Source organism: Blastomyces dermatitidis, assembly GCF_000003525.1.
Source record: "Blastomyces dermatitidis ER-3 genomic scaffold supercont1.1, whole genome shotgun sequence".
Lineage (NCBI taxonomy): Eukaryota > Fungi > Ascomycota > Eurotiomycetes > Onygenales > Ajellomycetaceae > Blastomyces > Blastomyces dermatitidis.
In genome coordinates, this window is record NW_025544774.1 from 7,619,457 (window position 1) to 7,761,886 (window position 142,430).

At 37.9% G+C, this 142,430-nt stretch overlaps 21 protein-coding genes, 1 non-coding gene and 1 pseudogene across 24 annotated transcripts; 9 read left to right on the top strand and 14 right to left on the bottom strand.

The window, feature by feature from the left end:
* Positions 1-43,256: 43,256 nt before the first annotated feature.
* Positions 43,257-44,148, bottom strand: BDCG_01051 (uncharacterized protein; the record flags this gene model as incomplete). The annotated part of the gene is made up of 3 exons (XM_045416559.1): positions 43,257-43,280; positions 43,616-44,010; positions 44,070-44,148. 3 exons carry the CDS (start codon positions 44,146-44,148, stop codon positions 43,257-43,259), a joined length of 498 nt encoding a protein of 165 aa, XP_045272261.1.
* On the top strand, positions 43,369-47,504 carry BDCG_01052. Of its 2 annotated transcripts, XM_045416561.1 has the most exons (2): positions 43,369-44,379; positions 44,517-47,504. In XM_045416561.1, the coding sequence occupies exon 2, from the start codon at positions 44,804-44,806 to the stop codon at positions 46,715-46,717; it is 1,914 nt and encodes a 637-aa protein (XP_045279418.1). In that variant the 5' UTR covers positions 43,369-44,379; positions 44,517-44,803; the 3' UTR covers positions 46,718-47,504. The 2 variants fall into 2 exon arrangements, with proteins under 2 accessions (XP_045279418.1, XP_045279417.1); XM_045416560.1 differs by having other exon boundaries at positions 43,369-47,504.
* BDCG_16267 lies at positions 47,456-47,574 on the bottom strand. The gene has a single exon. It is a non-coding gene; the product is annotated as a tRNA-Met (tRNA).
* Positions 47,575-48,412: 838 nt separating this feature from the next.
* BDCG_01053 (uncharacterized protein) lies at positions 48,413-49,023 on the top strand (the record flags this gene model as incomplete). Its single annotated transcript, XM_045416562.1, has 2 exons — positions 48,413-48,717; positions 48,762-49,023. The coding sequence occupies 2 exons, from the start codon at positions 48,413-48,415 to the stop codon at positions 49,021-49,023; spliced, it is 567 nt and encodes a 188-aa protein (XP_045272262.1).
* Positions 49,024-49,163: 140 nt separating this feature from the next.
* On the top strand, positions 49,164-49,502 carry BDCG_01054 (uncharacterized protein; the record flags this gene model as incomplete). Its single annotated transcript, XM_045416563.1, has 1 exon — positions 49,164-49,502. The coding sequence occupies one exon, from the start codon at positions 49,164-49,166 to the stop codon at positions 49,500-49,502; it is 339 nt and encodes a 112-aa protein (XP_045272263.1).
* Positions 49,503-49,635: 133 nt separating this feature from the next.
* On the bottom strand, positions 49,636-53,859 carry BDCG_01055 (TBC domain-containing protein). Its single transcript, XM_045416564.1, has 2 exons — positions 51,323-53,859; positions 49,636-51,256 (listed from the first exon to the last, which is right to left on the bottom strand). The coding sequence occupies exons 1-2, from the start codon at positions 53,435-53,437 to the stop codon at positions 50,798-50,800; spliced, it is 2,574 nt and encodes an 857-aa protein (XP_045272264.1). The 5' UTR covers positions 53,438-53,859; the 3' UTR covers positions 49,636-50,797.
* A 291-nt stretch (positions 53,860-54,150) lies between these two features.
* On the bottom strand, positions 54,151-56,372 carry BDCG_01056 (conidiophore development protein hymA). The gene is made up of 5 exons (XM_045416565.1): positions 56,010-56,372; positions 55,884-55,944; positions 55,341-55,816; positions 54,997-55,269; positions 54,151-54,884 (listed from the first exon to the last, which is right to left on the bottom strand). The coding sequence occupies exons 1-5, from the start codon at positions 56,115-56,117 to the stop codon at positions 54,615-54,617; spliced, it is 1,188 nt and encodes a 395-aa protein (XP_045272265.1). The 5' UTR covers positions 56,118-56,372; the 3' UTR covers positions 54,151-54,614.
* Positions 56,373-57,550: 1,178 nt separating this feature from the next.
* Positions 57,551-60,227, top strand: BDCG_01057 (protein arginine N-methyltransferase 3). The gene is made up of 5 exons (XM_045416566.1): positions 57,551-58,041; positions 58,187-58,624; positions 58,716-58,832; positions 58,888-59,008; positions 59,076-60,227. The coding sequence occupies exons 1-5, from the start codon at positions 57,798-57,800 to the stop codon at positions 59,830-59,832; spliced, it is 1,677 nt and encodes a 558-aa protein (XP_045272266.1). The 5' UTR covers positions 57,551-57,797; the 3' UTR covers positions 59,833-60,227.
* Positions 58,687-61,362, bottom strand: BDCG_01058 (uncharacterized protein). Its single transcript, XM_045416567.1, has 2 exons — positions 61,274-61,362; positions 58,687-61,193 (listed from the first exon to the last, which is right to left on the bottom strand). Exons 1-2 carry the CDS (start codon positions 61,279-61,281, stop codon positions 60,011-60,013), a joined length of 1,191 nt encoding a protein of 396 aa, XP_045272267.1. The 5' UTR covers positions 61,282-61,362; the 3' UTR covers positions 58,687-60,010.
* A 113-nt stretch (positions 61,363-61,475) lies between these two features.
* Positions 61,476-65,240, top strand: BDCG_01059 (vesicle-fusing ATPase). The gene is made up of 4 exons (XM_045416568.1): positions 61,476-61,964; positions 62,037-62,204; positions 62,298-62,610; positions 62,678-65,240. The coding sequence occupies exons 1-4, from the start codon at positions 61,807-61,809 to the stop codon at positions 64,547-64,549; spliced, it is 2,511 nt and encodes an 836-aa protein (XP_045272268.1). The 5' UTR covers positions 61,476-61,806; the 3' UTR covers positions 64,550-65,240.
* Positions 65,241-65,649: 409 nt separating this feature from the next.
* BDCG_16268 lies at positions 65,650-65,738 on the bottom strand (annotated as a pseudogene). Its single transcript has one exon. The product of its transcript is annotated as a tRNA-OTHER (tRNA).
* Positions 65,739-66,173: 435 nt separating this feature from the next.
* On the top strand, positions 66,174-67,658 carry BDCG_01060 (uncharacterized protein; the record flags this gene model as incomplete). Its single annotated transcript, XM_045416569.1, has 3 exons — positions 66,174-66,289; positions 66,333-66,773; positions 66,826-67,658. The coding sequence occupies 2 exons, from the start codon at positions 66,174-66,176 to the stop codon at positions 66,688-66,690; spliced, it is 474 nt and encodes a 157-aa protein (XP_045272269.1). The 3' UTR covers positions 66,691-66,773; positions 66,826-67,658.
* Positions 67,097-67,894, bottom strand: BDCG_01061 (uncharacterized protein; the record flags this gene model as incomplete). Its single annotated transcript, XM_045416570.1, has 3 exons — positions 67,097-67,327; positions 67,433-67,500; positions 67,831-67,894. 3 exons carry the CDS (start codon positions 67,892-67,894, stop codon positions 67,097-67,099), a joined length of 363 nt encoding a protein of 120 aa, XP_045272270.1.
* Positions 67,895-69,437: 1,543 nt separating this feature from the next.
* Positions 69,438-73,373, bottom strand: BDCG_01062 (uncharacterized protein). Its single transcript, XM_045416571.1, has 3 exons — positions 71,423-73,373; positions 71,144-71,296; positions 69,438-70,899 (listed from the first exon to the last, which is right to left on the bottom strand). The coding sequence occupies exons 1-3, from the start codon at positions 71,707-71,709 to the stop codon at positions 70,815-70,817; spliced, it is 525 nt and encodes a 174-aa protein (XP_045272271.1). The 5' UTR covers positions 71,710-73,373; the 3' UTR covers positions 69,438-70,814.
* Positions 73,374-76,060: 2,687 nt separating this feature from the next.
* BDCG_16269 (uncharacterized protein) lies at positions 76,061-77,275 on the top strand. The gene has a single exon (XM_045425518.1). The coding sequence runs from the start codon at positions 76,355-76,357 to the stop codon at positions 76,712-76,714; it is 360 nt and encodes a 119-aa protein (XP_045279419.1). The 5' UTR covers positions 76,061-76,354; the 3' UTR covers positions 76,715-77,275.
* Positions 77,276-78,182: 907 nt separating this feature from the next.
* On the bottom strand, positions 78,183-84,201 carry BDCG_01064 (sensor histidine kinase/response regulator; the record flags this gene model as incomplete). The annotated part of the gene is made up of 3 exons (XM_045416572.1): positions 78,183-78,491; positions 78,565-78,678; positions 78,754-84,201. 3 exons carry the CDS (start codon positions 84,199-84,201, stop codon positions 78,183-78,185), a joined length of 5,871 nt encoding a protein of 1,956 aa, XP_045272272.1.
* Positions 84,202-84,240: 39 nt separating this feature from the next.
* Positions 84,241-84,621, bottom strand: BDCG_01065 (uncharacterized protein; the record flags this gene model as incomplete). Its single annotated transcript, XM_045416573.1, has 2 exons — positions 84,241-84,272; positions 84,366-84,621. 2 exons carry the CDS (start codon positions 84,619-84,621, stop codon positions 84,241-84,243), a joined length of 288 nt encoding a protein of 95 aa, XP_045272273.1.
* Positions 84,622-85,548: 927 nt separating this feature from the next.
* Positions 85,549-86,845, bottom strand: BDCG_01066 (uncharacterized protein). The gene is made up of 2 exons (XM_045416574.1): positions 86,705-86,845; positions 85,549-86,504 (listed from the first exon to the last, which is right to left on the bottom strand). Exons 1-2 carry the CDS (start codon positions 86,744-86,746, stop codon positions 86,130-86,132), a joined length of 417 nt encoding a protein of 138 aa, XP_045272274.1. The 5' UTR covers positions 86,747-86,845; the 3' UTR covers positions 85,549-86,129.
* A 4,407-nt stretch (positions 86,846-91,252) lies between these two features.
* BDCG_16270 (uncharacterized protein) lies at positions 91,253-92,721 on the bottom strand. The gene is made up of 2 exons (XM_045425519.1): positions 92,452-92,721; positions 91,253-92,375 (listed from the first exon to the last, which is right to left on the bottom strand). Exon 2 carries the CDS (start codon positions 92,010-92,012, stop codon positions 91,698-91,700), a length of 315 nt encoding a protein of 104 aa, XP_045279420.1. The 5' UTR covers positions 92,013-92,375; positions 92,452-92,721; the 3' UTR covers positions 91,253-91,697.
* A 162-nt stretch (positions 92,722-92,883) lies between these two features.
* BDCG_01067 (sensor histidine kinase/response regulator) lies at positions 92,884-102,652 on the top strand. The gene is made up of 5 exons (XM_045416575.1): positions 92,884-96,137; positions 96,233-97,423; positions 97,500-98,362; positions 98,437-98,974; positions 99,044-102,652. The coding sequence occupies exons 1-5, from the start codon at positions 93,184-93,186 to the stop codon at positions 100,701-100,703; spliced, it is 7,206 nt and encodes a 2,401-aa protein (XP_045272275.1). The 5' UTR covers positions 92,884-93,183; the 3' UTR covers positions 100,704-102,652.
* On the bottom strand, positions 101,299-103,366 carry BDCG_01068 (allantoicase). Its single transcript, XM_045416576.1, has one exon. The coding sequence runs from the start codon at positions 102,735-102,737 to the stop codon at positions 101,607-101,609; it is 1,131 nt and encodes a 376-aa protein (XP_045272276.1). The 5' UTR covers positions 102,738-103,366; the 3' UTR covers positions 101,299-101,606.
* A 107-nt stretch (positions 103,367-103,473) lies between these two features.
* BDCG_01069 (cytochrome b561) lies at positions 103,474-105,482 on the top strand. Its single transcript, XM_045416577.1, has 4 exons — positions 103,474-103,975; positions 104,047-104,081; positions 104,164-104,226; positions 104,318-105,482. The coding sequence occupies exons 1-4, from the start codon at positions 103,840-103,842 to the stop codon at positions 104,819-104,821; spliced, it is 738 nt and encodes a 245-aa protein (XP_045272277.1). The 5' UTR covers positions 103,474-103,839; the 3' UTR covers positions 104,822-105,482.
* Positions 105,483-109,906: 4,424 nt separating this feature from the next.
* On the bottom strand, positions 109,907-110,704 carry BDCG_16271 (uncharacterized protein; the record flags this gene model as incomplete). The annotated part of the gene is made up of 2 exons (XM_045425520.1): positions 110,502-110,704; positions 109,907-110,341 (listed from the first exon to the last, which is right to left on the bottom strand). The coding sequence occupies exons 1-2, from the start codon at positions 110,508-110,510 to the stop codon at positions 109,907-109,909; spliced, it is 444 nt and encodes a 147-aa protein (XP_045279421.1). The 5' UTR covers positions 110,511-110,704.
* Positions 110,705-142,430: the final 31,726 nt, after the last annotated feature.

A 142,430-nucleotide genomic window follows, 5' to 3' on the forward strand; every position in this document is an offset into this window, starting at 1 on the left:
GTTTTTATTCATGTAGAATCTTCATGTGTTGACAGATTCATGTCTGCTGATGATAGTGAACTCAATGTTGAATCATTGATTGAGAACCTGGAGGACATGATAATGAAGGAATTGTTCATGTCATGTGTGGCTGGGTCTCCCGTGTCCTCTCTTGCCCTCTCTGTTCCTTCCTCTGCTGCTCCCTCTCAATCTTCTACACCTGTCTCTGTGTCTGGTTCTCCCGCTCCCGCTACCCCTGTTCCCGCGATCCCTGGTTTTGCCGCCTCTGCCTTCATTACCAGCTCTCCCCATTTCAAGAAGATGTTGTATAGGCTTAATGAACCATATCTCTCAGTGTGTATACTCTCACTCTTCTTACTGACTCTCAGAATGATTTATTATATGAAGACTGTGTATGACATAACTATCTAAAGCTCAGTCACAGACACTGATTATTACATTCATTTTAAATATTCATGATAAGACAATTATTCATTTATATCAGAGAATCACTCTTCTTCTCAACAGTGTTAAGATTGTAAGTCTTTTTCTTTTTATCTTTTCAATCTGATACTGATTTTTCTGTTCTTAGAGAAAATTGTTATAAGTTTTACTGTGTATGAAGTCATGATATTCACAGATATTAAGAAGCTTTTTATAACTGTAAAGTTTAATATTACAGAGACATTCACTCTGATGAATTTCTTCAGAATAATAGATTCATATCAGTCTATTCTCTAATGTCTGTTATCTGACTTCATAATGCAGACAAAAGATATCTGTGTTTTCAGAAATAGAAATGTAAATGTCATACTCTTTTACATCTGTGAGTATGAGACTTGTACATCTTATCTGAGATGTTGTCATGAAAATGAGCTGTTCACACACTGTATTCTGCTTTCTACATTTCTCTGTATCTCTCTCTCTCTTTCTGAGAAGCCTTGTATGTGTTGTAATTGTATGTACAATTCTAAGGTCAGCAGGTGTTCATTCAGTAATTGTTATCTCTGTTTTTACAGTTTTGTATACTAATAATAGTTCTTAGTTACTTCAGCATCAGAGATCATTTTAATTGAAGATGACAATGCTACTAAGACTACTCTCTTCTGCTCTCAAGCTTCTTCTGTCACTTATTCTCTCTCTTCTGTGAGAAAGATTATGCACACACTGAGTTATAAGTGTTTAATCTCAGATGACTTCTGTTGTTCATCCGGTTCTGTGCTCTCTTCTTCTTCTGTTTCTTCTGTCTCTGCTTCTTCTGCTCTGACTTCTGATTCTGCAGGTTCTGCACTCTTCTTTCATTTCTCTACATGTACGCGTGCGCATTTCTATATTGATATTTCAGTCAATCTTGCAATAAATGACATTAATGTCATGTGTAGAGTGATAGAGAAATCAGAGACATGCACAGTGTTGTTATGAGAGTGACTTGCAGCTCTTGAATTCCTTGCAGATCTCAAGTTTTGAGATTTCCTTTTTTTTTTTTTTTTGACGTTTTTCAGGTGATGTGGCATTGGAAATAGATTAAATATGTGATGTATGAAAATGAATGAGATGTATATGATAACATTTGTCTTTTACAGCTGACTCTTACAGTTGATGATCAATTCATTATTTCTTTTCTTACACTTTTTCTCTATCTGCTAGTCACTACTCTTACACAATCTCTATATGATACAGTGTTCAGTGACTAGGTTCAGCAGCTTCTAACTTTTTATAATTCTGTCTTATGTATTATACTGTCTCTCTTCACCTGCTCAGATCACTATAGTGAACAGCTTATTAAAACTAATCTTATCTGATCTCTGAGTGTTCTCAGAGATTAAGATGACTTAGTCTCACATATTCACAGATGTTTCAGATAGTTCATTCTCTGTGATCTCTGTAATTGAACTGATGTAAACAGTTGAATTCAACTCTGAATTCCTTTTTCTTTTGTGATCTGATTCATGTGTAAGTCTGCTGCTTTGAGACTGCTCTTTACTGTGTTATACTCACTATCTGCAGTGCATTATTATACAATCAGCTACAGTCTTATCACTTATTGAAGTGTGATATTCACCTGATTTCTTTATTTCTTCTCATTCTTTTCTTATAATTGTGAAAAGATTGAAATAAGTGAGATCATCTGATTTGTAAGTATCTATGATTTCTCTTACTTTGTGAGACTTTTTAATTATAAGCTTCTTCTTTTTCAATACTGATGATAGTGCTGTAGATAATTATAATTCACTCAGATCTTATATCTTTGCTTTCATAAGTCATAAATCATTAATTAAGTTATGTAAGATTCATCTCTCTGATTCTTTCAATGTGTACATTCTCAGAGAATGTGATTTGAGTATTTTATATGACTCAAATCACCTAGATTGAAACTTCTCAGAACTCTCATTGTGTATGAGAACTCATGTTCTCATCTTAAGACTCAATTTCTTAACAAGTGAGTCTTGTATTCTTTTTGATTGAATTGCTCAGTTCAGAAGTAACTCATTAGCTTTTGCATGTATATGACTGATCTCTTTCAATCTTGGTTTCATGTCTGCAACTGTTATGTCTGTGACTGCTGCATCTGTAACTGCTGTTTTCTTTCTCACCTTTTCCGAAGCATTCTCCAGAATGCGCGGATGCAATCCATACAACAGGTAGAATGATGAACACTTGAAGACTGCATACTGCCAAATTCATGTGACTAATAGTGCCTGTCTGAGATATTCATCTCATAGTCTTGTAGGCTTGCTCAGTAGATATTTCATCAGTATGTTACTCAAGATTTCATTCAAGTATTTCATCTTTCTATTTATTCATGAATGATATGATGTTGTTCTACAATGTCTTATCTGTAACTGGCTCATGAAATGCCTCACTACTTCTTTCATGAGATTCACACTGTTATCAGTTAGAATCTTACACAGCATTTCATAGTTGACATAGATCTCATTATGTAGAAACTTCATCATTATCTTCTCTGTTATCTCTGAAACTGCTTTCACAACTGATCAGTCAGTAGTATAATCAATAGCAGTGATTATTCATCAGTTTTCATTTGATATTTACAGTAATATGTCTATAAGATTCATCTCTCATTATTTAAACAGTTGTATCATACACTTCATCTGATGTTATGCTTTCTCATGTTCTAATTCTTTCTTAGATTCTTTCACAACCTGACAATTCAGGCACTTGTGAGTGTACACCTGAATGTTCTCAGTCATGCTTAGCTAGTATACTCTTGATTTGAGTACACTCATAAGTTCAGAGCTTTCTAAGTGACTGAATTCCTTGTGCATATAAGCTATTAAGTCATGTCTAAATGAAGGTTCTAGATAGGGAGCTTCTGTATATTCTAGATCACAGTAAAGCACAACATTGTTTTCATTTCTCAATTTCCTCAGCTTGAAGTTCAGAAGCATCTCTTCTATTACTCTTGTGAGACACTTGTTATTCAACATCTTGTCATTCTTTAAGCAAGAGATTATAACATTCACTTATTCTGATTTCTTGCATCTTCTCAGCACATTTAATGCAAACATTTCTTATATCTGATTCACAGAACTCTCACTCATGAAATTGAGTCTGTAACTGATTACATTCAGCATCACTATGTCTGATTCTTTTCAGTATTTGATATGAAGATTATACACTTGAAACTCTGAGATTCAATGTACTAAGCATTTAAAAGGTTTTATTGTTAATTGTAGATAGATGAGGCTTTCATAATCTGTGATCACTGTTATCATATGTCTGTTGTTGATATATCTATTTCACAATGTCAGTGTGTGCTTGATTACTAGCAATTTCTTTTCATATACTGAGTAATTAAGCTCAGCATCTGATAGTTTTCTATTATTATATATCATCAGATGCAGCTTGCTGTTCTTACTCATCTGTAGAAGAGTGTCTCTGATAGCTCATTCAGATGTGTTCATCTCAATGTAGAAAGGTTTATCATGATCTGATTGAATAAGCACTGAGAATGTTATTATACATTCTCTCAGTGTGAGAAAAGCCTCTTCATACACAGCATTTCAGATAATTGAATAAAACTTCTTCTTTCACAGATTTGCATCTATTTCTCTTAAGAGGTCTGAGAGTGATACAGATATTCATGTGAAATCCTTGATAAATCTGCAGTAGTATGAGATCAACTCAAGAAACTGTTATACATGATGTATATTTCTCAGTCATGATTAATTCACTATAACATTCAATTTCTCTGAGATGAAGTGTATACAGTTATTACTCACTACATATTCTATAAACTTCAACTCTTTCATTTCAAACACATACTTGATTGATTTAGTATAGAGCTTATACTCTGTCAGAGTTGTAATCACTTCATTGAGATGCTTCAGATATTTATTGTATGAGTTTGAAAAGACTAGAATGTTATCAAGATATATAAGATATGAGATTTCATTCTGTTTATAAAGAATTGTATTCATCATCATTTGAAAGATGATGAACACATTTATCAGACTGAATGATATTACCAGGAATTTGAACTTTTCTCATTGTATATTAAATATAGTTTATGAGACTGACAGTTCATCTACACAGATCTGTCAGTATTCTGAGAGAAGATCAATCTTCAATAGATATCAGACATTTCTGACTGTATTCAACTGTTGTTGAATCTGTGACAGTGAATATTCATTCTTGATTATAAGCTTGTTAAGTACTTAATAATCAATACACATTCATCACTCCTCACCTGTCTTTTTCATGAATAGAACTGAAAAGCCCTACACACTTGATGAGAATTGTATGAGATCATGTTCTAGAAGATCTGTGATCTGATACTTCTATTCTTTGAGATGTGTTTGTGACAGAGAGTACACATTCTGATTGACTGGTTTTGCATTTCCCATGTCAATCTCATGTACAAATCCTCATTTTAACAGCAATTCTGATGAAAGATCTATTCAGAAGATCTTTTCATACTTCTTCAGAAGCTTCTTCATACACTTATTCTTCTGTATATCTTTTATCTTGATTTTCTCCACTTCTGAGTTCTGTATGATATACAGAATGCTTTCAGATGAGATCTTGTAAATCATTCTTTTTACTTGTTAATGTGTAAGCAGATTTAACCCTTCTATATCAGAAATGTGAAATGTTCTTCTCATATCAGTTGATAGAATTGTATGAATCATTTTCTTTCTATCAGTCAACTGTATATGACATGTACATCATTGAATCTGCAGATTGAACCTTTGAAACCAATTGAGTCTGAGAATAAGATCATATTTCATGTTCTGCAGCTCTTGTGCTTAAATATAGCAAGATTATTCTCTGAAGTGCAAGGAAACTCTTACTTTTACAGGTGATATCAAATATCAGTTATCAGATAATCTTATATGTTAGAAATTCTTCACTTGATAAACTTCTTTCAATCTTTGAATCATATAATCATTAATATATTGTATAGAAGCTTCTGTGTTCACTAACACTTTTACAGTTATCTCTCAATTCTTATTCAAGTGTCTCTTATACATTAACATTTCAGGTCTCAAGGCATTGAGATGAGTATTCACTTCCTTACTCACACCTCAGTCAGAAGCCTGCTTTCTCTTTGTATTCACAGAATTCAAAGAGTCATCTAACACAGGTATCTCTTTCACTTTGAAGACTTTTCATAGAATATCAGTGAGTGTCTCTGAGCTCACTGATTCTGCTAGTTTTTTAACTTCCTTGCTTCTCTTGACTGTGCATGCTGAGTGTAATCTTTTATATCATGATTTTGATATCTGCAGTTGAAGCAAGCTCAATACTCATGATATCAAGGTTTTCACTCAGAGAATCTCTTTTTCAGAGAATTCAGCACTTTAATGATGACATTCAGATCTAAATTCATCATATCTGAGTGTGTGACTTATGTTATAGAAGTCTGATTATCTGTTCTTCACTGAGACATACTTGATTGCAGTATTTTCTATCACAATTGACTCACTTGTTCCTGTATAATGAGAATATTATATACTTTCTTCACTGTATCTAACTGTGAGGTTAAGCATTTTCATTCTACTCTCAACTCAGATGTAAGATCATGAATGAAGATCTGTAAACAGAAAGAGGTTGAAAGCTCTTCATTCAACACAAGATAGTATAAGCTGAAGTGTGTGAAGTATAATGTAAGATTATTTACTTATCTATACTTAGTGAAGTGTTTATAACACTTATCTCACATATTCACTTTCTCAAAGTTATGCAAGATTCATTTGAAAAACTCATTTCATATTCATGAGAATGAATATTACTTCAGATCTGTGAGATTCATCTTTTCATCAGTCATTTATAATGACTTCACTTTTTTATATAGAAACACAGCAGATCTTAAGACTTGTTAAAATTCTGTTAACTGTCTGTCTGTGAGTTCATATTCAATCTGATAATATGATTGCATCTGACTTAGTCAGCTGATTATAGCATCATTTTTTCAGTTATCATTGAAGCTTGATAACTTCAGCAGATCTTTTAGCTTGATATATCTTATACTCAGATTCTCATTCTGTGCAGTGATCTTCAATGATGTATACACTTCTGAAGAGATTGTGAACAATTATAATAGAATCTTCAGATTCAGTATAGTTATCTATCTATGTAAACATTTAATCTTCTGCTGCAGGCCTAAGATCTGATTTTCTCTATTCTTATTGATAATGATGATTGTGTCAGCAAAGCTCTTTATAGTGAATACTTGATTCACAGTGAATATCAATTGTTATTTAACTTCTATCTCAGTCTGTCACTGTGTATACAAGGCCTTGATCTTGTTTAGAATTCTTGTACATGTACAGAGCTTTGATTTCAGTTCAGCAGTCTCAGTCACTTTTCTTACTGCTTTAAGTAAACTCTCTGAGAGGTTCTATATACCTTTCAGTTCAGGTAGCAGAGAAGGGTGTTGTTTATATTGACTAGAAAAGATATTCATTTCAGTGATTTCTGATTGATTGTATAATGTCTATTATTATATTGCTATATTGTTATATGATTTCTGTTATCATCATACGGCTCCGGTGATGGCCACCCCCTCTTTTATCCTTCTTTTGAGTAGGGAGTGAACTCCTTTGAATCTGGTTCACTGCTTTCATCTCCTTTCTCACATCTCATCCATTCGCGTCTCATACATGGCATGCGCCTGGACATGAAGTTTTCCCTCAACAAGTGAAGCAGTATCAATCAGATGCTCTTCTACTCATCACTCTTCATACACTATCTTTTGAGATGTTTCTAGGACCACACTGGCATAATAACTATAAATCACTTCATAGATGGAATTATCATGCCCTGGAGAAGCCTGCACTCCTCACCAGTTTTTAGACATGCTACTAGATGTGATTCAAAGGTTGCTTAAGCCAGTGTACAATTACAGGCGTACACCGGCTTCTTATATATTGTAATATCATACACTAATTTAATTAGCAGCCACTATGGCCCCTTTACACTCATACGCGTACACTAGTAGTTCGGAAGCGGCCGCGTTATTATCCGATGGTCGTACGTTCTTCCGAACCACAATATTAATGTTTTAAATCATTAAAAATAAACAGAGTTTTCGCGGAGATTGCTGTTCAGATATCTCTACAATTACAGATTGAGAATCTTTTAAAATTATAAAGTATAATGTAAAATCACTCATTTATTTATACATTGTAAAGTATTTATAATACTTAGACTGACTGTGTGACTGTGTCTGAGATTAGAATTAAACTTTATAGTTATTATATTATCTAAAAGCATTACTTCTGATTATAATTTATATTCATTACATTAATCTCAAATCACTTTATTTTAAATATTAAAGATCTCAGATTCATTTTTCAAATAAAAATTTAGTTTAAGATAAAGAATATATTTAAATTCTTAGTTACATTTTCATTCTGATTTTATTATTGAAAATTGTCAGATTCTCTCTCTACGGGCTGATCACTTCTGCATAAGTGAGGTGTTCATCAATTACTTAATGAATACCTATCACATATAAAAGACTGCATAATAGATAGATCTTGAGAATCAATCAACTACTACATTATATTACCTTCATCAGATTATGTCTCTTTTACACATAAGAATTCACTCTAATTTGCTATATTCTTACATCTTATACTTTTAAATTGAAGACTTAATTACAATTCTGAAACACAGTATTAGTGATTCTGCAGTCACTCACTACAAATTAAATTAAAAAGAACTCTGTTGATTTCAAAATCAATTAAGCTACTACAGACTTCTATAACAAGTTTGTAAGCAACCTCTGCATTCTCACATGAATAGAAATGTAGACAGTGAATATACTTCTGTGAGTAGCTTTATTATTGAAAATAATATTATCTTATCTGAATCTGTACTGATCACTAGAAGTAAGAGATATTTAACACAGTTAACATGTATATATAATACCTCTGAATAAGAGCTGCTTAAGCTGTAATTACTATCTCAGACAGCTCAGAAGGTTTGAATTAAAATAACTATAGAATATAACAGTTCAAGAGAGAAAGAAGATCTTCTCTTAACAGAATACTCTACACTCACTCAAGATAGTCTGAACTAAGATAGTTTAAATCAAGATAGTCTCAATCAAGATAGCCTCACTGATAGAATTACTGAAATGATAGTATATCTTACTTAGTTATGAGAGACAGAGTTCTCTGAAGCAGATACAGTGAAAATTACCTGTGAGTAATAACTATAAAAACAGAGAATAAATCTCAATCTTATTACAGTCACGAACTCAGTCACTGAAACAGACAAGTTCTGTGAATTGAAGAATGACTACAGTCATGTTAAAATAAAAATTACTACAAAGCTCTTGAGACTAGACTGACCGTGTGACCATGTCTGAGACCAGGACCAGATTTTTTGATAGTTTCATTACCAATTCAACTGATCTCATTACACAGTTTTAACATTAGATAGTAGTCTCATACTGTCTCAGTAAGACTTACTATCTACTCTTATCATATTTTTCAAATGAAATCATGATTTTCACTTCTCAATTTAAATTATTTTTATTGCTTTAAATGACTTTAAATCTCATTTGAGTGTTATCAAAAAGTGTTACTTTTTAAAAATTAAAAATAGTCTAAAAAAAACCTTAAAATGTCTAAAAATAGTAACTTTATATCAAGAATGAAACTAAATGAGATCAAATAAAATCACTTTCTCATTTTTTTCAAGTCATGATTTCATTTTAAGATCTGATATATAGTCACTTTACATGTTTTTTTGATAGCCAGTCTCAGCGGGATTCATACCAAGAAATGTATGAGATCAGATCAAATGAGATCAAACATGAAATTCATGATCCCGGCGGTCAGTCTACTTGAGACTGAAAGACTATATTGTCTATCATCATGAAATTGAATTAAAAGTGATTTTGATTGACATGTCTCACATTCTTGTCAACAAAGAGCTTTTCTCAGATACTCAGCTTATAAGTGATGATTTAAAAATCTGATGATATAAAGAAAGCTGATTATAAAAGTGTATATAAAACTCAATAAAAACAGAGCTACAGATACTTGTTTAATTAAAACTGAACTAAGTTGATAATTATAGTATTACTAAGATGAGATGCTCAGCTACACTATGATAAGTAGTTGAATTACAATATCAGATGCATTGAACAGATCTTTAATTTAAATTATATAAATAAAGTTATAATAAAAAGAGAATGTCAGTGAAAGAAGCTAAAAAGAAAGCTGAACAGAAAAAGAAAAAGAATAAGAATGCTGAAAATCTCAAGAAATAGCAGTTTATAAATAATCAAAGAGAAAGCACTCTCTATGTTTAATAAGAAGACATGTTTAACCTGAATCTCAAATGTAAATACTGCAGTCACTGAGATCACACTGAGACAGTCTGCTACTATAAAAATTGAAAGACTTAATCACAGAAATGATAAAATATCAACTGTTTCAGTATTGAATACTATGCTGAAAAGAATACAACATTCTTCATCAATGAAAAGAACTTTAACTTTGTATTAACTGTAAAAGCTCTATCTGTCACTATAATCTATAGAGACTCTTTATAATATCTAGACACTGCAGTCTTCTACATCATGTTATGTGACAAGAGTATGTTCAAATACATATATACTCTTATTAATAAGAAAGATCTCAGTTCTGTAGAAGAAATAAATAATAAGTTAATTACTTCTATAAGTATAAAAGAAGCTTGTATTTACATTAGTGAAATAAAACTTAATCTTTTTAATATTTACTACATATCAGAAGCATTCTGCAATCTCCAAAGCTTTACTTAACTTATTAATAAAGAATTTGAATTTAAACTTCTTTATAATAAGAACTGTTAAATAATTGAATTTGAAATAATTAATGAAAATAATCAAAGATTCTGCACAGTGATAATCAATCATTATATCTATCTTATTTATAGTACTTGAGAGGCCGTCTTTGCTGCAGTTGTAAAGACTGTCTCAAATTACATATTTCTCTCTGTAGTATACATAGACTGACCGCCCCGGTGGCCGAATGATTAATGCGGCCACCCGGTAGTGCCTTGGTGTGGGAAACCAAGGCGTGTGAGTTCAAAACCCGCAGGAAATACATTAAATCCAGAACTCAAGTAGACTGGCCGCCGGGACCATGAATTTCACGTTTGGTCCCATTTGGTCTGGTCCCATACATTTCTTGGCGTGAATCCCGCTGGGACTAATCATTAAATAAACATGTAAAGTGACTATATATCAGATCTCAAAATAGAACCATAACTTGAAAAAAATGAGAAAGTGATCTCATTTGGTTTCATTTAGTTTCATTCTTGACATAAAGTTACTATTTTTAGACATTTTAAGGTTTTTTTAGACTATTTTTAATTTTTTAAAAAGTAACACTTTTTGGTAACACTCAAATGAGATTTAAAGCCATTTAAATCAATAAAAATAATTTAAATTGAGAAGTGGAAATCATGATCTTATTTGAAAAATGTGACAAGAGTAGACAGTAAGTCTCACTGAGACAGTATGAGACTACTATCTAATGTTAGAACCGTGTAATGGGATCTGTCGAATTGACAATGAGACTATCAAAAATTCTGGTTCTGGTCCCAGACACGGTCACACAGTCAGTCTAAACTCAAGCACCTCAGATTTCTAATAAATACAGAGGTGTACAAATTGCTTCAATAAATCGCTCTATGTTTCTGGGCTGGGAAGTTATTATCGCATGTATCTAATTGTCACTTCTTTGTATTTTCTATGTTCTTGTTATCTTGATGTGGTCTCAACACCTGTATTTCCTTCTGTATAATCAACACTTAGTCTGTATTTAACATCACACAAGAACTCATCATAAGCTCCGCTTGCATATAAGTATAATAAAAGAATAATAATAATAATAATAATAATATAGACTGACTGTGTGACTGTGTCTGAGATCAGAATCAGAATATTTAATAATTCTATTATTAATTTAACTGATCTCATTACATGATTTTAACATTAGATAGTAGTCTCATACTGTTTCAGTAAGACTTACTGTCTACTCTTATCACATTTTTTAAATGAGATCATGATTTTCACTTATCAATTTAAATTATTTTTATTACTTTAAATGACTTTAAATCTTATTTAAGTGTTATTAAAAAGTGTTTCTTTTTAAAAAATTAAAAATAGTCTAAAGACAACATTAAAATGTCTAAAAATAGTAACTTTATGTCAAGAATGAGACTAAATCAGACTAAATAAAATCACTTTCTTATTTTTTCTAAGTTATAATCTCATTTTAAGATCTGATATATAGTCACTTTGCATGTTTTTTTAATGATTAGTCTCAGTGAGATTCATGTCAAGAAATATATGAGATTATTATTATTATTATTATTCTTCAATTATAGATGTATGCAGTCAGAGACTATGACATCTACCTGAGAACTTTAGTTCTCAGGGTTTTTTCTATGTCTGTAAAGTTAACTATTATACATTCATCAATTTCAGATATGCAAAATCAGAAAATTCCAGCCCAGAATACAAAAACTGTTTACAAATTGCAGTGTTTTAACATCTTTTAATACTTTGAAATCATTTGACAATATCATGACAAAAGAAAAGAGAAAAAGAACACAGTCTCAAAGATAGACATATTAAATAAATAGATAGAAAGAAATTGAAAGAAAAAGATAAAGAAAAAGATAAAGTAAAGAGAGACTATAATAAAATAAATTATTAAAAGAGAGTGTATAGCTGTTTTAACAGACTATATCTGATTAATTTCCTCCTCTTCATATTCAGATAATTCTGAATTTAGTCATTTTCTTGTAGCTGCTTGAGTTTCTGATAGAAAGTCTAGTAAGTATTTAATTCCTGTCTCAGTTGAGAATAAGAATCTCATATTTAATTGATTTAGATCATACTTCTCTTTCAATCTGGCTCTGAGACTATTGTATAATGCACAGTGCATTACAATATACTCAGAATTCTCATTTGTATTGCAGAATGAGCATTCTATTGAGTCAAATCTATCATCAAATCTTTGTATATAAGATTTGAAATAGCCATGTCCTAGTTTCAGCTGTATTATAGATGAGAATATTTTCTTTTTACATTTAATTGAACAAGATTTTCACTTGGGTTTTATTTCAAATCTTGAATAATGTATACTCTTCTTTTGTTTCTGCCAGCTTTCATTTCACTTGTCTAAACAAGATTCTTTTATTTTTCTCTTTATAAAAGACTACGACATAATTTTTTGAATAGATCTGCTTAATTCTGCACTCTTTTTTACAGCTGAATCAGTCAATTCATTGCCATGAATATTCATATAAGCAGAAACTCAGTGTAGATGAATTATCAGCTTTGATGTTCTTCTCTTTTGAATTTTCAAAACAGAGTTTAAGATTAGTTCAAGATTCATTTGATCATTATGAATCTGACTATTTCTAAGTCTTTTTAAAGCAGCTTAACTATCAGAGAATATTCATATCTCTTTCAAATAATTTCCTCTTTTATGAGATTTTATTTCAATGAGTTTGAAAGCTTTCACTATTGCAAATAGTTCAGTATCAAAGACTTCACATTCAGAGCCTAGATTCCAGAAATCTGAGATAAAATTAATATTATCTTCAGTATAAGCAATGCCTGCATCTAATCTATTCAAGTTCTCATTTTTTGAGCCATCTGAATAAATCAGAATAGAGTCTTTTATATTAATTGTAGAAATTCTCTTCAAATGCTGTTCATATTCTTTCTCTTTTAATAGTTCACTTATTTGTAAGTCTATAAGAGATTCAAGCTTTTCTCTTCAGAGAGATAACTTCTCATGATCAACTTTTTCAACATTTAAAGAAGAAAATTAATTTTTAATCAGAGAGCATAGTCTGTACAGTTGAGAAGACATTTTCTTTGAAGAATTATTTTCATTTCAATCAAGAAATCTATTTCAATCCAGTTCATTTCCAGAGTTAATTGATGGAAATGAAGAAGAGACTCTTTCTCTGATTATATAATTTAAGCTCATCTTTACAACTCTCAGAGCATAGTTCATACAGGCCTTTTCAAATTTAATAGCAGAAGAAGGAATTGAAGCTTCAATTTCCATTACTTTAATAGAAGATGATTTGAATGCTCTCAGAATTCTTCTCAAGGCTCTGTTTTACAGACTTTGAAAGAGTTTAGTGAAATTCCCTTGATTATTTCATTAAACTTGAACTTCATAATCAGCTACTGATGTAATACAGGCTATATATAACTGTCTCATAGCCTGGAAGAATAGACCCCTCTCTGTATTTAATAGTCTAATTATGTTGTTCAATAGTCTTTCTGCCTTGACAGTTCTTTGTTGAATGTGATATTTAAAATTCAACTTGGAGTTTAATCATACTTCTAATCATTTGACATTTACACTGAGTTTAATCTCTCTATTTAAAAGAGTTAGAGATAGTTCTTTCTCATTGAATCTAGAAAAGAAATGAATTAACTCAGTTTTATTCATATTAAATTGAATTTGATTAATATCTGCTCTAACAAAGATTTCCTTTGCAGCTTCTTCAATTACTTTCAAATTCTCTTTGATAGTTTTTGAGCTGTAGACTAGATCAATATCATTCACATAACTCAGAGATTGCACTATTCTCATATTTCTATTTTTGAATAGATATGCAGTGTATATTGCAAATAAAATGAGTGAGATTGAAGATCTCTGTGATACTTCTATTTTTATCTCAGTCTTGTCTTGTTTTATTCCATCAAAGAAGAGTTGTATAATTCTTTTAGATATAAAATAGTTAACTCATTTTATTAGAGAAAGTGGCAGTTTTAATATCTTCAATGTCTGAATTAACTTTGACTTTGAAACATGATCAAATGCTTCTTTTATATCAATAAAAACTGCAGTTGAGACCAGACTCTCATGCTTTGCTATTTGAATATTATGAATAACTGAGAGAACAGTGTTAATTGCAGAACACTGTTTTCTATCTCTCATTTATTCACTGAATAAAAGAGAATCATCTATAGAGCTTATAAAAGATAGTCAAGTAGCTATTATCTTTTCTAAAATCTTTTCTAAACAGTTCAATAGTGATATTACTCTATATGACTTAGGAATTGAAGTTTTTCTATTAGGTTTTGCAAGAATCACTTCAGTGACTTCTCTCCAGCATTCAGAATGATATTCATTTTTCAAGAGATTGAAAAAGAGCTCAAAATATTCATTCTTTAAGTAGGAATATGTATTGTGAATAATCAAGTGATTAATTGAATCAGGACCTGCAGCAGTTTTAACAGAACTTAAGAAGATAGCTGACTCTAATTCATCTTGTGTAAGATCAGGCCATTCCCAGTCATTTTCATTAATGTAGTTGAGAAGTGATATATTCTCTTTCTCTGAATCTGAATCTGAATCTGGTGAGTTCTGAAAGAGAATTCTCATGAAAGCTTGACATTTTTTCTCAAAAGAGTTTGCTGTATATGATTCATTCTGAAACTTATATTCTAAGACTGAAAGTTTTGCTACACTTCTTGTTTTAGTATAGTTAAAAGCTTTAAAAACTTTCTTCTCTTGTGCTTCTTTAAGAAATTTATTTCAGCAGTCTGTTTTAGCTCTTTTAATATCTGAAAAATATTCATTTCTGACAGCTTTGAACTCTTCATCAGATATTATATCATTCTTTCAATCTCTTCTAGCAGTAGCTAATTCTTTTCTTTTAGATGAGATATTCTCATTTCATCAAGATTTTGAATACTCAGAAGATTTTCTTTTTGAAATATTATCTCTAACACTTGTTAGAATAATAGATGTAATAAGCTTCACTCTATTCTCAAGTATTTCATTTGAGATATCTTAACCAGAATTTCAATATAGCTCATTCTGTCTTTCAGATTTTAACAGTTTTATACTTTCTTCAACTGCTTTTCAATCAGCTTTTTCAAAGTTATACTGATTAGAGAGAAGAGGATTTTCACTCATTTGTTTTTCACTCAGTTCAATATCAAATTGAATAATCTCATGACCTGATTCTGATGTCTCATTTGAATTAATAAACCAGTTTACAAGTCTTCTTTTCATTAAATTTTGTGACATGAAGATTAGATCTATAATAGACTTCTGTTTCATGCCTTTTCTAAAGAATGTTTGTTGATCAGACTTATTAACCAAATCTATTGAATACTCAAAGGTTCATTCAATCAGATTATCAGCTCTCACTGCTCTCTTGCATTCTGAATTTCATCAGAGATGATGTGTATTGAAATCTCCTGCAATTATAGAGTTTCTTGATGAAGTTATGTTCAGAAATTCTCTATCAATTGTTCAGATATTGTTATTTTTCTTCAATGACTTTTCATTATAGATATTTATAAGCTGTATAGTATTAAACTCATTTTCTTTATCTATAATATCACTCACCAGAATATCAGGGTCAGACATGATATCAAATCTTAGATTAAATTAATATCTTGATCTCTTTCTTCCATAGATCACTACTCTTGACTTTATCTCAGACTTTTGAGATAAAAAGCAGTAGTAGCTTGAATGAGAAATGACATATTTTTACTCAGTATCAAAATTCGGCTCTTGAAGCAGTATAAAATCAACTTTTTATTCAAATGCAATTTGAAGACAAGAATAAATATAATTTGAGTTTCTATTCACATTATTTTGAATAAATGTGATTTTTGAAGAGTTTTTAAACTTTTTTTGTTGTTTTTGTTGTATATTCATACTAAAAGAGAGTAGAGTAGAATCTAATCACTATCATCAGATAGTAGATTATAACTATTCTGAAAAGTAGAAATCTCAACTGCTTGCATTATATCTAGTTTATCATCAGAGTCATTTCTCAATTCTCTAATCTTAACAGAAGTTTGAGAATTCAAATTCTGTTTACATTTAGCTGGAGAATTGAAGTTTGAAGACTTAGATAGTTGAGAGTTTCTTCTTTTTGAGCTTGCAGTTGTGAGTTTACTGGCTTGACTCTTCTCTTCAGTTGTAGATTGACTTTAAGCTTCATCTTTTCTCCAGTTCTTTTGAGTTCTAGGAGTAAACATACATTCTTTTGAGCTAGATGCATGTTTTTCTTTACAATTAGAGCACTTAAGCAGAGTATGTTGACAAATTTCATCTCTTTTTGAGCATATTTCACATTTATACTCACTAGTTTTATGATCTCTGACACAGAATGCACATTTTGAGTCTCTAAAACATGAGATTACAAAGTGTTTATATCTTTGACAGTTTGAACACTGTGTTTAAGCTTTGAGGTTCATTCTTGAGTCTTTGTATTCATGAACTCTCATTTTCAAATCTGCTACTCTTACTTCAGAGATCTTTGACTGTTTAAGTGTTTTTATATATACTAGAACAGAGGCATTTCTGCTTTGTCTGAACTCAATTGAATTTAGCTATACAGGCTTCTTTCTCAGTTGAATAGAGTTGTATTCTTTCAATTCATTTTTGAGAAGTAGCATTTCTTCTTCACAGTCAAAAATTTCAACTGAAATATCATGAAGAATGAATTTGTCTCACTTTTCATCTCTTTCAGATAGAATTGTTGTGTTTAGTAAAGATTCTACTGCTGACTTTCAGAGATTCTCATTCTGAATAAGGAATTCAGCACTGAATTCAGGCATTGTAGTCAGAATGATGAAGTTTTCAAAGAATGATGACTTAATTGAAGCTATAACTGGTTTTTAAACTTTAATATCAGTCATCAACTGAGAAAAGAACTGCTGATTAATTTCATTTCTGATTCTGAAAATGAGATTTGAGTTTAGCTTGTTTCTTTGCAGAATGTCCTGGTTTGAGACTTTGAGAATAAGTCTTCTATTTCTGAAGATTTGAAAGTTTTTCTCTTTTTGCATTTTCTTTTCCACTTTTCTATGAATAGAGGCATGAGCAGTATTCTTCTCAGTTTTCTCAGGATTTTGAGCAGGTTTTGAGACAGCAGGTTTAGAGACAGCAGATTCAGCTGCTTGAGCATATGTTTTCTTCTGATTCAAAGAAGAAGAAGAAGTAGGAAAAAAGAAAGAAGAAGAGCAAGATGAAAAGTCAGTGATTATACTAGGAATTTTCAAGGTTTTTTGAACTGTGTTTGAGATTTCAAGTTTGAACTTGATCATCTTCTGTAGTTATCTAGCCTGAGCATGAAGAATTAACAGAACTTCTTCATTCATCTCACTCAGACACTGCTTTTCAAGAATCTTGCTTGCTTTTTCAAGTTCCTGTATTTCAAGAACTTGTTATTTCTCTATTTCTTCTTTCTTTCTTCTCTTCAGAATTTCAATCTCAGGAATAGCATTTGAGAAAGCATCTTTTTTCACATCAACTGAGTGTATTTTTGAACTCATTATTTTCACTCAATGAAAAGTTGATCAGACTGTTTCAATTGAGATATTTCTAAGTCTGTTTTCAATTGAAAAGTTGGTCAGACTGTTTCAAAAGAAGAATAAAAGACTTTTATGTATAAAACACCTGATTTTTTTCACACTAGTTCAGTAACTAGATTAGATTTTTGAAGAGAATCTAATAAACTAAAATTGATTTTTAAGATAAATCAATAAAATCTTTACAATCTCTTTCTTGGAATACAGTGAGAAAAAGTATGATATCAATTAATAATAAATCAGATAATATGACAGTTTTTGAGAGAAAAACTGACAAAAAATAAATCAATTTTTTGCAGAGAAATTGATTAAAACTATTCAATTTTATTCTAAATCATTCAATTCTTCTCACACAACAAGTGTGCAACTCAAATCAGTTAATAAAGAGTGTAAAAAAGAATTAAGTATTAATGAAAGCTCTTCAGTCACTGAAAAAGTAATTCTTACTTAAAAGAATATGAAATTATAACAGAAAACAACTCTGTTTTTAATTCTTTGTAAGAATATTGTGTAAAACTCAGAGAAAAACATCTTACTTTTTCAAGAGAAGTAAAAAACTATTTCTAAGATCTTTTTTTTTTTGCATTAACTGCTGCAGAAGAATGAGATAGAAACTGCTAAGATATACACTACTGTATACTCTCTATCAAGACTTTCCCTCTTCAGAGTCTTGATATTATAGAGAATATAAGTCTGTTTCTATATAATAATATAAATATTGCCAGTGAGATGTAGAGGAACTGGTTATTTATATCTCAAAATAGAAGACTTTATCAATGATTATATCAATATAGAGTTAATTCTCAAATTCAATAGAAATCTAGTGTTGCTATTCTCAATCCCTTGCAGAATCTATTGAATATTAAGATATTAAAACTAGATTTAATATATCTCACTGTGCAGGGATCAAAGGCTCAGTCAGATCTTGAAGTATACTGATTTTATAGTTGTTGTATCTGCTGATTATGTATCAAGTACAGTTGCTGAGGTATCTTTTTGTACTTTTCTGTTGAGGATGGGCCAGATTAAGAGAGATGGTATGAGAGTGAGACTTGGTATTGATGTCTAGATACACTGAAGACAGACTACAGAGGTTGCACTTCAGAAGTGGCTGTTGATTATGTGCTTGATATTATCACCAAGGTATCTTTTTGTATTTTTCTGCTGGGGATGGGCCAGATTGGGAAGGGCGGTACAAGGGTGAGACTTGGCGTTGGTGTTTTGAAACATCAAAGATGGACAGGGTTTTCGCGGAGGTCGCTTCTCAGATATCTCCACAACTACAGATCAGGGATCTTCCAAAATCGAGAAGATTGGTGCATATGGCTAGGTCTCTTCACCTTACAATTTGTATAGCAATTTGGCCCGGGGTTGTGGTGTGATAGGGGAGAATGGGGGATAATCCCATGCAGGAGTTCTGAATGACGTCTGGTTCATGTTTGACTGGATAACTTCACCACCACACGGGGTATGCGGTCAGCGATGGGGTCAAAATGCTTGTATGATTGAGGGCTTTTCAATGAATCTATCAGCGGGTTCTTATTTGAAAAATCGAGTGAGTTTGTGATAGAGCAGTTGAGATTATATCAATCATCTTATAAGTAATTACATAACTTATAAAGATAATTCTTTACAGTCTGAATTATTCATTCTAATGCATCATCAGTCTCAGAGTGATAAATAGTTAACAGATGATGTATAATCTTAAGAACTTGACAGATTCTTGTTCAGAGAGTACTCATGAATTAATGATCTTAATTTAATACTATGAATCTCAGCAATTCATATATCTGATAGAACAGACTTTATAGAAAAGCTTCAGTGACTTGTTTAATATTCATCTTATTACAAGATTTCAATATTACATCTTTACTTAATTAATTTATAATGATTAGAATGTTTTTACAATTCTTACTTTTAGATAGATTAATAGTGAAGTCAATTACTACATCTTATCAGATTCTATTAGAAATATTAAGTGATTTCAATAGATCTTTTCTACAGTTCTTTCATGAGATAACAGAAGAATAGTGATTACAGTTTCAGATAAAGTATCTGATACTGTTTAATATCTCAGGTCAGTAAAACTCTCAGAAGATTATTCTATACAGTTATTCACAGTCTGAATAACTGATTATATGCAAATCATACATCTGTTGTATTATCTGAGTATGTAAGAATTCAGAGTGAGAGACTCAGCATCATTCATGAAATTATAGAGTGTTATTATCATCAATTGAATATTCTGAGATATCAGTTCTTATACATAGTTCTGAAGAAAATCAGAGTGCTTCTTAATATACTGCTTCAGTCAGTGCTTGAAGAAGTTCATTAGTTTGAACTGTTATATGTTATAATTCATTCAGTGTAGATTTGAGAGAAGTTGAGATATCAGTGTCAGTGATAGTTTGAAGAGAAGATGTTCTAATCAGAGAAATGTGTATAGTATCATGAGTTGTTTTATCTTGATTAACTAATATCTTCAGATCTAGAAGCTGGTGTTCTTGATTCATTTAACAGGTGTCTGTTACATTAGAAGGCATATCTTGCTCTTGTCATAAGAGAGTATCTGTCATTGAATTCTGACTGCTGAAATGATAGTGTATTGTAAAATGAAAGCAGCTTAAAAACTCAGATTATTGTATCTATTATTCAGTAAGTTTACAGATAGTTATAAAGTATTTAAGATTCTTATAATCTATAACTATCTCAAATTTAGAGACACTTCAGAGTTCAGAGTCTCATTCTTCTAGACAGTATATAATTGTAAGAAGTTTCTTATCATAGATCTCATAGTTGTATTCAGCAGAACTCAATTTCTTAGATATAAAGATACATAATTATAAGACATCTTTATCATTATATTATAATATAGCTCTCTCTATAACATAGTCAGAGAAGTCAGCTTCAATAACTGTTTCACAGTCAGAGTTAAATATCATTAGCAGAGAGATATTAATGAATATCTTCTTCATCTGTATAAATGCAGCTTCAGTGTTCACTGATCACTGAAATACTGAGTTCTTCTTGATAAGTTCTGTAAGTAATCTCATAATATCTGAGAAGTTTCATATAAATCACTGATAGAAGTTAGTAAATCTGATAAAGCTTTGTACATCTTTCACAGTATGTAAAGCTTCTTATTCAAGAATGATGAAGACTTTCTCAGAATTCATTTAAATTCTCTTATCAGCTTCTATGATAAAACCTAGATATTTGATACTCTTGACTTCAAAGTCATACTTGTTAATATCTATTGATAGTTCTGCTTCTTATAATTGTTGTAATACTCTTTGTATGTGTTCTTGATATTCTTTTCTGAACTCATCAGTGAAGATGAGAATGTTATTAAGATATATTGTGATTCGGAAGAACGTACAACTGTCGGATAATAACGCGGCCGCTTTCAAACTACTAGCGTACGCGTACAAATGTAAAGGGGCCATAGCGGCTGCTAATTAAATTAGTGTATAATATTACAATATATAAGAAGCCGGTGTACACCTGTAATTATACACTGGCTTAAGCAATCTTTGAATCACATCTGATAGCATGTCTAAAAACCAGTGAGAAGTGCAGACTTCTTCAGAGTGTGATAATTCTGTCTATGAAGTGATTCATAGTTATCATGTCAGTGTGGTTCTAGAACATCTCAAAAGATAGTGTATGAAAAACAGTGAGTGAAAGAGCATCTGATTGATGCTGCTTTGCTTGTTGAGGGAAAACTTCACACTCAGACAAATACCATGTATGCGAATGAATGAGATGTGAGAAAAGGAATGAAAGTGATGAATCAGATTCAAAGAAGTTCACTCCCTACTTAAAAGAAGAATAAAAGAAGAGGTGGCTATCACTGAAGTTGTACAATGATAACAGTAATATAGTGATATAATGATATAATGATATAATAATACAGTGATATAGTGATATAACAATACAGTGATATAATGATAGACATTGTACAATCAATGAGAAATCACTGAAATGAATACCTTCTCTAGTTAATATAAACAACACTCTTCTCTGCTATCTGAACTGAAAGATATACAGAATCTCTCAGAGAGTTTACTCAAAACAGTAAGAAAAGCAGCTGAAACTGCTGAACTGAAATCAAAGCTCTGTATATGTACAAGAATTCTAAATAAGATCAAGGTCTTGTATATGCAGTGACAGGCTGAGACAGAAGTTAAACAATAATTAACATTCACTGCAGATCAAGCATTCACTATAAAGAGCTTCACTGATGCAATTGTCATCATCAATAAGAATAGAGAAAACCAGATCTTAGATCTGCAGTGAGAGATCAAATGTTTACACAGATAGATAACTATACTGAATCTGAAGATCTTATCATGATTGTTCACAATCTCTTCAGAAGTATATATATTATCAGAGACTGCTGCACAGAATGAGAATTTAAGCATGAAATATATTAAGCTGAGAGATCTGTCAGAGTTATTAAGCTTCAATGATAACTGAAAAAATGATACTGCAATCAGCTGACTAAGTCAGATGTAATCATATTATTGAATTGAACATGAACTCACAGACAGACAGTTAATAAAATTTTAATAAGTCTTAAGATCTGCTGCATTTCTACATAAAAAAGTGAAGTCATTATAAATGACTGATGAAAAGATGAATCTCACAGACTCAGAGTGATATTTATTCTCACAAATATGAAATGAGTTTTTCAAATGAATCTTACACAACTTTGAGAAAGTGAATATATAAGATAAGTGTTATAAATGCTTCACTGAGTATAGACAAGTGAGTAATCTTATATTATACTTTATACACTTCAGCTTACACTATCTCACATTGAATGAAGAGCTTTTAATATCATTCTGTTTACAGATCTTCATTCATGATCTTATACCTGAGTTGAGAGTGGAATGAAAATGCTTAACCTCACAGCCAGGCACAGTGAAGAAAGTATATAACATTCTCATTGTATGAGAACAAGTGAGTCAATTATGACAGAAAATACTGCAATTAAGTATATCTCAGTGAAGAATGAGTAATCAGACTTCTACAATACAAGTCACATATCTGAATGTAATAAATCTAGATCTGAATGTCATTGCTAAAGCACTGAATTCTCTGAAAAAGAAATTCTCTGAGTGAAAACCTTGATATTATGAGCATTGAGCTTGTTTCAACTGCAGATGTCAAAATCATAATGCAAAAGATTGCACTCAGTATATACAGTCAAAAAACTAGCAGGATCAGTGAGCTTAGAGGCACTCACTGATATTCTATGAAAAGTCTTCAAAGTGAAAGAGATGCCTGTGTTAGATAACTCTCTGAATTCTGTGAATACAAAGAAGAAGCAGGCTTCTGAATGAGATGCAGATGAGAATAATGAAATGAATACTCATCTCAATATTTTAAGACCTGAAATGTTAATGTATAGAGAGCACTTAAATAAGAATTGAGAGATGACTGCAAAAGTGTTAGTGAACACAGAAGCTTCTATACAATATATTGATAATTATATGATCTGAAGATTGAAAGAGGTCTGCTGAGTGAAGAATTCTCAATGCATAAGATTATCTGATAACTGATATTTGATATTATCTGCAAGAGTAAGAGTTCTCTTGCACTTCAAAGAATAATCTTGCTATATTTGAGTGTGAGAGCTGCAGAATATGAAATATAATCTTATTCTCAGACTTGATTGATTTCAAAGGTTCAACCTGCAGATTCAATGATGTACATATTATATATAGTTAACTGATAGAAAGAAAATGATTCATATGATTCTATCAACTGATATGAGAAGAACATTCCATGTCTCTGATATAGAAGGATTAAATCTGCTTATACATTAACAAGTAAAGAGAACAATTCACAAGATCTCATCTGAAAGCATTCTGTATGTCATACAGAACTCAGAAGTGAAGAAAACCAAGATAAAAAATATACAGAAGAACAAGTATATGAAGAAGCTTCTGAAGAAGTATAGAAAGATCTTCTGAACAGATCTTTCATCAGAATTGCCACTGAAACAAGGATTTATACATGAGATTGATATGAGAAATGCAAAACCAGTCAATCAGAATGCATACTCTCTGTTATAAACACATCTTGAAGAACAGAAGTGTCAGATCACAGACCTTCTAGAATGTGATCTCATACAATTCTCATCAAGTACATAGGGCTTTCCAGTTCTATTCATGAAAAAGGCAGATGAGGAGTGACAGATGTGTATTAATTATCAAGCCCTCAATAAGCTTATGATCAAGAATGAATATTCACTGTCACAGATTCAATAACAGTTGAATACAGTTGAAAACATCTGATATCTATTAAAGATTGATCTTCTCTCAGAATACTGACAGATTCACATAGATGAACTGTCAGTCCTGTGAACCATGTTTAATATATAATGAGAAAAGTTTGAATTTCTAGCAATGTCATTCAGTCTGACAAATGTGCCTGTCATCTTTTAAATAATGATGAATACAATTCTTTATAAACAGAATGAAATCTCATATCTTATATATCTCAATAACATTCTAGTCTTTTCAAACTTATATAATGAATATCTGAAGCATCTTGATGAAGTACTTATAACTCTGACAGAGTATAAGCTCTATATCAAATCAATCAAGTGTGTGTTTGAAATAAAAGAGTTGAAGTTCATGAGATATATAGTGAGTAGTGACTGTATACACCTCATTCTGAAGAAATTGAATATTATAGTGAATTGACTATGGCTGAGAAATATATATCATGTACAACAGTTTCTTGAGTTAGTCTCATACTACTGCAGATTCATCAAGGATTTTACATGAATATCTGCATCACTCTCAGATCTCTTAAGAGAAATAAATGCAAATCTGTGAAAGAAGAAGTTTTATTCAATCATCTGAAATACTGCATGCAAAGAGGCTTTTCTCACACTGAGAGAATGTATAATAACATTCTCAGTGCTTATTCAATCAGATTGTGATAAACCTTTCTACATCAAGATGAATACATTTGAATGAGCTATCAGAGACACTCTTCTACAGATGAGTAAGAATAGCAAGCTGCACTCAGTGATGTATAATGATAGAAAACTATCAGATACTGAGCTCAATTACTCAGTATATGAAAAGGAATTACTAGTGATCAAGCACATGCTGATGTTATAAGATAGATATATTGACAATGAGTATATAATAACAGTGATTATGAATCATGAAAGTCTTGTCTATCTATAATTAATAATAAAACCTTTCAAATGCTTAGCATGTTGAATCTCAGAGTTTCAAGTGTATGATCTTTATATCAAATACTGAAAGAGATCAGACACTGTGATATCTGATATAATCAGTTATAGACCTGATTTTATAAGTGAGAGTTCTGCAAACCAGGTATAAGAAATGTTTGAGTTAAATGCACTGAGAAGATGCAAGAAATCAGAATAAGTGAACATTATAATCTCTCACTTAAAGAATGATAAGATGTTGAATAACAAGTGTCTTGTGAAAGTAGTAGAAGAGATGCTTCTGAACTTCAAGCTGAGAAAATTGAAAAACAATGTTGTACTTTACTGCAATCTAGAATACATAGAAGCTCTCTATCTAAAATCTTTATTTAGACATGACTTGATGACTCACATGCACAAGAAATTCAGTCACTTAGAAAGCCCTGAACTCATGAGTGTACTTGAACTAAGAGTGTACTGGTCAAGCATGACTGAGGACATTCAGACATACACTCACAAGTGTCTGAATTATCAGGTTGCGAAAGAATCTAAGAAAGGATTAGAATATGAGAAAGTGCAATACTAGATGAAGTGTACAATATAACTGTTTGAATAATAAAGAATGAATCTCATAGACATATTACCATGAATGTCAAATGAAAATCAATGAATAATCACTGCTATTGATTATACTACTGGCTGGTCAGTCACAAAAGCAGTTTCAGAGACAATAGAGAAGATGATAATGAAGTTTCTATATAATGAGATCTATATCAACTATGAAATACTGCATGAGATTCTAACTGATAATGATGTGAATCTCATAGAAGAAGTGATGAGGCATTTTATGAGTCAGTTACAGACAAGATATTGTAGAACAACATCATATCATCTGCAGATGAATGAGAAGATGAAACACTTGAATGAAATCTTGAATAACATGCTGATGAAATATCTAGTGAACAAGCCTACAAGACTATGAGATGAATATCTCAGACAGATGCTATTGACCATGCGGATTTGACAGCATGCAGTCTTCAAGTATTCATCATTCTACCTGTTGTATGGATTGCATCCGCGCATCTCGGAGAATGCTTTGGAAAAGGTGAGAAAGAGAGCAGTTGCGGATGCAGCAGAAACAGCAGTTGTGAATACAGTAGAAACAGCAGTTACAGATGCAGCAGTAGCAGTTGTGAATACAATAGTTGTGAATGTGGAACCAAGATTAAAAGAGATCAGCCATACACATACAAAAGCTAATGAGTTACTTCTGAACCAAGCAATTCAATCAAAAAGAATACAAGACTCACTTGTTAAGAAATTGAGTCTCAAGATAAGAATATGAGTTCTCATACATAACAAGAGTTCTGAGAAGTTTCAATCTAGGTAATTTGAGTCATATAAAATACTCAAATCACATTCTCTGGAAATGTATGTATTGAAAGAATCAGAGAGACAGATCTTATACAACTTAATCAATAATTCATGACTTATGAAAGCAAAGATGTAAGATCTGAGTGAATTATAGTTATTCACAGCACTATTATCAGTGTTGAAAAAGAAGAGACTTACAATTGAAAAGTCTCACAAGATAAGAGAAATCATAGATGCTTATGAATCAGATAATCTCACTTATTTCAATCTTTTCACAATTATAAGAAAAGAATGAGAAGAAATAAAGAAATCAGATGAATATCATACTTTAATAAGTAATAAGACTGTAGCTGATCATATAATAACACATTACAGATAGTGAATATAATATGATAAAGAGCAGTCTCAAAGCAGCAGACTTGTATATGAATCAGATTATAGAAGAAAAAGAAATTCAGAGTTAAATTCAACTGTTTACATCAGTTCAATTGCAGAGATCACAGAGAATGAACTATCTGAAACATTCATAAACATGTGAGATCAAGTCATCTCAACTTCTGAAAACACTCAGAGATTGAGTGAGATTAGTTTTGATAAGCTGTTCACTGTAGTGATCTGAGCAGGCAAAGAGAGACAGTATAATATGTGAGACAGAATCACAAAGATGAAAGCTGTCAAACCTAGTCACTGAATGCTGTATTATATAGAGATTGTGTAAGAGTAGTGACTAGCAGATAAAGGAAAAGTGTAAGAAAAGAGATAATGAATTGATCATCAACTGTAAGAATCAGCTGCAAAAGACAAATATTATCATATACACTTCATTCATTTTCATACATCACACATTTAATCTATTTTCAACATCACATCACCTGAAAAACATCAAAAACAAAAGAAATCTCAAAACTTGAGATTTGCAAGAGATTCAAGAGCTGTAAGCTGCTCTTATAACAACACTGTGCATGTCTCTGATTCCTCTATCACTCTGTGTATGACATTAATGTCATTTATTGCAAGATTGGCTGGAATGTCAATATAGAAATGTGTGGTTCGGAAGAACGTATGACCGTCGGATAATAACGCGGCCGCTTCCGAACTACTAGCGTACGCGTATGAGTGTAAAGGGGTCATAGTGTACCCTAATTAATTTAGTGTACAAGATTACAATATAAGAAGTCAGTGTATGTCTGTAATTGTACACTGACTTAAGCAACCTTTGAATCACATCTGATAGCATGTCTAAAAATCAGTGAGAAGTGCAGGCTTCTTCAGAGTGTGATAATTCTGTCTACAAAGTGATTCATAGTTATCATATCAGTGTGGTTCTAGAACATCTCAAAAGATAGCATATGAAGAGTGATGAGTGAAAAAGCATCTGATTGATACTGCTTCACTTGTTGAGGGAAAACTTCACACTCAAGCAAATGCCATGTATACAAATAAATGAGATGTGAGAAAAGAAATGAGAGCAGTGAACCAGATTTAAAGAAGACTGCTCTTCACTCAAAGAGATAAAAGAGAGAAGTGATTACCACCAGAGTTATACAATGATAACAGAATAATATAGTAATATAACAATATAGTGATATAATGATATAGTGATATAGTGATATAATGATACAGTGATAATAATAGATATCATACAATCAATGAGAAATCACTGAAATGAATATCTTTTCTAGTTGATATGAACAACACTCTTCTCTGCTATCTGAACTGAAAGATATGCAGAACCTCTCAGAGAGTTTACTTGAAGCAGTAAGAAAAGCAGCTAAAACTGCTGAACTGAAATCAAAGCTCTGTACATGTACAAGAATTCTAAATGAGATTGAGGTCTTGCATACACAGTGACAGGCTGAGACAAAAGCTAAACAATAATTGATATTTGCTGTGAATTAAGCATTCACTATGAAGAGCTTCATTAACACAATCATCATCATCAATAAGAATAGAGAAAATCAGATCTTAGGCCTGCAGTGAGAGATTAAATGTTTATGCAGACAGGTAACTACACTGAACCTAAAGATCTCATCATGATCATTCATGATCTCTTCAGAAGTATACACATTATCAGAGATCACTGTGCAGAATGAGAATCTGAGCATGAAATACATCAAGCTGAGAGATCTGCTGAAGCTATCAAGCTTCAATGACAACTGAAAAAATAATGCTGCAATCAGCTGACTAAGTCAGATATGATTATATTATCAGATTGAATGTGAACTCACAGACAGACAGTTAATGAAATTTCAACAAGTCTTAAGATCTGCTGTGTTTCTACATGAAAAAGCAAAGTCATTATAAATAGCTGATAAAAAGATGAATCTCACAGACTCAGAGCAATATTCATTTCTATGAATATGAAATGAGTTTTTCAAATGAATCTTGCATAACTTTGAGAAAGTGAATATGCAAGATAAGTGTTATGAACACTTCACTGAGTGTAGACAAGTGAGTAATCTTACATTGTACTTCACACACTTCAGCTTACACTATCTTATGTTGAATGAAGAGCTTTCAACATCTTTCTGTTTACAGATCTTCATTCATGATCTTACACCTGAGTTGAGAGTGGAATGAAAATGCTTAACCTCATAATCAGACATGGTGAAAGAAGCATACAATATTCTCATTATACAGAAACAAGTGAGTCAATTACAACAGAAAATACTGCAATTGAGTATGTCTCAGTGAAGAACAGATAATCAGACTTCTACAACATAAGTCACACACTCAGATGCAATGAATCTAGATCTGAATGCTATTACTAAAGCACTGAATTCTCTGAAAAAGAGATTTTCTGAGTGAAAACCTTGGTATTGCAAGCATTGAGCTTGTTTCAACTGTGAATGTCAAAATCATGATGTAAAAGATTGCAATCAGTGTGCGCAGTTAAAAAACTAGCAGGATCAGTGAGCTCAAAGGCACTTGCTGATATTCTATGAAAAGTCTTCAAAGTGAAAGAGATATTCATGTTAGATGATTCTCTGAATTCTGTGAATGTAAAGAAGAAGCAGGCTTCTGAATGAGATACAGATAAGAATGATGAAGTGAACACTCATCTCAATGTCTTGAAGTCTGAAATGTTAATGTATAAGAAGCACTTGAGTAAGAATCAAGAGATGGCTGCAAAAGTGTTAGCAGACACAGAAGCTTCAATGTAATATATTAATGATCATATGATCTGAAGATTGAAAGAGGTTCACTGAGTGAAGAATCCCTGACATATAAGATTATCTGATAACTGATATTTGATATCACCTGCAAAAGTAAGAGTTCTCTTGCACTTCAGAGAATGATCTTGCTATATTTGAGCGCGAGAGCTGCAGAACATGGAATATGACCTTATTCTTGAACTTGATTGATTTCAAAGGTTCAACCCGCAGATTCAATGACATACATGTCATATGCAGTTAATCAATAGAAAGAAAATGATTCATACAATTCTATCAACTGATATGAGAAGGACATTTCACACCTCTGATATAGAAGGGTTAAATCTGCTTACACATCAATGAGTAAAGAGAATGATTTACAAGATCTCATTCAAAAGCATCCTGTATGTTATACAGAACCTGAAAGTGGAGAAAACCAAGATAAAGAATATGTGAGAGGATAAGTGTATAAAGAAGCTTCTGAAGAAGCATGAAAAGATCTTCTGAACAGATCTTTCACTGAAATTGTCACTGGAACAAGAATTTATACATGAGATTGACACAGAGAATGCAAAACCAGTCAATCAGAATGCATACTCTCTGTCACAAACACATCTCAAAGAACAGAAGTGTCAGATCACAGACCTTCTAGAATATGATCTCATACAATTCTCATCAAGTGTGTGAGGCTTTCCAGTTCTATTTGTGAAAAAGGCAGATGAAGAGTGACAGATGTGTATCAATTATCAAGCACTTAACAAGCTTATGATCAAGAATGAATATTCACTGTTATGAATTCAACAGCAGTTAAATACAGTCAGAAATGCCTGATATCTATCAAAGATTAATCTTCTCTCAGAATACTGGCAGATCTGTGTAGACAAACTGTCAGTTTCACAAACTACATTTAATATACAATGAGAAAAGTTCAAATTTCTAGTAATATCATTCAGTCTGACAAATGTGCTCATCATCTTTTAAATGATGATGAATACAATTCTTCATAAACAGAATGAAATCTCATGTCTTATATATCTCAATAATATTCTAGTCTTTTCAAACTCATATAATAAACATCTGAAGTATCTTGATGAAGTGCTTATAACTTTGACAGAGTATAAGCTCTATATCAAATCAATCAAGTGTGTGTTTGAAATGAAACAGTTGAAGTTTATGAGATATGTAGTGAGTGATGACTGTATACATCTCATCTCAGAGAAATTGAATGTCATAGTGAATTGACTACAGCTGAGAAACATATATCATATATAACAGTTTCTTGAGTTGATCTCATATTACTGCAGATTTATCAAGAATTTCACATAAATATCTGCATCACTCTCAGATCTCTTAAGAGAAATGAATGCAAATCTGTGAAAGAAGAAGTTTTGTTCAATCATCTGAAATGCTGCGTGTAAAGAGGCTTTTCTCACACTGAGAAAATGTGTAACAACATTCTCAGTGCTTATTCAATCAGATCATGATAAATCTTTCTACATTAAGACAGATGCATCTGAATAAGCTATCAGAGATGCTCTTCTACAGATGAGTAAGAATAGCAAGCTGCATCTGATAATGTATAATGATAGAAAACTATCAGACACTGAGCTCAATTACTCAGTGTATGAAAAGAAATTACTAGTGATCAAGCATACACTGACATTGTGAAATAGATATATTAACAATGAGTATATAATAATAGTGATCACAGATCATGAAAGCCTTATCTATCTATAATTAATGATAAAACCTTTCAAATACTTAGTACATTGAATCTCAGAGTTTCAAGTGTATAATCTTCATATCAAATACTGAAAGAGATCAGATGCAGTGATGCCTGATACAATCAGTCACAGACCTGATTTCATGAATGAGAATTCTGTGAACCAGGCACAAGAAATGTTCACATTAAATACACTGAGAAGATGCAAGGAATCAGAATAAGTGAATATTATAATCTCTTACTTAAAGAATGACAAGATGTCAGATAATAAGCATCTCATAAGAGTAGTAGAAGAGATGCTTCTGAACTTCAAGCTGAGAAAATTAAGAAAGAAAAATGATGTTGTGCTTTATTATAATCTAGAATACACAGAAGCTCTCTATCTAGAACCTTCATTTCAATATGACTTGATGACTCACATACACAAAGAATTCAGTCACTTAGAAAGCTCTGAACTCATGAGTGTACTTAAATCAAGAGTGTACTGATCAAGCATGACTGAGAACATCCAGGTGTATGCTCACAAGTGCCCGAATTGCCAGGTTGTGAAAGAATCTAAGAAAGAGTTAGAATGCAAGAAAGCACAATATCAGATGAAGAGTATGATACAATCATTTAAACAATGAGAGATGAATCTCATAGACATATTATCATGAATATCAAATGAAAATTAATGAATAATCACTGCTATTGATTACACTACTGACTGGTCAGTTGTGAAAGCAGTTTCAGAGATAACAGAGAAGATGATAATGAAGTTTCTATATAATAAGATCTATGTCAACTATGAAATGCTGTATGAGATTCTAACTGATAATAATGTAAATCTTGTAGAAGAAGCAGTGAGGCATTTCATGAACCAGTTACAGACAAGATATCATAGAATAATATCATATCACCTGCAGATGAATGAGAAGATGAAATACTTGAATGAAATCTTGAACAATATGCTGATGAAATATCTAGTGAGCAAGCCTATGAGATTATGAGATGAATATCTCAGTCAGATGCTATTAGTCACACAGATTCAACAGCATGCAGTCTTCAAGTGTTCATCATTCTACCTGTTGTATGAATTGCATCCGCGCATCCCGGAGAATGCTTCAGAAAAGGTGAGGAAGAGAACAGCAGTTACAAACACAGCAGAAACAGCAGTTGTGAACACAACAGTTGCAGACGCGGAACCAAGATTGAAAGAAATCAGCCACACACACACAAAAGCTAATAAGTTACTCCTGAACTGAGCAATTCAATTGAAAAGAATACAAGACTCACTTATTAAGAAATCAAGTCTTAAGATGAGAATGTGAGTTCTCATATACAATGAGAGTTCTGAGAAGTTTCAATCTAGATGATTTGAGCTATATAAAATACTCAAATCACATTCTCTGAGAATGTACACATTGAAAGAATCAGAGAAACAGATCTTATACAACTTAATTAACAGTTCATGACTTATGAAAGCAAAGATGTAAGACCTGAGTGAATTATAATTATTCACAGCACTATCATCAGCATTGAAAAAGAAGAGACTTATAATTAAAAAGTCTCACAAAGTAAGAGAAATCATAGATACTTACAAATCAGATGATCTCACTTATTCTGATCTTTTCACAATTATAAGAAAAGAATGAGAAGAAATGAAGAAATCAGATGAATATCACACTTTAATAAGTGATAAGACTGTAGTCAGTTGTATGATAACACACTGCAGATAGCAGATGCAACACAGCAAAGAGCAGTCTCAAAGTGACAGACTTACACATGAATCAGATCACAGAAGAAAAAGAAATTCAGAGTTAAATTCAACTGTTTACATCAGTTTAATCACAGAGATCACAGAGAATAAACTATCTGAAACATTCACAGACACATGAGATCAAGTTATCTCAATTTCTGAGAACACTCAGAGATTGAGTGAGATTAGTTTCAATGAGCTGTTCACTGTAGTGATCTGAGCAGGTGAAGAGAGACAGTATAATGTGTAAGACAGAATCATAAAGATGAAAGCTGCTGAACCTAGTCACTGAATACTGTATTATATAGAGGTCATATAAGAGTAGTGACTAGCAGACAAAGAAAAAGCATAAGAAAAGAAAAGGAATAATGAATTGATCATCAACTGTAAGAGTCAGTCATAAAAAGACAAATGTTATTATACATACTTCATTCATTTTCATACATCACATGTTAATCTATTTTCAATGCCATGTCACCTGAAAAATGTCAAAAATAAAGGAAATCTCAAAACTTGAGATCTGCAAGAGATTCAAGAGCTGTAAGTCACTCTTATAACAACACTGCACACATCTCTGATTTCTCTATCACTCTGTGTATGACATTAATGTCATTTATTGCAAGATTGGCTGGAATGCCAATATAGAAATGCGTACGTGTATGTATAGAAAAATTAGAGAAGAGTGCAGAACCTGCAGAACCAGAAGTCAAGAAAGAGAGAGTGAAGACAGAAGAAATGAAAGAGAGAGATACAGAACTGAATGAATGACAGAAGCCATTCAGAGCTAAACACTTATAACTCAGTGTGTGCACAGCCTTCTCTGCAGAGAAGGAAGAGAAAGCAACAGAAGAAGCTTGAAGATGAGAGAAGATAGTCTCAGCAGTATTATCATCTTCAATCAGAATGATCTCTGACACTGAAGCAACTAAGAATCATTATTAGCATATGAAAATCATAAAATCAGAGATGAGAACAGTTACTGAATGAACACTCACTGATCTTAGAGTTGTACATGTAATTACAACATGCACAAGGCTTCTCAGAAAGAGAGAGAGGGACACAGAGAAATGCAGAAAGCAGAACACAGTATGTGAACAGCTCATTCTCATAACAACATCTCAGACAAGGTGTACAAGCCTCACATCTGTGAGTGTAAAAGAGTACAACATCTGCATTCCTGTTTCTGAAAACATGAATATCTTTTACCTGCACTATGAAGTCAGACAACAGACATCAGAGAATAGGCTGATACAGATCTATTATTCTGAAGAAATTTGTCAGAGTAAATATCTCTGCAATGTTGAACTTTACAGTTGTAAAAAGCTTCTTGATATCTGTGAATATCATGACTTTATACACAGCAAAACTCATAATGATTTTTCCTAAGAACAGAAAAATCAGCATCAGAAAGAAAAGATGAAAAAGAAAAAGACTTATAATCTTAACACTGTTAAGAAGAGAGATAATTCTCTGATATAAATGAACAATTGTCTCATCACAAATATTTAAAATAAATATAATAATCAGTGTCTGCAACTGAGCTTCAAATAGTCATATCATATACTATCTTCATATAATAAATTGTTCTGAGAGTCAGCAAGAAGAGCGGGAGTGTACATACTGAGAGACATGATTCATTAAGCCTATGCAATATCTCCTTGAAACAGGGAGAGCTAGTAACAAAAGCAGAGGCAGCAAAATCAGGTGTCATGGGAACAGGGGTAGCGGGAGCGGGAGAACCAGACACAGGAGCAAGTGTAGAAGATTGAGAAGTAGCAGAGGAAGAGACAGAGAGAAGAGCAGCAGAGAAAGAAGCAGCAGAAGAGGTAAGAAGAGATGCAGAAGACCTGGTCACACATGACACAGACAATTCCTTCATTATCACATTCTTCAAGTTCTCAATTAAGAATGCAACATCAGGTTCACTATCATTGACAGACACAGATCTGTCAATATGTGAAGATTCTATGTGAATAAAAACAAACATATCAGCATCTGTGTCTATGCAAAATCATGCCAGAAAACATGATCAGAAACCCGCTGAGAAGGAAACAGTCAGAGGCATATAAGAAAATGAAGAAGATGTATTATCATTCATGATAATACATTGTTCTGGCAATCATTAGAAGATAAACAAGTCCTGATCACATTCACAACATGTTACACTTACTGCTAATGAACTGCTCAGTATGAGCACTATGATAACACTTGTTATGAGAATGAGAGATCATTGCCAGGAATGTGTATAATGTGATAGATGAACAGATAGAAAGAGTTGAATAGAAGAAGAGATAGAAATCTTGAATGATTGTGATGTTCAATGATGATGAAATGAAGAAGATAATTGAAGAATGAGAAAAGTTAGTGAATGAGTGATGTAATATAGTGAAAGTTTCTTTGTAAGAGTGTATACAGAATGCTAGTCAAATCAGGAATAGGTCCCATAATTGCAAAACACTAGTGGCAAGCTAATTCACATGAAGCTAGAGTGTATAACATGATCATGTGAGCATGACTGAATCTGATGAGAGAGAATGTGGTTTGAAAGAACATACAACTGTTGAATAATAATGCAGCTGCTTCCGAACTACTAGCGTATGCATACAAGTGTAAAGAGGCCATAGTGTATGCTAATTAATTTAGTGTATGAGATTACAATATAAGAAGCCGGCGTACGCCTGTAATCGTACGCTGGCTTAAGCAACCTTTGAATCACAAATGCATATGTATATATGTAGAGAAATTGAAGAAGAGCGCAGGACCTGCAGAACCAGAAGCCAGAGCAGAGAGAATGAAAGCAGAAGAAATGAAAGAGAAAGGCACAGAACTGAATGAATGATGAGAGTCACTTGAGATTAAACACTTATGACCTGGTGTGTGCATGACCTTCCCTGCAGAGAAGGAAGAAGAAGTGACAGAAGAAGCTTAAGAGTGAGAGAGAGTAGTCTCAGCAGTGTTATCATCTTCAATTAAAATGATCTCTGATGCTGAAGTAACTAAGAACTATTATTAATATATAAAACTGCAAAAACAGAGATAACAATTACTGAATAAATACTCACTGATCTTAGAATTGTATATATAATTACAACACACATGAGACTTCTCAGAAAGAGAGAGAGAGACACAGAGAAATGTAGAAAGTAAAATACAGTGTGTGAACAGCTCATTCTCATGATAACATCTCAGACAAGACATACAAGTCTTATATCTGTGAGTATAAAAGAGTACAATATTCATGTTTCTGTTTCTGAAAACACAGATATCTTTCACCTGCATTACAAAGTCAGATGACAGATATTAGAGAATAGACTGATACAGATCTATTATTCTGAAGAAATTTATCAGAGTAGATATTTCTGCAATATTAAACTTTACAGTTGTGAAAAGCTTCTTGATATCTGTAGATACTATGACTTTATACACAGTAAAACTCATAACAATTTTCTTTAAAAATAGAAAAGTCAGTGTCAGAAAGAAAAGATGAAAAAGAAAAAGACTTACAATCTTGACACTGTTAAGAGAGAAGATGATTCTCTGATATGAATGAATAATTGTCTCATTACAAATATTTAAAATAAATGTAATAATCAGTGTTTATAACTGAGCTTTAGATAGTTATGTTATATACAGTCTTCATACAATAAATTGTTCTGAGAGTCAGTAAGAAGAGTGAAAGTGTATATACTGAGAGATGTAGTTTATTAAGTCTATACAACATCTTCTTGAAACAGGAAGAGCTAATAACAAACACAGAGACAGTAAAATCAGAAGTAGCAGAAGTGAGAGTCACAGGAACAGGAGTAGCGGGAGAGGAACCAGACACAGAGGCAGATGTAGAAGATTGAGAGAAAGCAGCAGAGAAAGAAACAGAGAGAGTAGAAGAGAACATGAAAGATCTGACTATATATAATATAAGTAATTTCTTCATTATCACATTCTTCAAGTTCTTGATCAATGATTCAACATTGAGTTCACTATCATTAACAGATGTGAATCTGTCAATGTATGAAGATTCTATATGAATAAAAACAAACATATCAGTATCTGTGTTCATATAAAATCATGTTAGAAAACATGATTAGAAACTCACTGAGAAGAGAAACAGTCAAGAGTGTATAAGAAGGTGAAGAGAGTGTATAAGAAAGTGAAGAAGATGTATCATCATTCATGATAATATGTTATTCTGATAATTGTTAGAAGATAAACAAGTTCTGATCACATTTCATAATGTGTTACACTTACTGCTAATAAACTGCTCAGTATGAGCACTATAATGATACTTGTTGTGGAAATGAAGAGCCATTGCCAGGAATGTGTATAATGTAATAGATGAACAGATAGAAAGAGTTAAATAGAAGAAGAGATAGAAATCTTGAATGATGATGATATTCAATAATGATGAAATGAAGAAGATGATTAAAGAATGAGAAAAGTTAGTGAATGAGTAGTATAATATAGTGAAAGTTTCTTTGTAAGAGTGTACACAGAACACTAGCTGAATCAGAAATAGATCACATAATTGCAAAATGCTAGTGATGAGCTAATTCACATGAAGCTAGAATGTACAACATGATCACATGAGTGTGACCAAATCTGGTGAGAGAGAATGTGGTTTGAAAGAATGTATGACTGTCAGATAATAACGCGGCCGCTTCTGAACTACTAGCATACACATACAAATGTAAAGAGGTCATAGCAGCTGCTAATTAAATTAGCATATGATATTACAATATATAAGAAGCCGGCGTACGCCTGTAATCGTACGCTGGCTTAAGCAACCTTTGAATCACAATATAGATATAAACTTATCAAGGAAATTTCAGAGTGCTCAATTGATATACTTCTGAAATGTACTGAGAGTATTAATCAGTTTAAAGAGTGTAACTATTTATTCAAAGAGATTATAATATATTCAGAATGCTGTAAGTCATTCATCTTCTTCAGTGATACAGATTTTATGAAATGCAGCAATGATATCTAGTTTTGTAAACTATTGAGCTTATTCAATACAAGCTAGAGTTTCATTGATAAGAGATAAAGAATAACAGTTCTTCTTGATTAATCTGTTCAATTCTTGATAGTTTACACAGAATCAGAGTTCTTTATCTGATTTCTTTGCAAAGAGAATAGAAGCTGCAGTGAAAGAGTTACTAACATGTATAAATCTCTTATTCAACAGATCATTGAGTGTCTTCTGAAGAAGAAGAAGTTCATCTTAAGACATGTTATAAAGAGAGTCTTATGATGACTCAGAGTTCTTATCATTCTTCTTTTCTAACTTGATACTGTGATCTACTTCTGAGTCTTGTCAGAGAGGTATATTTATAGTATTGTCTTGTTGAAAGACATCTAAATATTCATGATATTATTGAGAGAGTTTTGTATAAGAATCTGTTATTATAACACAGAATAACTTTTCTAGAGTCTTTTTAATATTGATCAGACTGATAGAATAGATTGACATATAATTCTGCTATCAGCAATTCTTTCAATAACTTCTTTTTCTGAGCATTTTATAGATGTTGACAGAGATCTGTGTCAGATTCATAGTCTTGTGAATATCATCTTTGTGAATTCTATCATTGTTAGAGAATATCAAGCTTCTGTTTTAAGTATTTAATAAGATGTCTTATTCAGATAGTCAGGCAAGTTCTAATATAAGATTGTAATCAAGATTATCAACTTCACATATGTAGGCATCTTTATGTTGATGTTCTCTCACATCTATAGTCAGTTTTATTATATAACAGGTACAAATGTCTTTTGAACTATTAAATTCTGTGAGAAGTTGAGGTTTTAATAGAAGAATATGCTGAAGATTATAATATCTTACAACTGAAGATTTTATCATTGCATAGTAACATAGATCACTGTCTATTATGACTTTCATATTATACATGTTATCAATCATAGTAGATATAAGAATTATATTCATTATCATCTTCTTCTTAAATTATTATCATCTGACCTCTTCAAGCTTCTGTTTATAAATTTGAACAGAAGCTAATCTTTTCTCTGTTTTATCAGAGTATTCTCATAGTTATCTTCTGAATATTTCTTCACTGCAATGTGATTGATGCAGACAGGCACTGATCTTTCTCTCAAGTGTGAAGATACATAGATTAATCAGCAGTTGAAAGCAATGTGTTCTAATCAGTTACAGTTGATACACACTTTACATTAACATTGATCAGCAACTTCTTCAGAAGTAATCTCAGAAACTCAGAAGTCTGTTCAAACAGCAGAAACTCTTGCTTATGTATAGACATTTAAATCTATTCAGTTCATGATATCTGTATCATTACTATTACTTCTCTTCAGTACAGATGTATAAGTGACTGAAGTGTAACATCTTCTATCACTGTTCTGTATACTCTTGAGCTTGATAAAATAATCATTCAATGTTCAGAGCTGTGTGTAGAAGCCTTTATAAGTTAAGTCTTTATTTATACTTATAAGAGTCTGTAAGAGTTTGAAAGTTAATATCTTCTTAAGCATGCTAATCTTTATTCAATTCTTTCAAGATTGATCACCTACTTCTAGAATCTTGATATTGAAATCAGAGATGAATGTTATAAGAGAAGTGTTTCTCTGTTAAATACTCTGTAATTAATCTAACACTTTCTGTTGCATAACAGTGTCTCAGAACAGAATATCAAGATATTTCATAATATTATCAGATATTTATAACACTGATTTATATTCTTTTATTCATGAATAAAACTTCTATTTCATGCAATTCTTCAATTATTTATTAATATATCAATCTTGATTAATTAATAAACTGATAAAATCTTCATCTATACTTAGTTTTGTAAGCATTTTCATTCTTTATAATGAGTAGAGAGTGAGATCAGAAGTATTAAAATATATAGAAGTATTTAAGCATTCTTTCAGTACTTTTATATTCAATTTTATAGATGTTGAAATCATATAAGTTAATTATTGAATCTCTTTATATTGAACTTATTGAGTTGCATGTATATCAGCTATTTATTATTATTATAATTTCAACATTGCTTGAAGTTACTGTGATATCATGTTTATACTTATATTCAAGAGTTTTATATTATTATTAGACATGATTATATTAATTATTAAATGTATAATATCTGTGAAATCTGAAGAAGTGTAATTGTATTCTCATATATCTGAGTGTCAGAACTCTCAGATCTTTCACTAATATTCTTTTATAAGATCTTATTCTCTTTGTAAGATCTTATTACAAAGTCAGAGTAATTGATAAGTAAGCTTTTATTTAAGAACTCAGTGTCTGCTTAACTGTGTTTTCTCTTTCTTATACATTATTATGCATTCAGATATCTCTTGATGAATAATTATTTCTGATAAGAAGATAATATGTGAATAATTATTTTCTAATAAGAAGATAATAAATGTTTTTATAGTATAAGAGGTCTACACTGAATAGATTGATATTATATTAATAGATCTTATTTAACAAAGATAAAAATGTTAGAGAAGAAAAGAAAGAGAAAGTGTGAGAATCAGTAATTAAGATGAATATTTATATATGTATGTGATGATGTACGCGGTGGAGCTTCAGGGTGAAAGAATATACACACGTTCATAGTGACTGAGAATCAGTGATTGAGAATGGCCGAGAATCGGAGCGTACGCGTTCGTGGCGGCCGAGGATCGGCGATCGAGAATGGCCGAGGATCGGAGTGTACATGAAATCTGTGAAGTGTAACGGAATTAGACTGACCGTGTGACTGTGTCTGAGACCAGGATCAGATTTTTTGATAGTCTCATTATCAATTCAACTGATTCCATTACACAGTTTTAACATTAGATAGTAGTCTCATACTGTCTCAGTGAGACTTACTGTCTACTCTTATCACATTTTTCAAATAAGATCATGATTTTCACTTCTCAATTTAAATTATTTTTATTGCTTTAAATGACTTTAAATCTTATTTAAATGTTATCAAAAAGTGTTACTTTTTAAAAAATTAAAAATAGTCTAAAAAAACCTTAAAATGTCTAAAAATAGTAACTTTATATCAAGAATGAGACTAAATGAGATTAAATGAGATCACTTTCTTATTTTTTTCAAGTCATGATTTCATTTTAAGATCTGATATATAGTCACTTTACATGTTTTTTTAATAGTCAGTCTCAGCAGAATTCACACTAAGAAATATATAAGATCAGATTAAATGAGATTAAATGTGAAATTTATAATCTCAGTGATCAGTCTAAATGAAATAGTCTATATAATTAATCAGGCGCAGCCTGCCACACTTATTTAAGTATTATTAAAAAGTGTTACTGTTTAAAAAATTAAAAATAGTCTAAAAAAAACCTTAAAATGTTTAAAAATAGTAACTTTATACTAAGAATGAGATTAAATAAGATTCAATGAAATTACTTTCTTATTTTTTCTAAGTCATAATTTCATTTTAAGATCTGATAAATACTTACTTTACATGTTTTTTTAATAATTAATCTCAGTGAGATTTATGTTAAGAAATATATAAGATTTAGACTGATTATATAACTATGTCTGAGATCAGAATCAGAATATTTAATAATCTTATTATTAATTTAACTAATCTTATTACATGATTTTAACATTAAATAGTAGTTTTATACTGTTTTAGTAAGACTTACTGTCTTTTCTTATTATATTTTTCAAATGAGATCATGATTTTCACTTCTTAATTTAAATTATTTTTATTGCTTTAAATGACTTTAAATCTCATTTAATTGTTATCAAAAAGTATTACTTTTTAAAAAATTAAAAATAGTCTAAAAAAACCTTAAAATGTCTAAAAATAGTAACTTTATATTAAGAATGAAATTAAATGAGATTAAATAAGATAACTTTCTTATTTTTTCTAAGTTATAATCTTATTTTAAGATCTGATATATAGTCACTTTACATGTTTTTTTAATGATTAGTCTCAGTGAGATTCATATTAAGAAATGTATGAGATTAGATTAAATAAGATTAAATATGAAATTTATAATTTTAACAGCCAGTCTAATAAGATCAGATTAAATGAGATTAAATATGAAATTTATAATTCTAGCAGTCAGTCTAAATTTCATATATTTCTTAATATGAATTTCACTGAGATTAATTATTAAAAAAAACATGTAAAGTGACTATTTATCAGATCTTAAAATAAAATTATAACTCAGAAAAAATAAGAAAGTAATCTTATTTAATCTTATTTAGTTCTATTCTTAATATAAAGTTACTATTTTTAGACATTTTAAGATTTCTTTTAGATTATTTTTAATTTTTTAAAAAGTAATGCTTCTTTAGTAATACTTAAATGAGATTTAAAGTCATTTAAAGCAATAAAATAAATTTAAATTAAGAAGTGAAAATTATAATCTCATTTGAAAAATGTGATAAGAGTAGATAGTAAGTTTTATTAAAATAGTATAAGACTACTATCTAATCTTAAAACTGTATAATGAGATTAATTAAATTAATAATGAAATCATCAAATATTCTGATTCTGATCTCAGATACAGTCATATAATCAGTTTATCTACTAGTTAATCTACTTTTAACTCTAGTATTGATATAGCTTCTGACTCTAGCTCTTGATTCTGACATGACTTTAATAAGCAGTCTTAGTTAATTATCAAAGAATTGATTGAATATTCATATAGAATAGACCTTGAGTATTTAATAGAATGAAGCTGATTTGATTATGTATAAAGAAGATTGAGATATGTTATATCTTTTGCAAAGAGCTTTTTCATGCCTCTTATTGAGAGCTTTCAATGCCTTACATTTTAAGAGCTTTGTTAATCTTTGAACATGAATTCTAGTCATTTACTAGCTATTCTGTCAAGTCCTTATCTTGTCCACTGTTGTAGGAGACTCATAGAACCAACCCCTTTTTAAAGCATGTAGTTGAAATGGCGCGGGAGCGGCCAAGGGCCCATAACCTGATGGAGGTGAAAGGTTGGTTGATTGTACACTAATCTACCACGCAGCATTCTATAGGTGTGTGGGTCACGTGGCCTCATATAGGGCATCCGGCCAACAACTACTGAGTCAAAACAGAGATGCAATCTCTGCTCGTTTCATATACAGGAGTTGGAGTGGGGATGTTGCACTAAATCCAATCAGGAGAGTGCTAAACCATGTAAGGTAATTCCCCACGATGCGGTATGAGATGATGCCCCGATAACTTTCGAGCTCATTACAGCGTATGCTGTAATTCACATGAAACCTTAATTGTTCGGGTCAAACTTCCTCAGGTCAATGCCATGTCTTGGCACTACGCAGCATCAGTTAGTCGTCCATAATTTACACATGATTCGGCTGCTCTATATCCGGCCCAATAGCTGATAACCGCGCTTCATGAGGATTGTTTGTCTGTCGCAACGAGTCAAACCTTCAAGGCATGTAAACGGGACAGAACTAGGGATGAAACCTCTTCAGGCCGTAGTCATACCAGTTATGAGACCGATACCAGCCCGTTCGCAGAAGCGGATATTCCAAATGCGACCTAGCGCATGAGACACCCACCGTGTTCGAAACCAAGCGGGAACCAAACTAGTCCTGTTCCGGGCAAGCATGCCCTGGCAACTCGAATAGACTTTGACGCCTTACCTGATCAGGAGTTCTCCCAGCGCGGCATGCGCTGCACCAAGCCCTGGAGGTCCGCCTCTGGTGGCTCTCGTGCCCTGGTGGCTGGTGGCGGACCGGTGGCTTGCTGTTTGGGTTCACGGGCGGGTCTGATCCATGGCTGAGGCCTGGTCCTGGGCCCGCACTTGCGGCTGGATTTGCTCTTTTCAACCCTTTGGCGCCGTAATTAATCTGCGTCAGACCCTGTACCAAGATTACGCTCTTGCCCTTTTCAAGAAGGGGCTGGCGCAACCCGGAAAAATCTCCCCTTTGGCCCAAACGGGCGGTGTTGGAGACGGAGCAACCTTGCGCGCGGACACCAGATATTATTGGAGGCAGCACACCCGGAGAGCTGCAACAAAGCTCCTGTCCTCTTCCCCCTGGCAGTCGACTACCTGTGTGGCATGATGCGAACAGTAGTGATTGCGAGATTGGAAACATCTGGCACTTTGAGTACGGAGTAGTTCCTCAGCCTTGCCCGGCGACCTCTTCAGCTCCCGCGTCATCAGCATCAGCATTCGCTTCGAAGAGAACCAGGAGCGAAACAGAAGTGATTGGGGAGATAAACTGGCTGTTATCAGCTGAATCTTCCGTTCTCTTCCATCTTTTCCATTTCCCTCTCCCTCCCCGCTACTTGCTCGTTATCGTTCTCCATCGCGACCCAGCATCGAGCTTCGCTACGTTTTCTTGCCTCTTTCGGTTAAACCGGGGGCCTCATCCAACCCCCGCTTACTCCCAGTCACCTACAGGTGGTCATTTTTATGTTCCCTCACTTCTATCCCTCGGGGCTTTGCTACGTTTGCCGTTAGCATAATATTCCGAATTTGTTCAAACTTCCAGGAACAATGCTGTATTGCGACAGCTAACCATAATACTACCTCTCCAGTACTCAGGCCAAATGGCTCATGTTTGTGTGGCTGCGAAGTCGGATTCCATACCTTAGCCAATCCTTATAGGGTCAGCTATCTTCAAGTCCCAAATACCACTTCCACTTTCGCTCGTTTGAACCGCTTTTCGTTCAGCAAAATCACGAGAGCGCTAGATACCTCTAATCGCAACTGCACTTACCAGGGAACATATACAAGCGACCAACGCCTTTTTTCTCCGTATATACTTTGTTTATTTATTTGCCCATCTATCTATATATCTCAGGATCGCGGCTAGCATCCATCCATGTTGCTCACCGTGAAACCTCCCCTGCACAACGGAATCTTACCTCATGAGTACGCTGCTTTGTCGTCGCCTTCCCCTCAGACCCATCAGCGCCATCACCATCACCATCACTCCTTGGCCTCGACCACTCGTTACATCTCTCGTGCCTCGTCTCCTACCCCTTCTCCCCCTCCCGTTTCTGGTCTTCCTGCGCCATCAATCCGCTCCCCTTTGTCAGACGAGGCTATGGACTCGTCCAACCGAAACTTACCACCAATGTCCGGAACTCTTGCCCCTTCGGAGCGCGATCTACCCGCAATGGCTCCTATGGGCACATCCATGTCTCATCTACCAGCACCCCCTTCGCAATGGCAGAATACAGATGAATCAATGCGCCAATGGTTGCAAACAAAAGCAGAGGAGGATCGCCGGAAACAAGAAGAGGAACGCACGCGCCAAGAATGCTACCGGCTGGACCAGCGCAAAATTGAGCAGTCAATGCTTCGAGAGTCCCTCAAGGCCGGTGTGCCTCCCTATATGGTACCTCTGATATTTGCTAATATGGGCGGTGGATGCAATCTCCAATGGACTCAGCAGCATATGTCTCAAATGCACGGGTCTTCCACTCACCCGCTTATTCCTTCTCACTCAATGCCGCAACCTCAACCTCAACAGTATTCACCACCTCAGCAGCAACAGCAGCAGCAACAACAACAACACGCTACCCCAACGCCTCAACCTACCCCTTCATCAAGTGCTCATCGTCATCCTCCGCAGCCACATCCTCAAATTATGCCACCCCCTTCTCTAACGCCAGTAGCCACTCAACATGTCGCACCTGAAACTCCCTGGGATTCCCGTATGATCCCCCCAAACCCATATGCTTCACAACCTCCACCACATACAGGGGTAGGTCCGTCATCGCAATCTGCGCCTCCATCACCATCATCCCATGTTTCGTATACACGTGCGCCATCGTTGCGCCCGCCGAATCAACCCCCGGGCCAACCAAGTTCCAATGCTACCCCATTGTCGCGCATTAATACGTCAGAAATGCATATCCAACAACCACCGAACAACTCTTATACCGCGGCTTCTCCATCGGTTTCGGGACCCCCACAGCAGTCGCCATCGCTAGCCAAATCCGATTCAGGAGCTCACTCGCAATCGCAACGGCAAACTCAGTCATCTCCATCCATCTACTTTCATCATTGGGTTCCGCCTGGTCAATCACAACCAAATACCCCATCAAGCAAAAGTCCGAATAATTCACCGTACTCATCAAATCCCAATTCCCAGCTTCGGTCTGAATTCCAAAGTTCCCCGAGGAAACGAAAGGCGCAATTCGTCCACCAATCTGTCCCACCTCCATCACGTTCCGACACAGTGACGTCTCATACTTCACCGGACCGGATGTCTCCACGAGGGAACGGACGGAGCAGTGGGCATTTACGACATCAGAATCAATCTCAACTGCAGAGTCAGGAGTCAAGACATGGCGATCTACTGGAGCCTGGCAGGCCTGGCGGGCAGATGCACGTGACTTCATTGGTGAGGAGCGCCGACGAGGGAGATGGCAGGTCGACATCAAGAGGAAGGTCAAATTCAGATCGAGAGAGTAAACGGGAACGGAGCAGTAGCCGTGCACAAATTTCCGGTGACCGTAATGGCAACAGTCACGGTAACTACGCTGGGAGGGGCTCACGAGACGACCCGCAGAGCGGACCTGGGGGAAGTCATAAACAATCGGCTTCCAGCAACATGGTTCACTCTTCCTTCAGTACATACGGCTCTAGCTACGGACATGCCCGTGAAAGCACCGGGCCATCTAATTCGGTATCCGGAGCCGATACTAACAACTATCGATCCCCTTCAGACCGATCACCTATTATTCACCCTCGAGAGGACCACCCACAACCATCATCGGCAATATAATGTGAACGGCTAGCTTGTTCTATTCTATTTCCACTTTTGTTCTATAACTATTCTGTCTTATCTAAATTGCTCTCATTTAACGGGGGTTTCATTCTTTGTTGTTTTCATATGTCACTTTGGGCCATAGAGCGATTATCATTTTTTTGGGCTCTCATGTCATATTTTATGTATCTTGCTTTTGGCTTCCACCTCTATACATTAGGATGTGTCAGGCATTTGTTATATGTGTGTGGTCATTGCATCGGAGCTGGAAATTTTGCAAATCTTACCCTCATTTCTTTCATCCCCATCTTCAACTTTCAAATTCTATTTTCATTCATTCTCTTAATTGTTCTCTCATCATTGCCCATTTCGTATGGGATTCTTTTGTCTCCTTCGGTTACAAACAGTACGCAGGATGAAGTGAGGATTTCCATCGAAATTTCTTTCTACCTACGACAAACTCTTCATAGCTATACGTTTCTTTCCATTTTGGTCATCATTGTATTTTTAACATCCCAAAAACGTTTCCTTGATCTCTCCTCAGTGTTTATTAACTTCTACAATGAGTGCGCCCCTCTACAAATAGAAGTGGATGGGTTTCATAATCATTTTTTTCTCTACAATAAATAAATAAACATGCATATTTCCGACGAATATGATCCTGGAAGGGTAGAACATATTCCGATATCTAAAGAAGCAGAATTGAAAGATAGAAGGAGATTTTGGATTAAAACAAAAACAATCGGAAAAAAGAAATGCCCCCGGCCAGGATCGAACTGGCGACCTTGAGATCGCTAAGTAGTTTTTCCTACCTATCATATTGTAATAGGACATGAATATGAGACTCACGTGATAACCAACTACACCACAGAGGCAGACTTGTTAGTGTACGGTGATGCCGAGCTATTGATATGCCGTATCCACATATGGAGTTTGTGAAATACGTCACCGACAATAATATTACACCTCAGCTACTTTTTTTTTTTTTTCTTGGGGGAGGGGGGGGGGGATTTACGGACTGCAGTTCTAATTTTGCCTGCGGGACGATATATTGCTGCGAGAATCAATACGAAACTCATTGCCGTCTTGCCATCCGGTGTCTCTAGTCAATGGCGGTACGCGGATGATACAATTGTTACGATGATGTAACGTGTTGCCATTTCGGATCAGGTTTGGAGCGCGTTTGTATGCTAAATGGGCGCAGGACTTTTGATACGACACCCCTCGTGTCTTTCAACTCTATCAGAGATAACGAGCTTACAGAGGATTGAGCGCGAAATTCGCAGTTACACGTTGCTCCCCGTGTTGTTTTGTTCTTTGAACGTTTTGAGGTGTTGATTTATATTTCTATATAATTGGTCTAATTCTAATTTCTCCTCTAGTTGTACCTACCAATCCGTGGCTTCACTATGCCAGTGACCGGGGCCATTCAACCAGCACAGACTATTGGCGCAGTCGGCAAAGGATAGCGCGTCTGCCCTGGGCAAGTCACACTCGTGACGATACGATCTTGCTCCTCAATTCCCTACATGGACTGCTGCCCGCATATTCCTGACCTTGTTGAAGGAGCCTTTAGCAAAACGGACCCATGCGCTAGTGTGACTAGTGGCTGATGGCCAACAGATGTCATCACAATTCCCTAGTTAAAAATTGAATCGGACCAGACCGCGCTCCCAGAGATCTCCTCATTCCTTGCGCGAGGGACCGTTTGGAATGGTCCTATGGAATTTTATATTTCTCGGGTCTCCCGTCGTCTTCACTATCCAGTGGCTAGCGGCAGGCGCCCGCATAACCATCAGTGGCCCCTATGATCCCGATTTGCCTGGTCACAGTGATAAACATAAAGAGAACGGCTCACGCGGCTATGGCTGCCAGACCCGCGAGAGCGAGATAATTTCACCTATAAACCCGGACAGGTCCGGAGGGGATGACGGCACGCTGTGGACTGGAGAAAACTGTGTTCAACATCAAGCGGCGTCCCCACCAGGGCGTCGAATGGACTCGATGGACTCGACACGGTTTGTAGCGGAATAGATCGCATTCCTACAGTTTCCTGGGTTAGACCGCCTACACAGGGCAGCAATCGAATCGGGAACAAATTTGCATTCGTCATGATCGTGGGGGGGGAAGGGGGGCGAGTAGAGGTAAAGCATTCCTATTCAGGGGACCAGTCCACTACGGCAATGGAACAAAGCGTCCCCGCTGACGCTACGCTGGGGCTGAACCTGATTGCACCCCCGCCAGGAAATGAAACATTTAACTCCTACCCTTCTCAACAGCTATTTTTCAACGGCATCTACAACGGCATCGAGGAATCCAAATAGTACCTCGGAAAGACCGCTGTACACTTTGGGAGATTCACCTTCACCGAGAAGCTCAACTGTATCCCCCTCCGCTGGCTCGGGGGATGATGGGTTTTGGCCTTCTCCCCAACGGCGGCGGCTATATGCCATCCAAGACAACCATGAATGGATCTCTCGCCGACGCCACGATTTTCCTCCGGCTTTCCGGGACCCAGGAGCCACGAATACTTGAGGTGGAGAAGACCGAAAACACTACTGTAGTGACGAATATTCTGTACACCGAAACGGAATTTGATATCACCTTCAACAGCTATTATGATGTGCGCAATTCATCTCAACGTCTCGTGGGGGACGCGTATAGCGAAAATGCGATATCTTTCATCGGCGCAGGGACGCGCGATCGGACCCTTCTGCTGTCTTATTCTTTAGCGTTTTACCGTTTTGTTCCTTTTATGTCCAGTTGTGATGATGTAGTTGTGATACCCCGGATTTACCGGTGAAGTTCAGTGTGTCGTTTTCGGAGAAATTAGATACCCTCGCTTGCGTTTATAATATTTAGTTAGTGGGAGACTGGAGTTTGTTTTTATGGCTTAATATATCATTTGATCTACGTGGGTAATAAAATATTCTGGGAACAATTCGGAAGGGGACGGAGGGGTGGGTCGAGTTGATTGACGATGCGGACATGTGGATTTAACGATTTATTTATGACAACCATGTAAGCTAGGTGTACACTAATGACGGCAAAAAGAACGAATTTATTTTGGATGAATAGCAATGGCGTACATAGATGTGTCAGAAGACATATTCGTGTGTACCTTTTTCCTTTCTCAGGTATAAGGACGAAGGGAAAAAGGAAGATATAAGACCAAGAGAAATGGATTAAAAACGGGAAGAGTTGAAAAAGGACAGGGCAAGAAACTGGTGAAATAGAAGGATATTATTATTCAAGGCCTCTCATAAAAATTAAATAAAAATGAGAGTTCCTGCGAAGGAAAAAAGGACAGTGTAGTTAGTAATTTTACTATATTAAGTGGGAGAGAAAAGTAGGAGAAAAAAACCCAAATATCCTGAAAAATGAAACACACACATACACACACACAGAGAAAACAGAGGGGGTATCTAGATACTCTCATATCGAAAAAAGGAAGGAAAGAAATTTAATAAAAACGAAAAGGCGAAAAGAGAAACCGAATTACGAAAATTCAAAATAGAAATAAAGAAAGTATGACAAAGAAAAGAAGAAATCTTCCTTCTCTTTCTTTCCATCCCAGAAACATTAAAACATTATAATTATGGTGAATTAACAATTCAGATGAATAAAAATGAAAGTAAAATGAAAGATGATTATGAAAGAAGGGGGTTCTGAGGTTGGAGAGCAGGGCATTATGGGCGGAAAGAAAGGGAAAAAAAAAAAAAAAAAAAAAAAAAAAAAAAAAAAAAAAAAAAAAAAAAAAAACTATGTGGATGCGTAAAGAATGGAATGGTTTAGACAAAGGAGAAGGAAAATTAGAAAAGTTGAGTAGTAAAGATGTTGAAAAGAAGAGAAAAAGAAAAACAAAAGGGAAGCGAGTGTCAGTTGTAAGTTTTGGATGACTCCTTTCATGCCACTGCGGTGCACGAAGAGGCACAATGGCGACGAAACGGAATCCGTTTGAAGTTGAGTTGGCGACATAGGGTGTCCAACGGCATGGAGATGTTGAAGTTAGGACAAGGCGGCGACGGGCCGGTACTCATCGAGCGCCTTATGTCTCCGAGAGCCCAGATTTCGCGCCCGTGTACAAATAACCATATATCAACCCTTCTTCCGATGATGAACCTTGTACTCAGCTCTCGCAACCCGCATGAAAATTTCTACATCCTTAATGGGGACCCAGCTCGTAAGTACTTTCATGGCGTTCTCGAAGTCGGATTCTAGGATGATATCGCGCATTCCATCTATGAGGGCGGCGGAGGTGGCATGGAGGACATCGAGGCTTTTGCCGAAAGGGCTTGCGTGGGGTTGCGATGGCGATGGGGCTGGGGCTGATAATGCTAGTGGATCTTGTTCAGAGTTGCCGTTTGCAGTGCCAGTGCCAGTACGAGAACTTGTTGGGGGTCTAGAGGCGGAGGCGGATAAAGAGGGTTCATCTGAGTCTCCGAGGAGCATGAAAACGTCCCAGACGCGGAGTTGTGCGGGGAAGGGAATTGAGTAGTTGAACAAAGTTAGGTACCATCGGGTGCCGTACGCTGTTGGGGGGATTCCGAGTTCGGTCTGGATAGAACTGGTGTTAGCAGTGGGTGGCTATAACAGAGAGAGAACAAAAAGGGGTAAACATACCAGTTTTTCAGCAACTTCCCCTCCTTCAAGCCATCCCGTTTCAAAATTGGCTAGTGCTTCCATCAAACCCGAAAAACCCGACCGATACAGACGATCCAAACCCCTAAGTTGCCACAACCTCACTAGCATTACAAACGCATGCTCTTCGTCGTAGTAAGCAAGAAGGGTCGCAGCAAGTGCAGCCATACCCTGGACATATCCTGTGTCTGGAAAGTAAAGGGACATGGCATGGAGAACTCGGAAGAGAAGCCTCTGGCCACCTCGATAACGGCGACGAAACATAATATGGCTGCTAATCGTCCGTGGAACATCGATATCGATCTGTACGTCATCTGGGGAGGCTTCATCTTGGAGCTGGTTGAATTTCTGGATGAGTTCTGTCTCCGTCGGGCTGTCTTTCCGTTTCCTTGCACTGGCACTTAGAAACGCATACCAAGCGGTTGATCGCCACCTGTCAGGTATTCCTTTCCAGGTCCGTTCAATAAGTTTCGAGCTCTTCACGTCGAATTCGAATGTCATGCTAGCACCATCCTGGGGTTTAGACACCACCTTTGCCATCTTTCTCCATTTATCTTCTCGCTCCCATTCCTTCTTCTTCATTGCGAGCGCACGCGGGCTGTTATCATCATCCTCCATGACTTGGCCCGGCAGAGTTAGCATGTCACTAGCTTCATCCATGAATTTTCGATTTTTGTTATAGGGTAGCTTGTTTGCAGCATATCGTATTCTTGAAGTTGATCTGCGACTGCTTGCTTGATAGGAGCTCTGGGAAGATGTGGGCCGCGATTGATCTGTAGATTTCCTGGGCGGGGAACGGCCAGCAAACGACCGGGAACTAGGTGCCACAGAAGTCTCCTTCCGTAAGGTACGCTTCCTACGTGGAGTTGTGGATGCAAGTAATAAGCTCGTTGAGACCCTTTGCAGAGCTGGAGGGGCTGGATCTGAAGCATCGCTGTCTTTTTGTCGGGGGATAATGAAACCATATCTGTCAACATCGCCGACATCGACATTTTCCCAGTCCTCTAACCCACCAGCAAGCTCATATGGCTCCCTTTGGATAAAGCTTCCTCTTCTCGAACCGCGCCCCGCAACTGAGGTAGTAGGCGTGTTTGCTCGTTCTACTTCAACCCCGTCACTCGAGGCTGGAAAAGCAACCGTGCATGGTTCATCTAGCATAGACTCCTCTTCATACAAGCCCAACAGCTCATTAACCTCTGCATCGTCGACGTCTTCATCCCCCCTCTCATACATCAAACGAACCTTCTGTGACAGGACTTCCTCATCGATTGACATGGCTCGAGTCATACAGCTGGTTGGACGGGGGCGTAGAGAATTATATGATCTTATACGCCTCGAACTTAGCGATGTGGTAGTCGTGGATTTGTTGTGAACGTCGAGTGTAGCATTACCATTATTTCCCCCGCCGCTAGGGAGATTCTCTTTACTCTGCATGTTTTCCTTCGTCTGGTTCCCATCAACATCCGTCTCAGAAGCAGGTTCGGTATTATTCTGTGGGCTTTCAGCAATTGATTCTAAGGGATCTGTGGTCAGGTCGCCAATGGAACCAGTTGGGATGTCCAGCGTAATTCCACGAAACGGTACAGACTCAACGGGTGGAAGTGGTGGTACGGCGGGAAGAGGATCTGGCTTCCTTTTTTTGAGCGGGCTCCATTTCCGCTCTGATCGTCGCGAGCTAGGACGGGCGTGCTCTTCATCTATGATGATGCTTGGAATGCTGGGGGGCGACTTCAAGCTTGGAGCAGAGAGTTCGTCTGTAGCTAGAGTTGTTCTGCTGTTTCTTCTTGATAGAGCCTGGCCGGAATCCCACCTCTCGCTCTCCACGCGGTGAATTGGTTTCATAGGAGACGAAGGGAGCTCCGGGGAGGGAGCTGATGGCTCCTTGGGGTCTCCACCTAGCGATTCGATTCGTAGGCTAGAGGCTCGAGAATGGGGAAAGGAGGGAGAACAGGGGGACGGGATGGGTGGCGGTGAAGACAGGGGGACAGCAATAGCAGTAGCATTTTCGGTGTGGATTGGGTCAGGAGCTCCAACCTTTGTACTCGAGCTTGTGGGGGGTTTTGCGGGGGAGGCCATTTTAGTCGCGAGATCTCCCATGACTTTGAAGCCGATGTCTAGCGTTTGGATATGTGTATAGAGAGGATCCAGGGTGAGAAACCCTGAGTGGGAATGTTGATCCAAGTCACGACTGCTGTGATATGAGGGGCGAGGTGCGAGGAAGGTGAATCAACAACCGTCGTGGTACAAATTGTTAGTCCGGGGGAGATGTCAATTGCCTATGGAGATGGGGAAGGACAGCAAGGATATGGCGGCGGTATCCCACGCATTAGAAATTAAAATTAAATTTTAGAGAAGGATTCCGTTCAGCGAGGAGCAGAGGGGAAAAAAACCAGCTGGTGCCATTGATCAACAGGCGTTGGCCTCGGACCAGTAACGGCGGCAAAGGATTTAGTGCAGGCGTGGTCAAAGCAGCAGCCAAAAAAGGGGCGGCGCGGCTGGCGCGTACGCCGCTGCGTATCTCTGCGGCGGTTGGGTTGGACCCACGAAACAACAAGCGGGCGCCAGCCGCACCCGCGATGCCGCTTAGCTAATCACCCCTATTGCCACGTGATACAAGCTTCCGCGATAAACTAAACTCGATATGCATAAGCGCGATGTTCTCCAGGGCTAATCTTGACCCTAGAAGCTTGTGTAGGATAGTTGAAGGTTGTATTGATAGATCTATCTACAGGAACATATTATAGTGGTGGGTCACGTGATCTAGTGGGATCGCTAACCGCAACGGCCGTAAGGGCCAACAGCTTGGAAGCTTGGTACCCTAGAACTCTGTTATTAATAAATTGTTACATACAGGCATTGGCTTTGTTCTCCTGATGACAGGCTATAGTAAACTACTTATATATAGAAACTATCTAGTGAACCAAACAACACCCATTTATTCCGTGGTATTCAAAAATCAATTCCCGCCCAAAACTCCGTCTACCATTACCACCTGCCTCCCTCCTACTACTTCTTCGAAACGAATAATGGCCTGGGAAAAAAGAAAAAGTATGTTGCTAAAATAGAGGAAGCACGTGCACATGAGAGGGAGTTGTCGTAGGTGAAGGGAAGGGGATATCTAGATGTTCCCGTGGCTATGTATACCCGACATGTTGGGAGCAAAGAAAATAAAACAAATGGAAACCGTTGAAAGGGGGAAGAAACAATGGTTGGCAGCGAAATTGTGCACGGGATCACCACAGCGCCGCAGCGCAGGAACTTAAAATATATATTTTTAAGCCTCCGCGGCGGTACCTCTTCCAGATCCAGATCCATTCAAATTATTACTATTATTATTATTATTGACACCCTGTCCTTGCCTAGGTTCAGTGGGTTCCGGTGGCAGAATCTCAATCTGGCGGACGAGGAAACTTTTTTCATCCGTGAACTGATCATCATCCGTCCTGTCCTCCAAGAACTTAGGGAGGAACTTTAACAGGCGGTCTCGGTTGTTGATTAAGATTCTCTGGACGGCAACAGATTTGTTCGGGTTTGCGACAAAGACCTAGATAAATCATTTGTCAGAAAATTTGTTGGTTATCATGGGTAGAAACTGAGGAAGGGGAAATTAAGAAGCAAAGAACTCCGGCTGAGTTGGCCTGACTGGGTAGTCGAACCTTGAAAATATGAAAACCTTCATATTGAACCATTTTACGATCATCTCGTAACAGATTCATGCACAGCTTGAGGTGATCTCCGCGGTCAACATATTTCGTCATGATGTTATAATTCGTCCGGTCTAGGAGGATTTCGCCTAACAGCTTAATACTTTGTCGCTTTGTCACGTACGAGTCTGACTGGACGAGAATACTATTATATTTGCTGAAGAACAGTTCAAAGTTGGATAACAAGTATTGTGACACCAAGCCTTTATGTTTCGTAAGAACATCCTAAAAGCAGTGTGAATGAAAGAGATGGGAAACAAACAGCGAGCAAAGGACTAGACGCAGTCACCACTTACCCGAAATGTAGTAAACGCATCAGCGCTGACTTCAAAACTGCCGCGGTTGATCCATTGAAAAAAATTCCAAAGGAGCCCTTCTCCCGTTTGTTTCGCACCAGGATCGACCTCGTTAATTCGGATGGTAGGCTCATCTCTGGCCGACTCATCGTAGAGTATAATAGCCGCGATGACCTCGAACTTTAGAGCCTCACGCAGTATAGATCCACAGGGCATGGCACTTCGATGATTTTCATAGCCCCAACATAGCTCAGTTATGATCTCCGGTCGGTTATGGACAATATAAGATACGACGGGGGGATCCGCAGAGTTCGCATTGGCAGGTCTGAAACGGAGGATGTGAGAGAAGATGGTCTGCGTATCTTTTCTTGCCTCGAATGGTAGATGGCGGATACTTCGGGCTAGTTCGTAGAGTAGGTCTTCTTGAATGGCTGCTTGTACCAATTGATGTACCTGCTCAGGGAGGATATCGACTTCTTCACAGCGGGATCGTGAGCATGAATTTTTTGGGCGAGGGGCGATTTATTATCAAGATTTACCAACCCTGTGTCCCTTGAACAATCAATTTCATGTGAGCCAATTGCTTGGCTAGATCATCCTCCACCTAATTCTCCTCTCCCATCAGCAGGATTTCCAGCAGTTTTATTTGGAGAAAAAAATGCAACAAACCTTTGAGCCGCCATTCGAGTTGTCCCACAAGCGCACGACGAGGTCCTTTATTGACCGCGCGACCTCAGCAGGTTGTCGTGGCCTCGCGCGGTTAAATAGGAATGCCATCGATCACTCAGCAAGACTGCTATTGGTGTCGGGGAGGTCTGTGAAAAGAAAACCATATATATATTGCCCTCAATGGGAGGCTGCCAAAATTTAAATAGAGCGCCAAGAGGTACAGTGCTGGGTTACACTCCTGTAATGGCAGCCAATACTCCAGGCATGAAGCATTGGAGGTTTGGATTAAGTAGAGGATCGTCGAGATATGCGACATGTGTTTTGAGAGGACAGAGCCATGGGAGGGAAATAGCGTTGTTAGGGTCTGCGACCTGATCCAAACAAGCATGGTACAGTACAGGACATGTACTACGTAATGTACATGTACATGTACATAACTACCAATTGGTGGGGTATCTGGCGCTCGTTACGCGCCAGGACACTAGTATTAGCAACATTATGTGCGCTGTACAGAGTATGTACCCTCATATGATACTTCTATAACTACGGTGTACTCTATAGATTTGATAAGTGTATTGATCAGTCTTTATACGCAATGATACATGCAGTTCTGGCGGCCTGCAATATTACTATTCTACAACCAGCTAGAAAATAATTAATAACTTGTTATAGATAGTATGAGAAATATTTTCAGTCTCCATTACAGTAGATAGTTATATAAATATTGCAATGTTTGTCTATCCATGATTGTAAACCTATGTGTATTTGAAAGCTTGTTTAAAGTATTCAGGGGAGATGGCGCCTATATAGAAATCAGGTTGGGACTTTGTACGGAGTAGTTGATTCAACACTGGTTGACCGCGGAGTTGAGCGGGCAATGGCGTTGTTTAGTGCAGTTTCATCAAGAATTATCGAGACAATGACAATGCATGCGTGAACAGGGAGAACCTGATTGAGACGAAGGAGGCCAGCATATTTTGCTAAGGCAAAGGATGAAGGCTTTCCTTCCAACCAATCAATTCTCTCATGAGCTCATGAGAGACGATAGAGAAACGGAAACGGCATAGACGATGTTTGATTCCGCTCTAATTCCAGAGTTGAAAGATCAACAAAAGGGGCTCATGTCTTGCCATTATTTCCTCGAGCAGGGGTATTGAGGAAGAGAAATGATAGCGAATGAAATGAAATCCACCCAGTGCAGGAGACATGTGCCTGTGTGCCTATCACGCTGTAAAAAATCTCGTGGATATCCAGAAGAAGACCTTTCATCTGCACTTCTGTATATAGCTGTGTAGGTCGATCATCCCCATACTCAGAATGGACTCTAAGACTCCATGAATAGGTTATATTCAGCTTCAAGAAACTTCTTCCCGATGCTGTGGATATCCAGCCCACGACGTTTCTAGAGACCTATGCGGTCCTCGAACAAGTGAGGAATATCACCGGGCCAATCAGCAGGGGTAAACAGTTGATGTCTAAAATTGATCTCAACTAGATTAATATCGTCTAACTCCATAATATCTGACATCTTTCCTTTGTATCCTTGCTTGCGTGAATTTTCTGCTGGAGCTCGAAGCCAGGCACAGAGTGCTGGTTCGGGTGGTTATTATTGTTAAATAGACAAGTTCTAGATCATTCCCGCTAGAAATCGCCCAGCATCTTGCCCCGCCGACAAAGAAGGGTGTGCGAAGCAGAAGAGAAGAAAAAAACATTACCTAACACACCACATCATTTTTTTTTCTCGGGATACATCTGCCCTTATCTTAGATATTTATTTATTGCACAACAATGGCTTCCTCTTCTCAACAAGCCCCACCTGCTGTCCATGAAGATTCATATTCCGATAGTGACAGTAGCTCTGATCCTCTAGACCTATCCAAAGATGAGGGATGGGAAGATGTTGAACTGGACGAAGAGTCTGAGCCCGTCATAAGTTTGTTTAGCGACAAGGTCTTCCCAGACGCCCGGTCAATGCTCAATGATTGCAAGGAAAACTTTCACTTCGACTTTTTGAAGGTTCAGAAGGATCTTGGTGTGTAGAAACCAAAACCGGTCCAATAAATTTCAATTGCGCAACGACGTGGTGGGGAAGTTATATTGCCGCCGTTCGATTTCGATGGTGGGAAGCCTCTAGCTGACTTTTATGCCTCTCTTTTTATTCGTCTCGTTCCATACAGGCCTCGATTTTCTCGGCACTATTAGGCTTGTCAACTATATTCGCTCAGAAGTCAAGGCTGGGAAGACCCCTGACGTATCCTCCGCGGCCCTGTTCGACGACGAGCGATACTTGAGACCGGTACTGGAGGATGACACGCTTCTATACAGCTTGGATGATTTGGCTGAGGAATCGGACCTGGATCAAAAGGCGGGAGGAAAGGATGGGCCCCGATCGAAGGAGGCAGAAGCATCAGATCCAACATCTCGAATTCGAAAACTAGAAGACGAGTTGGAACGAATGCGAAGCAATTTTGAGGAGTACAAGGCGATTGTTAAGAGGTCCTTGGACAAGGAATTAAGCAGCGCGGTTTCAAGCGTATCTGAAAAGCCTGTAGCTTCGGGCTCTGGTAAATTCCATGAAGCGGAGTCGGGATATTTCACCTCCTACTCGTATAATGGTGCGAATTGCGATTATAATTCTTTATCAGCCTCCCAATGGACAGCGAAAATAAGAAAAGATGGCACGTTCACTAACTTCTCATTGTCTAGGTATACATGAGTCCATGCTCAAGGACACTGTCCGTACAGATGCCTATAGGGATTTCATATATGATAACAAGAGTTTGTTCAAGGACAAGGTTGTACTTGATGTTGGGTGCGGAACGGGTATGATTATTGAGCCCATTATTATATCCATATCCTCACGACTTACTGTGCCTAGGTATTCTGTCCATGTTCTGCGCAAAAGCCGGGGCGAAAATGGTCATTGCTGTTGACAATTCAGATATCATTGATCGGGCGCGCGAAATCGTCTATGACAACGGGTTTGGGGATGTGATTAAGTAGGCGCTCTATCTACATCCTAAACTACCAAAGGTACTATAATCCATTCAACTAAAAAATTACTAGATGTATCCGCGGAAAAATCGAAGAAGTGGAACTACCAGTACCCCAAGTCGATATCATTGTTTCTGAATGGATGGGATACTGCCTCCTTTTCGAAGCAATGTTCGACTCAGTAATCTGGGCCCGAGACCGCTATCTCGCACCGGACGGGTTGATGGTTCCCTCCCATGCCACGCTCCAAATCGCGCCCTTGGCTGATCCAGATCTCGTGGACTCGCACATAACCTTCTGGAACTCTATCTACGGGTTCAAAATGTCCAGCATGCTTCTCAACATATACGATGAGGCACTTGTTCGATACATCCAGAAAGCAGAAGAAACCATCGTTGCCAAAGCATCACCGTTCCTGCAGTTGCCGTTACACACCATAACTGTCGAGGAGCTAACGTTCATCAAAGAATTCGAAGTTACGCTTAACACGGACATCGATGCGTTGGACGGCTGGGCAGTGTGGTTTGATATGTTTTTTATGCCATCTAGGACATCGAAGGTAGCTGAAGATGCGCTGCCGGGCGATATGAAGAAGGAAGGATATGTCGCGTTCTCGACGGGTCCATTCGATCCGGAGACTCATTGGCAACAAGGGGTGTTTTTGATAAACCGCGGGAAGAAGGCTGCCAAACCGTTGAGGAAGGGACAGGTTATTAAGGGACACGTGGAGTATAGGAAGAAGGATGATAAATCACGGCTCTTGGATATTGGGATTGACTGGGATATCGAGGGTGTCGAAACCGGACGGCAGGAGTGGTCACTGCAATAAGCTATTACTCTGGTGACATTTTTCAAATACCAGATAGTTTACGTTTGGGGTTTGGGTTGATGATTGTGCATATTTAATTTGGGTATATCAAATAGAGAGGGTTGGGTTGGTCAAAGAAATAAAAAGGGGTCATTATTCATAGCTATCATTAAAAGTTTTCATAGCTCAAATTGGCAAATTAAACATCGGCAAATTGGGCACTATAACGTTTCCCAGGTGCCGGCGCCCAACTAGACAGCCGGTCATCACTGGAAGAGCGTTTGGCCCGGTCCTTATCCTGGTCTCTGGAGCTTCTATGAGAATGACTATTGCCGTAGGCCCGGGAATGTTTTGAACGCTCTTCCTGACTCCGCTCCCCTCGTTCCCGATGGGGGTTTCTCGAGAGCTCACGGTCACGATCACGGCCACTCCCTGCCGGCTGTGTCTCGGCATCTAAACGAAAGCCCTCCAAACTATCCAGCGAACCATCCGATCCCCGCCTTCTTCGCCGCCGCCTTTCTCGACGATGCCGACTCGAATCCCCCCGCTCCCTCCTCTCCTCCTCCTTCAAGGCCTTTAACTCTCTCCTTCTTTCCTCTTCCCACTTCTTCCTTTCTTTCTCAACCTCCCGCAACTGACGTACACCCCTTTTCATCGCAGCCAACGGATCGTTCATATCAGTCCTCGCCCTCTCTCTCTCCTGCCTACGCGGGTCTTCATTCCCCCACACATCTTTACTTGGCAACATATCCTCTGCCGTCTTAGCCGCTATGTCAACGGCCGACGACGAATACCACGGTCCCTTATCCAAGCTCTGCTTAAATCCAGCCGCATTCGAGAACCGCATGGTATATTGGTCCTCATATTCGAGTTTCTTCTTTGCAGCCTCCTCCTCCGCCTCGGGATTCTTCCCCGAACTACCGGTAATAGCATCTATCGCGGCAGGCTCGGGGAATAGGTTGATATGCCCCGAATCATCGATGATGGGTGCATCGTCCTTGGACGGTTTACGGACGAGGACGACATCATTTTCACGCTTTGTTTCTGCGCGTTGCGCATCCTCTCTAGCAAATCGAATATCGCGATCTGTCTCATTTTCGCCAGCTATACGTCGTCGTTTACGGTGACGGTGATCTCGAGGTTCTCGATGTTCTCGTTCCTTATCCTTTCGTTCGGCGGCGGTTGGCGCTTCTTGAACAGGTGGAGGGGATCTCGACGGAGAGCGGAGACCCCGTAGGACCTGTATACGCTTTTCGGCATCGATTTCCTGTAGACGCCGTTGTTCTTCTTCGCCACGCGCCTTTGCTTCGGCTTCATCGCGCCGGACGCGGGCGATGTTGTCTGTGTTGTAGACGTTCCATGACTTTTTGCCGAGAAGATGCCTGGAGAGGGGAGATAGTTAGTATCTCACGGGATGTAACTGACAACTGTAGTAGAAGGGATATAAACGAAGGCAACATACAATACCATCCTCTGAGAGTTACATATAGATTGCTTTGAAGCTTTGCATACGGACCATAAAAGGTTGAGAAAGGGTCTGGTGGATTGCCCTATCCATACGGAGCAACCGATGACGCCAAGCAAAACGATGCGCCACAGTAAGAGTTAGTAAGGTGGCGCGGAGCGTGGCTGAAACCAGATGTCCAACTACAACCACGACTGTGTGGCAGTTTACTTGGACGACAAGCAGCTAGATTATTGTTCCTCATAGATACGCTGTCCTAATCTCCATTATTCGGTTTGACGCTGATGCCTAATTATATCCTTTTCACATTGCATGTTTGATGATTGATATCTGTTCATACCCTTTTATCCAGCTGCCTACCAACCCCTCGAATTCCCCGCCTACCTAGAAGCCCTAAGCTAGAGACTGATTGCCACGACCTAGGAAAAGGGTGTTCTTTCACCATCAAACCGAAGACTATATATATGACTTGAAGGAGGACCAGATTCCTATGCTTTCAACTACCAGCCATCGACCAACCACTAGGCAAGATGTTTAACCGTAGCAACTTTCCCTCGGTCAATCCCTTTAGCTCGAGCAGCAGTAGCCCCGGACCTGGAGGGGACAGAACGGGCCCGCCGCGAGACCGCTACAATAGTCCTAATCAACAGTCATCTGGTTATGGGCCGGATCCTCGATTGGGTGGAGGGTATGCATCTCCACTCCGTCGACCTGATTCTGATTCTGACACACTGATGACTGACGGCTACGATGACAAAAGGAGCTACGACCGATCCCCCATGGCCCGCGGACCGCCACAACAACACATGCCTTCTAGACAGGGACCTAGTAGAATTCCACCGAGAGGAGGAGGGGGTGGCATGGATGACCGTGTCTGGTCTCTGCGTCCGGCGAAGAGCCCGGATAATTCATATACATACGGAAATCTGTACGTTGTTGGCATTCCAGGGAGTTTGCCTCCTCCTGGCCTGAACGGACCATTCAAATAGTAAGGGATACTGACAATTTTTCTGTTTTACAGCGTAGCGGTATCTCCCCATGACATTCCACCTTCCCGCGATGGTTCGGATGTCCTCGTTCTCATAAACGATATGTTTGTCTTTTCTGCCCGTCCCCTCGAAGGCTTCCCACCAGGGCACATTAGCATGTCTGATCCACAGAGAACGTGGGCACAAGTGGCATTGACGGATATGGTCACCGTTCGGTTGTATGACATTTTCAGCCAAGGCGGGCAATCATACCTTGCATCCATGGATCTGGAAATTGGGTTCGCCGGCAAGAAGCGGACGGAGACGCCTTATGATCAAGATCAGCTCGCGCGAGTCGTTACCCGGGTTAGTACTGCAAACTTTTACGGGATGGAACAGGAAAAGTTTATCATTGCTGACTCGTAATACATAGAACTTTGAAAACCAAATATTGGCCCCTGGTCAAAAGATTTTGATGGACGATAAAAGTATTCCTCTACTGTTAACAGTTAAGACGGTTCAACTTGGAGACTTAGCTTCGGAGAAAGCAAAATCGTCCTTAGCTCCGACGACATCTGATCCTACTGCCAGAGGAATCCTAACATCCTTTACTCTAATCAACTTTTTTAAAGATGCAAAGACAGGTATCAATGTGAAACCTTCCAATCGAAGACCTGCGGCAAACTCCATTATCCAACCGGATTTCAAATTTGAGAACATGGGAATCGGTGGCCTGGATGTGGAATTCAGCACTATTTTCCGAAGAGCATTCGCCTCCCGGATTTTCCCTCCTGGGCTCGTGGAGAAACTAGGTATTCAACATGTCAAGGGAATTTTGCTCTACGGACCGCCTGGAACAGGAAAAACTCTGATTGCTAGACAAATCGGCAAAATGCTCAATGCCAGGGAGCCCAAAGTCATTAATGGACCTGAGGTTCTGAACAAATACGTTGGACAGTCAGAGGAGAATATTCGAAAATTGTTTGCGGATGCGGAAAAAGAGTACAAGGAGAAGGGAGACGAAAGTGGGCTTCATATCATTATTTTTGACGAACTTGATGCGGTTTGCAAACAGCGTGGCAGCGGCGCGGGTGGTGGAACTGGCGTTGGCGACAGTGTCGTCAACCAGCTTTTGTCAAAACTCGACGGCGTTGATCAATTGAACAACATCCTCCTGATTGGAATGACGAATCGTATGGACATGATCGATGACGCTTTACTGCGGCCGGGCCGCCTGGAGGTACACATGGAAATTTCACTACCAGACGAAAATGGACGGGCGCAAATATTGAAAATTCATACACAGAAAATGAGAGAGAATGACATAATGGATAAAGATGTCGACCTTCTTGAGTTGGCCCAACTGACAAAGAACTTCTCGGGAGCAGAAATAAGTGGTTTGGTCAAGTCGGCATCTTCCTTTGCATTTAACCGACATGTAAAAGTGGGCACGATGGCTGGCATTAGTGATGATATTGTCAACATGAAGGTCAATCGTCAAGACTTCCACAATGCTCTTAACGAGGTAAAACCTGCCTTTGGCGTTTCCGAAGAAGAGCTCGAAAGCTGTCTACACGGCGGTATCATCAATTATTCACCCGAAATTAACAGCATCCTGGGCGAAGGCAAATTATTCGTCAACCAAGTGCGGGATCCTCAATCAACCACCTCACTCTTCTCCGTCCTCCTTCACGGACCGCCAGGCAGCGGTAAAACAGCACTGGCCGCCAAGATCGCCATCGACTCAGATTTCCCCTTCGTCAAACTTATTTCCCCGGAGGATATGGTTGGTTATAGTGAAGCCGCTAAGGTCTCACACATGAACAAGGTATTCATGGACGCATACAAGAGTCCCACCAGCGTCGTCGTGATGGATAACATCGAGCGAATCATTGACTGGGTCCCCATTGGTCCCCGCTTTAGCAACACGGTCCTACAGACCGTGATGGTATTGTTGAGAAAGAAACCGCCCGGGGACCGTCGCTTACTTATCCTTGCTACAACGACCGAACGCTCCATATTGAAGCAGCTTGATGTCTTCAACTCCTTTAATTCTGATATCCGCGTGCCGAATGTGAATACCTTCTCTGAACTGTCTTACATATTGAAGGAAGCGCAGGCGTTCTCTCCGCAGGAGACAGAAGGTGCGCTCGCAGAACTGCGTAGATTGACACAGAGCGAGCAGATCGGGGTTGGGATTAAGAGGGTGCTTCTTGGGATTGGGACGGCCAAGCAGGATACTGATAGGGCGGGACGGTTTGCTTCTGTGATAGCGAGGGCGATGGAGGAGCAGAATTATGCGTGACTGTAATGATGGGTTTATGACGTGTTAATATATATGAAATTCTTTTACGTCGGGCAGCGCTACTCTAGAAGTCCATATTAAGATTTGACTACATATGACCTTTTCTTTCTTTCTTTTTTTTTTCTTTTTTCTTTTGGATCTACACTACCTACTCCGTTCTACCTCCATTCGGACATATCCCACTTTGTTATTAGTCACACGAGCGGCCAAGGCGCAATTGCGAGTGATAAGGGTACGACAGACGAAACAATCTTAAGGCCGACCTTACTGCTCATCCTTAGATAACGTAGCCTTACTTTGTTGGCTTGGGGCTTCCTTCACCTATCGCCCCTAGATCCGTTTGTCAAACAGGCTCGTACCTTGTCTGTTGTGGATGTTGTTTGCCACTAAGGTCGTCTCTAGCATTTTGTTGACCGTTCAACATGGATTTAAAGCAGAAGAAATGCGGCCCAAATTGGAAACAGTTCAGCTTTCTTTTACCCATCCCTGTGAAGAATCCTATGGTTTCAAAAGGAGTCGTGTGTGTATAGGCCCGAGAGCCGAAGTGTTGGAGCGATCGGGCTATTTGAGGGTAGAAGAGGAGGAATGTGGTTTTTTGTCCCTACAAGGGGGCAACTAATCCCAGGATATTCTTTCACTTCTTTTGATTATCAGCCACCTATCTACATTGATTTTAGTTATCAAAGAATTGGGCTAAAGCGAAATGTTGGAACTCCGTTTGGTTTCAAAGTGGAGGCTGCAAACAACAAATTGCATCGTTACCTACCCACCAAGTTAATTAGGGTTAACTAAGTGGAGATTGGAATTGGGCAGGGGTTATTATTATTATTATTATTCTTCCATTATACTCATATGCAAGCGGAGCTTATGATGAGTCCTTGCATGATGTTAAATACAGGTCAAGTGTTGGTTATACAGGAGGAAATACAGGTGTTGAGACCACGCCAAGATAACAAGAACATAGGAAAATACAAAGGAGTGACAATTAGATACATGCGATAATAACTTCCCAGCCCAGGAACATAGAGCGATTCATTGAAGCGATTTGTACACCTCTGTATTTATTAGGAACCTGAGGTGCTTGAGTTCCGGATTTAATGTATCCCCTGCGGGTTTCGAACCCACGCGCCTTGGTTTCCCACGCCAAGGCGCTACCAGGTGGCCGCATTAACCATTCGGCCACCGGGGCATTGGGCAGGGGTAGTTAGAGCAGATCACATTAGGCTGAGCGGGTAGGGTAGGAGGGAACTTAGAGAAACCCTACCAATGTCAGAAAGAGAGGGGGAAAAAAGGAAAAAGGCAAGGAAGCAAAATCATCGCACATTGCCGTATTTGCACTTGTGCATCAGTAGATTGTCATGTCTAGGCTTCTGGAGTTTGGATGATGCTGATAGCGGCGGCTGAGCCGCCTTGGCGCGATGTCAATCCAATAATGGCGCAAAGTTCTTGCTGTAAACGCGATCATGGTAAAAATATCGGACATTGATATAAACACCACCTCGTCTACAACTGTGGAACACGCGATGCGATCGTTAATTAGACCGACTCTCGCTGTGGGGAAAAAGACATTCTGTTTTCGAGCCATGTCCTCACTTGCTTCTGGTCAGGTACTTTTAGGGGCCAAATGGAACTTACCGCATCTCCGACGACCCGCTTAAGGGAGATGGGTCACACCGGTCGACAGTCTATAAAGCTGAGGTTATACCGAAAGATGCAACTGATGACGCTCCACGCTGGTTTGTATGTTCTAGCTAAGCATTGAACCTGATGCTAACTCAACCAGGGCTTTCATCAAAATGCCTCCTCCAGAGCACGAAGCTTCTCTAAACGAGCTACAGCGTGAACGTGATATATATCGCCTGGCTTCTGTTAAATCGGCGGCGTCCTTCCGGAAGCTGTACGACGTGAGTAGCGACTCCATGGACATGGGCAAAACCGACCCTAAAAGTATACGGTATGTAGCCTTCGAATGGCTGGAGACCACTTTGCAAGACGTGGAATACCGCCCTGACATCCATAGCTACGCCTTGATTGGGGCCGTTCTGAGGACAGCTTTAGACAGTTGCGCCATTCTAGAGGATAAAACCCTGGTCAATACGGGTAGGGTCTCCAATTTTGAAGCGCTAGCATTTGCTGATTAGCTCAGATATTAAACCTGCCAGCATTCTACTTTCTGGTATCGGGACTAACCGAATTACTACGAAGGTGGGAGACCTGGGCAGTGGTGAGCAGAGTTTCGATTGAATACAGATAACCCTCAGCTGATAATGATGCAGTCAGTCAGGCTGGCTCTCGTTACCATGGCTAGCCATTCGCAATGCGAGCACCTGAGGTTTGGCAGGGTCGGCCATGCGCTGAGCCCGCGCAGGTCTGGGCAGTTGCGGCAATGTTGCTTGTGTGGATGAAGCCCATTTTATTGGGCACCTCGGGTTGCCCCTTTTTCTTCTTCGCTGAGCCTTGGGAGTATCATGAAGCTCATGCGGCTTTTTCCCGCTTGGGATGTTCCTCCGGTTCCACCCCTTAAGAAAAGTACTCTTCAACTAGACTTCATAGTGGCCAAGCAATGGATCGATGACCCCCACCAGACCCGCCACAGCCATCATACTTGGCGGACGAGTTACGATTGTTGGATACAATGGCAGAGATAAGGGATGTTCTTCGTCTCATGTTGGTTGTCAACCTTGCCGAAAGGCCATCGGCAGCAGACGTTCTGGTATCGAAAGAGTTTTCCGCCTTGGAAGAATCCCTTGCGAGGATGAAATAGACAGCGAAGTCACCCTACGTGCCTGGGGTAGGAATGTAGATTAGCGAACTATTCCACTCTACAATTTAGCCACTTTAAATTTATGCTCGTTTTCGCTCATTGCCGCAAATGGAGCATACGTACTGAGCATGCATCCTCCGATAACCTTGTCCCCTGCGCCCCTGACGAAAGGCGTTGCAGCGCTCCCCTATTCGAGAGATCCTCTTGCTAGTCCAATCAATCAATCATTATATCACTCTTGGTCTAAACATAATAAATATGATAGTGAGGTGGTCTTTTAACAACTTGAAGATATTTCAAGGAGATTATACCACACTTACTTTCATGTGGCTTGGTAAACTTCCCACCCAAAAAAAAAAAAAAAAAAAAAAAAAAAAAAAAAAAAAAAGGCGATTGTGACAAGTACACACAAAATAACTCTCATTAACCCATGGCTTGGGCATCGAAGATCAAACCCATATCAAGGCATGTGGCAGATGAAACATCATTATGACACACAATACACCAATACACATACTCAGATCTTTTTCTTCTCCAATGTCCTTTAACAAGTGGATCTCTGCATCATAGCCCGCAGCCATGTCTCTAAACTGTTGGTCTGGAACATTTCAGAGAATCGTCACAGTTGACATCAGATTCTTCCTGAATTCATTGAGAGACAATAATAACGTTTCGTGCCCCTGACATTTCAAGTCCTCGCAGCACTGCAAAATATTTGCATCTCGTTCAGTGGATAGGGTGCGCTGCGAGCTTCTGCCGAAAGCCCTGGATATAAGATGACTAACATCTGCTACCCATCTGGTGCCCGTCCGCCTTCGATCGTATCTCAAATTGCCCGTGTCTCTGTTGATTCCAAGCCCTCCGTAAATCTTGTTCGCCCCATTCAATAATAGCCAGAATTGCTCCACGTCTCCTTGGTAACGCTTTTAATAGAGCTCTTTCCAAAGATATACCTGTCTACCTCGCCGACGCTGGTTCCGGCTACAAGAGGCTGGTCGATGCTATCTCTAGGAAGCCATGACCGCTGCTTTCGAGAAAGTTAAAAAAGCATTCGAGATAGAGAAGCCCTTCAACCCTAACGACATGAAGTTGGCAAAACAACTCAAAATCACGTAAATAGCCACCTCAAGTCCTTAGTGCCTTATATTAGGCGACGACAACACCGAGATCAAAATAGGACATGTTACAGACGACGAATCTCAACAGTCAGGGAGTATTTTATTATTTTATCCTCTTTCTATGACTATGCAGCTGATATCCATGAATAGGTAGCCAATTAGGCTCCCTACCTGTCTCGTGGCACCAACATTCAGATAGTTTAATCCGTACTAACTATGGGTAATCATTCATCATGATTCAAAAAAAAAGGGGGTCCCAAATTTGGAACCATAAGTTAAGCATGGCTGCATGGTGTACAGTACATACAATAACTATCCGTTCTATATCCGCTATATGGTGTAGGGTTTCCACCCTTATTATTTAGCTAGCAGCTCGCTCGTGACCTTCGGCTCTCGTCGATATATCTCAATTCCAAGGCTCTTCTTCAATCTTCCAAGCCCGCAACTACGTACGCCTTCCATCACCCTGGGCTGGCTCCCTCAGCAAACCTTTCAATTTCTCCTGGGTGCGAGTGCCGAAGTGAGTAGTGAAAGAGGTGTCCAACCGGAAATCACTCACAGGATATTCCTCATATAGCAATTTTTTTAGAGATCGTACAGGAGGGCAGCATAATCCTTGATAGTGTCGGGCTGTTTGTTGTCTTCTCTATCGTTAGCAGCTTTGAATGGAAATGATATATCTCGGGGGGGGTGAAGGGTTATATATACACATCCAGCGCTCCTACTGACCTCCAATAGGACCCTTGATAACTCAGGTCACCTTGAATCGTCCCGTGGTAATACCTACAAGATGGGATTATTAGGGGATTTGAAGTTAGAGCTCTGGCATTCTTCAATGGAGGGTGAGTTCTTCGATGTAGGAATAGGTTTGAGGAAGAGCTTGAGCGGGAATGTTAAGGCTCTGAAAAGATACTTGTTGAGAATATATTAGGGTTGTTGTACGAGAAAACAGTGAAATGAATATGAGTTGTGAAGGGTGTGATGATTGTCAGGCACAGAACTTCAGGGAGGAGTTAATTTATCCATGCCAGTTAAGTGCTATCCACTTGATTTGCATAACACACAAGCTCAAGGGATCTATCATTGGTCAACTACTTAAAGGCGACCTTCATATTTCCCTATTTTACATAGCAGGATGTCCCCAAAAATTCTTGTCTTTAATCTTTTGCAAATGCTGGGATGGATTGGGCGAATATTGTATTTTACAGTCCATCTCCCCTTTTCCTGGTACATGGTATTAATCATACGAAGCGTGGGGGTGCATTTATGTAGGTACTTCCTGATCTTTAGATACTCTGCCTACTACTGCTATCCCTTACCATGTATACGTGCCCTAGATCGTTGCGGTCTGGTCTGTTTAGGGTACATACATCCTTTACATACCATACAGAATATAATACAATACTGTACCAATAGCCGAAAAACGTCATCTCGTTGCTGGGCCTCGCCCCTGCATATCATAGCGGCATGACTTACGGCTAACTGGCCCGTGTACCTGGTGGGTGGGTGGATCATGGTGGGTCGTCCGCGCTTAGAAGTGCCAGGGGCCGCCAGGGGAAGGGACGGGAGAAAGGCGCCCCAAAAGCGGCAAGGGAGTTGGACGAAAACGTGGGGTGGAGCGGGGAAATGGTGGCGGGCGGGAACATCACCATTCACGGCGGAGATTCGGAAGGTACATCTCATCGTGATGTGGAATGTGGAGATAGCGGAATTGCTGCTACGATAGTCATAGGTCCGGCATATGGCCCTGGGGAATGTTTTCGGCGAATCAATCGCGGAGGGGCCTTCGTTGGTGCTATTCCCGTGACGCTCATGTGACGTGGTATTCGTTCTAGAATGTTTTGAGGAGCAGTACAGCTGCAGGGCGCTACTGGGCTCTACCGGGCGCTGCTGTCAAGTTCCCAGACGCGCAGGTGCGGCGGTCCAGATTGTAACTGCCGTCGTAGCGAACGGTAGGGCTCCTAATCGCCCACCTATCCGATCCCTTTGGCTGGCTGGTCCGAAAAGGAATTTGTCGTAAGCAGAAAAAGCAAAGAAAATCGACTGCTCAGGGGGGTTAAAACGGGTATAAAAATAGATTTCCTAGTTCGAAAACGGGAGTATAAAAACCGATATAAATCTCCACCACCCATAAAAGAAACGAAACTAAAGCCAAAATCAGAATACATATCAAGAAAGCCCAGATTTCCCTCTCCAAAAGTCACGAGGCTGTGACTTAAAATCCGTAGTAAATATACCAGGCAGCCTGTCCGAATTCCAAAATAACGAAAACTGTAAGAAAGAGATTTTTTGTTGACAAAGGTACAAAAGAAGCCACCGTCATGAGTCGTTAAATCATTAAAGCGAGGGTTGAATTATAGGGGTATCAAATTTACGACAAAGTTCAGTAGCCAGCGGGATGGGCATATTTGTTTGTCGCGATGCGGTACTCGTCTGGCAAAGTCCGCTCGGCTTTCGCTCTCATATTGCTGCAACACCAATGGCAATTAGACTCAGGAACAATAAAAACGAGAATTTCGAGTGCAGGGGGTAAAAATGCCAAATATCGAAAATTCTCGAATTTTGCGTCTGCCTGAAAATGCCAAGACGCGATGTGACGGCGGAGCCCGGCGGGAATGCATCTCCGCTTGGCGGAGCGGAGTCCACATGATCGAGGTAACGATATTGAGGGGGGGGAGGAACAAAAAAAAAAAAGGAAATGTGGCAGCTTACCTGACCCGTTTTTGAGTCCACTCGAGATCCTGTTTGGTCTCCTTGGCGGCCTTAATGCCGTCGGAAAAATTGGCGCGCGCATTTTTGAGTCGTCGCTGAGCAAGCGCTTGGAGTTCCAAGAGTTCTTGCTGTTTGGCGTTGAGATGGCCGGAGCTATAGGGGGAATTAGTTTGGTGAGACCAGAGATTTCAAGATGAAGCCCGGCCAAGAAACCCAAAAGCAGCGGCACTTTGCAGATTCGGCAGTGCTGCTCTCTAATTGATTCAGGGAAAGACTCACAGTTTCGCCTGCTTAGCTACCCCTTTGTCCAATCGGCTGGGGTCGAAAACATTGGACATGCGGTCATTCAGCATATCCATCACATCGACACCGGAATAGCCTCCGGAGGAGGTATCGAAGGTTTCACCGCTCGCACTGCCGGTCGTAGTGCTTGCATCGGATATTTCCGGAGGCGAACCAGCCACACGGGAGATGGGATAGAGATTTGCACCCGCGGGAGCCTTTGAAGGCATGGCGATGGGGAGAGAAGAGGCGGGCTGGTAGTAATTGCCTCTGATGGAATCCATTTTGGTCTTTTCGGCGAAAAACGGGGAATTTCCCTTGTTTCTATTTGCTTCGAGCTTCTTGAGTGCCTTGAAGGGAGCAAAATTGGTGCTCGGGAGTAACAGGCAACAGGTCCAGTCTTCTCAAAAAGAAGTGGAATTGGAAATTGGTAACAAATGACAGACTACAGCGCAGGGGAGGGGGACGGATGTTTTCTCTTCTTCACTATTGGAACAAACAATGGGTGTCTGGTAAGAAAAAGGGTATCAAGACAGAGAGGGGGAGTATAACGAGCAATGGGTAGTATCTGATATATACTACAGAAGAGGTTGAGTATAGCTGAGGGAGTCGTGGAGGGCTGTGAAGGCAGGCAGGTATAAGATGATGGTATAGGGTAGAGTCAATAAGAAGGGGCCGGTAGGAGAAGTCGGTGAAGATGCTGAAGCTGATGATGAAGCTGAAGAGAAGAACGAGAAAATAAGGAAGAGGAAGAGGAAGACAATGAGGAGGAAAAGGAGGAGCCTTTTATAGCCACGCCGGGGAGCCATCATGCCTATTCAGGAAGAGGAAGCGAGACTGATAGGGGGGGAGGGAATCCGAGGGAGAAAGAGGAGAGAAAGAGGAGAAACGAGGACAAAGGCCAGACGGAAAGGCAAAACGCAAAAATGAAGCACCGTCCTCCAATGGCGGTTGTCCTCTGTCTCCATCCCCCCCTCGTCGCATCCCTTCACATCCCGGCGCCACTCGCTCTCCGTGGCAGCCCCTATCCAATCCCCCCTTTGCCCCTTTCGGAAGTGTGTGGGACGCTCACCCAGCCCGTTCCTCTCTACTTAGTCGGGCTGCCTGCTGCTCCAGCCCAATCCGCGTCCATTGCGCCCCTCCCCCCCATTCACCTTTGAACCCCCTGCTATAACCCCCTCCCCCTCGCCCTCCTATGTCCGATTCCCGATTGGCCTCAGTTAGGGTTCACTGACCCCGCTCACCAGTCCACAAAACGAAAGTCCAAGTCCACAGTTCCCAGCCCGTTCGAGTTTTCATCTCGGCCTAGTTGAGCCCATTGAGTCCTAGGCACCCCCCGTCTTGTAGTTTGTATCCCTAGTTTTCTTTTTTTTCCTTCTGGGAGGGGGCGAGAATCCTGTGGAACGGCGGCAGAGGCCCTCCACCGCTTTCCTGGGCAGCCAGTTATAACGCGGCGGTTAGGATAGGGGTGGTGGTGGGAAGAGATGGCAAGGCAATGCTAGCGATGATGTGACGGGTGACAGGATAAGCAAGCAGAGGGCTAAAGGCGGCGAGAGATTCTTGGGATTGGGCTGCGGCTGGTGGGCGGGTTTGGTTGGCTGGATCCTTGGTTAGGCGTTGATGGTTAATAAATGTTATATGGCCAGAAAACGGGGATGGTATTGGGAATTCGGTATTGAGTATTGAGTATTGAGTAATGGGTAACTATCGTATTATTTCCGGGTGTGGGGGTTGTTCTGCTCTGCAGGCGGGTGTATCGTATAGTTTGACATAACATATAAATATGGCATCGATGGTTAGTGGGGATACTGTTGGGAGAGACACCAGCTTGACATTCCATTGATCAAGCATGCATGACTAAGACATAGATAATTTCAGATAATTTCAATGCTGTAGTGGGATGGAATGGGGGGGAAATATCTACGATTTCACAGAACAGATGCTTAAGGATAAATATTTATAAACATCAGATTCTGTAGACAGTTAGTTACATGTATTTTATAGTTCTAGGTCTGTTTTGTTTTGCTATCATGTTAACTTGTCGAATTAACTTATTAACTAAGTAATAACTAATGAACCTTGTGTGCCTTCTTCTGCTCCAAATTGACAATTATCGAGCGTGTTCACTTTCCCAGGGCTCCGGGGCTGTGAAATGTAACACACATGGACAGTACAGTACGTACATGCCCTTTCTTTCTCCTATTTTCTCCCTCTCTTGATCAATTAATGTCAACAGAGTTGTCCAAAACAACCGCCAAGCAACGTCAAAACGGTTTCAAGTGAGCGGAAGTGATCTCCAAAAACCAAAGAAGGCAGCAAGCAGCAAAAGCAGGGTCCAATAATGCTATCAAAAAAGAAACGGAGCCGATCCCGCCCGCCATAATGTAACTAATGTGCCTAATAATATGGTTGGGAAGAAAAAGAATGAAAATCAAAAGACCCGGCGAAAAATAAAACGGCGCAGAGTTGGACATCTTTGCATGATAAAGGGCAGCAAGCGGAGGCCAGAATGGGTGAAGAAGGTTTTCTGGTCTCGCCCAATTCCCAACGACATAGCAAACCGATCGAATCAATCAAATTCGATCAACGACACCACCTGGGCAGCCCTTTTTTTTTTTTTTTTTTTTTTTTTTTTTTTTTTTTTGGGAAAAACCCCAGTCTAGGCTGTGGGAAAGAGGGGAAATGACGAGATGGATTCCACCAATACTCAGATGTATTGACTTTGTAGAACGGTTGAAAATAGAACTTTTTTTGGCTGCTTCTGTAAAAGAAGGAAAGAAAGAGAAAGAAGAAACATAAAGGCAACAGAAAACACAAAGAAATGGAAAAGGAAAAAAAAAATATCCAACTTATTCACTTTTTTAACAGTTTGCAACGTGTACCCTCTTTCTGATCCGAAACAGACTAACTATCAAATCGAATTATATGCCGGGCAGCTAAATTCTCAATGCACATGGGAAAGGTACTGTGAGATCATGAAAGAGATGAAGCGCTTGGATTCTAAAATATACACAAGCCTGTGACACCACCCTGTTTTGTTGAACGTTTTACTCCTTAGCAAACTATGATCAGGTATAGCTCACGGGCACGGCTCTATTGTACTGAACATACATTACTGGCGAACCAGCTCCGAGGCGAATAGATAATAAAGTATCCCATGAATAAGTAAAATATTGCTCAATTTGTTCCCCTCCCCTCTCCTCCCCTTATCGTTTCCCTTGAGACCCAACATGGATAAGCTCGCGGATGGAAGCAGGGCAGAGAATAAATAAATGCTCCTTCTCCCTCCACACCTGCACCGAAATTTGTCGGCCGCGAGAAAATTGCTTAGAGTGAGTGGCAGTGGATATCAATATCGATGACAAGGCCCATGATGCGGAAGTAGTGTAAATATGCACTGTACACCGCTTTCAATTTCGAAATTCCCCCAGCATGCGCCGAGGGTCATCTGATTCCAAGATGGAATGACATGGTTCTAACTTGATAGGCATGTCTTCCAACTTTCCGCTAGCAAGCGTCTTGACAGGCATTCGAGGGCCGCGGTTGGACACCGCAAACGAAGTTGCAGATAGCTAAATGCTTTCGCCTGGGGTGGGGTATTTATTTTGATTTGTGGAATGTCGGGGTCGGGGTTCTAACTCTCATCACACCCGAGTATAACTTTCCTCACCCGATTTCAATATTTTTGTAGGTACTATACCATACCTCGATCGGGCCCGGCAGCCCATTCATTCTCTACCGAGTTGCCCTAATTAACTCCACGGCTTTGCAGATCCTGCGTTAAAGGGTAAGTTACACGTTAAACAATTCGATCCATTCTTAGACGGCGGACGACCTCATGTGCGAACATGATTTTATCCTATATAGTATACAAAATCATTGTGCTGAAGCGAACATCAAAAAGTGTCTTGGTGATGGGAAAAGGGGTAAAACCCCTGTGCTCACGGAAGTATCTTTGGGAGTTTCACCGTAAGAGTTCCTGCAACTATTTAAGCTAACCACAACTGAAACTGTTGGTTAGTAATGGAAATGAATATAAACATGAATCATGGATTGACAAGTGGCGAGCAACCGAACTCTTCAATTTTGCTTTGTTGATGCGAAACCCGCATGGGCTACATCTGTACAGTACGGCGGGTTCCATTTTGCGGACAGGGCAGCCCGTCAAGCTGAGTGGTAGCTTAAAGAGTGACCGAGAGGAAGAGAAAGCATCATGCAGGCGGTTTCGAGCAAGCCATGGCATCAGAGACCCGCTATGCGTAGACAATGTGTGACATGCATTGCTATGCTCCTCCAAGGCAGTTTGCAGTTTCCACTCAATTGAACCCGATGATTCTAGTGAATATCAATCTATTAATACTCCCGAACTAACGGTCCTCCTTTGTTGTCTCCGAGATTGATGAACTGCCTGCCATAAATCACATATGTCCACGTACATACTTCCTCCGACAGAGATATGGAGAACGCTCAACTGGTCGAAGATTTCTACGCGTGGGAGGGAAATTGGAGAGCGGGAAAAGAACAAGGGAGAGAGGAGAGAGGAGACGAAACCGAGGGAAGGAGGAAAAGAGGAGAAGAGGAGAAAAAGAAAAAAGAGAAAAAAAAGAGAGAAGGAGAGAGAAAGAAGAGGGGGAGGGGGGGGGGTTTATATGTTTTCCATGCGGCTCTTAATACCCATTTCGTCTTCCCGCTACCTGCGAGGCCTGCCGGACATCGTCTGTCTGAATGAGGGTGCGGGGGTGCGGGCATATAGGATAGCCAGGAGGAAAGAGCTCATCCCACCTTGCGTGTTGCGCCCCGCCCTTTTTCCATCCCCATCGCACCACCCTAGGACCCCTGGACATCGTTCGTCTGATGGTACCACTTCCTCATCCTGCAGCTCATCTTGACTTCTAGCATGCATCCTTTCCTTTTTTCCTTATCCCGCTTATGCCTGGTCAGGTCAAGCCCTACCACCCACCACCCCCACCAACCCTTCACCCCTCCCCCCCGCGCCGGGGTTTTCCCACTTATTGGCACTATTGGCCCGCCATAAGCAAGCGTACCACCAACATTCGCTCCACCTTTCCCCGTGTGCATTATTTACATCTCGCCCGCCCGCCCCTTCCTGGCAAGCGAACCATCACTCTGACCTACCATCAACCCGGGCTCTATAGATTCTATCACCATTTTCCCTTCCACCTTCTACCTTCCGCCTTTCCTAACGCGAGTACAACCACCGCCAATATTGAATTGAAGCGGCCATCCCACAACACAACCAGCTCAGCGTGTAGCGTGGATATGTCATGAGCGTCCCGAGTCGATATCTGCAAAACCTGATGGACTCAGCCTCGTGCTTTCCGTCAACTTGGTCATCGTCTCGCCTTTATTCTGAAGCGGGAGGGGTTATGCTTTTCCTTTCTCCTTGGCTTGTAGGTTAAATGCGTTCGTTGTTCGTCGAGGGTGGATGAGCGCTCCTGACTGTCGAGTGAATGAATATTCATTGTTGCATATATTCCGCTGGATTCTCGCGCTTATCCTTACGGGGTTTCCTTTTGGTCTCATGTTTTGTTCTCACGGCCATCCTACATAGGTACTGAGATTCTCTTCGAAAACTACGAATGATCAGGCTGATAGGAAAGACGTATATCAGGAAATCTGGAGCAAAATCTCATGTATAGTGACCGTAGCACCTTCTGGTTATCCTTAACCATTATCGTTGTAATGTCTTGTCATCTAGTCTCTAGCATGCTCTATCTGTCGTCTACATTTGTAAAATGCACCTGTATAATTATATATCATAGAAGTATAAGGAAAGGAAGAGCATGCGAATGTAAGCTATAATATATATTGAAGCAATTAACACTCAACTCGGGGTTGGATATTCTTCCCACCCACATAATTCCATGGCGAACGTAAGAGATGGAAAACATAGGTGAAATAACAAGAGAGAAGAAAGGTTCAACAGAAATTTAATAATAGTAATAGTAATAATAGTATATAGAATGAGAATAAACAAACACAAAGTGGAAGAAACCTAAAAATCGTACCTCGAAGCGGGAAGGAAAGAGGGGAGGGAGAATTTAGAAGGGGAATATATATATGTAGATAATGTAGAAAGAGTAGAAAGAATGTAACAAAAACTGAGGAAAAAGAGAAAACCCAAAGCCCGTATGCACAGAGTTATTGCAATTATGAGAAGTAGAAAGAAAACGCCAATAGCAGTGATAATAATCCAAAACAGCAAGAGAATCCAATTTTATCCAACAAGGACAAAAAGGAACAAAGAAAAGAAAACAGAAAGACTTAAAAAGGGAAATTTCCCCAGGTTTTCATGATTCCCATCGCCAAAAATGACAAAGAACAATGCAGCATTGACACAGCATGTATATGTGTGTAGGTATGTTTTGGGAGACACGAAGAAAAAAAAAAAATCAACCTGTAATCAAAGAGTTGTGAGAAAAACGCAGAAAACATAAAAATCTTTTTTGTCTAGAACAATGGAAAAACAAGCCAAGCCGAACGGCAGCTGCCAAACAGGGAGGTAAAAGTTGTGTGGAAAGGGGTCAGTATCTCAGGATGTGAGCAGCGGGTGAGGTGTTAAAATCCCATCCCCACCTTCCTGCTCAGCGCGTATCTTCCTTCGTTTTGAAAACATCACACCAGGATTTGATACACACTAGAGAAGAGAAGACAAAGTACAGATAGAAGTTTGGATAGACGAGCTTAAACAGTAAAGCCACCTGTCTAGAGCCTCTATCCTCTCACAGGCTCCTCATCAACGCTGCTGCTGCTGCTGCGACGATGACGGTGACGACGAATTCCCTGATTTATTCCGATCCCTAAGCAGGATCTGGGGAACACGGGGATCCAACAGCTCCATCATCATTTTGCCGAGTTCATTGTGCTTGATAGGTTTCGTCACGTAGTCATTGAAGCCGGCGCGTGAGGCGTCATCGATCTGATCCATCATTGCGTTTGCGGAGAGCGCCATGATGGGAATTTGCGGGAAGTGGTTCCGTTGTTCCCAGGAGCGGATTTCTTGGCAGGTTTCGTATCCGTTTTTAACTGGCATTTGGATGTCGCACTTTTAACAGAGTTGCCGGTTAGTCATATGACCCGGGAAAGGGAAAGGATAGAATAGGAGGATATAATCTTACTATAATCAAGGAGTAATAGCCGGGTTCTTTGGAAAATACCATGTCGATGCATTCCTGGCCGTTGCCAGCCGTTTCAGAAGCCAACTTAACCTTTTCCAAATATTTCAACATGACCTATTAATAATAAGGAGGAAACGTTAATAAAAATTACAAAAACGAATAATGGAACACCTGACGAGAATCACATACCGTCCGATTAGTCTCATCATCCTCCACGAGCAAAATACGATATCCCTTATTTCCAATGACCTCCTTAACAATCTTCGACATGGTCTTGAAACTATTATTAATCTCCCGCGCCATATCCTGGTTTCGATCATTGCTGAGATCCCGCTGGTTATAAGGGTCAAAGATCCTTGAGAGTGATGAGGGTTTGACAGGCTTTGGAACCAAGAACCCTTGCCCGCCAGCGGCACAGAATTGCTCGTACACATCACTTATCTCTCGTTTCTGGTAGATATCCGAGACAATGATCATGGTCGGTGGTGCGCTTTTGATATCCTTACTATTGCAATCGGATTGGAGAATCATTTGCATAGTTTCCTTGACATCGTTGGCATCTGGAATGTTGATTGCTAGGTGGGTGAAATTGGGACATTCGCCGCCAGCAACAAGATCCTTCCAGTCTTCAACATCGAGAACGGCAGTAGCTTTAGACGTGGCCTCTAGAGGAATAACTTGTTCGATGTGTTGCTTCAAGGCCTCGCGGGCATAATCGAAAGGACATATTATTAATACATGGTATGACGGAGGGAGAGGGGCGGACTTTTGAGATGTAGGACTGCTAACAATAACCTCAGTTCCGGTCACGTTGTGCGTAGATATATCGAAGGATGCGGTTTGGCTAGGCTGATCAGTTTTTGCGGGAGTTCCTCCACCTCGGGAGGATGGAGGCGTGTTGGTTTTATTTGACGCAAAGGAAGAACCGGATAATTGTTTGCGGGACAAGCTCAAGGCATCTGAATTTGTCGGTGAGTGTAAGCTTAGCATGTCTTGAGTGAAAGGAAACTCCTGTTGGTTTGGGCTCTTCAGTGCAGAAATGTCGTCTATGGGCTGAAGATATCGATCATCGAGGTTGGAGTTCGATAGGTCCTGGGGCGGCGGCGGTGGTGGTGCATCGACCTTAACAAAGAACGAGAACTTGGCCCCTTGGCCCTCCTTGCTTGTCGGAGTTAAACGCCCACCATGCATCTCCACAAGCTGTTTGGACAAAAAGAGGCCAAGCCCACTTCCTGCATGTTGCTGGGACGCGCTCCCCTCGATTTGGCTGAACCTTTGCATTAGCCGCTCGGCGTCTGTGGAGCTAAAACCCTTGCCGGTATCAACAACCTCAAAATTCAAAAGAATCTCCGTCCCTTTTACAGAAACTGAAGGGTCGTGGTGGATTGAACAGCGCGTGTATATTTCTCCCTGGGACGTAAACTTGACTGCGTTGCCCATCAAGTTTATAAGGATTTGGCGTATTCGGAACCTATCCCCAATCACCATGGGAGGAACATCTGACTCGACGAGATAATTCAACTCTAGTCCCTTATCTATCGCTCTCGACCCAATCGTATCAATCACATCTTCCACGATAGAGCGAACATGGAACCACTGTTGCACAATGTTCATCTTCCCCGCTTCAACTTTGGATACATCCAAAATATTGTCCACAAGCTCACGCAGGTTGGTAGAACTGTTCTGGATAGTATCGAGCATACGTCTTTGATCGTTGTCTAGCTGCGTATCCAAAATAAACGGAATTGTCCCCAATATTCCATTCAGCGGCGTCCTGATCTCGTGGGACATATTACTGAAGAACTTCGTCTTTGACTCCATTTCCCTATTCAGCTTCCGTTCCAGAAGCTTTCTATCGTTGATATCTGTGCAGGTACCATACCAGGAAGCGTCGCCATCACCAAAACTCGTCGTCTCCACTTTCACAAGGCGAACAAGATGCCATCGGAAATCACCGCCCCTCGATCGCAGCCGGATTTCAGTTGTATACGAATATCTCCCATTTTCATCTTTCTGTATTGTAACCACACCCTTCCCAACTAGCTCATGAAGGGCATGAGTTAACCCTTGGTATGTTGAACGTCGGTTCTCATCACGCATCGAATTGGTTCGGGAAAGTGGAGGCTTACTCAGTAGCCCGCTCGAACCCGAATCAGCGTTTTCGTCATAAGCCTTCAAACCCCGCGGGGGATTAATGATACGCCCAGATTCGATTGGATTATCCGAGTCCAGGGTTATTTTTAGTGGGAGCAAGATGCCGCATTTTTCAAGGTCATCCGGGTGGATATGTTTGGCAAAGCCTAAGTTAAGGGCATCCTCCAGGGATTGACCTGTGTACAGCTGCCACTGTTCATTGGCTGAGATAAGCCCTCGATATTCAGCAGCCTCAAACACCACTTGGGGTATTGAATTGGCTAGCGCTTTATACTTTGCATTCGTGGCAAATAGCTCCCTCTCCTGCGCTGCCTTCATTTCAGCAACGTGCTGCTCGTGAACATCAAGAAATGACCCAATCCAATAAAGCAGCTCCCCCGTCTGCGATAGCAAAGGATTCGCACGGAAAATAAACCAACGATAGGTCGACTCGTCGTTGTATCGCTTAACGCGAACTCGCTCCGTAAACTGGGACCCCGATCGAAGCGCCTTTGCCCATTCCTTTAATAAATTCTCACGTTCACTCTCATGTACATCAAGCCAAGGGTCTCTGGCACGTTGCTCATGTGGTTGGTTTTTTCGGTAATAATCGAATTTATCATTCGTCCAAATGACTTCTCCGATGTGGGGCTTCGCCAGAAATAGGTGTAACGGTACCGAATTGAGCATCAGCTGTGCGATGGTATCTGGGAACGGTCGAGGTGGGAGTTCTCTATGTAGTTGTGTAGCAATCGAAGCGGACGAAGCATATCGTGAGGAGCCTTGCGGTGATGTAGCCATACTCGGGGCCCTGGACGATGGGGTGGGCACTAAACCAGGATCTCTAGAAGTTAACTCATCAAACTCTGTAGATGCACCCCGCGATGACGCAGGGCGGGGCGATATTAAAGCGGAAGGCTCTCGCATTTGTTTTTGTTGCCTTAATCTTTGTTGGTTCATCATACCACCAGGTTGCTGCTTGATATTGAAATAACTGTCCGAGTTGTCTGAAGAATGTCTCGACATTAGCCCCGGCGTAAGGTAGATGTCACGAGGCATACCGCCACTAAATTCTAAGCCGGGAGTATTCGACCCTGACATGGCGGAATTGGATCTGCTGGTATCCGATCGCTGGAGCGGGCTCGGTATGCTTGAATGGCCTTGCAGTGAAACATTTTCTCCCAACGGGTAGTTAACGTGACTGCTGAGCCCTGCCACCAATTCCATTTCACTACTGGCGTCGGAGAAGGTTCCGCCAAGTCCAAGGATATGTCCGAATTGCCGCGTCCTTGAAGTTGCGAGTTGCCTTTCGAGCTGGCTGTACTGTTGAGCCAGGCAAAATGAGGTAGTGAGGTGAGGAAGGAGGTACTCGAGAGACTTCCTCAGGTTCGCTGGGTAAGGGACAGTTGAGGTGAGGATGGAAATGATAGCAACAGGAAATCTCAATGTGTTTGAAGAGGGTTGTTTCGACGACGAAGAGTGTATCAAGGGTATGTGTATGATTGTTTTGGCAAGATCAACGCCAATGGCTGCGATAGGTCGGTTCGTAGAATAATCATGTAACGGCGGACTCGAAGCAAAGGCATCATCAATCTTGCTGCTGTTATTGAAGAAAGGATTTTGCTCTGGATCCGAGCGGGCGGCGGGCGATGGAGCAGGGGATTGCGCCCAGGGCGACTGGGGAACTTGTTCGTACTCTTCATATGAATCTGAACACGAAGAGTTGGGTGGAGAGGCATCATCGTGACTATAGTTAGGGACAGAAGGCCTTGGTAGCTCCGTTATCGTCTGTGTGGTAGTACTCGTACTTGACGCAGAGCAGATGCTCGTTCGACCAATTGAAACATTGCAGGTCGTAGGCTCGCTAAGAACTGTAGCAGCCGAGGGGTTCTGAAGTGTGTCGTCCTTCGACGGCGGCTTCGCGATAGAGTCGTATAGAGGCGACGCCATCGGATGTTGAGAATATTGTCTCGTTAACACGGCGGGTTTCGTTCTTCCAAAAAGCTTCACCACGCCTGTTCGTTTTATTAGAGGGTCCGATTCAACTTCCAAAGCACGAGGAACAGGGAAAACTGCCACCGATGGGCATGGGACACATTCCGTCGAATTTACAGAGGGCTCCGAGCGCTGTTGATCTGACGTCGCGGTAGGCATATGATCTGCCGACTCCGTTGACTCTTCGTCATCTTTTGTTCCATGTTGCATCGTGGCAGGGCTCAACGAGCTTTTCGTCCGCTTGGGTGCATCTGGTCGTACACTTTTGTCACGGCTACCCATATTTCCAGGCCTCCCGAAACCGGCGAATGAATGACGTGCAACCATAGGTGGACGCTTTTCAGATGGCGTGAGAACCTGTCCGTTCAGTTTCGTAGATTTATTGTTATTGTGATTGTTGTCCACATCAGTGGTTTCCCGGTCAGAAGAATCCTTTAATGAGGTTTCTGCCCCATGATTACCTGTTGTCGCTCCAGCGGACGACAAAGAGGTCCTATAGCCATATAAACTATACGTTGCCTTTTGACCCCATGGTACATTCTCCAGGTCGGTACTATCTCCAGGTATCGCTAGGGCGGCTCTTTCAGCGCCAAAATGGGCATGTAGTACCTTCACTGTATTCGACCACCAGGCATCCAATCCGGCCTCGGCATTCAGCACCAATGTAATGTCGTAGAGGTTCGGGGTAGGATACCGCGGGTCTTCAGCGCTAGTGTCAGCGTTGTGGGCCATGAAGTAGTCTTTCCTCCATGTCGAACCATTCGCTTCAGTAAACACAGGCGCAGGGGTGGAAAGAGGCGACCTATTCCTCCGGGGCTTCGTTCTACGTATCGACAAGCGCTTCACGATCGGTCGCGCATCAGCGAAGGGGTCGAGAGAATGATCTACAGAAGTGGCTAAGGATGAAGGCGTTGGGAATGGAAACGCAGATAATTCAGAATGATCGGTCTGCTTGGGCGATCTGATCGTCCGGGACGAAGAAGAAGAATCAGTGTGGCCGCTGGACTTTGAGAATGAAGCTGGAGGAATTGGGGTGTTAGAGGGCGATGAGGGCGTAGAATGAATGGTTCTCTTGGTTTTGCGAGGCGACTTCATACCCTGGCTCGAATCAGGAGGCGCGCCAGTGTTGAAAGTGTAAGAGTTAGAACGGGAGTGAGAGACAGAGATCCCCTCCATGTGCTTCCGCAAATCATCTAGGGTGTGCATGCTCTGCCGTTGGCTACGATGTGGCAGCCCGGGTCTCCCATGGCGTGATTCGGGAGAAGAAGTGGACTCCGCAAAAGACTCGGGCACGCAGGTGGCAGCAGCAGTGGGGTTTGGAGAATGGGCAGGCGCGTCAGCCCCAGGGGTATCATGCTGCTGCATCGAGAGCAATGGAGGGTCGGGGTCGCGCTGGACGAAAGGACTCTGACTGGCAACGTGAGATCTCGAGGGACGTCGATGAGGGCAGTTGCAGGAGGCTGCAGACGAAGGGGCCTTAGTTGGGGAGGGAGGCAGTGGCATCCTCATGCTGCTGGGGACATTTGGTCCTCCTCCGCCAGCGCAGACTTAATCCTCGTCGTGAAATTGGAGACTACCGCCTAGGAAAAAGGCTAGCATGTCTTTCGGAATATGACCTACGAGACCGACAATAGGATCCTTGCTTAGAGAGATGGAGAGTACTACTAAAGTACTGTACAAGACTGGAAGGATCAAATGGGACTGGAATTGAGAAGTGGTGAGGTCGAGTGGTGGTAGCGTAGGTGGTGTATATGGGTGTGTGGTTGGTGGTGGTGGTGGTATGTGGTTGGGAAGAGATGAGGTGGTGGTGGTCGGTGGCTGCGGTTGGCTGGAGAGGTACGTACTGAGACTAAACGAGTAGTGCAGCGTGGGTGTAGTTGTAGTTGTAGTTGTAGTTGTGGTTGTGGTTGTGGTTGTGGTTGTGGGCATGGGCGTGGGCGTGGTTGCTGGAGAAAGTCCCAGCGGCTCGGGGGCATTTGGCGCTGGCAGCAGACGAGACGGCAGTCTCAGACTCTCAGGTGGTCAGTGTCGGGCAGGAGTGAGCGATGTAGGGAAAAATTATGGAGGAATGAAAGAACAAGCAACAAGAGTGTTGTCGCCATGTTCCTGGGCCTTGGCATAAATGACGTAGTAGGTTGCTGCACAACAGAAAGGCAAAAGAAGACTTAAAAAAAGATTAAAATAAAATTAAAAATAAACCCTGTTCGCTTGACATTGTGTGGGCTGAACAAGGAATAATTTTTGTTCTTGTACTCAAAACACACTGCTGCTGCTAAACGTTAACTATTCTCCCTACGGGTTATTTTATGATTATTATTGTTGAGTTGTCTACGAGATATTCTTCTTGTTAGAGGCGTCATCCATCCCAGCATATCATGCATTCAAAAGTCGGTCTGGGGAAGCAATTAATAATTATGATAGTGTCTGGATGTCCGGCTCTTCTTTCTTCTGCTCTGTTTCGCTGCTCAAGGGTCAGCCAGCAGATAAAATACCATTTAAAACGGTGCTAAAAGTCAATGAACATCAATTATCGTGCATAACATACACAGCGTACACTACTTGTCAAATCCCCCATGATCATTGGTCTCTCCTAATAGCCATAATCGGTTATTTCCACGGCTAACCCTGATCCTAACCAAGATCCCGGAATTTTTGGAACTTACCTAGGTACCTACCTAGGTAACGCTACGAACCATGTGCTTTATACGACTCATTAAAAGAGTATGAATATATACCCAAAAGGCAAGAATAAAATGATGAGTTGATGAAGAAATCCTCTCAAAAGAAAAACCAAAATCGAATCCCGAACAGAATGAAGAAACCACGTAAAAACGGCCCTACCTACCAATCGGTCCAGGCGGGCTGGTTTATTATTACCACAAACAGAGTTGTGAGAATTATTAATACCACGCTAACAACCTAGGCCCGTAAAAGAAGCCCAAGTTAACGCTGGTTAACAACAGGTTTCGGCGCGGTGCCTTCCCTCGTAGTGGCCAATGGCATCGAAACCCGGCCCAAAGTTAGCGTCAACTAGCTTCAGGTAGTGCAGCCGTTGTTTGCGCGACACTTGCTTTGGCCAGTCGACTTGCCATTTTGATCGTCAGCGGCGACGATGTCATACCCCATCTTCTTCGGCAAGACTCCAAGACAACCAGTACGGTGGCATCTTGCTTACGCTGTACGGAGTACACAGTACTAAGTAGTGTGCTGCCACGCTCACTCTCTATCCAGCCCTGTCTTTTGTGTGATGCATCAGGCTGGCTTCGCTTCCCACGCACGCTCCACGCAACGCAGTCTGCTTGTCGGAAATTTCCATAACTGATGTCTTCTTCAAAAGCCCGACATGCTAACGAAATTTAAACAGTGTGCAGGATCACTGTCGACATCTTCCCCTCCCTCATCCTCTATCCAGGTACGGAGTAACAGAGTACACGAGTTCAGGTGTCTGGTGGTATCGCACCTCCCTGCGAGGATATATACGAGCCCTTTGGCCTTGACTTTTCCCCCCATTCGTTCGTTCGCCTTTGGGTTTTGGCTGCGATGGTTGCATTCACAATCCCACAAATTATTGGGTTAAGCACGTTGTGTGGATCTGACCTGTTGCACCCAAATCCGATCGCTGTCTCCTTGTGTCCCACCCTGGCTTGCGCTAACTTTTTATTTTCTTCTGCATCCCTTCCCTTTGGCAGCTCTGCCCCCAGATCGGAATGAAATATAAGGCAAAGCTCCTCGATCAAGGGGGCGAGGATAGTCAGATAAGTGGAAAAATAAATCCCATGATAAACCACTTTCCTCATACCATATCTCCAATCCTGTTTTTTTGAACTTATTCTTTTGGTTTCTCTGATTTCAGACTTGAAACAACCTATGACAGTGGTAATTTTCGCTGCAACTACTAACTTCAACTCCCGCCAGGCTAAACTACCGACGAATGAATGGGCGAGGTATTCGCGGCATTATTATTATTTTAACGTACTGTTACTCCGTACTCCGTACAGTAATCTATACATACCCAGCAGCTTAGCTCATCACCAAATACTCTCATCATTGCCATGATTCATTGCGGGTTTCTCCCAATTCACCATTCAAATAAATGTACCTGGCATTCATTATTTCATTATTCAGTTTCCAAATACTTGCGAAATAATTCGCATCCTCGGTCAATGACTAACTTACATCCCCTTACAGTAGAAAGAAACAAGGAAGGAAAAAAATGTAATGGAGGGATCATCTTAAAACGGATATGATGTCCGAAACCCGCAGGAAGGCTACGCTTAGCCTCCTCTGCCGTTCAGAGTTCAACTAGCCTTCGCTACAGAACCCGCGTACATGGGAACAGCTTACGTTTTTTCCAGCGTAGTCTGGGGTAACTTAACATACGATACGCCTAAAAAGCGTTACCGGCATACCTCAGTTCTAAGTTCTAACTCGCTAGTCAGGAAAATCTGCCTGGGTGGCTAGCTTGGCATCCCTGCGACCCGACCTATACTCCGTATATATATATATATGCCTCTGGACAATTTCCCATTGTGCTCACATCAAAAAAGGGGGGAAGGGGAATGCTCTGTTTCTTGATAATAAAACAACAAAGAAAGGGCTAGGAATCAAGAGGAGGGGGGGAAAAAAAGCCACCTACGCAGTCCACTTCGTGCCCAAACCAAGCTTTGAGGTTAAGCTTGCTGCCCTGATCAACAAAACAAGTCGACTAACTTAATAATAAACATGCATCTTAATTTTTTCCCTCTTCTTCCTTCTTTTTCTCTCTTCATATTTACCCTTGTCACACAGAACTTCAGGGTTTATAATAATAAATTGGGGTGGTAAGAAAGAGCGAAAAAATGAATAAAAATGAGCAGCTGAAAATACGGGGGCAGGCTGAAAAGTTTATCACCAGACGAGAGGGAGAGACAACTACCAGGCTTTTCAACCCAAAGAACACATGATTGCCTAAAACTGATCAAAATAAGGCAGAAACCGTGAAATGATTTGTATAACTTCAATTGACAAATGAAGAAGAAGAAGAAGGGAAAGAAAAATGGATGAAAATGAATGAGAAGAACAAGATAAGAGACAAAGCCGGAAGGTATACAGGAATGTTGCCCACACAACCAAGATATATATCTGCTACAACACGTATGGAAAAATATTCCTCGCGGAGCCTGTCTGATAATTTTTTTTTTTTCAGCTGATATATAAATATATATACGAATATCTTATTATGTTTGATGTCATTCATTACCTGAGGTCTGGAAATGCATAGTTATTGTAAAGAATGCCCTGCATCAACTTTCGTGGCACGGAGAAACTTAACTCAGAGAACCAAGCCTCACAAATATCATATCTTTTCAATCCAATTGCTCAGAACGACAGAACAAGAAACCCTGGTCCATTTGATTATTTATCATTACTACATAGTAAAGGATGCCGTTTTACTCCATCTCATCCGGCTCTCATTCATCTGCTGATTCCCCCGATGTCCCAAGATTCATGTCTTTTAATTTTAATTTATTTTTTTCTTTCTGTTTTCGAGAAGTCTTCTACTCTGCTCGAGAATCAGTAAGGAGAGAAGCTGCCTAACGAATAATGGCGAATATCCTCTAAAAATTAAGATTACTGTGGAGCCCAGAAGAACCCGAGAAATGAGCCTGCAAGGAAGGAAGAAAATATGTGGGGAATGGCGAGGGGAGGGGAACGCAGGGCGGAGAGGTTACGTACCGACTCCTCTCCAGACTCCAGGTTCAGGAAGGACCATTCCATCCCATATGATCATCATAGATTTATGTACTACTATTTATTATTAGCTTGAGTCATGTTGGAATGGTTGAAGGCAGTCAAAACTGTCTGTGAGAAAGTTGAACTTGATGTTGTTGCCCTTTAGCTAGCTCTGTTAAAGACACAGCCGACCGACTGATCGAAAGGAATAGTTAGTGCAAATTCGGAAAGGACAAAGAAAGTTCTTCTAGAAAACGTCTTTGATGCGAGAAAGTTCTTAGTTGGAGTTTGCTAGGGAGTTCAAATTGCAATAGCACGCAGAGAATGAAAGAAAGATCTTAATTATGAATATTCCCTCGCTTCAAGGTTGAATGAACTGTCCCTGGTCATCCTACCAGTAACTAGTCATGCGGTCTTGTAGATTGTAACTTAACTAGAAGTTGGTGTGTCCGGGATTTTTTGAAATTCTGTAGAAAAAAATGCTGAGGCGGCTAACTCCGCTCTGCGATGGCCCGCCCGGCTAACATTCGTAAACTTGAAGCTAAACTAATCAACTCCTTGCAAGGATCGGTTGTTGACTTTGAGGTCTCACCAGCTTTGGTCACCCAAAAGGGGGGATCGAACAGGCATTATTGAAGAAGGCTGTCTGCGCTTCCGCCAGCAGTATCATCACACCCCATCCCTTGAAGCAGACTGTACAGAGGGGCAAAGTAATAATAGATGTGAGGCCTGAAGGGATAAACTTGCCCTTGCTGCCTCCCCCTTGCCCCCTTCCAAACCCCCCATTTTCTCTTTCCATCAAAATGATCACCCTTTGGGGCCACCAGCGCCCAAGAAAACTTTCAAAAGGGTACAAGCATGGGCAAAGTTATGGATAAATTTAGCAGTTCAATAGTTCCTATGCGTGCCCCCACGATGGCCTCATATGTTCGTCATCCTTTGACTTGTTTTTTTCTGACTAGCAGATAAGTTACTCATTTGGTGATCGTGCTCAGCTTTGGCCCTATGATAAATACATATTCTGCGGCTATCCTATCAGGGCCTGGTTGAGTGGGGAAATTCGAGGTAGAACCCTGTGTAATTGCGTCCAGTAATAATGGATGGAAACTGAGACATTGAATTTAAACGCGGGCAAGATGTTGCCAACCGGACCTCAGAGGAAGTACGCCGAGCGCACGCGCCGAAAGTCCATTACTACTATATAGGAACAGCAATATACGTACCTTTCTTGAATAATAATATAATAATACAAACTCTGCCCCATGGTAAGTTTGATATCCACCCATCTTCTAGCAAAGAGCTTGAGTCAAATTGAGGAGACTCGGTTGAATGAACATGCCTGGTAGACTCATTATTATCTAGAGGAACGATTAAGGACTTACCCAGACACGAGTGACCCTTTGCTGCATCCGTGCATAATGTGATGCACCTGCAAGCTGGTGAACGAGCTAGTATTTGGACAGCACATACATGCACGATGTTGGCAACGATCACCACCACCTCCTCCAGCCCCACCTCACCTTTCTTCGTACGCTGTTGATTCATGTAAGTTGTGATAAAAATGGGGAGGCGCCCATAGATGACAAACCGGCGTTTCTAGCAAATAATATTAGTCCAAGCTTTTTAACGCCACGCAGTCACTTGGTTCCGGGGAACCAGACGTAAAATTGTAGAAAAAATAAACCAAAATATGCACTGGGGCGACGGTTCGCTCGTTGCTGCACCTCCCTAAGACTTGTTCGGATAGCAAAGTTAAAAAGGACAGGGCAGGTTAAGGCTGATTACGGGATGAAGCCGATTTGACAGGGGGGAAAGGTCAGAGATTCACCGACAGAATCCATCGGTAGTTGCGGGTAGGTGTCGGGGATAGATCTTGATTGAATATTCAGTGTATGGATGTTGTCCCCTGCCCACACAGCATCCTCTTTTGAAGTTCACTCCACGCTACGCGTGGCCATCCCATTCACTTATTAGGGGGTGGATACTTATTAGAACTTCTGGTGGGGATCTCGATTTTGTCTCTATTGTGGCCTTTGAGAGTCGTTGATGTGATGGCCCTAGAATCTTATCTTTTGATTTTTAATCTTTTTGACGGAGTATTTCATCTCTCTCTCATTCATACCTTGACACTTTGACGCGGTTCGCACACACAATTTCAACCTGCACATCTACCCTCTCCTGTCATCAACTTTTCTATCACCAAGTGTATGTAGCACATTGTTGCAAAGAAAGTGTGCCCTCATACCCGAAAACCATGAAACTATGTTTATCTCCCAGCTCCTCTTCCTATCTCTGCAGATTAATGTATGCACATTGCCTGCCACCCCATGCATTGACTGATGTACGTTTTGTTGATTGGGTAAACATGCAAGGGGTATCTAAGGATGTTATAAGTTATCTGATACAATAAATGTGGTATCATGTTCAATTTTTGTGGCTCTCTTAGATTTTTTTTTTTTTTTTTTTTTTCGGTGTTTCCCCTTCCTTTTCTTGTGACTTTCAGAGTTCATGTTAATGTGTTTTAATGAATACTCTTATTCTATTGAATTGAATTTGACGGAACATGATACTTAGACTAACTACTTACTCATGAATCATGAAAGTTTTTCTCCAGCAAGTGATACTGTATAATATTATAAGAAATACCAAACAAGAGAATTGCCTCGATTATTTTTCTCATAGTTATTTCAAAATTTCAGTACACTGGTTTAAAGTCAAAGAATTAGTACTTGATTCATAGATTTTTCCAAGCCAGCATTTTACAAATGCATAGAGATATTTCAAGTTATGGAATATTGAGTTATTGATCATGGTGAGGCTTTACATGTCCATTCCTCTCTCCCTCCCTCTCTCTCTCTCTCTCTCTTTTTCTTTGTATTTTGAGTGAATTGATAAAATTATTATGATTATATTGTCCAAGATGTTCCTATCTTTTGCATGTGATTTCCATCCTATGTATCATTCATTCAATGCAAGGTATTTGTTTGTATGTACATCTCAAGTTCAAACTTTCAGCTGTTCTCCCACTGCAACCACACTCTTTCCCAGCAACCAAGTCCATTAAACTGATTGAGAGAAAAAGAGAACAATCACAAGCTCCTGAGGCAGCCCTGAAGCAATGGGTGGGTTCCAGCCAGTCTTACAACCAATTCATACCCGGAAAGCTCCAATGGACTGAAAAAATAGGGGAATGAAACAGATCTGATTTTTATGATCAATTAAGTGCTTTGACTAATCAGTGCCGTACTGATAAATTTAGGTGAGTGAAGTAAGAGTTCCAGGAGAAAATAGAATCAGGTTGGGGAAAGCGATTGGTAGCAAGTCAGATTATTCTTTGAACAGGATTGTATGTTCTTGCAAGATTTGGGATTCTCGAGGTGAAAATTGCTTTCCGTCTTCTTGAGTATTTCCTCTACTTTGTATACCTGTCCGTTGGCTTCGGGGGGCTTGCTTGTCTTGAGAAACGACGGTTGGGGCAGGCCATACTCCCACGATGCAAGAAAACAACATTGCCAGTTGCGAGTGATTCGCTTGAGTAGAACATGCGGAGGGCTATCTTCCCTGTCAACTGACTGTGGGTCTCGAGCCTGATGTCGGACTCTTTCCATCAACGGATGGTTTAAAGAGCTCTCAGTCGGATGATAGGGTAGGATATCCGTGAAGAGATAGGGGGAAATATTTGAAGAGAATAGGTATCATTCCAGACATCTCAGATTACATTTAGCAACATACCATCCGCTCAGGTTGATGAGATGCACTGTTTGTGACATCCCAAATTTGGGCATCCGGTTTGATAATTGATATCCGTGGAATGAATATCTACTTCTAATCTTCGATTGATCCCCAGGAACCTTTTTCCGCCCCCAGGCATTTCGTCCAGATTACCAGGCCGAGCGGAAGAACCGGAAGGCCTGGGCTGGCTTCGTGCAGAATCGCTTTTATATGAGCCACGGGCTAATTTAGCGTCCTCTCTGTTACCTGTGGGTCTGAGATTGGCGGCATACGCACAATAGACGCTCTCAATCTAAAAACGCGGTTGGTACGTACCGTAGTTATACATAGCGTAGATAATAAGGCTTAGAGCAAAGAAATCTCTCGCGAATATGGCGCCTCCTGTTTAATGGCGTCACCAGGCAGTTGCAGTAAGGGTATGGCTCTAAACAAAGCAAACGTTCAGAGCACAGATTTGCCAAAAGCATCTTCTAGGCAAGTAAAGATGGATCAGACTGGCTGCCTGGTGCAAGACCACACGTTCTAAGATATTGAAGGAACAAATTACATGGACGACTTGCTGGGAAGTATGCGCTGTGATTCAAGGGCTTCGATAACTAGTTACAGAGCAGAGTTATGAGGAGCAGTTCGGTGCTTAATAAATAATGCCCTTCTTCGGCGGCAATTGGCGTGGCGGAATTGCCAAGACCAAAAGCGGCTAGGAAAACAGCTAGACCCGAAGCAGCCACAGCAAGCCGTTTTGCGGCCTTTCGACCCAGCTGATCGCCAACATCAACTACCGAAGGCAACGATCCTCCCTCGAAAGTCCTTCTCCGCCAGACATCTGGCCAGCCAGCTTGTCTCCAATTCCAATTTTATTCTGCCTTATGGCGTCCGGTTAGAGGTCGTCTAAGGAATGTCCGCTCTTTGATTCAGCGATCCTTGACGCCCATTGCCGCTCTCTCCGCTACGTCTGTCGGAACCGACCGCTATGCTTAAACCTGTTTTTGTCGCAATTTTTTGCACAGCTTGACGCCAATCCCCTCTTCCTCTCCCCCGCCACCCACGATGGACGACAGCCATATACTTGGAGAGGACTTACCTCTTCCTCCAGGGCGCCTGTTTGAGCGCTTAGCGCAATTACCCGGCTACATCTGGCACCAGAATCTCAGACCTTTCCGTTCCTCCTATGATCATTGGCACGTTACAGGCGTGAGACTTGCTTCGGATGCAGATGTGCCCATTTTAACTCCTTCCTCCTCCTCACGATCGAAAGAGTCCACATTGACCTCTGCGCACACCTCCCCCCGGATCGAAAACAGATCATCCTACTCTCGAAATAATTGGCGAAGTAGCCTCAGCGAATCAAGTAGCGATATTTCCTCCTCTCGCAACGATCCGGATGCCTCATGGGTACCCGTAGTGGCTCGCGTTTCGAGCCATGTTATAAGGCTGGAACGCGAGTTCCATATACTGAAATCAATTATCCAGATATCAGATCCCGAATGCAAACACACGGTCCGCCCCATCGACATTATTCGCCTCGCCCCTCAGCCTGGCGATCCCGGTCCCTTGTTGGTTACAATCTACGAATCCCAGGGTCCAAATCAGTTAAAAGAATATGTAGGCTTCGGGCCTATCTTTTTCCAGACGTATGGGGGAGAGGTATTAGCGGAATGCTCATCCCTAGGGGCCCAAGTTCCCATCGCAACGTTTTTGGATTTTGCCATCGGTGCATGCGAATGTCTGGAATTATTGCATTATGGCCTGAAATGCATTCACGGTGAAATCAGACCCGATGCCTTCCATTATAATGCCGAGACAGGCGCAGTGAAACTTTCAAACACGGGAAATGGCGCCAGATCTTTCGATAATGCATTGAGTGAAGGTTGGTCGATCCTAACACGCGATTTCGGCGTGAAAAATAAGTTGCAATTCGTCGCACCGGAACAAACTGGAAGATTACCAACAGAGCCTGATAGTCGCACTGATATATACGCTCTCGGTGTGTTGTTTTGGTCGATGCTTGCGGGACAACCTGCATTCGATGCGAGTGATCCAGTTGAAGTTGTGCAAAATGTGCTCGGCAAAACATTACCTACGGTTTCATCCAAGAGGATGGATGTACCAGATGCAGCCGCCGCCGTTATCCAAAAAATGACCCACAAACAGATCGATGATAGGTACCACACGATTTCTTCAGTGAAGTGGGATCTTCAGCAAATTTCAAGACTACTAGGCGATGGCGATCATGAGGGATTAAAAAATTTCGTCATAGCCCAGCGCGATGTTTCATCGTTTTTTGCCCTGCCAGCGACTATGTTTGGACGGAGAGAAGAACATGAAAAGATCCTTCAAATTATTGACAAAGTCCAAAAACGCCAACAAGCTACTCTTGCCCAAGCTGCGGCGAAGTCAATTCACTCCCTCTATGCTCTCAGTTCAGGCTCTTCCGTGTCTGATAGTCGCGTGGATGGCATTGAAATTGGGGATGGCTCCAGTGACTCTGGATCATACGGTATTGCTGCCATACGGAGCAGTTCTACATCTAGCCCTTACGCTCTTGCGCATTCGTCAACACAAGACTCAAACTGCAGCGCAGATTCTACCTCAAGTCAAAAAACACTACTTCTCTCCAATAGAGTTAAGAGTCCCACCGATTCAAAGAATTCTGGCGATATCAATGATCGCGAAAGTCATTTTGCTTCCAGCCTCAGTAACCAGGGCCAATTCGATTCCCTTGCACCTCTAGGACGGCGAAAGGTGCAGGCAAAGTACCGGCAAAGCGGTCGTTGTGAGGTGATCAGCATATCCGGTGTTGCTGGCCTCGGAAAATCAGATCTTTTAAACCGACTACAACCAGAAATCCGGAAACATGGCTATATCGCAGTTGCTCGCCTCGATCGTTCACGCCGAGTTCCTTTTGAGCCATTTTTTAAAATTCTTGCTAGTCTTCTTCGTCAGATTTTTTCTGAGCGTGACGTTTCTTCTGATTACCACAGCTCAATACGCATGACCCTGCAGCCAATATGGCTATCCCTCCACAAAATCCTTGGCCTACCAGAAAATTTAATCTACCCTGTTGGGACGATGAGCGAGTCCGTGAACTTCTTAAAGACTACTGCTACACCCCTTCAAGTGCTTAAAGAGGAGACAGAGGAATCATTTCATTCCCAAGATGCCCACTTTACCAGTTTAAGCGCGGGTCAGACATTGAATGATTTTTGCCATGGGCCATCATCCAACGCTATGCTCAGATTCGCGGATACTCTTATTGAAACATTGAGGATTATGTCGTTTCAGAAGCTGATATGCGTCGCTTTGGATGATATCCAGTACGCCGATGTGGAAAGCGTGCAGATTTTGCTTGAGATTGTCAGAACTAAAATCCGATGCGTTCTTATGATTACGAGCCGACCAGAAGAAATAAATTCCCCTGAATTAAAAGCGCTTTTCCAGACCGACATGGCCAATGTAACCAGGATCGAACTAAGCCCATTAAATGATGACGAGGTTCACGAATATGTTGCTGCCACGATGCACCAACCTCCTAACAAGAGGCTGCTTCCCCTTTCCGCAGTCGTCCAAGAGAAAAGTCGAGGAATTCCGTTCTACATGCGAATGATCCTTGAGACCTGCTATCAAAAGAACTGCATTTGGTATTCTTGGAGAGACTCAGCCTGGCAGTTCGACTTGGACAGGATATTTACGGAATTTGTGTCCCCTAGCTATGGTGAAGGCCTCGGCACAGATTTCATCGCCAAACGGCTCCAAGAGCTTCCCTCGGAATCCCGCTCGATTCTTTTATGGGCTGCATTGTTAGGCAGTCCATTTTCCTTCACATTAGTTCAGAGGTTGCTCTCCGGAGAGTTTCTGTTCGCCTTGGGTGGAGAACCCCTAGAGGACATTACATGTCCGCACCGGGCACCCTTGACGCAAAGTAAAAGAGGGATGGTTTCAGGACTTCAGCACTTACTCCAAATGTATATTATAATCCCCGGTGAAACTGATGATGAATTTAGGTAAGCTTCTCAAAACGATTCCTTTTCTTTCTTTTCCCCATATATTCGCTTGTCATCTATATGGAAGAGCACTAATTTATTCGTTCGAAATTTAGATTCGCCCACGATCGCTACGCCCAAGCCGTAGCAAGTATGAGAGAGTGCCATAACCAAGAGAAGATGCATTTCATTGCTGCAAAAACCGTGATGAAATACGGTCCAAATGACAGCACTTCATTGTATTCGCGAGCTCAGCATATTCAGTGTGCAGCAAGATTAATCAAGCAGCGAGTTCACGAACGGATCAAATATAGAGATGCGCTGTACTACGCCGCTCGGAGCGCTTTCCAGTCTGGGGCGAAGGCTACCGCGCTAAGCTATTTTCAAGCTTGTCTCTACCTGCTACAGGATGACCCATGGGATAGCAATGCTGAAGATGTTTACTATGAGGAAACACGAGAGCTCCATATTCAAACCGCTGAAATGCTAATATCTAGTGGGAAAAACAAGGAAGCCATGGAACTTCTTGAGGTGGTGTTCAAGCGCGCTCATTCTCCTGTGTGCAAGGCGAGGGCATGGAAATTAAAAAGCAAGATACTCGCCCAAAGAAGCGATATTTCCGGTGCCCTTGAGGCCTTGTTCACAAGCATGGATGAGCTGGGTGTGAAAATCAACAGGCCAAGCTCCTGGGAAGCTTGCGATGAGGCATACGAGAAACTCAGCGCATATCTTAAAGCTGCCGATCTCGATGTCGTTTTCTCTGTACCGCTTAGCCAGGACAAGACGTTGATCACTCTTGGGTCGTTGATGGCCGAAGCTATGTCAGTGTGTGTTTGGGGGGAGCCGTTGACGTTTCTCCAGCTGGGGATTGAAATGATGAATATCTATCTGTTTCGTGGAGCCTTTTCGCAGGTCGCCGTTCTGTGCACATACATATCCATGGTTGCGATGAGCCGATACAAAGATCTTGAACTTGGCGTCAAGCTCAGCGACTCTGCTGTCGATCTCCTAGACCGCTTCGATGAACCCTGGATTCTAGCGCGGGCTGTTACTATCCACAATTATTCCGTTAATCATATGAGGGTACCCATGTCAACGACATTACCACGCCTCGAAAGTGCTATGGAAGCTGCGTTTTTGCTGGGTGAACGATACTTGATTCTTATGAATATATCCGCTATGGTATTCACTCGATTTTGTCTAGGCCATGACCTGTCTGAGTTGGAGGCGCTGTGTAATTATGCGCCAGAGGAAATTGGCGATTGGGAAAACGACCCACGTGGCGGGGTCTATATCGTTTCTGTCCGGTAAGGTTCCTCAATTTTTAACTACCACTTCGTTTTCTCTCGTGGGTGAATATGTTGCTGAGTTCTGAGTTTTTAGGCAAGCCGCACGTGCTCTCCAGGGGAAAACATTTATCAACTCTGCGGATCATATACTATCCGACGATCAGCACGACAGCGAGAAGTATATTGCTCTTCCTGGCTTGAACTCCCACGCCCTAAACATGTATCGTGCAATGAGTTTGGTGCCACTGTACTCCTACGGCTACTACGAGAAAGCAGTGGAGATTGGCACTGAAATGACGAAATCGTTGGCCGGCCTCTGGTCCCTCCGTGCTGCTACCCAAACGTATTTTTTCCTTTCATTATCCATGCTTAACCGCCACCTTGATGATCCATCCCGACCTGGCGTCGAAGAGACCATCAACCAGGTTAAAGAGTACAAGAAGGAGGTCGACTTTAAGACCCGCGCTTGCGATGTGAATTACGGTGCGTGGTCATTAATACTCGAAGGCCTGATCTGCGAGGCGTCCGGCAAGTTCCAGAGTGCTCTCATTGCCTTTGAGGCAGCGCTCGATCATGCCCAGCTACACAATTGGCCTCTGGAAGAAGCCCTTGCTCTCGAGCTTCAAGTCGACTTCCTCGTTCGACGTGGCGTTAAACGGGCTGCTAAATTTATGCTGCAGGAAGCAATCGCAGCGTGGAACCGTATCAGCGCGACGGGTAAAGCTAAGCACCTCTCGGAAAAACATGAGTGGCTTTTAAGAGTTGGATCTCCTACATCAAGATCTAATGATGTTGGTTGTCAAACTATTGATTCGATACTCAATGTTCCGAGGACTACGGAGCCAGCGTCTAACTCCATCCATCCACAGCTTGAAGCTGAACGTAAACGAGAATGGTTGGAGGAGAATGAGGAACATGCTGACCAGAGGTCTTTGGATATATCCGGGCTTGGTCTAGGTAAGGCTTCGCAATGCAACCCTTATTCTCGAGATATAGTGAAATTTCTAACCTCGTACATTTTTTATTTTCAGATATTATCGACTTGTCCAGCATACTTGAATTTAGCCAAGTCATGTCCTCTGAATTACACATAGAGAAATTGCTTACCAAAATGGTTGGCATAATACTCGAGTCCTGTAGCGGTTCCGAATTAGCGGTTGTGGTCACGGACTTTGAACCTTATGGTTGGCTAGTTGCTGCGGCTAGCGATCACGAAAATGGAGATGTAGCTTTCGCCGATGGCCTCGCGTTTTCTGAAGTAGAGGACAAAATGGCACAGCAAATCACGCATTATACTCTACGGACGAGGGAACCGGTCCTTGTCCATAATGTCCTCGATGACGAGCGTTTCTCCAACGTCAGTGAAGCCTACGCCGCCCGAAACCCGCATGGGAAATCCGTTATTGCCCTACCTATTATCCAAGCCAACAATCTTCTTGGGGTGATTCACGTTGAGGGTAAACCCAATTCGTTTACTCAACGTAATTTAGTTGTGCTCCGCCTTGTGTGTAATCAAGTTGGAATCTCACTGGCAAACGCTTTCCTTTATCGGAACGCGAGTAAAGTCAGGTAAGTTACTGTAACACAAACACATGCCATTCTTGCCATTCTTGCCAGTTTGCTGACTTTTCCTTCTAGTGCTGCCAACGCCGCCATGGTTGAAGCGCAGAAACGTGCCTTGGCACTCGCCAGGGAAGCGGAACGAAAGTCCAAGGTTGCAGAAGCGGAAGCTAAACATAACGTTAAGCTCAAAGAAGACGCTGCAAAGGCCAAGTCAATATTTCTGGCTAACGTTTCTCATGATTTGCGCACGCCAATGAACGGGGTCATTGGGTTGTCAGAATTACTTAAAAAGACCAGCTTGGACCGAGAGCAGGATGGCTACGTCGAATCGATCCGTGTCTGCGCGGATACGCTATTAACGCTGATTAACGACATTCTCGACTTCTCCAAGCTCGAAGCTGGCAAGATGAAAGTTTCGACAGTTCCCCTCAACCTCAGAGAAACCATAGCGGAGGTTGTTCGCGCCCTTCGTTATACTCACCGTGATTGCGGACTGAAGACTATCGAGGACCTAGATGGTGTTGATCCCAATTTATTGGTTATGGGAGATCCTGTTCGTCTCCACCAGATATTTATGAACCTGCTAAGCAACAGCTACAAGTTCACGCCAAAAGGCTCCGTTACGGTCAAAGCCAAGGTAACTGATGAGGATGAAGGCCGTATTCGTATCACGTGTAAAGTTGCCGATACTGGGATTGGAATTTCCGGAGAACAGTTGGTTCGACTTTTCAGGCCATTCTCCCAGGCTGACAGTTCGACAGCGAGATCATACGGAGGGAGTGGGCTTGGGTTGAGCATCTGCAAAGCAATAATAGAGGATGTGCTTGGTGGCAAAATTTGGCTGCAATCAGAGGAAGGGGTGGGCACGACCGTTACCTTTACACTGGTATTTAACAAAGCCCCGAAGAACGCTGTGGTCAAAATGCCATGGTCTCAAGATGGCACTCAAGAGAAGAAACAGATTCCCATGAGACAGGCAGTCAGGGATCTCAAGTCTCTCGCCCGAAACAGGATCCGCGTCTGCATTGCCGAAGATAACCCAATCAACCAAAAAATTGCAGTGACTTTCGTTAGGAATTTGGGACTAGAGTGCGAGGCGTTTAGCGATGGTCAGCAGGCTGTGGAAGCTCTTAGACGTGCATCTGCAGAAGGAAACCCTTTCCACCTTGTCCTAATGGACGTTCAAATGCCGGTTCTGGACGGATATAATGCTACGCGGAGGATTCGTGAGGATTTGGACCCGTGCGTCAACGATGTTCTCGTAATAGCCATGACCGCCAGTGCTATTGAAGGGGATCGCGAAAAATGCATCGACGCCGGCATGAACAATTACCTCGCTAAACCCGTCAGGTCTGATGTACTGAAAAGGATGCTTGATCAGTATCTAGCACCTTCGATGGAGTCCGAGCTCCCGAGATGGGGATGTCGACGGCGCCGGGCACGCTCGACTGCGGCTGCTTCTGGTCCTTCTCCCGTTGAAGAGGAACCGCAAACCAACATCGTTCCTGAATTTGAATCCAAAACCTCCATTAAGGGAAAGCCTGGGGATCTATATGCGTTTATGCCGAACGGCTCGAAACCGCCCGACAGCCCTCCCGCGGGTGCCTCCTTCAGCGCCGCACAGACTACTTCTCCTGATGCTGCTGCTGCTGCCGCTGCTGATACCATATCAAGCACTCACACCAATACGAGTGGGAATGGAGAGAGCTCCGCACTTGTGGAGCCGTCTAAATAACGATCGCTTCTGACGGCAAACATTCAACTGGCGCTGTGCTAGACATGTCTCCCCCCGCTCCGATCGGTTTATACCTATTTTTTCTTTTTTCTTTTATCTTCTTTTTCTTCTTCGTGTCTAAAAAGAACTCAGGGATGGGTTCTAGTAAATATTTAGAATTTCTGCATTTCCCCCAGTTTCTGCCCGTTTAGCTTCTTCACTTATGGATGGATGGATGGGTGGATGTTCTTGCCCTTTATAATTATCTCCCTTCTTTTTGTTGGAGCCTTGGTTTCTGTTTAATTTTGTTTCATTTGTACACATTTTGTCACTTTTTCTTTTACGACAAGCAACGTCCGATGATAACGATATGATAAAACCAACTGCATGGCAAAGGGGGCTTACCACCGCATATATGGAATGGGAATGAAGGAAATATACCAAAATACTGGCATTTTATGTCTTTTCTTTCCTTTTCTTTTCTTTTTCTTTTCTTTTCTTTTTTTTCTTCTTCCTTATTTTCAATTCTTTGTCCTTTTTGCACGTATGTATATATCTCGAGTGACATTATCTTTTTTCAATTTCCCCCGTTTTCTCCCTTTCAACCCCCGATTTATTTTACTCCTCTTGACTCTTCTCCACGGCACATATAATGTTTCTATAGTGTTACCATAAAAATGGGGCAATGCTGGTTCACTGTGTTATCTAGGTTCTGTTTTTTTATTATTTATTTATTATTATTATTATTATTGTATAGTCCCCTAAAATGGTGACCAGTGATAGAATTTGGTGAATGGAAATCTCCTTATATGAGGACCGAAAAGTTTTGATTTCCACACTTACAACTGTATACTAAGTTCTAGAGATGTGCATTTCCCCTTATTTACAGGTTTAATGAATAAAATAAGGTGAAGCACTCGTTCTTCACACAGCCCTCCTGCCAAACACCCTGAACCTCTTGACCCCTCCATCTGGCACCATTGTCAACATAACATGGCTAAACGCCTTCCCTCCAACTTCACTACCCAACAATCCCCCTTCAAACACATGTTCCAAATCCGCCTTGCACGGCTGATCTCCCCGTACAACCTCCACCCACCCTTCATCATCAAACTTTGGATCCTGTCCCTCCTTAACATCCTTCTTCAGGAACCCATGCACCCTAACCGCCCTTGGGAAGTTTCCTCGGAAGTCCTTCGTATCAACCACGACCTTCTCTATCGTCCCTACCAACCCGAGCTTAACAACCGCCCAGTCTACATGGCCCGGTGTCCGCGAACGAGCAGTTTCCCAACCGTCACCCATATGCTCCCCACGGCCGGGAAGTAAGGTATTCGATGCGGGGGTGAAATGTTGGTTACTAGCAGAAACAACAAGACCTCCCATCAGCGCTGAGGAGAGCTCCTCCAACTCCGTCGTCGCAGATCCTTCCGCCGACGCTACTATCGCCTTGGGCGCCGGTGCAGGGCCCGGCACGGCATGCCCATATAACCTAACCCGCGCAAACCCCCCATCAGGATACATCCTGACGCGTACATGAGTAATTGGGTCCGAGGGGCGAGATAGCAACCAGCCTTGGCGCCGCGAAGGCCCGCACGGCTGCTTGGGCAGAATAGTCGTCCAGCCGTTAAAAGTAGGCTTGACGACCTCGGCGTCCCCGGCCTCCGCACCGTCCCGTTTATCAATGTGAGTACCCTCGACAAGAACACTCTCGCCGTAATTGCCGTAGAAATGCGCCGTGTCGATTTCCACGCCAACGACGACACCGCTGCCGACGCCTAACTTGATTACGGCCCAGTCAAATTCTTCCGGGTTGTGGCGGCGCGTTTCCCAGCCGTCGTACCAGGCTCCTGTGTGTACGAAGACGCCAGGGCGGTGGATTGGCGGGGTTGGGGTGAGGAGGTTTGAGGCTGCGGCGAAGTACTCGTCGGAACAGGCGAGGATGGTGGCGTTTAGAGAGGAGGAGACGAGGTTTGTAGTTGTTGAGGAGAAGGTCTTGTCGATATCGGCAGCGGTGGTGAGGGGGGTTATAGTTTTATCTTTGTGGGTTTCCATCTTGATTGGTATTTTTTATCTACTTTTGTTTCTGATTCTCCTTTGTCTTCGCTTTTTTCTTTTTTTATTCTTCTTCTTTTTGATTTTTGGTTGAAATATTAGATAAGGATTGATTAAAGAAAATTGAGAGAATGAGGGCGGGCAGATGCGGGGCAAGTGGATAACTACTCCGAAGCCTTTAAATATTATTTATTATATAGTTTATACAATTGCCCACGTTGATTGATAGATAGATATATATGGACGCGAGGAAGCTGGCCTGCTTTATACATCTCAAACAGGGAAAACAAGGGGCGGCACCGAGCGGGTAGTACGAGGGAATTGGATGCAAAGAGTATATTTCCTCATATCTTGTTACGTACAAATTCAATTGGAATGCGGAGGTCGCCGACGAATTGTGGTCGAAGTTGGGCTTGAAGCCATTTTCCTGTTGCAACCATTCCCCCACGCGAACAACCACTGCAACTCGCACATGGAGTCCAAAAGAGAATTGCCCGAAAAAGGGTCTATTCGCGGATGGCAGAGCAGTCTTCAGACACTTTAGTTACACTAAAATTCGGTTTTAATATTACCGCTTGGGGAGAGTCTTGATCATTTACACTAACTACTACTCTACTAATATAATAAATATTAAAGTCTTCAGCATCACTTGGCGCAAGCCGGTAACTAATTACACTATATATATGAATCATATTGATGTCATCGCCCACTATCGGGTCACTAGCGGTCTCTAGCGGGTCACTTGCAACTTAGCTAGACCAGTGGCCCCAGAGTTGATGCTTAACTAGTTGCAGGTTCAGGCAAGTCGAACAAACCTTGGAAGAGGCCTTCGTCGTTCACAGTCTCGGCCAATCGTGAGCTGGCCAATTGCGCAAGTGCTGATTCTCGCTTCAAGGTCAACTCAATATTGAGTCTTGCCCGTCTCACCTCACACCCCGCCATTGTTCATAACCACCTTCAACAACAATAGTTGATAAAAAGCATCTGTCGTCTGGAAGAGAATCAGAGAGTCTTCCGTAACCGTCTCATTCAGATACGGTTTTTTCTTGTGTTTGCTGTTTAGCAGCATCATAAACATTATATCGTGCATTACATACATATCATGGCCTCTGCAACCGGGATCCCAGAACAGAGCCCCGTAGCTATCGGCGGGAACGATGAGCAGGAGCCTCTGCTGGGCAGGCCAGGAGATGTCAGCCAGAAGGAAGGCCAGGCGCTGGTGACAAATTTGGTCACAGGTAAGTGATCCAGCAGCGAAACATAGCTATTGACGTTAATCATATAGAGTACGCTGATAATGTCCACACAGGCTCGGCAACTATTGCCCAAGCGGGTATTTGGATAGTGAGTACATGATGATACGGGATATATCACGACAACGTGCCAGAAAACAACCCGTACTCTAACTAGACATTGCGATATCCAGCTTGCCGCTCTCGTCTGGAATGGCGTCTTCTCCCACGAGCTCATATTCTTCTCCCCGCACCCGGTAAGCAAGCACTCGCCATCTTACCTCCTTCGAGCCATCTATATATCCTACGACTTACAGCCTCTAAAATAATAAAAATAATTAACTCCAGCTCCTCAACTCCGCCGCCATTCTCCTAACAACCCAAGCCATCCTCATCCTCCAGCCAACCCACACCCCCGCTCAAAAGCGCAGCGGCACCCTCGCCCATTTCGGCCTCCTCGCCGTCGCCAACCTCTGCTTCGTCTCCGCCCTCATCATCATCGAAATAAACAAAGCCCCGCACCCCGAGTACCGCCTCCACTCCGTGCACGGCATCATGGGCCTCATCACCTACATCTTCATCTTCCTGCAGGCGCTTGTGGGCGCCGCACAGTATTTCTACCCCACGTTTGCCTTCGGGAGTGTGGACAATGGCAAAAAGATCTACAAGTATCACCGGGTCAGTGGATACGTGCTGCTTGTGTTGGAGCTGGCGACGGTGGCGGCAGCGACCCAGACAGATTATAATATGACTACGTTACACATTAAGCTGTGGGCGGTGTTGGTGGCCGCCGTTCTGGTGCTGGCAGGGGTTGGGGCCAGGATTAAGAAGCAGAAGATGAAGATTTTTTAGCTGGAGAGGTAATGTGGTTAGGGTTAGGGTTAACTAGGGGAGTGGAGTGGAGTGGAGTGGAGTGGAGTGGGGTGTATGCTAGTATATGAATATGGGAGAGCCGCCGGTGAGACATACATAACCTATTCTTCTTTTAGTGTTTTTCTTTTGGCATCGACCTCTATTTGGTTGAATTGGGTTTCTCAAGTTGGAATATATAATACTACGGATCCGTGGTGAGTTTGGGGAAATGATTGCTCACCTTTTCCATTTCTTGATATATCTGTTCCGGATCTCTCCTTCTGCTACAGTTCGGTGTCGCCGGAGCGTTTCTTGGGATATGCACTAGGGACTTTTCTGATTCATTCTCACTCTGCTGAGCATTTAGCTGAATGTGATCCGGGGAATCGACTGATATAACTTATTTATCTTTTTATATAATATTTCGGATCTCAGTTTCCTGGAGTTTTGTGAGGTCGTCGATTAGTTTGCTTAGTTAAAATAATGATTGAGGAAATAACAGCTTTGTTTATACATTTTCAATCTTCTGAAAATAAGTTGCATTGACTTGATAATGCTGTTTTCTATGAACTAAAAGCTCTCATTTAATGTCTTTCATGAAAATCTTCTCAAAATTTATAATGAAAATAAATAAAATACAGAGCTTGTCTGCTTCAGTGCTCTGACTGTATATACCCATCTGCTCCTTCAACGCACGATAATACGCAGAGCGCCCTCTACCCGATCACATTTCCTGTGTCTCGCACCTCCTCAGCAGCTCATTATCTCCAAGTTTCATCTCTGTATCTCTAGCAGAGAGCTGGTGGGTGGTCGGGAATCGTTGAAGCGTGATCGCAGAGCTAGCCGCCATCATCATTCAGAAATGAAAGACAAACAAGCTTTAGCTTTCAGCGATCAGCTAAGAAAGGGACGGAATCTTTGGAAGCGCTCACTTCCCTTTGTTTTGAAGTAGAGCTGAATGAAGCCTGGAAGCTTGCCCTTGTGCCAAATCTCAAGTTGAGCTGGAGCGGGGTGCGCGGGGTTCTCAGGCTCATGCACTCATTCTGTTTGTGGAGGAGATTGATTACATCCATGAAAAGTCGAACTAGGAAAAGTAGCCGTAGTAGTAACTGTAGGATAGTTGAAGGTTGTGTATTGATAGATCTATCTACAAGAACATAATATAGTGGTGGGTCACGTGATCTAGTGGGATCGCTAACCGCAACGGCCGTAAGGGCCAACACCCCCTCTCGAGATAACAAGAATCACATACAAAAACACCCAAACCACCAAGATAGTCTGTCAAAATCAAATACAAATGTAAAATTAAACATTTTCAACTTTTATATCTGTAAGACCTAGTAAAATCATGAATTGTATAAATATCACAGTGTTTAGAGATTTAGTAAGTTCATCTGTTATTATCTGAGTAATGAAAATATATTCTAAATTAATAATTCTCTGATTCAACTGTTAATATGAAAAATGAAAATATATATCAATGTGTTTACTTCAGACTGTAATGACTGTCATCTTTGTAAGATCTATGATATTCTTATTATCAGTGAGAATCTGTATCAGAGATATAGTAATAAAGTCAAGCTTAATCATGAGATTCTGAATTTATATTATCTTATAAACTGTCTTACTAAAAGCTATATATTCAGTCTCATTAAAACTTAGAGATATATAAGATTACTTTACTAAATGTTATAAAATCAGACTGTCTGTAAGCTTAAAAATATAGCTGAATATTAATTTTCTATTATTATTTAAGAGATCAGCTCAATCAGAATCTGAGTAGCTGAAGAGTAGATAGAAATCATCAGAGAAATCAGAGAAAATGAAAAGATTAATAGAAATAAATCTCTTATACAGACTGTATCTGTAGAAAATACTCAGATTTATAATCTCTTTTAAATAATGTATAATATATAATAGAGTCTTTCAATATTGAGATGTTAAATCAGTATTTTATTAAGTGAGTAGTAAGATAGTATAAGTAATATTAGAATGTGTTTTAACTGTAAGATATTACAAGTAACTTATATTATATTAATATCACTGAGTTGTGAAATCAGTCTCTTTCTCAAATATAGAGAAATTATTAATACAGAATTTATTCTTCATTGATATTCTGATAATAGCTATATTATCAAGATAGAAATCTTTAATAAGATATTTAATATATTAATAATATATTAAATCAATTCTCTTGTCTGAATAATTAATCTTTATACTGTAAGAAATTCTGCTTCTTATAAATTCTTTACTTCTATTTCTATCTCTCATGTAATTAATAGAGCTAGCGGCCCTTGACTACACACAACTATATAGACTGAAGTTTGTGAATACTATTTATAACTCAGCTTAAATACTATTATACATTTAATCTCTATATTTTATCTTTCTACTGTGAATACTTCTAATAGTTAACAGTATATATTATATCAAGCTGTAAATATCTAAATAATCATCTGTGAGCACTTATTCTTACATTTCAAGCTCAGTCAGTCAGTAACTGCTTATTATGACTGAAAGAACTAGAAACTTATATACTTTAATTTCTATGAACTCTACTACAGACACTCAGAAGCAGTTATCTGAATTATGAATAATTTCTATAAAAGAAGTTTCAGAGAACTTATTAATTACTTACAGAATATCATTCTCTATATCTGTGATAGAAGAACTTTTTAAACTTATGAATAAATCAATCTCAGTGAAGAACATTCTTAAGTATCTTCTACAGAATTAAGCTATTTTTCTATAAGAAATGCTTACTATCTGCAAACACTCTCAAACTGAGTCTTTAGACATAATCTTCAGAGATACCTGCAAACTGAAAAGAAACTTTTTTAAGTTATAATTACTTAAAGCTACTTATTAAATCACAATCTATAAAAGCTTTTACAAGTTTGTATTTGAAATTGACTTATAAGTCTGACTGTGTGATATAAAAGATAAAGAAGCTATTATCTATATAATAATAGATCTCTATTACACTGAAGTCAAGAACTGATTAAATTATCTAGAGAATAATTATAAGAGATCTTACTAATCTGTTCTCAAGACCTATCTAGAGAGTAAGTTGAGAGACTTTATAAACTGAATAGAGAATATCTGAGCTGTGATCACTAATATTAGAAAAAGAGATGAGAAATCTGATAAAGACTACTCACAGTATTTTATAAAATTGTAATATGAATTAAGATCTGTAAAAACAGAGCTCTGAAATAAAACCTGAATAATGATATTTATAAAGAGACTGAATAAAGATATGTAGAACAAGCTTATTGAATAAAACTCTAAGTTTTTAACTCTGAAGAAATTGATAACTCTTATTCACTACTTACAGATCACTGTGAGAGTCACAGATCTGTGAAAAGTGAATTATTAACTAACTCTGTAAGAGTCAGAATAACAGAGAACAGATTTACTAGAAAAAGATAATAAGATATAAAGAGATTTATATCTGACTGCTGAGCAGAGAGAGAGAGCTTCATAAGCTCTTATAAATAGAATATATAATAGAGAGATTAAGAAAAAGAAACTCTGCTTTATCTATTCTAAATTAGAATATCTCTGTGCAAACTGTTCAGATATATTAAAATAGAAATTTAAAGAGTTATGAATAGAGTCAGTAACAGCCTTCTTAAGAGTCTTGAAGCTAACACCTGAATTTATTACTCTCTTAATGAAAATACTTACTCACAGAGAGAGACTGTGCTGCAGTACTACTGCTCTGCAAGTATAAAAAGTATTAATAAACTCAGAATCTCAGATCACTGTGATATTTCTAAAGCTCACAGAGTATATGAGCTGAAAGATGAAGACTGAGAACCTGCTCTTATAATAAGCAGAGTATAAGAACTCAGATCTGAGAACTGAGAAACTTATAAGAGTTATCTTTGAATTATAAGATCTCTCTGAAATCTGAAGAAGATTTGCAGAAACTGTGATTATCATGAATATTATAGATAACATGTACTTGAAACTTGTATAACTTTAAAGATATAATTCATATATAGCTGTCTGCAAGTCAGGTTTATACTTCTGATCAGTGTTGACAGACTCACTCACAGAGATAGAATTAGTTAATACTGTAGAGTTGATTAGAGAAGACAAGCTCATTTATATAATAGCTTTATAAGTGTCTGAGAATCTTGCAGTCATGAAAACTGAGCTTTAAATATCAGAGAAATACTGAGATCTTACAGAGATGTTCAGCTTAGTAAAGACAGCTGAGCTTTCTTCTCACTGTAAGAAGAATCTGATAATAGATTTAATAGAAGAACAGAAATTCTTCTGAGAATCAATCTATAAGCTCTCTTATTATAAGACAGAGATCTTACAGATCTATATAAAGAAGAATCTGAAGAATGACTTTATTCAATCTTTACAGATCTCTGTGAGAGTCTCTGTGATATTTATAAAGAAGAAGAATGAAGATCTCAGATTATATATAGACTATTATAATCTGAACTTCAAGATAATAAAGAGCTGCTATTTTCTGTCTTTAATTAAGAATGTAATTAACTGTCTTACAGAAGCTGTTATATTCATACAACTGAATATAATCAATGTATATACATAGCTGTAAATATAATCTGAGAATGAATGAAAGACTGTCTTTAGAACTGCACTGAGATTGTTTGAATATCTAGTAATATCTTTTGATCTGACTAATATTTCTGCAGTATTTCAGTCTTTTATTAATAAAACACTTCATATATATCTGAATGTCTTCATGATAATATATCTGAATTATGTGATGATGTACTCTGTGAAGAAGAAAGAATACACTGAGCATATATAAAGTATGTTGAAGGTCTTAGATAAGACAGAACTGTATATTAAGCTTGTAAAGTGTAACTTCAGTGTCTGTCAGATTAATTTCCTAGAATATGTAATTACTGCAGATGATATTCAGATGAAATCTTTATAGATTGAGACTATTCTATTATAACTGAAGCTAACTAGTATTCATAAGATTCAGATCTTTCTGAGCTTCATGAATTTCTATAGACAGTTTATCTTTGTATTTGTAAGAATCTTCTTAACCCTTACAGACATGCTGAAGAATGAAAATAAGAAGAAGTCATTCTATGAATAGAGAATGAAAAGATTGTTAATCACAACCAACCGCTCCACCACGAACTCGCTCGATTTTTCGAATAAGAACCCGCCGATAGATCCATCGAAAAGCCCTCGATCATACGAGCATTCTGACCCCATCGCCGACCGCATACCCTGTGTGGTGGTGGAGTTATCCAGCCAAACGTGAACCGGATGTTGTTCGAAACTCCTGTGTGGGATTATCCCCTGTTCTCCCCTACCACACCACAACCCCGGGCCAGAGTGCCATACAAATTGTAAGGTGAAGTGACCTAGCCATATGCACCAATCTTCTCGATTTTGGAAGATCCCCGATCTGTAGTTGTGGAGATATCTGAGAAGCGACCTCCGCGAAAACCCTGCCCACCTTTGATGTTCCAAAACATCAACGCCAAGTCTCACCCTCGTACCGCCCTTCCTAATCTGGCCCATCCCCGGCAGAAAAATACAAAAAGATACCTCGGCAATAATATCAAGCACATAATCAACAGCCACTTCTGAAGTGCAATCTTCATGGTGTGTCTTCAGTGTATCATATCTAGACATCAACACCAAGTCTCACCCTTGTACCACCCCTCTCAACCTGGCCCATCCCCGACAGAAAAGTACAAAAAGATACCTCAGCAACTGTACTTGATACATAATCAGCAGACACAACAACTATAAAATCAGTATATCTCAAGATCTGACTGAGCCTTTGATCCCTGCACAGTGAGATATATTAAATCTAGTTTTAATATCTCAATATTCAATAGATTCTGCAAGAGATTGAAAACAGTAACACTAAATTTCTATTGAATTTAAGAATTAACTCTATATTGATATAATCATTGACAAAGTCTTCTATTTTAAGATATAAATAATCAGTTTCTCTACATCTCACTGACAATATTTACATTATTATATAGAAACAGACTTATATTCTCTATAATATCAAGACTCTGAAGAGAGAAAGTCTTGATAGAGAGTATATAGTAGTGTATATCTTAGCAGTTTCTATCTTATTTTTCTGCAGCAGTTAATGCAATAAAAAAAAAAAGATCTTAGAAATAGTTTTTTACTTCTCTTGAAAAAGTAAGATGTTTTTCTCTGAATTTTACACAATATTCTTACAAAGAATTAAAAACAGAGTTATTTTCTGTCATAATTTCATATTCTTTTAAGTAAGAATTACTTTTTCAGTAGCTGAAGAGCTTTCATTAATACTTAATTCTCTTTTATACTCTTTATTAACTGATTTGAGTTGCACACTTGTTGTGTGAGAAGAATTGAATAATTTAGAATAAAATTGAATAGTTTTAATCAATTTCTCTGCAAAAAATTGACTTATTTTTTATCAGTTTTTCTCTCAAAAACTGTCATATTATCTGATTTATTATCAATTGATATCATACTTTTCCTCACTGTATCTCAAGAAAGAGTTTATAAAGATTTTATTGATTTATCTTAAAAATCACTTTTAGTTTATTAGATTCTCTTCAAAAATCTAATCTAGTTACTGAACTAGTGTGAAAAAAATCAGGTGTTTTATACATAAAAGTCTTTCATTCTTCTTTTGAAACAGTCTGATCAACTTTTCAATTGAAAATAGACTAATAAATCTCTCAACTGAAACAGTCTGATCAACTTTTCATTTGAAAATAGATTAATAAACCTCTCAATTGAAACAGTCTGATCAACTTTTCATTTGAAAATATACTGATAAATCTCTCAATTGAAACAGTCTGATCAACTTTTCATTCAGTGAGTAAAATGAGTTCAAGAGTACACTCAGTTGATGTGGAAAAAGATGTTTTCCCAGATGTCATTTCTGAGATTGAAATTCTAAAGAGAAGAAAGAAGAAAGAAATAGAGAAATAACAAGTTCTTAAAATACAGAAACTGGAAAAAGCAAGCAAAATTCTTGAAAAACAGTGTCTGAGTGAGAAGAATGAAGAAGTTCTGTTAATTCTTCATACTCAGGCTAGACAACTACAAGAAGTGATCAAGTTCAAACTTGAATTTCAAACACAATTCAAAAAACATTGAAATCTTTCAGTACAGTCACTGACTCTTTTTCATCTTCTACTTCTTCATCTTTCTTCTTCAAATCAGAAGAAAACATATACTCAAGTAGCAGAATCTGCTGTCTTCAAACCTGCTAGTTCAAAATCTGCTCAAAATTCTGAGAAAACTGAGAAGAATATTTCTCAGATCTCTGTTCATAGAAAGAAAAAAAAAGAAATGTAAAAAGAGAAGAACTTTCAAATCTTCAGAAATAGAAGACTTATTCTCAAAGTCTCAAATCAGAAGAGCTTGTAAAAAAACAAGCTAAACTCAAATCTCATTTTCAGAATTAGAAATGAAATTAATCAGCAGTTCTTTTCTCAGTTAATGACTGATATTAAAGTTCAAAAATCAGTCATAGCTTCAATTGAGTTATCTTTCTTTGAAAACTCTATTATTTTAACTACAATGCCTGAATTCAGTGCAGAATTCCTCATTCAGAATAAGAATCTCTGAAAATCAGCAATAGAATCTCTACTGAATACAACAATTCTATCTGAAAGAGATGAAAAGTGAGACAAATTCATTCTTCATGATATTTCAGTTGAAATTTTTGACTGTGAGAAAGAAATGCTGCTTCTTAAAAATAAATTAGAAGAATACAATTCTATTCAACTGAGAAAAGAGCCTGTATGACTTAATTCAATTGAGTTCAGACAGAGTAGAAGAAATGTCTCTGTTCTAGTATATATAAAGACACTTGAACAATCAAGAATCTCTGAAGTAAGAGTAGCAGGTTTGAAAATGAGAGTTCATGAATACAAAGATTCAAGAATGAATCTCAAAGCTCAAACACAGTGTTCAAACTGTCAAAGATATGAACACTTTACAATCTCTTATTTCAGAGACTTAAAATGTGCATTCTATGCTAGAGATCACAAAACTAGTGAGCATAAATGTGAAACATGCTCAAAAAGAGATGAAATATATCAATATACTCTACTTAAGTGCTTCAATTGCAAAGAAAAACATGCATCTAGCTCAAAAGAATGTGTATTTACTTCAAGAACTCAGAAGAACTGAAGAAAAGATGCAGCTTAAAGTGAATCTAAAACTGAAGAGAAAAGTCAAGCTAGTAAATTCACAACTGTAAGCTTAAAAAGAAGAAACTCTTAACTATCTAGATCTTCAAACTTCAATTCTTCAGCTAAATGTAAACAGAATTTGAATTCTTAAATATCTGTTAAGATTAGAGAATTGAGAAATGACTCTGATAATAAACTAGATAGAATGCAAGCAGTTGAGATTCCTGCTTTTCAAAATAGTTATAATCTACTATCTAGTGATAGTGATTAGATTCTACTATATCTTCACTCTCTTTTAGTATGAATATACAACAAAAACAACAAAAAAAGTTTAAAAACTCTTCAAAAATTACATTTATTTAAAACAATGTGAATAGAAACTCAAATTGCATTGATTCTTGTCTTCAGATTGCATTTGAATAAAAAGTTAACTTTGTACTTCTTCAAGAATTAAATTTTAATACTGAGTAAAAGTATATCATTTCTTATTCAAGCTATTACTGCTTTCTTTCTGAAAAATCTGAGATAAAATCAAGAGTAGCAATCTATGAGAGAAAAAGATCAAGATATCAATTTAATCTGAGATTTGATATCATATCTGACTCTGACATTCTAGTGGGTGATATTATAGATAAAGATAATGAGTTTGATACTATTTAACTTATAAATATCTATAATGAAAAATCATTGAAAGAAAACAACAATACCTGGATAATTGATAGAGGATTTTTGAATATAACTTTCTTAAAAAACTCTATAATTGCAGGAGACTTCAATGCACATTATCTCTGATGAAACTCAGAGTGTATAAGAGCAGTAGGATCAGATAAACTGATTGAATGAACTTTTGAGCATTCAATAGATTTAGTTAACAAGTCTGATCAACAAACATTCTTTAGAAAAGAGATGAAACAGAAATCTATTATAGATCTAACTTTTATATCACAAAATCTAATTGAAAAAAGACTTATAAACTGGTTTATTGATTCAAATGAAACCTCAGAATTGAGTCATGAGATCATTCAATTTGATATTGAACTGAGTGAAAAACAAAGAAGTGAAAATCCTCTTCTCTCTAATCAGTATAACTTTGATAAAGCTGATTGAAAAGCAGTTGAAGAAAGAGTAAAACAGCTGAAATCTGAAAGACAGAGTGAGCTCTATTGAAATCAAAGTCAAGATATATCAAATGAAATGCTTGAGAATAGAGCAAAGCTGATTATATCTATTCTTCTAACAAGTATTGAAGAAAATATTTCAAAGAAAAAGTCTTCTGAGTATTTCAAACCTTGGTGAAATGAAAATATCACTTCTAAAAGAAAGCAATTAGTCACTGCTAAGAGAGATTGAAAGAATCACTTAATATTTGATGAAGAGTTCAAAGCTATTTGAAATGAATATTTTTCAGATATTAAAAAAGCCAAAACAGATTGCTGGAACAAATTTCTTGAAGAAGTATAAGAAAAAGAAGTTTTCAAAGCCTTTAACTATACTAAAACAAGAAGTGTAGCAAAGCTTCTAATCTTAGAATATGAATTTCAGAATGAATTATATACAGTAAATTCTTTTGAGAAAAAATGTCAAGCTTTTATAAGAATTCTCTTTCAAAACTCATCACATTTAGAAGAGAAGAATATGTCATTTCATGAATATATTGATGAAAATAACTGAGAATAGCCTGAGCTTACATATGATGAACTAGAGTTAGCAATATTCTCAAGTTCAATTAAAAATGCTGCAGGGCCTGATTCAATTAATCACTCAATTATTCAAAACATATATTCCTACTTGAAGAATGAATATTTTGAGCTCTTTTTCAATCTCTTAAAAAATGATTATCATTCTGAATGCTGGAGAGAAGCTACTGAAGTAATCCTTGTAAAATCTAACAGAAAGACTTCAATTTCTAAGTCATATAGAGTAATATCTCTGTTGAACTGTTTGAAAAAAATTCTAGAAAAGATAATAGCTACTAGATTATCTTTTATAAGCTCTATTAGTGATTCTCTTCTATTTAATGAATAAATGAGAGATAGAAAATAATGTTCTGCAATTGATACTGATCTCTCAGTTATTCATGATATTCAAGTAGCAAAGCATGAAGACCTGGTCTCAACTGCAGTTTTTATTGATATAAAAGATGCAATTGATCATGTGTCAAAGTCTAAGATGATTTAAACTTTGAAGATGTTAAAACTGCCACTTTCTCTAATAAAATGAGTCAATTGTTTCATGTCTAAAAGAATTATACAACTATTCTTTGATGAAAGAAAACAAGATAAAACTGAGATAAAAATAGAAGTATCACAAGAATCTCCAATCTCATCTGTTTTATTTACAATATACACTGCATATCTATTCAAGAATAGAGAGATGAAAATAGTGAGATCTTCAAGTTATGTAGATGATATTGATCTACTCTACAGTTCAAAGACAATCAAAGAGAATTTAGAAGTGATTGAGAAAGTAGTAAACAAAATCTTTGTTAGAGCAGATATCAATCTAATTCAATTTGATATGAATAAAACTGAGCTAATTCACTTTTTTTCCAGGTTTAATGAGAAAGAACTAAGTCTAACTCTTTTGAATAAAGAGATTAAACCCGGTTTAAATGTCAAATGACTAGAAGTATGATTAAACTCTAAGCTGAATTTTAAATATCATATTCAACAAAGAATCATCAAGGCAGAGAGACTACTGAATAGTATAATCAGACTATCAAATACTGAGAGAGATCTATTCTTTCAGGCTATGAGACAGTTATACATAGCCTGTATTATCTCAGTAGCTGATTATAAAGTTCAAGTTTGATGAAACAATCAAGAAAACTTCACTGAACTCTTTCAAAGTCTATAAAACAGTGCTTTGAGAAGAATTCTGAGAGCATTCAAGTCATCTTCTATTAAAGCAATGAAAATTGAAGCTTCAATTCCACCTCCTGCTATTTGATTTGAAAAGGCCTGTATGAACTATGCTCTGAGAGTCATGAAGATGAGCTCAAATCATATAATCAGAGAAAGACTCTCTTCTTCATTTTCATTAGTTAACTCAGGAAATGAACTGGATTGAAATATATTTCTTGATTGAAATGAGAATAATACTTTAAAGAAAATGCTCTCTCAACTGTATAGACTATGTTCACTTATTAAGAATCAATTTTCTTCATTAAATGTTGAGAAAATTGATCATGAGAACATATCTCTCTGAAGAGAAAAGCTCGAATCTCTCATAGACTTATAAATAAGTGAGCTATCTAAAGAGAGAGAATATGAACAGTATTTGAAGAAGATCTCTACAATTAATATAAAAGACTCTATTCTGATCTACTCAGATAACTCAAAAAATGAGAATTTGAATAGATTAGATACAGGCATTGCTTATACTGAAGATAATATTAATTTTATCTCAGATTTCTGAAATTTAGGCTGTGAATCTGAAGTCTTTGATGCTGAACTATTTGTAATAGTGAAAGCTTTCAAACTCATTGAAATAAAATCTTATAAAAGAGAAAATGATTTGAAAGAGATATGAATATTCTCTGATAGTCAAACTGCTTTAAAAAGACTTACAAATAGTCAGATTCATAATGATTAAATAAATCTTGAACTGATTTTAAACTCTGTTTTGAAAATTCAAAAGAGAAGAATATCAAAACTGATAATTCATCTGCATTGAGTTTCTGCTCATATGAATATTCATGGCAATGAATTGACTGATTCAGCTGTAAAAAAGGGTTCAGAATTAAGCAGATCTATTCAAAAAACAGTGTTCTGATCTTTCATAAAGAGAAAGATAAAAGAATCTTATTTAAACAAGTGAAATGAAAGCTGACAGAAACAAAAGAACAGTATATATTATTCAAGATTTGAGACAAAATCAAAGTGAAAATCTTGTTCAATTAAATGTAAAAAGAAAATATACTCATCTATAATTCAGCTGAAACTAGAACATGATTATTTCAAATCTTATATACAAAGATTTAATGATAGATTTGATTCAACAGAGTGCTTATTCTGCAATGTGAATGAAAATCCTGAGTATATTGTAATGCATTGTGCATTATACAATAGTCTCAGAGTCAGATTAAAGAAGAAGTATGATTTAAATTAATTAAATATGAGGTTCTTATTCTCAACTGAGATAGGAACTAAATACTTGTAACGTAGCGGAACCGAAGCGGTGGCTAGTCGGCGGCGACATGTAGAGATAGTTGTTTGAGAAGCTGTATGAGTGAGCTTGACTATCTTGCTTGAATAGCGAGCTTGTAGGCTACAGGGTTATTACAAGAATATCACAGATATGATACTTAGTATACTAAGAAGATTGTATGAGACATGCAGTAACTCTTGTGTATATTTCAGTAGAAGTAAAACAAATCACTGACTTCTTTTATAAAGAGCCAGCATCTAGCTATTCTATATAGATAATGAAGAGATATCTCCTCTCATTTCTTAAGTGAGAATAGCTGGAGTGATACCTCAGTAGTGTCTCACTATCAAGGAAAAGTAATCTGCTGATCTCATATAGAAGTGAGGATCTTATATTCATCAATCAGATCTTTTTATAATATATTCAAATGATGTTATAGAGCAGTTGAAAACCAGTTCAGATAATCTGTGAAATGAATGAAATTATCTGCATGAAAGTGATGAGCTGTGTGAAACTGCAGTGAGGTCTTGACATAGCTGAAAGTGTGATAATGCTCTTCTCTTTAAGAGCATAGTCTCTATGCTCTCAAGATTACTGAATTAGAAAGTATCTTTATTGTATAGCAACAGTTATCAACTGATTGACAGTGCATGTACTGCATGTAGTACAAAGAAATAGATGAGTTTTTCTGCTGACTGTATAGATCTTTCTTTTCTCATCTTCATTCAATTCAAACACATGATAAGTGAGTTTCTTATATATCAATTTGAAATGTGAAAAATGTAGTTAATAAGAGACTTACAGATCTCTCAATATATTCTGTTCTACATATGAAATTCTCTACAAAAGTGATGTATTTTAGAGACAAAGCTAACAGTAGTAACAGGATTTTTCAAAAAGATCTCTCTCTCTGTGAAACATTTTTCTTTCTTCTCTCTTAATTGCAACAGTGAGTGCATGAGAATATTGTTCTTGAAGAATAATCAAGGGCTTATTCTGATATTTTCTAGTGAGTAATAAATGTCTTTGTGATGCGGTGATGGCCTCTGTGACCGCTAAGAAAGCCAGATTGAAGGCAGAGACAGCAGTGTCAATGAGCCATGAGAGCACTGCTCTCATTATTATATCTTCTTCTTCTCCTGCTTCTTTTGCAGCTGTGATGATAGTCACTATGTCTTGCAGTGAGATGTTGTTTCTTCTGTCAGTCAGTTTGTCTATATCTAATTCATTCTCTGTCTCTCTCACCGCTGTTGCAATGCTGCTCTCTCTCTCAGTCAATACAGTGATATATAACTCTGTGTGATCATTCAGAGAGGAACCTGGAAAGAGCTTGATTTCAGAGACAGTGACTCTGAGAAGCTTAATCTGTAGTTCCTCTCCTGCAGCACATCTGAGCCCTGCTCAGAATACTGCTGAGTTGAGTTCACAGAGTTCTGCAGTTTCTTCATCTTCTCTCTGTGAAGAGACTCTGATACAGTCTCTGACTAGCATCACTACTTGTCTGCACTGTATTAAGCAGCTGAAGAAGAGAAGAATTTTATGTATCTATCTCTTCTTTCACTCTCATTGTTTTCATTGTATCTGTAACAACAACTTCTGTCTCTCTGTAAGTATTATCTACTCTACAAGAAGATGTTGTGTCAGCTCTGACAAGAAGTTCAGATGTTCAAGCAGTACAGAGTAAGAATCTCAGAGCTTCAAGTGTTGACAGATTTTATCAAGACTGAAGAGGTCTCTCTTACTCATCTGTAAAAGAAGATGAAAGCATGAGTCTCTGAGATGAAAAAATATCTCAGAATGACTGATCTTAAGAAGGAATCAGCTGATACTACTGTTGAAAGTGCTGCAGAGATCAATCACTAATTAAAAAGAATCTCACTTCAGTTGAAGCAGATAACTGAGATACTTTGTAAGTTAATAAGTTAATACTTTCAGCATCTCTCATACTCTTCTATAGTATGCTCTTCTGCAGTGCTGCAGTGCTAACTTCTCAGCAGATAAAGATATCAGTGTCAGAGACTTCAACAGTGAAGAATGAGTTTAATGAGAATATAATTATTGATAAGTAGGCTCTGATTTCTCTTTTTACTTTTTCAGTGAGCTGCAGCCTTATTAGAATAGTAGCAGTCTGTGAATCAATAATATTAATCTTTTTATTAATTTCAAATATTTCTTTTCTTTTAACTGCTTCAGAAATGTTACACTTGTGTAGTCTCATTAAACTTCTAAAAATTCTTTGAGAGAAAATAGAAGAAGAGTGCTACAGAGTCTATAAGATACTGACTCATCACTGTGAGATCATCTCTAAAAAACTCTTTGAGAAAAAACAAGAAGTCTCAAGCAGTGTTTCTTGCTCAACATCTCTGATATGTAATGAGGCAGTCTCTACTAGCTGTCTCATAGATTGTAATCTCTTTCTCAGCATTTTTCAAATGCTTAAGCAGTTTTCATGAATTCTCTGACAATGAATAATCTTCTCATTTAATGAGATATTGAAACTTGCTGTAATATATTCACTTATTCAATATTTTCTTCACAAGATATTCAGTATAATTCTTAATCTCAATATTATTCAGCTGAGACAGCTCTGTCTCAGAGTATTACTTATAGAGCTTCAAATAGAAAATGTGAAAAACAGAATGAATTGATTTCAATTCTGTGAATAATTTCAACTCATATATCTGCTTATTCATCACTTTTATTATCAGAAAAGGTTCTAGTTATCACTCACTGAGCTTCTTACACAGTCTCATTGTCTTGATATTCTTTGCTGAAAGTAGTACTTAATTCTCTATCAAGAACTTCATCAGAAGATGTTTTCAATTATAGTATTTTATCTATCACTTCTGAACATAGTGAATGCTTTTCACTGTCTTCTCATGAATTTTGTTCAAAAGTTTCAATCTCACTTTTACTTCTGATACTGAGAAATACTTCATTCTCTGTATCTGTTCAACATTCTGACTGTCTATTCCTCTCTTTGAAATGTCATTCACAATGTCACTGAGTAACAAAGAATTATATTCATAATAAGTATAGAAAGAAAATATCTTTAAGATTGCATTCTTTGCATTGTTATATACAAATTCAGTAATCAGAAGATGTTTGAGTCAATCATTCTAATAATATGAATAGAATACTCAAAGATGCTATTCTAGTATCTGATTCTGACATTCAGTCTGATCATCAGTCTGCGGATGAAATGCAGTACTGAGAAGACATCTTATCATAAGATAATAGCAAAAAGCTGATCAGTATTTGCTGATGAAGAGGGATTCTTGATCTGTTATCAACAATTTCAGAGCACTGTGATCACAAATGATGATATCTAAAAACAGATCAGTCAATTCAGAGACTTTAATCTTTTTATAAGTAGAAATATATCTGATCATCTTTGTAAAGTAATCAACAATGATTAAAATTGAGTCATATTCTTTGACTCTTGTTGACTTCAGCAGGTCAACTATAAAATTCATTAATAGATTCTGTCATGAGCTCTTTGAAACAGGCAGTGACATCAACTCACTGTATTACTTGTATCATGAAATCTTTATTCTTTGACAGACATCACAAGTTTCAACATACTCTTTGATATCTGTCTGAAGCTTGTCTCAAATGTATTTACATTTTAGAAGCTTCTCAGTCTTCTCTAATTCAAAGTGTTCTGTATAAGAATTATTATGATGAATTCTCAATAACTTCTGACACATCACTCTATTACAAGAGATGAAGACTGAATCATTCAGCAGTAGAAGTCTATATTCTTCTAGTTATCAGTGACTTGATTTCTTAACAGCACTGCCCTGCTCAGAGTCTGTCTCTTTCAAGTTCAAATCAGATTCTTTCTTCTTTAACTTTTGAATTCAAGCTGCAGTAGAGATGTCTCTCTTCTATAACTTATCAATGAATTTCAAAAATAGTCAGATTGAAAGATTGTAGATCATTTCATTCTTTGTCAATTCAATGATTGTAAGACATGACACAAGAAGCTCATGATCTTCAGTATCAGTCTCTCACAGAGATTCAGATTCTCTTTCACCTTCTATACTGAGTCGTGCAGCTGCCTCTTCAGCGCCATTTCTGAGCTTTAGAGAATCTCAACTCTCTGCAGTCAGCTTCTTCTGCAGTGATGATAGAGGTTCTTTTATAAAATTCTTCTTCATATCAATAATATTATAATCAGGCCACTTAGACAGCATGTCAGCAGGGTTAAGCTGATCTGAACAGTATCAGATATAGAAATCATACTCTGAAAGCAGCTCTGTTCATCTGACTTGATATTCTGTCAAGCTCTTTGTTGTCAAGAAGTAATGCAGATTTGCATGATCAGTGAGAACTTACACTGAGTACTTACTACTCTGAAGATAATGTCATCAGATCTTAAAGAATTCAACAATTGCTAACATCTTCTGATCATGAGTATTATACCTTCTCTGTATGAGTGATAACTTCTTGAAGAAGAAGATCACTGATCTTCATTCACAGTGTCTTATAAACTTTATAAAAAAGTCTTCTTTCACAGATAATTCATTGTCTGTTTCTTCAGAGATGATTATTCTCTGATTCTTTCAACATTGAAAGATCTTCAGTGTCAACTGTGAAAAGATTTCACAGATTTCATTCTCAGATGCATCAGTCTCACACTGACTGAGTAAGTCAGAATTAAAATGATTCAGTATCATGACATCTGCAAAAGCTTGTTTCAATTCTGCAAACACCTGTGCAGCATCTTGAGTGAGGATAAACAGTTCTGTTTTTCTGTCTTTCACACTTCTCTTCAACAGATCTGTAAGAGAGGCAGTAATTCATGAATATGTATAGATGAATCATCTGTAGAAATTCACAAATTCTAGAAATACCTGCATCTCATGATACATTCACAGCGCCGGCCAGTTCTTAATAGCAAAGACTCAGCTTCTGTTCATTGAAATGTCATTCATCTCAATAATATAATCTAAGAAATCAATCTCCTGCATGTAGAACAAGCATTTTTCAGTGTTTGTATAGAGTTAATGCTGTCTCAAGTGACTCAGCACTTCTCAAACATGGATATCATATTCTTTCTCTGATTTTAAGAAGATTAAAATGTCATTCAGGTATACTATGCAGAAGACATTGACAAGGCCCTGCAGTGCCTCATTTATATAGATCTGAAAGATGACTGAAGTATTACAAAGATTAAAAGATAAAACAAGATATTTAAAATTATCATACTTGATATGAAAAGCTGATTTTCAAACATTATCTTCATTAACTCTGATTCTATGATAGATATTCTGTATATTAATTCTTGAGAACATCTTTGCTTCAGATAATCAATTGATCATCTTATTAATTAACAGTAATGAATAGCAATTCTTAACTGTCATCTTATTAAGACCTCTGTAGTCTATGCATAGACATAGTCTATCATTCTTCTTGAGTATAAAGAGTATAGACACCTCTGTCAGACTCTTTGATAAATATATTCAGTTCTTTGATTGCATTTCTTTAAGATATTTGCACAGAATATTCAACTTCTTTACAGATAAGTTATAAAGAAATCTGTAAAGCACTGTTGCACTGTCTTTAAGACAAATCTTATATCATATCTTGATGTCAGAAAACTTTGCTGCTTCTCTTTTCAAAAAGATATTCTTAAAATCTGTAAAGAGATGTTGTATATATCTGTCTTCAATGACAGATACTGCTGCTAATCTTGCAGTAAGAGTGATGACTTCTTCATCTATCTTCAAGTCTCAATCACCTGCTATGCAGTATATCAACTCAATCTTTTTCTCAAGATTCTTCTGATGAAACTCTTCAGATTTCTCTATCACTGTCTCTTCATTAGTGAGACAGTATCATCACACCTGAGTGACTCAGTCAATGAGAGAATTGTTTTCTCTCAATCACAGAAGATCTAGAATGACATTCTTATCTATGATATTAACTGTGTGAAGAAGCAGACTACTCTTCTTAAAGATTTCTTCTAAGTCTGTAATCACACACTTTGCTTGAATTATATTAAAATGATGACATTTCATTTCATCTATAAATTTCATATGATCTGATAGATCTATCTTCTTTCAACTCTTCATCAAAGAAAAGAAATAGAATATGAAGTTAACATTCATTCTGAAGTTGAGTAGATATCTCACTGATATCTTCTTATTCAGAGTATGCATTGTGATTATAACATGAACTCAGAGATATGAGAATTATCAATTCTTTTCTTTCTCTTCTTTATCTTCTGCAGATACATTTGTCAGAAGAGAAGTCAACTTTAAGAAAATATCTTCTCAGTTTCTTCTCTTCTTCAGTTTCTTACAATCACTGATATAGTAATCACCAGCTCTGCAGTTGAAACAGAGATCTTTGTTAAATCTTTTTTAACATTTCTTTACAGTGAGTGAAGAATCAGAACACTTGAAATTCTTCTTTACTTTCTCTACACTGAAGCTGTTATGATGTTATTTAGATTCTATTATTGATTACTTAGAAGAGATCTTGTTAATCTTTTTCTCAGAGAATTGATTATTCAAATAGATCTGAAAAGCCAGATTGACAAGCTCAGTGTGATTGATTGATGAACTCTGATATTATGATATTATTATTCACACCTTGTGAGTCAGCTTTGTGAGATAAAGCTATGTTTTTAATTGATTCAAATTATCAGTCAATTCCTCTCAATATTCTTCAAATCTTGTATTGAAATTAGAAGGATTTTCATCATCTCATTAATATAATAAGTTGAATTGCTGTGCTGTTATGAAGTCACAGTTGCAGTGATCTTTGATTTGATTCAGTAGAAAGTTCTTGAATTCTTTCTAAGTCATGACAGCATTGATATGCTTAAGCTCTCTCTTCTTGATGATTTAAGTAGTTGCAGAGATGCCTTCAAGAAGATTGATGATATATATTACTCATATCTTGTGAGTATTATACTGACTCAGATTAAGGTGAAATTTCTGTTCAAGAATACAGATAAAGCTGTGAAATTCAGATAAGATATTTCTCTTATATCTCAGTGAATCTCTGATCTTAATCTCTCTATCTTCATGATAGATGTAGATGTGTAGAGGCTGCGGTGATGACAGAGCGGTTGAAGAGCTCATGTCAAAATGTGCAGCAGGTTCAGAAATCTCAGATTTCTGTCAGAGTAGAGGTGTATACACTCTAGAGAATGATGTAGTATTTCTCTCAGAGAGTGAGATCAGATCAGTTCCAGTGCAGATATGTAAGACTATATCAGTCTGTTAGAGCTCAACTGATTCAAACATATAATCAGATTAAGTAATTCAAATTGTAACATAGCAGAACTGAAGTGATAACTAGTCAGTAGTAACACATAGAAGTAGTTATTTAAGAAGTCATATAAGTGAGCTTGACTATCTTGCTTGAATAGTGAGCTCATAGACTACAGAGTTATTGTGAGAATATCACAGATATAATACTTAGTATACTAAGAAGATTGTATGAGACACACAGTAACTCTTATGTATATTTCAGTAGGAGTAAAATGAATTGCTGACTTCTTTCATGAGAAGTCAGTATCTAGCTATTCTATATAGATAATGAGGGAATATCTTCTCTCATTTCTCAAGTGAGAATAGCTGAAGCGATACCTCAGTGACATCTTACTGTCAAGGAAAAGTAATCTGCTGACCTCATATAGAAGTGAGGTTCTTATATTCATCAATTGAATCTTTCTATGATATATCTGAATGATGTCATAGAGTGGTTGGAAACCGGTTCGGATGGCCTGCGGGATGGATGGAATCATCCGCATGAAAGCGATGGGCCGTGTGGAACCGCAGCGGGGCCTTGGCGCGGCCGGGAGCGTGACAATACTTAATAGACTTTCTATCAGAAACTAGAGCAGCTACAAGAAAATGACTGAATTCAGAAGTATCTGAATATGAAGAGGTGGAAATTGACTAGATATAGTCTGTTAACACAGCTATATATCATCTTTTAATAATTTTATTTTATTATAGTCTCTCTTTACTGTACTTATTTTCTTCTGTTCTTTTCTCTATCTATTTAATGTGTCTATCTTTAAGACTATGTTCTCTTTTCTTTTGTCATAATATTTTCAAATGGTTTCAAACTATCAGAAGATGTTGAAATACTGTAATTTGTAAACAGTTTTTATATTCTGGGCTGGAATTTTCTGATTTTGCATATTTGAAATTGATAAATGTATAATAGTTGACTCTATAGATATAGGAAAAACCCTGAGATCTAAAGATTCTCAGATATATGTCATAGTCTCTGACTGTATACATCTATAATTGAAGAATAATAATAATAAATCACTGAGACAGTATGAGACTACTATCTAATGTTAAAACTGTGTAATGAGATCAGTTGAATTGATAATGAGATTATCAAATATTCTGATTCTGATCTCAGACACAGTTACATAATCAGTTTGTGAATACTTCTCTTTAACAGAGATAATCTTATAGAAAGTAATTCATCTGTAGAATGAATCTGTGTAACAGTTATACAAAAATCTTGGAAAAATAATTGAGAGTTAACTGAAATTCTTCAGTATAAAAGATGTAACATGATGATTATTATTATTATTATTCTTTCATTATACTTATATACAAGCGGAGCTTATAATGAGTCCTTGTGTGATGTTAAATACAGGTTAAGTATTGATTATACAGAAGGAAATACAGATGTTGAGATCATATCAAGATAATAAGAACACAGAAAATACAAAGAAGTGACAATTAAATACATACAATAATAACTTTTCATTTCAGAAACATAGAGCAATTTGTTGAAGTGATTTGTACACCTCTGTATTTATTAGAAATCTGAGGTGCTTGAGTTCTGAATTTAATGTATTTCCTGCGAGTTTCAAACTCACACATCTTGATTTTCCACGTCAAGGTGCTACCGGGTAGCCATATTAATCATTCAGTCACTGAGACTAAGATGTAAGATGAATCTGTATAATAGTTAGAGAAAGATTTGCAGGTTATAAAGAATCTTGTAAAATAAGAAACTGAGTGACAGACTCTTTTTTCTTTATAATCATAAGAGATTTTTCCTCACCAAGATTTTTTATAGATGTGAAGAATTTTTAGTAAGTATCACTGCAGTGCTGAGTCTGATTCTATGAAATCACTCAGTAAAAGACTTCATGAATAAAGTCTTAGAGAGAAGAGAGTATATAAGAAATCTCACTTCTTACAGATTCTTTATCTCTATTTCTATCTCTTATATAATTAATAGAGTTAGCAGCTCTTAACTACACATAACTATATAGACTGAAGTTTATAAATACTATTTATAACTCAGTATAAATACTATTATATATTTAATCTCTACATTTTATCTTTCTACAGTGAATACTTCTAGTAGCTATTAGTACATATCATGTCAAGCTGCAAACATCTGAATAATCGTCTGTAAGTACTTATTCTTACACTTTATCACTTATCAATGAAACTCTAGCTTATATCATACAAGCTCAATAATTTACAAAGCTAGATATTATCACTATATTTCATAAGATCTGTATCACTGAAGAAGATGAGTGACTTACAGTATTTTAAACACAATATAATCTCTTTGAATGAGTAGTCACATCTTTTGAATTAGCTAACACTCTCAGTATATTTCAGAAGTATATTAACTAAACACTCTGAGATTTTCTTAATGAGTTTGTATCTGCTTATTTCGATAACATTCTCATCTTTACTGATGAGTTCAGAAAGGAAGATCAAGAGTATATATAAAGAGTATTACAATGATTATAAGAAGCAGAACTATTAATAGATATTAATAAGTATGATTTTAAAGTCAAGAGTATGAAATATCTAGGTTTTATCATACAAGCTGGTAAGAAAATCTGAATGAATTCTGAGAAGATCTTTGTCATTCTTGAATGAGAAGCATCACATACTGTGAAGAGTATATGAAGCTTTATCAGATTTACTAACTTCTATCAGCAATTTATATGAAGCTTCTCAGATATTATAAGATCACTTACAGAACTTATTAAGAAGAACTCAGTATTTCAATAATCAGTGAACACTGAAGCTGCATTTATATAAATAAAGAAGATGTGAATTAATACCTCTCTGCTAATAATATTTGATTCTGATTATAAAATAGTTGTTAAAGCTGACTTCTCTAGCTATAGTACAGAGAGAGCTATATTACAATATAATGATAAAGATGTCTTATAATTATACATCTTCATATCTAAGAAACTGAGTCTCACTGAATATAACTATGAGATCTATGATAAGAAACTTCTTACAATAGTATACTATCTAGAAGAATGAGACTCTGAACTCTGAAGTGTCTCTAAATTTGAGATAATTACAGATTATAAGAAGCTCAGACATTTTATAATCATCTGCAAGCTTACTGAATGTCAGATGCAATGATTCAAGCTATTAAGCTATTTTTATTTCACTATACACTATCACTCTAACAGTCAGAACTCAATGATAGATACTCTCTTATAACAAGAGTAAGATATACCTTTGAATATAATAGACATCTACTGAATGAACTGAGAGCACTGACTCTTGAATCTAAAGATACTAGTTAATCATAATGAAATAACTCATGATATTATACATGCTTCTCTGATTAGAACACTCTCTTCTTCTGAATCTACACTGAATGAATTGTGATATATAACAGCTCAAACTGACAAACTTCTTCAAGCAATCACTGAAGCAGTATATTCATACAACTATTCTTTGATGAAATGAAACAAGATAAGACTGAGATAAAAATAGAAGTACCGCAAGAATTTTCAATCTCACTCATTTTATTTGCAATATACACTGCATATCTATTCAAGAATAGAGACATGAAAATAGTGAGATCTTCAAGCTATGTGAATGATATTGATCTAGTCTACAGTTCAAAAACAATCAAAGAGAATTTAGAAGTGATTGAAAAAGCAGTAAAGAAAGTCTTTATTAGAGCAGATATCAATTAAATTCAATTTGATATGAATAAAACTGAGTTGATTCATTTCTTTTCTAGATTCAATGAGAAAGAACTATGTCTAACTCTTTTGAATAAAGAGATTAAACCCAGTTTGAATGTCAAATGATTGAAAGTATAATTAAACTTCAAGTTGAATTTTAAATATCATATTCAACAAAGAACTATCAAGGCAGAAAGACTATTAAATAGCATAATCAGACTATTAAATACAGAGAGAGGTTTATTCTTTCAGACTATGATACAGTTATACATAGCCTGTATCATCTCAGTAGCTGATTATGAAGTTCAAGTTTAATGAAATAATCAAGGAAATTTCACTGAACTATTTCAAAGTCTGTAAAATAGAGCTCTGAGAAGAATTCTGAGAGCATTTAAATCATTTTCTATTAAAGTAATGAAAATTGAAGCTTCAATTTCTTCTCCTGCTATTAGATTTGAAAAGGCCTGTATGAACTATGCTCTGAGAGTTATAAAGATAAGCTTAAATTATATAATCAGAGAAAGAGTCTCTTCTTCATTTGTATTAATCAACTCAGGAAATGAACTGAATTGAAATAGATTTCTTGATTGAAATGAAAATAATTCTTCAAAGAAAATGCTCTCTCAAATATATAGACTATTTTCACTGATTAAAAATCAATTTTCTTCATTAAATGTTAAAAAAGTTGCTCATGAGAAGATATCTCTCTGAAGAGAAAAGCTTGAATCTCTCATAGACTTGTAAATAAGTGAACTATCTAAAGAGAGAGAATATAAACAGTATTTAAAGAAGATCTCTACAATCATTATAAAAGACTCTATTCTGATTTACTCAGATGACTCAAAAAATGAGAATCTGAATAAATGAGATACAGACATTACTTATACTGAAGATAATATCAATTTTATCTCAGATTTCTGAAATCTAGACTGTGAATCTGAAGTCTTTGATGCTGAACTATTTGCAATAGTGAAAGCTCTCAAACTCATAGAAATAAAATCTTATAAAAGAGGAAATAGTTTGAAAGAGACATGAATATTCTCTGATAGTCAAGCTGCTTTAAAAAGACTTAGAAATAGTTAGATTCATAATGATCAAATGAATCTTGAACTGATCTTAAACTCTGTTTTGAAAATTCAAAAGAGAAGAACATCAAAACTGATAATTCATTTGCACTGAGTTTCTACTTATATGAATATTCATGGCAATGAATTGGCTGATTCAGCTGCAAAAAAGAATGCAGAATTAAGCAGATCTATTCAAAAAATTGTGTTCTGATCTTTTATAAAGAGAAAAATAAAAGAATCTTATTTAGACAAGTGAAATGAAAGCTGGCAGAAACAAAAGAAGAGTATACATTATTCAAGATTTAAAATAAAACCCAAGTGGAAATCTTGTTCAATTAAATGTAAAAAGAAAATATTCTCATCCATAATACAGCTGAAACTAGGACATGGCTATTTCAAATCTTATATACAAAGATTTGATGATAGATTTGACTTAATAGAATGCTCATTCTGCAATGGAAATGAGAATTCTGAGTATATTACAATACACTGTGCATTATACAATAGTCTCAGAGTCAGATTGAAAGAGAAGTATGATCTAAATCAATTAAATATGAGATTCTTATTCTCAACTGAGACAGGAATTAAATACTTAATAGACTTTCTATCAGAAACTCAAGCAGCTACAAGAAAATGACTAAATTCAGAATTATCTGAATATGAAGAGAAGGAAATCAATCAGATATAATCTGTTAAAACAGTTATATACTATCTTTTAATAATTTGTTTTGTTACAGTCTCTCTTTACTTTATCTTTTTCTTTCAATTTCTTTCTATCTATCTATTTAATGTGTCTATCTTTAAGACTGTGTTCTATTTCTCTTTTCCTTTGTCATGATATTGTCAAATGATTTCAAAGTATCAGAAGATGTTAAAACACTGCAATTTGTAAACAGTTTTTGTATTCTGGGCTGAAATTTTCCGATTTTGCATATCTGAAATTGATGAATGTATAATAGTTAACTTTACAGATATAGAAAAAACCCTGAGAACTAAAATTTCTCAGGTAGATGTCATAGTCTCTGACTGCATACATCTATAATTGAAGAATAATAATAATAATAATAATAACAGAATTGTTAAGTTAAATTTAATTTTTTATATAAGAATACAATCTCTAATATCACTGTCTCTGTTAATAGAGATTGTTTCAGATTATTACATAGTAGTAACAAGAATTCAGATATTATAGATAATAAATACTGAAAATATTAATATAAAGATATCTGCATCTGATGTGAATAAATAAGACACTGAATGTCAGAATGCTGTACTTATTTAATATCAGTCTTTATACACTTATCTGTAGAGATCTGTAACTGTCACAATATTCTTATATCAGTTATCAGCATGATAACTCATGCACTGTTTTTTCAGATTATACTATTATACACTCTTTATTCTTCTCTTCAAAACTAAAAAACAAATCAGTATATTACTAGAGATAGTCATATGCACTGATAAGTCATAAGTTAATCTCTTTACTCAGTGAGTTGATGAATATATCTTATTCATGAAGACTATTCACTATAATATATCAATTCTCAATACTGTCTCAGCTCATAATAACTTGATATATCTTATATATTATAGCTTAAACAGTCTTTCTAATATGAAATATATCTGTCTCATTCTTTCAGCTTTAGTTAACTCTGATGCAGAGTTAAATATTATAATCTTAAAAGTGACAGAAGTACTAAATACTGTTAAAATATCGGTAGCAGAGATCTCTCTAAAGAATCTACAGTATTACTCATATTAAACAGCTCTCTTTATCTATAAGCTTGTTCTGTCTAGTTCTGATGGATAACTAATCACACACTATTTCTGTTCTATATTAATGATCTTATCTCTTCTTTTAGACATGTCTTGACTATATAACACTAACTCTGACATTTATTAAGACACAGGTCAGATATTCAACAGATTTCATATACATTAATAGAACATAGAAGATATTCTGCTATAAGAATTCTTCAGAGATGAAATGATTCTTATAATAGCCTGGTTACAATTCTCTGAACTAACTCAATCAGTATCAGACACTCTGTCATCACAGTTGAAGAATTTTCAGAATATTTTTCATCTACTCACAGCAAACTCTCTTCCTCTCTATTCAGATACAGATATAAAGATAACTTTAATAAATAGTAAGACTCTCAAGAAGAGTTCACTATATAATATAAGTAAGAAGAAACTACAGCTTCTGAAGAAGTATATTAATAAGAACTTGAAATGAGAATTTATTCAGTCTAGTAAAAGTTCTCATGCATTCTCAGTACTGTTCACTCTTAAGAAGAATAACTCTAAGAGATTTTACATTGACTATAGAAATCTAAATACAATCACAGTTAAAAATCAATATATAATATCTCTAATTTTAGAACTTCTGAAAAGCTTTAATGAAATTGATTGAGTTACAAAGCTAGATCTTATTCATATCTTTCATTTGCTATGAATTGCAGAGAATTATGAGCATCTCACAGCTTTTAAAATATGTTATGAAAATTATAAATATCTGATTATTTTCTTCAGTCTCTACAACTTCTTCAGTCACTTTCAACAGTATATTCAGACAGCTCTTCTCTTATATATAGATAAATTCACTGTTGTCTACATAGATGATGTTATTATATTTATAAAAGAGAATAGTTTAGAGACTTATTGATAATATATCTGAAAGATGCTTCAGAAATTTAGATAGACTTATCTGATATACACTCTCTCTAAATACTGCTTTCTATAGAAAGAGATCAACTTCATAAGCTATATAATCAGTTATCACAGCATAAGAATGAACTTAAAACATATAGAAGCTATAGTATCATGACTCATCTCTAAATCTATTCAAGATATCTGTGAATTTCTAGAATTCTGTAACTTCTATCACTGCTTTATACACTGTTATAGTAAAGTGATTCTATCAATAATGAATCTACTAAAAGTCAACAAGATCTTTCAATAAATAGATATTAAAGACTTCAGTTTTCAGCTGTTAGAAGATGAATTTATTAAGATTCTTCTTCTTATCTTCTACTCTAATGAACTAGAAATTATAATCTTCTGTAATGCTAGTGACTATATTATAAGTAAAATACTTATACAGAAAGAAGTAGATAAATATCTATACTTAGTTATATTCTACAGCAGAAAAATGATAAATGCAGAATATAATTACAGTATATATAATTAGAAAATGCTGGCTATTATAGAGTCAATCAGACATTGAAGTTACTTTATACAGAGTAATTATTATAAAATAGTTATTTACAGTAATTATAATAATCTTCTTCTCTTTCTAATAATTAAAGTACTCAGTCACTATCAAGTCTGCTGAACACAGCATCTGAGTAAGTTAGATATTATTATTAAGTATAAGAAAGATTACAAGAACTCAGCAGATACTTCTAACTGATACTTAGATTACAGATTAAAGTCAGAGAAGCTGACAGAGCTTAATAACAGTTTTCATTATTTTCTGAACAGATTATAAGATTATCTTTACTAAGTTAGAATAGCTATCATATTAATAGCTGCAGATATCCATTATAGTGATGACTTTTATACATAATTATCTATTCTTACTCTCAGTCTACTTCTAAATATTATATATTAGCATCTCTCAGAGAATCTAGAATCTCTTATTCCTCTCACTAATTATAATTATCTAGAAAATTAAGCTATTGAAAATAAACTACTTTTCTATCAGAATTATATTATAGTCTCTGAACATCTTCTTATAAAACAACTTCTTCTAGAATACTTTTATAATACTATTACTATCAGTCATCTCAGTTCTCATTAAATATACAGCCTAATTCAATACTGATTCTATTAATCTCATATATATCAAGAAATTAATGATTATTGTAAGAGATATAAGACATGTAAATATATAAAGCTTATATCACATTATACATATAACAAGCTAATACTGATTCTCAGTTCAGATACTAACTAATACACAGTTATACTTAACTTCATTATCAGTCTTTCTAAATCACTCTGCTCAGTAATAGAAGTCATCTTTAATATCATTCTAGTTATTATCTGTAAACAGTCAAAGAGATCATATTATATATCTACAGTTATTAATCTTACTTCAGAGATACTTACTTATCTTTTTATTAATAATATAGTTTATCTACATAACATGTCTGCTATTCTCATCTCAGATAGAGATTATCTATTTATCTCAGAATTTTAACAAACTCTCTTATAAACTCTGAATACAGATCACAGACTTTTAACTGTATATTATTCACAGACTGATGAGTAAACAGAATGACAGAACTAATAGTTAGAAATCTATACTTATCTTTATATAGACTATTTTTAAATCAACTGAATAAATCTTTTAACTCTTGCAGAGTTTGTATACAGTAATTCAGTTTATTCAGTACTAGATATTACACTCTTTTTTATAAATCTAGAATATCACTTATCACTCCTGATTATATCTGACTTCTCAGTTTCAGAACTGAATCACTTAGAGACTGAATATCACACAGTACTCATTAGAAAAGCTTAGAAAGAGACTTACTTATATCTACTATATACTCAGAATCTCATAACTCACTATATTTATAATAATTCTCAAGAATTCAAAGAAGAAGATCTAGTCTTTCTCAATAATAAGAATATAAAAATAAAATGTTTTAATAAGAAGTTGAATCATAAGTTTCTAGAATTCTTCATAGTATAAAAATATATTAATACTTAAGTCTGCAAGCTGTTACTACTCTTATCATACTGTATATATAATGTTTTTCATATCTCTCTTCTAGAATCTTACAGAGTTACAGAAATCAATAACAATTATATACTCTCAGAGATTATTCACTCAGAGATAGACAATGTGAATAAAGACTATAATATTAATGAGATTCTAGATATGAAACTTACAAGAGAAAACAAAGTCAAGTTTCTTATACATTGACTTAGAAAAGAATCTTAATTTAATAAGTGAATAAATTCTACTCCTCTTATCAATACTTAATTATATATAGAAGTCTTTTACAAGTGCTATTCATATCAGCTACAGCTTCTCTTATTAGATAATACAGTTTTTAATATATCAGCTGAGATAACTAATCCAACAGACATACTTTTCTTATTTCAGATTCAATATTATAACTTATAATAATATCAATACATCAATCTAATATAATAATCAACACTGAATATAGAACAGGGCTTATTCTGCTAGTATATAATTAAAATACATAGTAGAGCTGAGAGTCTCTGCTACTATAATTTCTAGAGTAGAATATATTCTGCTAGAAATTTCAGAGCAGAGTCTGTCTCATCAGCTTCTATAACTAGAGCAGAGCTTATTCTGCTAGTAATCACAAATATTAATGTATTATTATATATGTATTTTAATCACAGAAAGAGAAAATCTCAGCAGAGATAAGAAGACAGAATATAAGAATCTTAAAGTATAGAACATGATCAGATAACTCATACAAGTCTTATTATCTCATATTCACTTACTTATCTCTAGCTTTGATAGTTTCTTCTTCTTCTTCTTTAAGATTCAGTTTCAATATAATCTAATATACTGCTATTATTTACTCTGATAGAGCTAGTCTTCATTCTGTAACACAATTCATGTTTCCGATGTATTAAATGAAGTTGTGAATAATTGTCATTAGTTTGAATTACACAATTGATTTCAGATAATCTTGATACACTGATATGATATGTCTGCATAAGAAAGATATATTAATAATATATAACTTCTGTTCATTTCTCATTATTTCAGTGTTCTAGATTAATTTCTGTCAGAATGAGTGTCATGAATAAATATGTTGAAGACATATGAATTTTATATATATCAAGATCTGCTTGTTTACGGAGTGAAGTGAAGTAAATGTATAATGAAAACTCTGATTATTAAAAGTGAAGAATTTTCTTTTTAAGATTCTTGATATGAATACAGCTCACTGATTGATGTAGAATTAAGTAAAGTACAATTTTATAACATTGCACTATTATATCATCTACTTTATACAGATTCTTGAATAGATAATACATCTGATTAATTACCTCTTATAGATTCTCAAGAATGAATAATGTGCAGAAAGCAGAAAACTTGACCTCACTAAGTATGTCACTTGATCTCATTATATAAGCTGATCTTGTAAAAGTGACCTGTGTCACTATCTGACCTCGCTTAATACATCTTTTCTTGTAATTTGAAACCACTCTTTCTTTCTTAATTATTTACCATCAATTCTACAATCAATTCAAAATTAATTTAAAATCAATTTAATACTGAAATTATTCTTGAATTTAATAATAAAGTAAGTATTTATATAATTTACACTGAATTGATTATTAACTGATTTTCAATCAATTATTAATTACTTAAATATACAGATTGAATTTATTTTATTACTATAATTAATTAACAATTAATTTAGAATCAATTCAAAATCAATTCAAAATCAATTTAATACTGAAATTATTCTTGAATTTAATAATAATACTGAATTAATTATCAACTGATTTTCAATCAATTATTAATTATTTAAATATATAGATTAAATCTATTTTTATTACTATAATTAATTCAGAATCAATTTAAAATCAATTTAAAATCAATTCAAAATCAATTTAATACTGAAATTATTCTTGAATTTAATAATAATACTGAATTGATTATCAACTGATTTTCAATCAATTATTAATTATTTAAATATATAGATTAAATCTATTTTTATTACTATAATTAATTCAGAATCAATTCAGAATCAATTTAAAATCAATTTAAAATCAATTATTAAATATTTTTATCTTGATATATTTTAAAATTCTGTAAAACATCTCTTTATATTCTATATATTTATCTGTTTATTTAATTAATTATGAATCAGCTATACATGCTTTGATTGATTGATGAGCTGAATGAATGAGTGAATTGAAAGATTGAAAGTTAATTATCAACTGATTATTACTGTATTATGCGAGGTCAGGGTCATGATTATGTAATGAGGTCAAGTGACGCACTTAGCAAGGTCAAGTTTTCTGTATACATAATAATGTGTTAAAAGCCTGTATTCACTGCTTATATAATCAGTCTCTTGATTAATTCATTTCTTTATAGAGTTCTACTACTTCTACAGCTTTCTGTCTTCAATACTACACTCAGAGAACTCAGGTATTATAATCTTCTCTTATTATATCTTTTCTATCACTGATTATCTCTTTACACTGTGTAGAACTGTAAATGAATATATACAGTGAAATCAGATTCTTCTATTATCATAGATTCTGTGATAAATGAGTCTGAACTTCTTCTATTATTCTAGATATATCAACACTTCATATAATTAACAGCAGTCTCTTACACCTGTGTAAGAATAAGTACTTACAGACAATTATTCAGATATTTACAGCTTGATGTAATATATACTGTTAACTACTAGAAGTATTCCCAGCTCAACCGCTCCACCACGAACTCACTCGATTTTTCGAATAAGAACCCGCCGATAGATTCATTGAAAAGCCCTTGATCATATGAGCATTTTGACCCCATCGCCGACCGCATACCCCGTGGGGTGGTGAAGTTATCCAGTCAAATGTGAACCAGACATCATTTGGAACTCCTGCGTGGGATTATCCCTCATTCTCCCCTATCACACTACAACCCCGGGCCAAATTGCCATACAAATTGTAAGGTGAAGAGACCTAGCCATATGCATCAATCTTCTCAATTTTGGAAGATCTCTGATCTGTAGTTGTGAAGATATCTGAGGAGTGATCTCCGCGAAAACCCTGTTCATCTTTGATGTTTCAAAACATCAATGCCAAGTCCCACCCTCATACTGTCCTTCCCAATCTGGCCCATTTCTGGCAGAAAAATACAAAAAGATATCTCAGCAATAATTTATCTCAGCAAGCTCAGACGCTTCTCCAGATATTCATTGCTGTTTTAACACTGAATTGATGATTATATCATGAGCTAACCTCAAATAAGCAATAAGCTAACTCAAATAGTAAAATCAGGTCATGTGAGTGATGATATCTTGCGAAGTGTCTGAGAAGAAACAGTTTCTGATTGTTAGCAACATGGGAAGAATTTACTCAGTACTCTGAGTATGAAAGAGAATTTCAACTCAACTTCATAGATTCATCATTTCTGTATCATCTTGAAACCTTAGAATAACAATGTTCTCGCGATGTATCTGATTTTTATATTCATATCTCAAGTTCTTAGAATAGAAGTATCACCTCAAAGTTGATCAGTGTGTTTTTGAACACAGGAATTTTGATTCAATTCCTCATACAAAAAAAAGCTCTTAGAAATTCTGAGATCAAAAAATATGATCATTTTCAAGAGTATACATCTATCTTAAATATAGATTTTTTTGAAATATTAAAGAAATATTTCTATTCTTCTTCTCTTTAGCTATAAGCTAAGGTGATTTTCAAATCTCAAAGATATGTGAGTATATAGTAATAGAAAGTCAAAGTTGAAGAATCTGAAAAATCCTTGTAAATCTCAGGAATCTTCATTGAAGATGAAATCATTTCTTCTCAGACTCTCTGGCGAGGATTGCTCTGAGCACGTAACTTGTATCAAAAGTAGGTTAGTATCATGCCGGATTAACTAGTTAATAATAATGCTGTAACCCGTTCAAACTGAGCCAGAGGGTCTGAGCCCACTAAGATAAGCAATAATATCAAGTATATAATCAATAGCTACTTCTGAAGTGCAATTTCTGTGATCTGTCTTCAGTGTATCTAGACATCAACACCAAGTCTCACTCTCATATCATCTCTCTCAATCTGGCTCATTCTTGACAGAAAAGTATAAAAAGATACCTCAGCAACTGTACTCAATACATAATCAGCAGACACAACAACTATAAAATCAGTATATTTCAAGATCTGACTGAGTCTTTAATTCCTGCACAGTGAGATATATTAAATCTAGTTTTAATATCTCAATATTCAATAAATTCTGCAAGGAATTGAGAACAGTAACACTAGATTTCTATTGAATTTGAGAATTAACTCTATATTGATATAATTATTGACAAAGTCTTCTATTTTAAGATATAAATAACCAGTTTCTCTACATCCCGCTGACAATATTTATATTATTATATAGAAACAGACTTATATTCTCTATAATATCAAGACTGTGAAGAGGGAAAGTCTTGATAGAGAGTATACAGTAGTGTCACGCTCCTGGCCGCGTCAAGGCCCTGTTGCGGTTCCACACGGCTCATCGCTTTCATGCGGATGATTTCATCCTGTCTGAACCGGTTTCCAACCACCTGATGACATCATTCAGATATATCATAGAAAGATTCAATTGATGAATATAAGAACTCTACTTCTATATAAGATTAGCAGATTACTCTTTCTTAGCAATAAGACACTGCTGAGATATCACTTCAGCTATTCTTACTTATGAAATGAGAGAAGAGTATTCACTCAATATCTATATAGAATAGCTAGATACTGACTTCTCATTAAAGAAGTTAGTGATTTGTCTTTTTCTTCTACTGAAATATACACAAGAGTTACTGTGTATTTTATACAATCTTCTTAGTATACTAAGTATCATATCTGTGATATTCTCACAATAACCCTGTAGCCTATGAGCTTGCTATTTAAGCAAGATAGTCAAGCTTACTTATATAACTTCTTATAATAACTATCTCTATATAATACTGCTGACTAGTCACTGCTTCAGTTTCATTATATTACAATTTAAATCACTTAATCTGATTATATATTTGAATCAGTTGAGCTTTAACAGACTGATATAGTCTTATATATTCACACTGAGACTGATCTGATCTCACTCTCTGAAAGAAACACTATATTATTTTCTAAAGTGTATATATCTCTACTCTGACAGAAATCTGAGATTTCTGAACTCACTGTGCATTTTGATATAAGCTCTTCAATCACTCTATCACTGTCGCAGCCTCTACACACCTACATCTATTATAGAGATAGAGAGATTAAAATCAGAGATTCTCTAAGATACAAGAGAAACACCTTGTCTGAATTTCACAGCTTTATCTGTATTCTTGAATGAAAATTCTGTCTTAACCTGAGTCAGTATAATACTTATAAGATATAAGTAATATATATTATCAACCTTCTTGAAGGCATCTCTGTGACTACTTGAGTTATTAAGAAGAGAGAGCTTGAGTGTACTAATACTGTCATGACTTGAGAAGAATTCAAGAACTTTCTACTGAATTAAATTGAAGATCACTGCAATCACAGCTTCACAGCAGTGTAGTGATTCAACTCATTATATCAATGAGATAATGAAAATCCTTTCAATTTCAATACAAGATTTGAAGAATATTGAGAGAAATTAACTGATGATTTGAATCAATTAAAAACACAGCTTTATCTCACAAAGCTGACTTATAAGATGTGAATAATGATATTATAATATCAGAGTTCATTAATCAATTGCACTGAGCTTATCAATCTGACTTTCTGAATCTATTTGAATAATTCATTCTCTGAGAAAAAGATTAATAAGATCTCTTCTAAGCAATTAATAATAAGATCTAAACAGTATTATAACAGCTTCAGTGTGAAGAAAGTAAAGAAGAATTTCAAGTATTCTGATTCTTCACTCACTGTAAAGAAATATTAAAAAAGATTTAATAAAGATCTCTATTTTAACTATGAAGCTGATTATCACTATATCAGTGATTATAAGAAGCTGAAGAAGAGAAGAAACTAAGAAGATATCTTCTCAAAGTTAACTTCTCTTCTGACAAACATATTCATGAAAGATAAAGAAGAGAAAGAAAAGAATTGATAATTCTTATATCTCTGAGTTCATGTTATGATCACAATGCATACCTCAAATGAGAAGATATTAGTGAGATATCTACTTGACTTCAGAGTGAATACTAACTTTATATTCTATTTCTTTTCTTTGATGAAGAGTTGAAAGAAGATAGATTCATCAGATTATATGAAATTTATGAATGAAATGAAATATCACTGTTTTAGCATAATTCAAGTAAAGTATGTGATCACAGACTTAGAAGAAATCTTTAAGAAGAGCAGTCTGCTTCTTCACACAGTTAATATCATAGATAAGAATGTCATTCTAGATCTTCTATAATTGAGAGAAAATAATTCTCTCATTGACTGAGTTACTTAGACATGATGATACTGTCTCACTGATGAAGAGACAGTGATAGAGAAATCTGAAGAGTTTCATTGAAAGAATCTTAAGAAAAAGATTGAGTTGATATACTGTATAGCAGGTGATTGAGACTTGAGAACAGATGAAGAACTCATCACTCTCACTACAAGATTAGCAGCAGTATCTGTCATTGAAGACAGATATACATGATGTCTCTTTACAGATTTTAAGAATGTCTTTTTGAAAAGAAAAGCAGTGAAGTTTTCTAATATCAAGATATAATATAAGATTTGTCTTGAAGATGATGTAATGATGCTGTATGAGCCTCTTTACAACTTGTCTGTAAAGAAATTGAATGTTCTGTGCAAATATCTTGAAGAAGTGCAATCAAAGAACTGAATATATTCATCAAAGAGTTCAGCAGAGACATCTATACTCTTTGTACTCAAGAAGAATGATAGACTACATCTATGCATAGACTACAGAGATCTTAATAAGATGATAGTTAAGAATTGCTATTCATTACTGTTGATTGATGAGATGATTGATTGATTATCTGAAGCAAAGATGTTCTCAAAGATTGATATATAAGATATCTATCATAGAATCAGAGTTAATGAAGATGATATTTGAAAAACAGCTTTTCATATCAAGTATAATAATTTTGAATATCTTGTTTTATCTTTTGATCTTTGTAATACTTCAGTCATCTTTCAGACCTATATAAATGAGATGTTACAGAGCCTTGTTGATGTCTTCTGTATAGTATATCTAAATGACATTTTAATCTTCTCAAAATCAGAGAAAGAATATGATATTCATGTTTGAGAAGTATTGAGTCACTTGAGACAGCATCAACTCTATGCAAACACTGAAAAATGCTTATTCTACATACAGAAGATTGATTTCTTAGATTATATTATTGAGATGAATAGTATTTCAATGAACAGAAGCCAGGTCTCTGTCATTAAGAACTGACTGACACTGTGAACATACTGCAAGATACAGATATTTCTAGAATTTATGAATTTCTACAGATGATTCATCTATACATATTCACAGATTACTGTCTCTCTTACAGATCTGTTGAAGAGAAGTATGAAAGACAGAAAAACAGAACTGTTTATTCTCACTCAAGACACTGTGCAGGTATTTGCAGAATTGAAACAAGCTTTTACAGATATCATGATGCTGAATCACTTTAATTCTGACTTATTCAGTCAGTGTGAGACTGATGTATCTGAAAATGAAGTCTGTGAAATCTTTTCATAGTTGACACTGAAGACCTTTCAATGTTGAAAGAATCAGAGAATAATCATTTCTGAGAAAATAGATAATGAATTATTTATAGAAGAAGACTTTTTCATGAAGTCTATAAGATACTGTGAATAAAGATTAGTGATCTTCTTCTTCAAGAAGTTATCACTTATACAGAGAAGATATAATACTTATAATCAGAAGATGTTAGTAATTATTGAATTCTTTAAGATCTGATAACATTATCTTCAGAGTAGTAAGTACTCAGTGTAAGTTCTCACTGATCATGCAAATCTGTGTTACTTCTTGATAATAAAGAGCTTGACAGAATATCAAGTCAGATGAGCAGAGCTGCTTTCAGAGTATAATTTCTATATCTGATACTGTTCAGATCAGCTTAATCTCACTAATATACTGTCTAAACAGCCTGATTATAATATTATTAATGTGAAGAAGAATTCTATAAAAGAACCTCTGTCATCACTGCAGAAGAAGCTGACTGCAGAGAATTGAGATTCTCTAAAGCTCAGAAATGATACTGAAGAGACAGCTGCATAACTCAGTATAGAAGATGAAAAAGAACTCAGATTTCTGTGAGAAACTGACACTGAAGATTATAAGCTTCTTATATCATATCTTATAATTATTGAATTAGCAAAGAATGAAACAGTCTACAATCTTTCAATCTGACTACTTTTGAAATTTATTGATAAGTTACAGAAGAGAGACATCTCTACTGCAGCTTAAATTCAGAAGTTAAAGAAGAAAGAATCTGATTTGAACTTGAAAGAGACAGGCTCTGAGTGAGATGATACTGCTAAGAAATCAAGTTACTGATAACTAGAAGAATGTGAACTTCTACTGCTGA

Excerpts from the sequence above, each read along its gene's own strand:
- BDCG_01052 (XM_045416560.1), top strand. The coding sequence starts at position 44,804 with ATGTTGCTCACCGTGAAACCTCCCCTGCACAACGGAATCTTACCTCAT.
- BDCG_01055 (XM_045416564.1), bottom strand. The coding sequence starts at position 53,437 with ATGGGAGATCTCGCGACTAAAATGGCCTCCCCCGCAAAACCCCCCACA. Across the intron at positions 51,257-51,322 it reads GGGAAGTTGCTGAAAAACTG|ACCGAACTCGGAATCCCCCC; the intron begins GTATGTTTACCC and ends AGTTCTATCCAG.
- BDCG_01056 (XM_045416565.1), bottom strand. The coding sequence starts at position 56,117 with ATGGCATTCCTATTTAACCGCGCGAGGCCACGACAACCTGCTGAGGTC. Across the intron at positions 55,945-56,009 it reads ACTCGAATGGCGGCTCAAAG|GTGGAGGATGATCTAGCCAA; the intron begins GTTTGTTGCATT and ends GAGGAGAATTAG. Across the intron at positions 55,817-55,883 it reads GATTGTTCAAGGGACACAGG|AAGTCGATATCCTCCCTGAG; the intron begins GTTGGTAAATCT and ends CCCGCTGTGAAG.
- BDCG_01057 (XM_045416566.1), top strand. The coding sequence starts at position 57,798 with ATGGCTTCCTCTTCTCAACAAGCCCCACCTGCTGTCCATGAAGATTCA. Across the intron at positions 58,042-58,186 it reads GAAGGTTCAGAAGGATCTTG|GCCTCGATTTTCTCGGCACT; the intron begins GTGTGTAGAAAC and ends CGTTCCATACAG. Across the intron at positions 58,833-58,887 it reads TGATGTTGGGTGCGGAACGG|GTATTCTGTCCATGTTCTGC; the intron begins GTATGATTATTG and ends TACTGTGCCTAG.
- BDCG_01059 (XM_045416568.1), top strand. The coding sequence starts at position 61,807 with ATGTTTAACCGTAGCAACTTTCCCTCGGTCAATCCCTTTAGCTCGAGC. Across the intron at positions 62,205-62,297 it reads TCATATACATACGGAAATCT|CGTAGCGGTATCTCCCCATG; the intron begins GTACGTTGTTGG and ends TCTGTTTTACAG. Across the intron at positions 62,611-62,677 it reads TCGCGCGAGTCGTTACCCGG|AACTTTGAAAACCAAATATT; the intron begins GTTAGTACTGCA and ends CGTAATACATAG.
- BDCG_01062 (XM_045416571.1), bottom strand. The coding sequence starts at position 71,709 with ATGGATTCCATCAGAGGCAATTACTACCAGCCCGCCTCTTCTCTCCCC. Across the intron at positions 71,297-71,422 it reads GTAGCTAAGCAGGCGAAACT|CTCCGGCCATCTCAACGCCA; the intron begins GTGAGTCTTTCC and ends TTCCCCCTATAG. Across the intron at positions 70,900-71,143 it reads TGGACTCAAAAACGGGTCAG|CAATATGAGAGCGAAAGCCG; the intron begins GTAAGCTGCCAC and ends TTGGTGTTGCAG.
- BDCG_16269 (XM_045425518.1), top strand. The coding sequence starts at position 76,355 with ATGCCTGGTCAGGTCAAGCCCTACCACCCACCACCCCCACCAACCCTT.
- BDCG_01066 (XM_045416574.1), bottom strand. The coding sequence starts at position 86,746 with ATGGCAATGATGAGAGTATTTGGTGATGAGCTAAGCTGCTGG. Across the intron at positions 86,505-86,704 it reads GTGATGAGCTAAGCTGCTGG|GATTGGAGATATGGTATGAG; the intron begins GTATGTATAGAT and ends TCAAAAAAACAG.
- BDCG_16270 (XM_045425519.1), bottom strand. The coding sequence starts at position 92,012 with ATGGAAAGAGTCCGACATCAGGCTCGAGACCCACAGTCAGTTGACAGG.
- BDCG_01067 (XM_045416575.1), top strand. The coding sequence starts at position 93,184 with ATGGACGACAGCCATATACTTGGAGAGGACTTACCTCTTCCTCCAGGG. Across the intron at positions 98,363-98,436 it reads TATATCCGGGCTTGGTCTAG|ATATTATCGACTTGTCCAGC; the intron begins GTAAGGCTTCGC and ends TTTTATTTTCAG. Across the intron at positions 98,975-99,043 it reads CGGAACGCGAGTAAAGTCAG|TGCTGCCAACGCCGCCATGG; the intron begins GTAAGTTACTGT and ends TTTTCCTTCTAG.
- BDCG_01068 (XM_045416576.1), bottom strand. The coding sequence starts at position 102,737 with ATGGAAACCCACAAAGATAAAACTATAACCCCCCTCACCACCGCTGCC.
- BDCG_01069 (XM_045416577.1), top strand. The coding sequence starts at position 103,840 with ATGGCCTCTGCAACCGGGATCCCAGAACAGAGCCCCGTAGCTATCGGC. Across the intron at positions 103,976-104,046 it reads GGTGACAAATTTGGTCACAG|GCTCGGCAACTATTGCCCAA; the intron begins GTAAGTGATCCA and ends ATGTCCACACAG. Across the intron at positions 104,082-104,163 it reads CCCAAGCGGGTATTTGGATA|CTTGCCGCTCTCGTCTGGAA; the intron begins GTGAGTACATGA and ends TGCGATATCCAG.